This window comes from Setaria italica, chromosome IX (genome assembly GCF_000263155.2).
Source record: "Setaria italica strain Yugu1 chromosome IX, Setaria_italica_v2.0, whole genome shotgun sequence".
NCBI classification, from domain to species: domain Eukaryota; kingdom Viridiplantae; phylum Streptophyta; class Magnoliopsida; order Poales; family Poaceae; genus Setaria; species Setaria italica.
The window spans coordinates 17,820,308-17,961,831 of NC_028458.1; the positions used below are offsets into that span (position 1 = coordinate 17,820,308).

The 141,524-nt window shown below is 44.0% G+C and overlaps 11 protein-coding genes across 13 annotated transcripts; 7 read left to right on the forward strand and 4 right to left on the reverse strand.

The window, feature by feature from the left end:
* The first annotated feature begins 418 nt into the window (after positions 1–418).
* On the forward strand, positions 419–32,355 carry LOC101765254 (midasin). 2 transcript variants are annotated; one of them, XM_022823276.1, is made up of 65 exons: positions 419–859; positions 2,207–2,288; positions 3,365–3,636; positions 3,723–3,893; positions 3,984–4,132; positions 4,861–4,970; positions 5,060–5,179; positions 5,339–5,417; positions 5,675–5,797; positions 5,866–5,965; positions 6,037–6,133; positions 7,491–7,622; positions 7,833–7,889; positions 7,968–8,144; positions 8,711–8,836; positions 9,244–11,022; positions 11,796–11,863; positions 11,940–12,135; positions 12,234–12,338; positions 12,428–12,733; positions 13,816–16,047; positions 16,131–17,672; positions 17,750–17,936; positions 18,032–18,097; positions 18,365–18,444; positions 18,527–18,757; positions 19,223–19,358; positions 19,444–19,529; positions 19,616–19,689; positions 19,902–20,043; positions 20,117–20,206; positions 20,574–20,700; positions 21,138–21,292; positions 21,394–21,501; positions 22,045–22,197; positions 22,310–22,489; positions 22,917–23,084; positions 23,184–23,285; positions 23,370–23,597; positions 23,685–23,801; positions 24,021–24,102; positions 24,178–24,305; positions 24,378–24,542; positions 24,631–24,706; positions 24,954–25,066; positions 25,148–25,224; positions 25,295–25,408; positions 25,584–25,652; positions 25,737–25,896; positions 26,097–26,221; positions 26,297–26,394; positions 26,523–26,746; positions 26,906–27,145; positions 27,232–27,358; positions 27,439–27,497; positions 27,582–27,737; positions 28,008–28,259; positions 28,336–28,620; positions 28,708–28,842; positions 28,929–29,135; positions 29,217–30,869; positions 30,973–31,254; positions 31,361–31,540; positions 31,623–31,850; positions 31,934–32,355. In XM_022823276.1, the coding sequence occupies exons 1-65, from the start codon at positions 435–437 to the stop codon at positions 31,964–31,966; spliced, it is 16,146 nt and encodes a 5,381-aa protein (XP_022679011.1). In that variant the 5' UTR covers positions 419–434; the 3' UTR covers positions 31,967–32,355. The 2 variants fall into 2 exon arrangements, with proteins under 2 accessions (XP_022679011.1, XP_012698311.2); XM_012842857.2 differs by having other exon boundaries at positions 23,688–23,801.
* Positions 32,356–53,629: 21,274 nt separating this feature from the next.
* LOC101777307 (probable histidine kinase 2) lies at positions 53,630–56,798 on the forward strand. The gene is made up of 4 exons (XM_004986474.3): positions 53,630–54,024; positions 54,377–54,948; positions 55,066–56,136; positions 56,328–56,798. Exons 1-4 carry the CDS (start codon positions 53,676–53,678, stop codon positions 56,541–56,543), a joined length of 2,208 nt encoding a protein of 735 aa, XP_004986531.1. The 5' UTR covers positions 53,630–53,675; the 3' UTR covers positions 56,544–56,798.
* Positions 56,799–58,052: 1,254 nt separating this feature from the next.
* LOC101765663 (E3 ubiquitin-protein ligase RZFP34) lies at positions 58,053–61,694 on the forward strand. Of its 2 annotated transcripts, XM_004982911.4 has the most exons (11): positions 58,054–58,369; positions 58,486–58,573; positions 58,703–58,762; positions 59,892–59,924; positions 60,026–60,103; positions 60,266–60,309; positions 60,436–60,476; positions 60,576–60,658; positions 60,774–60,865; positions 60,958–61,069; positions 61,154–61,694. In XM_004982911.4, exons 1-11 carry the CDS (start codon positions 58,344–58,346, stop codon positions 61,292–61,294), a joined length of 798 nt encoding a protein of 265 aa, XP_004982968.1. In that variant the 5' UTR covers positions 58,054–58,343; the 3' UTR covers positions 61,295–61,694. The 2 variants fall into 2 exon arrangements, with proteins under 2 accessions (XP_022679012.1, XP_004982968.1); XM_022823277.1 differs by lacking the exon at positions 59,892–59,924 and having other exon boundaries at positions 58,053–58,369.
* A 1,621-nt stretch (positions 61,695–63,315) lies between these two features.
* On the forward strand, positions 63,316–68,140 carry LOC101766353 (ras-related protein RABC2a). The gene is made up of 6 exons (XM_004982913.3): positions 63,316–63,733; positions 64,968–65,036; positions 65,647–65,712; positions 66,640–66,761; positions 66,987–67,115; positions 67,686–68,140. The coding sequence occupies exons 1-6, from the start codon at positions 63,583–63,585 to the stop codon at positions 67,797–67,799; spliced, it is 651 nt and encodes a 216-aa protein (XP_004982970.1). The 5' UTR covers positions 63,316–63,582; the 3' UTR covers positions 67,800–68,140.
* Positions 68,141–78,830: 10,690 nt separating this feature from the next.
* Positions 78,831–88,155, reverse strand: LOC101766766 (protein fluG). The gene is made up of 18 exons (XM_004982914.3): positions 87,677–88,155; positions 86,218–86,469; positions 85,907–85,974; positions 85,690–85,805; positions 85,501–85,606; positions 85,254–85,410; positions 85,084–85,179; positions 83,065–83,113; positions 82,492–82,757; positions 82,104–82,276; positions 81,275–81,395; positions 81,110–81,162; positions 80,895–81,024; positions 80,621–80,766; positions 80,039–80,227; positions 79,572–79,804; positions 79,274–79,416; positions 78,831–79,182 (listed from the first exon to the last, which is right to left on the reverse strand). Exons 1-18 carry the CDS (start codon positions 87,842–87,844, stop codon positions 79,120–79,122), a joined length of 2,529 nt encoding a protein of 842 aa, XP_004982971.1. The 5' UTR covers positions 87,845–88,155; the 3' UTR covers positions 78,831–79,119.
* Positions 88,156–94,053: 5,898 nt separating this feature from the next.
* LOC101767180 lies at positions 94,054–96,479 on the reverse strand. Its single transcript, XM_004982915.3, has one exon. It carries the CDS (start codon positions 96,334–96,336, stop codon positions 94,399–94,401), a length of 1,938 nt encoding a protein of 645 aa, XP_004982972.1. The 5' UTR covers positions 96,337–96,479; the 3' UTR covers positions 94,054–94,398.
* Positions 96,412–99,641, forward strand: LOC101767979 (NADPH-dependent aldehyde reductase-like protein, chloroplastic). The gene is made up of 3 exons (XM_004982917.4): positions 96,412–96,473; positions 97,678–97,747; positions 98,591–99,641. The coding sequence occupies exons 1-3, from the start codon at positions 96,412–96,414 to the stop codon at positions 99,437–99,439; spliced, it is 981 nt and encodes a 326-aa protein (XP_004982974.2). The 3' UTR covers positions 99,440–99,641.
* Positions 99,558–104,291, reverse strand: LOC101767575 (plant intracellular Ras-group-related LRR protein 8). The gene is made up of 10 exons (XM_004982916.3): positions 104,050–104,291; positions 103,871–103,965; positions 103,272–103,436; positions 102,754–102,864; positions 102,553–102,653; positions 101,725–101,862; positions 101,099–101,147; positions 100,911–100,976; positions 100,149–100,268; positions 99,558–99,852 (listed from the first exon to the last, which is right to left on the reverse strand). The coding sequence occupies exons 1-10, from the start codon at positions 104,204–104,206 to the stop codon at positions 99,730–99,732; spliced, it is 1,125 nt and encodes a 374-aa protein (XP_004982973.1). The 5' UTR covers positions 104,207–104,291; the 3' UTR covers positions 99,558–99,729.
* Positions 104,292–107,261: 2,970 nt separating this feature from the next.
* LOC101768379 (NADPH-dependent aldehyde reductase-like protein, chloroplastic) lies at positions 107,262–108,506 on the reverse strand. Its single transcript, XM_004982918.2, has one exon. It carries the CDS (start codon positions 108,354–108,356, stop codon positions 107,574–107,576), a length of 783 nt encoding a protein of 260 aa, XP_004982975.1. The 5' UTR covers positions 108,357–108,506; the 3' UTR covers positions 107,262–107,573.
* A 13,065-nt stretch (positions 108,507–121,571) lies between these two features.
* Positions 121,572–122,405, forward strand: LOC101768780 (putative glycine-rich cell wall structural protein 1). The gene has a single exon (XM_004982919.2). The coding sequence runs from the start codon at positions 121,606–121,608 to the stop codon at positions 122,185–122,187; it is 582 nt and encodes a 193-aa protein (XP_004982976.1). The 5' UTR covers positions 121,572–121,605; the 3' UTR covers positions 122,188–122,405.
* Positions 122,406–127,605: 5,200 nt separating this feature from the next.
* On the forward strand, positions 127,606–128,490 carry LOC101769192 (putative glycine-rich cell wall structural protein 1). Its single transcript, XM_004982920.2, has one exon. The coding sequence runs from the start codon at positions 127,647–127,649 to the stop codon at positions 128,220–128,222; it is 576 nt and encodes a 191-aa protein (XP_004982977.1). The 5' UTR covers positions 127,606–127,646; the 3' UTR covers positions 128,223–128,490.
* The last annotated feature ends 13,034 nt before the right edge of the window (positions 128,491–141,524 follow it).

A 141,524-nucleotide genomic window follows, 5' to 3' on the forward strand; every position in this document is an offset into this window, starting at 1 on the left:
AGAGAAAAAGAAGAAGAGGATGATAGGTGGATCCCGCAGCTGATAGGTGGGACCCACAACTAACGGTGTTAAAAGGGTGTCCATCCTAACCCTCTCAACCTTTTCAACCAAATAAAAGATTAGGTCTAACCTATCCTTTTTTATCCCTCTTATTCAAATACAAGTTGAGTTCCCTCCAACCCACAGGTTCACTCATCCACGCACGAGCTGGATTCACTCCATCCCACACCCTCGGCTTCGACCCAACCCACCAAACGCGCTTCCGGTCTTCCCCGAACGGCGAAACCCAACCCGGCAACCCAGGCACGGCCACAACCTGGAAGGCTGGAACCCCGTCCTAAAACCCTAAACCCACCGCCACCCAATATATACACGCGCCTCCCCAAACCTTCCTCCTCTTTCGTCCCCGCCCCGCCGCTGCCGCATCGCGCGCCATGTCGCTCGACGGCAGCTTCTCCACGGCCGAGGCCCTCGCGCGGCTGCTGGCTCGCTGCCCCGCGCTCCGCTCTGACCCGCGCCTCGACGCGCTCGCCTCGTCCACCGACGCCGCGCCCCCGGCCCGCGATGACGTCACCGCCGCGTTCGCCGAGCCGCTGCTCCACCCCAACTACAGCGTCCCGGTGCTCGGCTGCTTCCTTCCTCTCGCGCCGGCTCTCGTCGACCGCGCCGTCGCGCTGCTCCGAGCCGCGGGACCGCTCGCGCTCCGCGCCGATGACGCCTCCCGCCTAGAGGAGGAGGCCGGGGAGGGGGACGTTCGCGTCGTCGAGTTCTACCTCTCCAGGGGTAGGGGGCTGCGGCTGCACGAGCTTGCGTGCCTCGCGCTAGCGCGCGCTCTCGACATCGCCCCTTACTTGCTCGGGTAAACTGATTGATGGCCCGCCCCTCCCACTTTTCTGCTTGTTCGTGCTCACAATCTGACAGTACTAAATCACGGAGAGTGCAATTAACCTGTTTCTTAGCTTGTATTGCCTACAAAATCAGACTCGCCGTTTCTTTGTGCGCTCAATTGATCACAGTAACTAGCTTTCTGCCACAGTGCAGTGATTATCTGTTGGCATCAGGCAGTAAACACTGGACGTCGCTTGCTGTAGAATGTTAGTTTAACAGACTGAGCCATAAAAATGTTTCTACCTCCACCTCCATAGATTCATTTTGAATTGATTTCCTGTAGTTTCAACAATGCATAAAATCTGGCAATTCGTTTTGAATTCGTGTTTGTTCTGCTTGTAACTTCATCTCTGCCTTGTGGGATTGTTTGGTATTATTAAATGCATAGAAACACTGAAAATTTGGTTTTAGGGCTTGTAATTTTGTGGTTATTGCACAAAGACACTTTAGCGACTTCATTCGGCTCTACGACACCCCTCTTATGTGATTGTTACCGTAGGACACATCTCCCATGAAAGTAGTATATTCTGTTCAGACAAGACCGAGAATGTTTGGAAATTATCTGTTCTGCCTTCAGCTGGAGTTGTTGCGAGGCCTGAAGGATGCATTTCATGGAGTGTGTTATAACTTATAAGCAACACCCTAGCACATAAGGATTCCCATGAAAACCGGCTTATTCATGTGCTGGTTTAACGTGTTTAGGCTTAACTTGTTTAGGCCAGCTCTCACAGCTGATGTTATAGATTGCAGCCCTGGTGGGCTGCGGCTACTGTAACCTGCCTATTTTATAGACTCTGATCAGCGTATGTGTTGAGTGGTGGCCACACACCTGATCCTGCCTAGACCTCCCAAGCTTTGTTTAGGGACGGACCCCCCCCCCCCCCCAAAAAAAAAAAAACATTTTGTAAAGTTGTCGGTGTCCTAAAAAAAACAACCATACTATTTCAGTCTGCTGAAGCTAAAGTTTCTCTAGTAGGATTTTTTTCCCAGTTGGGTAATATTTTGTGGCGGGCGAGAAAATGCAAACATGCCTACGATGGATTTTTGATTCAAAGGTTGCAGTTCTCATAGATGCTGTAATTTTTTGGCAGAACTAAAATGTTGTCCTATATGCTTGGAACCTGCCCGAGTGCACATCATAAGTTGCAGTATGTCAGTAGGTTAGAAGTTGCACCATCCCATAGGATTAGCGTTTACTTGTTACTTGCACTTGTTTTAGTTCAGGAAATTCACACGCGCATGCTAATGAACAGCAACACACATTTGGTTCGGAGCTTTGTGGCATACAGTTAACTTACAAGTATTTTTTGTGGGGCAGATCTGTATTGAGCTACTTCAAGTTTTCTCCACCACCATTCCAAAGGCTACGTGCGAGTTTCCCGTCGCAAATTGGTTCCAAGGTACTTGTTTACATGTGTCAAATACATGGTTGCCTCAATTCTTCTCCACCATATGATTCACCTAATTGCCTTGTAACTTACTACTACTTCAGAATGCAATAGTTCTTGATGCTCATGCCCTGCCCACCTGCAGACACAAATGCAAAAAAGAACAAGGCATATTTCTTGCTTAACATATGGATTCCTGCATATTTTGGGTCCATCGATGCCTGTATTCTCTCCCAGTGACATGCTGAGTAGTGTCACCCTTTTCAGTGACTTGATCTTGAGTCATATGTCCCATGCTACACTTCTACTATTTTGTTTGTGTTTTTTGTATCGCTACTATCAACACTGGTAAATTTGTCATTTTGAGGAACTAGCGCTGCAGGTTGAGGTAGCACATTTGTTTTTAATTTCCTGCTGCTTGTGGCTGGAATGTTGCCTATTTTATGTTGCATCAATTGTGCACGCGTGCCTCTAAAACTCTTCTTTTATTTCAAGCTTAGTCAGTTTTCTGCTTCTCTTTCTAGTATCACACCTTTTAAATTATGCAGTTGTCAAGTACATAACTAATCCTTCCAATGGCTGGAACTTCTGCACATTTATGTAATAGGAAGCGCATTTGTTCCTTCTCACCCCTGAAGTTGATTGAATACTTATTTACCAATTATTCATGTACATGCTGACTTTGATTAAGTTAGCATTATTTGTTCCTTCTCACCGCTATTGTTGGATTGGGTGGAAGAGGGAATTGTGGAGGTGACGAGGAAATAGATGGAGAGTGGGGGGCTGGTAGGGTTGAGTAGACAGGGACATGTTTGAACGAAGTAAATAAGAAATGAAAAATGAATTCTTACTAGTATAGGCCTCCTGGAGCATGGATTTAGTCTGATGCTAGCTCGTGAGCTAGGCGGAAAGAAAACCCACCTTTTGTAATGTTTGCAAACCATTATTTCCCTATTTTTACCTGCTTATCATTTGAATCTATTATTTTGACTTGCACTTTTGAGTGGCCATATCAGACAATCTCTGTTGATGTATTAAAATTTGTCGTTTTACATTGTGATGATGTGAATTATATTGATTGCTTTCAGGAACTACATTTGTTTCTTGACGCAACAAGAGTATCATACCGGTTTCTACAATTGGAGCCCAGCGTATTTTGTGAACAATGGGACTGGTCTTGCTTTTTAGACCTTGTATATAGTACTGCTGATTATAGTTTAGTTGACAACTCACTTAATAGTGTTGGATTGAACTTGAGATGGTGCACAATACAAATTCTTATGATAGTTCTGAAAGCAAGTGATATGGGTATTGAAAGTTTTGGTCTGCGAGCAGATGAAGCATTTAGATGTTTCCTGAGGTTCCTTCTTACTTTCTCTTTCTTTTCCTGTTGTTTCTTTTGTATGGAGAGCACAACAATATTTTGATAACTTGTTATGCTTTTAGATGGAAAAAGTATTGCATGGACACTTCCTTAGAGAAAGCCTCTTTGTACCTTCAAAACGAAGATGGCAACTCGAAAAGTAGTGTGGATGGGCTTACTACTTTGGCTGATTGTTTGTCAAATTGGCCAGAGATTGCAACAGGAAGAGATCGTAGCGTTGGGATTTATGAATGGTATGAACAATTCCCCTTAATTTTCCGATTCTTTCATGTTTCTCACTGTAGTCATGTTGTGCACTTACCTGGGATTGTTTTCTCTGTCAGCCCATTTGTGCTTACTGCTACTTTAAGAAAGAGTTATGAGGTAGCTTTGATGGCAGTTAGCCAGAAGTGGCCTGTACTTCTCTATGGCCCTGTTGGTGCTGGGAAAACTGCACTTATTAATAAGCTGGCACAGATGGGTGGAAATCGAGGTATTTATATCCATGTTTATGAAGATTTATGTTAGTTAAAAATGCCTGAAGTTTGTACAACTAATAAGGTTTATAGGCTTATAGGATATGGCATCATAAGAATAAGATCTGTTGCGTATCATATTGTTCTGTTAAACTGTGTGGTGAAGCACTGTAGCACAATGTTGTTACTAGTTTCTGAACTGAAATTTGCTTCATGCTTAATCTTCATACTCCGGAGAAGCATGCATAGCCAGATTTCAGTATGTACATGTACAGCAGACATTTATTTGCATGTGTTGCACTTGTCAATAGAGAAAAGATAGATGGGTTTGTTAGATGATGACATAAGCTCCAATAAGTCCTATAGCAGAAAAAAAAGGTTGGCTGGATTGTTATCTTTTTGTGAGTTCATATTAAATTGTCTACATGGGAGTCCCCTGAGTCGCATTTTCAAGTAGCTCCCTCACAATATTTGTCTTCCTGTGGGTGAAATTTCTGCTAAATTCTGCCATTTAATAAGTTATATAGTCAAACAACCCCATGGGTTGCATCCTTTCACAAAAAATCATTTGACTGAACAGTATTATTTCATATTCCATTATCCAATGTAAGCTTATTGCTTATAGGTGCATTTTTGGGAAACACTTTCTCATCCAAGTTAGTCTTCTATGCGTATTTGTAGTTTTTTATAACACTGTTAATCTGCTAAGCATATTTACACTATGTGCTAACCCCTTGCTATGCAGTACTTTTTATCCACATGGATGAGCAAATGGATGGTAGGACCTTAATAGGAAGTTATGTTTGCACAGAGAAACCTGGTGAATTCAAATGGGCTCCTGGTTCGCTCACACAGGTCTGTATAGGAGTACTGTTCTCCATATGTAATCATGTGGGAGCTATACTTTATACATATTAATGCCTTTTTCATCTTATGATGAGTAGGCCATTGTCAAAGGGTTGTGGATTGTGTTTGAAGACATAGACAAGGCACCCAATGATGTGCAGTCAATCTTACTACCTTTATTGGAAGGTTCGAGTGCTTTTTCAGTTGGTCATGCAGAGGTATGATTTGCATTTTCCCTTTCAGTTTCTGACAATAAATGGAGCTTTTGTTGCATTTAGTTCTGTTTGCATTTTTAGAAAATGCTCATATTCTTATGTAAAGTTTCATGAGGGCCACTATACTTGCGGTTCTTACTAGTCATGGAATATCTAATGCAGGCTGTGGAAGTTGCTGAGAGCTTCCGTTTATTTGCTACCATCACGACATCACAGAGTGATGTTTCTCATGCCCTGGAAGGTTTGTTCATTTAATCTTAATTGTATGTGATGTTGTAATCTTGTTGTATTGCGTGCTACAAAAATACATTGCTTCTCTGCTTGTAACTGTGCACTAAAAAATTGCATGAGTAAAAATCATGATAGGACCCATTCATTCAAGTTTTAACCCCACAGAAACAGCTATATAATTCGTTATTCTTGCAATTTTTCTTGTTTTACGGAGCAAGGTAGTGGGATAAGCTGATCGATGTGCTTTATTTGTCCCTTCTCTGACAGGGAGAGTCTCGTTTAGTGTGTTGTGGAGAAAAGTGATGGTGGGAGAACCTAATCGAAGTGACATGGTTAATATAATTAAAGGGTGCTACCCAAGCTTGGAGCCCATTTCCTCCAAGCTCATCGGTAGGTGTAAACTTGCATATATTTATCTGCTGTGTTGTTGTGTAATTAACTCATTGTCTGCCATGTAGATACCTTTGAAAAGGTCAACTCTCTGGGATCTTATCAGTTTGGTGGACCCAACATAGCTGGGGGTTTATCTGATGGTGTTCTGCACAGATTTTCTTTAAGGTGAATAGTTCATTCTTACAGCTCATTGACTAGCATCATGATAGTGTATACTTAATTATCTTATTTTGTAGGGATTTGCTCAAATGGTGCAAGAGAATATTAGGAGTTGATCTCAATTTTGAGGGTCTGGGGTTTGCATTCAGTTGTTGCAAATTAATTTATCAAGAGGTATGTTGTTTTCTGTTCCTTCTAATGGAGCACCTTTTGGACCTAACCCGTTATATTGGAAGTAAGATGACACTAATGAAAAAAATGCTAGTAGCTCCCGTTTACTAGTAGGCATGCGTATGGCTTGTTAGCATGGATGTAATTACTTGCATGGTTATCCTGTAATTTCTTAGAGATATTGTTAGTTAAGTTTATTAGGGGCCTATTTAAGAGGCAGTCATTTATCACTCTGTAGTTTCTGTGTAATCAGCTGCTCATAGCCTCTATGAGAGAGAATGCTGCAGCCATTGACCCTACTGATCCAATGTACTAAGCCATCTCAATGCTCTTTCTCTCTTACCTCCTACCTCCAGCACTCTCCTTCACCAGTGACGTTCTACCACCAAGTCATTGCTGCCCAGCTCTGTTCCAGAGTTTACCCATTATACACCAATCCATATCAAAATATCTCATCATAATGTATTATGATATGATCATGTTGGCAATGGCCAAGGTAAGCTCCCTGAGCTCACTCTCTAACACACGCACACTCTAGAGATGGAGGTAGAAGATGATAGGAGCACAGCACACACACACACACACAAACTTTCTGGTGCTGCTGAACTACTGAGCTGCAGCTGCTCTTCTACTTCTTATAGAAACCAAAGTCAACTAGAGTACATACTAGAATGAGTGCTTCTACCAACTACCTACTACTTAGTACAATACTTGACAGGGCATGCTTGCCCTTCTACTCATTGCACTGCTGCCATATACGGCAGACAGTAGCAGGCCAAGGAGCTCTACCTGCTCCATTGACTTTTTCAAAAGGAAGAGATTAGCTTGAGAGCTGAGCAATTCATCTAACGGATCATGCTTCCAAAGATGCATAAAAATGACCCATTTACGATGTGTATTGTTGAAAGACTGCTTCCATGATATCGGTGTTATTCTTCTTTTGGAATATGCTTTTTAGGGAAATGATCCATTGTTATAGCTCTTCATTTTCAAGTCTGGGTTAGTGTGTTTATGGAGTACTTTGTACACATTGTTAAAACTAAAGTTGAATTTCATGGTACTATGGCCAACATCTAGGAGCTGTTTCAAATAATTTTGCATATGAATATTCAGATTTGAAGCATGCATTAGTGTTGCTGCCATTTGAAATCTACCTGTAAATGTTGAAGAACATATATGAATGTACACTGTTCTGGAACATGGGAGAATTTATGTGAGTTCTCTTACTATTGTCTTTGTGGAACAATGATTTGTCAGAAGTTTCCTGATGCTATTACCATTTTAGGGAACATGCAATAACACATGGTTTCCTTGCATCTCAAACACCTTTCTCTCTCTTTTCTTTCTTTTTTAAATCCAGGCTGTTGATGTTTTTGCTGGCTCCTTATCATCTCCGGAGAAAAGGTTCTATGTATCAGGAGAAATTGCTAGAATATTAGGTGTTCCTTACGGAGGAGAAACTGTGCAACCCACTGACAAGCCCACTATCCAGGCATGTTTCTACTCATTTACTCCCTCTGTTTCAAATTATACGTCGTTTTGGCTTTTCTAGATCCATAGATATAATTATGCATCGAGACATACACTATATCTTATGCACCTAGAAAAGCCAAAACGACCTACATTTGGGATGGAGGGAGTATTATTTATTATAAAAATGTCTTATTCGATCTTCATATGGTCAGTGACTTCTAATTTACAGGCTCGACATACTGAATTGCAAGTTGGTAGAGTTACATTGCAGTGCAGCGACAAACCAGTAAATAATCATTGCTTTACTTAATACATCTTTGTCAGGCTTTCATTTGTTTGCTAACTCTTGGTTTCGAATGTGTAGGCATTGATCCAGAAGGGGCCTTTTGCTGATATTCGGCGTGCATTAGAAGTTCTTGAGAGGGTTGCATGTTCAATAAAGTTCAATGAGCCCGTTCTTCTTGTTGGTGAAACTGGTACTGGGAAGACTACTATTGTGCAGAATCTTGCTGCCTGGCTTAAACAACCGCTGACTGTGCTGGTATGGTCAATCAGTAACATAATAATCTTCTATTGTAACATTTAAATTCTTGCCTCACAATTGATTCTTATCATATTGTCACTCTGAAGTGGATCATTCTTAAGATGCAATTGCCATAGTTTTCTAAAAAAACTCGACCTGCGAGGGGTAAGACAGCCCCCGGGCATTTTGTTAAGAAGAAGAAGACCTTCTCACGCAGGTCGAGAAAACCCCCGAACCCCTGCCCCACCCTTACATAGCAGTACCGTAGCCCGTGTGAGACGACCAACGACCTGGGCTGGGCCTTAGACCTATGCTTTGGCGTGGGACAGACGAGGGGATTTTTTTTTACCTCAGCCTGAAATTCGCTCCCACGGGGGAGTCGAACCCATGACCTGAGGAGTGCTACTAGAGCCACCTAACCAACTCAGCTAGAGGCCATAGTTTTCTACATTTGCCATAATCAGAGTCGCAAACGTTGAAAGTCCAGGATATGCTACAGCAAATATGCAAATAACTTTTTTACCCATCTCACAATTTTCACTATTTATATTTATATCGAGCTAATATTTTTCTTTATATTTCAGAACTTAAGCCAGCAAAGTGATATTTCTGATCTCCTTGGGGGATTCAAGCCAACAGATGCTCGGTCAATATGCTTTCCTCTTTACATAGAGTTCAAGGATCTTTTTTGTCAAAGTTTCCCTGCAAAGGTGTGGCTGTTGCTTGGTTCTCATGTAGTTTTGCTACACTAAAATCTTACTTGACCTGTATTACCATTTATTAGGATGCTTGCTTCTTGGGCTGATGCTCTAATATTAATAAAAAATTGGCATGCTTGCTTATGAGATAAATTTAAAATGCTACTCCCTCCATTTTTATTATATGAACTAATTAGCTTGTCCTAAACGTCATATGTTTAAAAGAGAGGAAGTACTAATCTAGCTTATAGTATGTCTGTACCTTCCAAGCCTGCTGCTGTCTTGGAAGGGCTTGAGAAGTGTAAGAAAAAAGATTTCGGTGCTACATGAACTCATTTATCTGATTAATTAGCTACATAAATTAATACAGAAAAAAATCCGTCTCTCAATATTATTGACCACATCGTTTACGTATTCAGGACAATGAAGCTATTCTACGCCATTGTGATGTGTATGTAATGGAAAAGAATTGGAAAAAATTATTGCACACTTTGGTAAAATGTGCTGAGAAGGCTCAGAAGCTAATTGAAGGGATTTCTAAGTCTTCAAGTGGTTCAAAGAGAAAAAGGTCTTTGCCAGCCCAGGTTGTTTCTGACTGGGACACCTTTTCATCCAGGTTGAATGCAGCCTGCCAACAAATCGGTTCAGCAACTGGCATGTCATTTCAGTTTGTGGAGGGTGCTTTTGTTTCAGCTTTAAGAAATGGCCATTGGATTTTGCTTGATGAGGTCAACCTTGCACCTCCAGAGACACTTCAAAGAATTGGTGCTGTACTGGATGGAGAGAAGGGCACACTTTGCCTGGCTGAAAGGGGTGATGTTGATTATGTTGAACGGCATCCTTGTTTCCGGATGTTTGCCTGCATGAATCCAGCAACTGATGCTGGCAAAAGAGACCTGCCATACACTTTTAGGAGCCGCTTTACAGAGTACTTTGTTGACGATCTCATGGATGATGATGATCTACGTCTTTTTGTCACTAAATATTTGGATGGTCTAAATGTTGCGAATGGAGTCATAGATGGTATCGTTCGGTTTTATAAAGTTGCTAAAAAGGAATCTGAGGAGAGATTGCAGGATGGAGCTAATCAGAAACCTCAATTTAGTTTGAGATCTCTTTCTCGTGCGTTAGGTTACATAAAAAGTGCAGAGAAAAGATTTGGTTTCAGGAAAGCCCTTTATGATGGCTTCTGCATGTTCTTTCTTACAATGTTGGATGCCCCCAGTGCAAAAATCATTAAGAACTTAATAGTTTCACTTCTGTTAGATGGAAAAGTGCCACCTAGCATTTGTTTTGCCGACTACTTCATTGAAAAGCCAATGCAATTAGATGGTTGTGAATCGGATGAATTTTTGCAGAGCTATGTTTTAACCAATAGTGTCACTGAGCACATAGTCAACCTTGCCCGAGCTGTTTATATTAAAAGGTTTCCTGTTCTTCTACAAGGGCCAACATCAAGTGGAAAAACTAGCCTTGTGAGGTATCTTGCTGCAAAAACAGGCCATGAGTTTGTCCGAATCAACAACCATGAGCATACTGATCTTCAAGAATACCTGGGTACTTATGTCACTGACAGTCAAGGGAAGCTTCAGTTCCAGGAGGGTGCTTTGGTGAAGGCTGTGCGTGAGGGGCACTGGATTGTGTTGGATGAGCTAAATCTTGCACCATCTGATGTCCTGGAAGCTTTAAATCGGCTGTTAGATGACAACAGGGAACTCTTTGTGCCAGAGCTGCAAGAGACTATACCTGCACATCCTAATTTTATGCTTTTTGCTACGCAAAATCCACCTATGCTTTATGGGGGCCGTAAAATGCTGTCTCGTGCATTCCGCAATCGTTTCATCGAAGTGCATGTTGATGAAATACCAGAAGATGAACTAGTCACAATTTTGGAGCAGCGGTCTAGAATCGCTCCCAGTTATGCCAAAAAAATGGTTGAAGTTATGAAGGATTTGCAAAGACATAGACAAAATAGCAGAGTGTTTGCAGGCAAACATGGTTTCATTACGCCTAGAGATTTATTCCGCTGGGCCAATCGGTACAGAACATTTGAAGGGAAGTCATACGAAGATCTTGCAAAAGATGGTTATTTACTTCTGGCAGAGAGATTAAGGGATGACAATGAGAAAGCCGTTGTTCAAGAAGCTTTGGAGCGCCAATTACGCGTAAAACTCAACATAGCTGATCTATATAATTCGGTAATATTCATCATTCTGCGATATCTTCCTAGTAATTTAATTGTTATGTTTTGTGCCTACGAATGGTGAATTTATAGCCAAAAATGCACATTCATGATCATAATTTTATTGAACGGAAGGATTAGGGCAATCTGGGACATTCAATTTTCAGAGATGCTTGCATGTTAATTAGTTGGTAGTCAGTTTAAAAGATACACATCTCTCAGCTTAGGTAGATTATTTGCTTTGCACGATAGGTTTCTGCTGGTGATGTATAGATATTTTTTTATGCCCCCTTCATTCTGAAATAGATGTTGTTCAGTGATGCGTGCAGTCAAACTTTACAAACTTTTATTTCTAGTGACATGCATAGAATTTTTCATGAAAAATGCTTCCAGATGATTATGAGCTTAGAAAAGGCAGCAGACAGATGCAATTTGATACCGTGTTGAATGTCCTAAATGAGTAAAATAGAATAGTATATTGGAAGCTAGTTGCTAACATACTACTGTAGTTGTTTAATTGTATGGCTTCTATTTAGCCCTGGAGTTTGACAATTTTGAGTACCATATCATTTTTTTTCTTGAATGCATCTAACTGTGTCAATTTACCCATGATGAGATGATAACCTTAGGGTAGAGTTTCTTGTGTATCACAACACATTTGAAATCTTGATACTATAATAATACCACATTACCACATGATTTGAACTATGGCTTTTGTGGGAAAATTGGTGGAAATTTGCTCAGGAAGGGAAATTCGAACTTTAAGTGCCTGATTCTTTGTCTTTGCAGGAAGTCACCCGTGAAGATCACTTATCTCTTGATGCTATCAGACAGAGAGTAGAAGAATGCTTTGGAAAGTGAGTTCCTGTGCACTTTTGAATACAACGTGCCTGTCCGGTTCTGATGCAAATATATGTCTAAAATTTATTGCAGTATCACTTGGACAAAAAGTATGTGGAGGCTATACTTCCTTATTGAGCGTTGCTATAGATCACGCGAACCTGTCCTTCTTGTTGGTGAAACTGGTGGTGGGAAAACAACTGTTTGCCAGGTCCTAAGTGCTGTTCTTGGATCGAGGTTACACATTTTGAACTGCCATCAGTATACTGAAACATCAGACTTCATTGGGGTTAGCTGCTGTCTCTAAATTTTGTCTGTGTATCCTGTTTTGCCAGTTCCCATTTTCTGCTCTTCAAAGATGTGGTGCTAACATGCTGTTACCTGCAGGGATTTTGTCCTATACGTGATAGGTCAACAATAGCACTTGAGTTCAAACATCTTGTTGCAAAAATCAAACAGATGAAAATTTTTGTTTATGTTGCGGGGGATATGGTATGTTTTCTGGTTTTGGCTCGTGGCATTTTGACATAGCTTATAGATATCTTGAAGTGGCCTCACTATTTTTTTCCTATGATTTACAGCCACTTGAAACTGATATATCTGGAGCTGATAGTGTCATGAGTCATCTGAATGAAATACTTGATAGATACAGAAAGGGAAAAGATCTATTCCCGGAGGTGTCAGCTCAAGATCTTGACACCATGGAGCAAATTAAGTTGGACTTGATGCATCTTAAAAAGAGGTGGCAGGCAATTTTCCTTTGGCAGGATGGGCCGCTTGTTCAAGCAATGAAGAATGGTGACCTTTTCCTTATTGATGAAGTTTCTTTAGCTGATGACAGTGTGCTTGAACGCTTGAACAGTGTTCTAGAACCTGAAAGAAAATTGGTATGCTCTTCTTTTTTATTAGGCATTATGTTCAAATAACATATTTTTTTTTTGTACTGAAACATCAATAACAATGGTATTGTATCTTGTGCAAACAGAAAAAAACTAGACTTAAATCGAACCTTTTCTGTTTATTTTTTGAGGGGAAGCAGTAGGCTAAACCTTTGCTGTGGCGGTTCCCTGTTTGGTTATATTTGGGTCTTGTTGCTGAGTGCTGTTAGATAACCTGCTCATATAGATTAAGGACCCTCAAATGCTGCGTTCATTACATGGGTCGCGTGTGCTTAACTGATAGGATTGGGCTTATATACTTGACTTGAGGGTGTTTCGGCCAGTTCGGCATTGCTGTGATTTGCAGCGGAATCTAGTAGTAGAAACACTAATCCTGGTGAATTATCTGTTGTAACTCTAAAAACTCTTCCAATTAGTTGCTCTTTTCATTCCTAAGTAGATGCCATTAGGAGATATGTCACGTTCTCCAAAGTACCTTTGGCCTTCAATTTTCTAGCTAGACCTTGGTAGAAAAATATTATCGTCATATATGGAGGTAGGTTTGGTGATAAACCTACTAGTGTGTTAATGATACGTCCATTGCTTTTATGATTCCCTTTTAAGTGTTAAGCCCCTCTCTATGTGGTGTGCTGTAGTCATTATAGGATTATTTTGTGTAAAATTATAAAAATACTTTTATCTGGAGCCCTCAGTTTTTAATGTTTTGACTGCACGGAATCTGAAAGTGACATCTATTTACGAATTGATGGACTAATATAATAATTAGTTAGATTGATCATTGATTTGCTTTAGAAAAGTAAACGCATAAGAAAATGTATCTGCATTTTGTACAGTCACAACTTAACTTCCAATATGCAAAGGAATATTGCTTGCAAATATGAGCTATTAACACCTGTTGATAGTAAATGCTTAACTTGTGAGATTTTACTTTCATTGTTCCGAATGAGTGTACATTTTGTTCATCCCATCATGCTTTACACTTAATCCAATGCAATTCATGTTTATTCAGAAGGTTTTTTCCCCTTTTGAACTACAGTTTATGTTTAAATTTACCTCTTGTATTGTTGTAGTCGCTGGCTGAGAAAGGTGGTTCAGTGCTAGAGAAGATTTCAGCACATCCAAACTTCTTCATCCTTGCAACAATGAACCCAGGTGGTGACTATGGAAAGAAAGAGCTTTCTCCTGCATTGAGAAATCGATTCACCGAATTGTGGGTTCCTGCTGTTACTGATGTTGATGAACTTAAGAGCATAACTTTAGGGAGGTTCACCAAAGCTGAGCTATCTTGCTTTGGAGATTGCATTGTTAACTTCTGGAAGTGGTTCAACCAATTGCACATCGGAAGAACGCTCACTATACGAGACCTACTGTCCTGGATTTCATTTATAAATGTGACTGAGCAAAATCTTGGGCCAAAACAAGCGTTGATACATGGCCTGTTTCTTATTTTACTTGATGGGCTTTCATTAGGTGTGAATGTTTCAAAATCCGAGGCTACTGAGATGAGAAGTACTTGCTTGTCTTTCCTTCTAGAAGAGCTGCAGAAGGTTGAGGGGAAGGCTGTAGACTCGTACCTAAGTGATCTAAACTATTATGGCTGGGGTGACAATATGAGAAAAGCAGATACAGATCATGATCATTTGGAAGGTCATTTCGGCATTTCACCGTTTTATATTCCTAAAGGTCATTTTGCTTGTAAGCAGCAAGGCTTTGAGATAATGGCACCCACCACCAGTAAGAATGTTTTGCGAGTTTTACGTGGTATGCAATTATCTAAACCTCTTCTTCTCGAAGGTAGTCCTGGAGTTGGCAAAACAAGCTTAATTGTTGCACTAGCTGGACTTTCTGGTCATGATGTTGTGCGGATAAATCTATCTGAGCAGACGGACATGATGGATCTTTTAGGTTCAGATCTGCCAGCTGAAGGGGAAAATGGAATGGAATTTTCCTGGTCTGATGGCATTCTTCTTCAGGCTTTAAAGAATGGAAGCTGGGTTTTGTTGGATGAGCTAAATCTCGCTCCACAATCTGTCCTAGAGGGTCTTAATGCCATTTTGGACCACCGTGCTGAGGTCTTTATACCTGAGCTTGGTCGAACCTATAAGTGCCCACCGTCCTTCCGCATCTTTGCATGCCAGAATCCTTCGTCACAAGGTGGTGGGAGGAAAGGCCTCCCCAAGTCCTTTCTGAACCGGTTCACCAAAGTTTATGTTGATGAGTTATCGGAGGAAGATTATTTGTTCATTTGTAAATCACGATATCCATTAATATCTGAAAGTTTCCTTCGAAATCTTATTTGCTTTAATAACAGACTGTACATGGATACCATGGTACATAGGAAGTATGGTCAACAAGGTTCTCCTTGGGAATTTAATCTTCGTGATATTATCAGGTCTTGTGAGATGGTAGCAGGTTCTCCAGATACTTCGAAGGACGACTGCTTTCTAAATACTGTCTATCTGCAACGGATGCGAACAGTAGTTGACCGCCATAAAGTCATCGAGCTTTTTGAAGAGGTCTTTGAGAGAAAGCCGAGCATTCACCAATCTAAAATGCTATGTGTCAATCCACATTGCTTGGTTGTTGGAAATGCCTCTATTAGAAGAAATAACTTCCAATCATATAAAGTGCGAAATAATCAACTTAACATATTTCCTGGTACCCTTAATAGCCTTGAAGCTGCAATGCATTGCATCCATCAAGGCTGGTTGTGCATTCTTGTTGGACAAAATTCATCTGGGAAGACATCATTAATTCGCTTGCTGGCTCAGTTGTCTGGAAATACATTAAATGAGTTGAATCTGTCTTCTGCAACTGACGTGTCAGAATTGCTGGGATGCTTTGAGCAGTATAACTTCTTTAGGCACTACAAAGCAGTTATATCACAGGTTGAGCATTATGTTGATGTGTATTTCAGCTTGAGTATGGATTTAAATTGGAAGAATCTAGTTGTGGAAAGGAAGGGTTTGTTTACAAAATGGTTTGAATTTGTGGCGGCAAAAAAGTACTCTTCAGTTCGGACATCAACATTAGTTGAAATGAGCGGGGATGCATCTTTGCCATCATTAAGCTTGATTGCTGAAATAATTGAGCAGATGAAGTGTGATCTGGAAATGTTTGACTTGCCTATATCATTGACTAAAGATGATCTGCTTAAAACACTGAAATCCATCTACAAATTGCAGCAGAATGGAACTGCGCACCAACCAGTTAAATTCGAATGGGTTGCCGGAGATTTGATCAGGGCAATTGAATGTGGTGAATGGATTGTTTTGGACAATGCAAATTTCTGTAATCCTACTGTATGCTCTCTGACTCTCACATACTTTGCCTTCTGTCCTGCTGTTTGCTTTTGCTAATTTTACTGTCTTATTTTTTCTTTTAGGTGCTTGATAGGATAAACTCTTTGGTTGAACAAGAAAGGTCCATTGTAGTTAATGAATGTGGTCTTGTTGATGGGAATCCTGTCATTATCAAAGCCCACCCTAAGTTCCGAATGTTTTTGACTGTCAATGCAAACTATGGTGAAGTTTCAAGAGCCATGCGAAACAGAGGAGTTGAGATCTTTCTGATGGACCAAAGATGGGATTTGAAAGGCAGCAATGTGCCTGAGAATAGCGAAAGAAAGGATGTGATAAGGTTTTTAATTTCTTCTGGAATACCAAGAATGGAACTTATATCGTCAATGAGTAAAGCACACATGTATGCGAAAGCTGAAGGTTTAAGTGTTGGTATAAATATTACCCTTCTTGAGATCACACGATGGGTTCAATTATTTCAACAACTTATTATTAAAGGAAATCGTTTCCTTTGGAGCTTGCATTTGAGTTGGGAACACACGTACCTGCCATCTCTGGGTGAAGTTTATGGATCTAAAATTGTTGAGGCAGGAAAAAATATGTTTTTGACTAATTTTGATGGATCTGAAGTTGTGGATGCGAGGAATTTTAGGTTTTTGATTGATTTTGATGGTTATTCAACTAGTTTGAATTCTGGATTTTCTTTGACGTTGCCTGGTGGTTGGCCTTCTGAGCAAACACTAAGGGACTTCATTTGGTATTCAAAAGAAACTTGTGTCAATAGAAATTGTATGTATCTTCAGTCATTGAGTGCCCAGTACGCTGCTTATCAGATATACAATTTGAAAGAAAGTTCACCCTTGTTGGTCCCTGTTGGTAACATGCACCCATATATTATTCCTACTACAAGCTTACGTGAATTGCAGTTCCCTACAGTTTCTGGTCAGAGTGTGGATACTCTTGTAACTGGGGAATTTGATTCAGATTTAGCTGATCAGATGCTTTTCTTTGCTGCAAACTGGGTAATGGAGCAATCAACTGAACATGATCTTGAACTGTATACCGTATGGTTTGAGTGGTATAATGACCTGTTCCAGCCTTATTGCAACTTCTTTGAGAACTATCTGCACATTCGTAAGCAAGAAAGTGAGCATCCTATTTGGCATTGCATTCTCGAATGTTACAGGGAAATAGTTGCTTATCACAAGACCAATATTGTTAGCCAGCCTATTCCACCGCTTTCAAAGAAGTTGCTGGATATGGCAGGTTGTGGGGCCCTTAAAGCTTTCCAGGATCGGCTTTGCAATGCTTTCAATGGTTTGAGGTTGCTGCGCCTTACATTGCAGCAATGGCAATTTGAGACAAAATTTCCTGATCTTGCTTTGCCAAAATCTACTTTGTTACCAGCATTGAAGTCCCTCAGGCGCTTAGAGGGTGAGGTACTTAAGAGGATTGTGAAATCTCAGGAGCTGCTGCGCATATACTCTCGCATTCTTGATTATCACAGGTCGATATGGAAGATGATGATTTCATCTCAGTTTGAGGCGCTACCAGTTGTTTGGAATCTTTTAAGGAAAGAAATACTGAAGTTGCAACCAAAGTTCCCGGAAGAGATCGGTCTCTTTTTGGTAAGTTATCATCCTTTTCTTTCTTTTATGATTATGATACTACTGAGTGATTGTGAAATGACATCTTACTTGTACAGATGGAAAGTGTGAATCTCAACAATCTCCATGATTTCAACTTTCAATATGGAGAACCAACTTTGTGGATTTATGGCGGTCATCCTCTTGTGCCATCATCTAGCATGGTATTTGACGGAATTCAAGCAATTGTGGCCTTCTCTGCAGATGTGTGGCCAAAGAAGAATCTTCTGAATATGCACCTTGATGGTACTCTTTTAGCATGCATTTTGATCGCTTCTTAATAAATCATCTATCCCAGACGCACATAATCTAAGAATGTAATTGCTATCTTATGCTTGCAGATAAACAACAGTTAGCTGATACAATGCTGTCAGCCAATCACGATCTTAGACGCCTTGCAGTGGAAGGTACTCATATATATATCCAAATTCTATTTTGGGACTACCAGATATTGTCTCAAAGACACAATTTCTATTCTGAGCATGCCTACAGTTTTTATTTTTTTGGAGGGGGGGTTGTGTTGGAGCACAATTTGATACCTTAGTACTGTAGCACAACCTCATTTGATTGTGCCGTATTAGGTGTCCTTTCTTAATACCTTTAAACAGTTAATCTGTTTGATGATTATTATTTTGCAGAAATTCCAAGTTTCTTTTCTGATTTTTTTTGTCTAGGTATTTCTATGGCTATTGTTGCCACTAAAACTGAGGAAGATATTTCAACTATTGTTGGCCGATTGGATGATGTTCACCAGGTTTTTCTTGAACCTGTGTATTTTTTTTTCTGACATGATTTCTCCTATCATCTTTAAGGTTTATGGTATCTTCTTCATGTAGAGGCTTCGTGGGACAGTTGATTTTGAGAGGAGCAAGTTATTGTCCAAAACTTCAGTGCCTGAAGTAAACTTCTGTTGCTCAGTGTCCTCTGATATTCTATGTAATATTTATGGTTTCAACGGCTGGTTAGCGAGTCTTTCTTTGCTCAATTTGAAGAGCATAAACTTGGATACTCTATTACTTAAACGGCTATCCAAGTGTGCACAAAAAGATCCTTCTGAAGCTCACGAGGTCTGTCTCTTAGTATTATGTTGGTTTATTAATCTCGTTTTATCGTTTGTTGTCCATAATAATTTTCTATAAGACCTGACTGTTTTGAGTGTTAAACTAACAAACAAGGGTTCTGAAGCTCACGAGGTCTTTTTCTATAAGGTCTACTTATGTCTTGCACCCAAGCTAAGGAGCCATGTTTTAGGTAGAGGAAAATGTGACAAGTGTTACTAACCTTGGACAATTTGGAAGATGAACAGTCAATAGATTTGTTGTGGTATATATAAACAGAGCACATGGGCCATATGGCCCTATAATATATAGTCCCTGACATCCTTAACAACCAGGATATCTCAGGAAGAACTGAATAACAAGATAATTTCTAGTGTGGGTGATACTAAATGCTGCATGCATGCATTATATTTTGAAGCAATCACAAAAATTACTATCTTTTGGATTGAATGAATTTTTTCGATTACTGTACAGATCATTGTGAATTCTGGGTACCTGCTCACTTATGCTAAGAATTACTCGCTGGGGTCATCTTCAAGGTCTCCTCTGGAGTATACTCAGCATCAGATCATTTGGTGGATTTGTGATGCGTGGGCTACTGTTGATAATGGTAAAAAAATCGACCTTTGTATCTTGTGACAAAGCTCATCTCATTTTCTATTGTAGCTTACAACTTGACACTCGACATTGTGCAGTGCATGTAGAACTTGCCAATTCTATTCTTGAAATGTGGTACAACTATCACTCTTCCTTGTGGACTTATTGCTCAGGAAGCCCAAAGGTCTCTTGCGCTAAGCCATGCAATATGGATTTGTATTTGTATTATGATAACCATGATTCTTTCCTTATATTATTTATCATTTTCAGAGTCTCTCAGTGACACATGATGAAACTTGTGACCTGGCACACCTGACGAAAATGGACGCCATCAATACTCTTATGTACGTCTATTGAAACTTTTTGCCTCGTCCATACCTCCCCCCTTCTTTTTTCTCTTCAAGTACACTTGATGGGAAATGTCCTTTTTGAGTTTGTTTTAATGGCTCTTGAATAGAGCTTGTGCTCTGCTTCGCGTTTATGAGCTACTCCTGGAAAATATTTAGCCTGATGTTGGGTAAAACAATCACACAAACTTCTATTCCTGTCTCTACAGCCAACAGGATTTACGTGTGGTGGATTATCAGAAGAATTGTTTTATGCTTAAAATTTCATCTGGAAACCTCTGGGAAGGTGTCTCGTTTATGGGAAACCTTGTTGCTAGTCTCCACTCTGTTGCTGATTCTCTCTTCAAGCAGGTAATAGTCAATTTATCTTTATTTTGTGTTGTAGTGCCCTCTTGAATTGTCTATTTTTGAAAAACTTGTGCAGATTATATTTGCCCATAAGAAGCATTTCAAGGAGGAGAACTTCAACCGGTTAGAGGCCGTCCTCTTCCAACAACTGAAACATGACATAGAGGTTTGTGCACCATCGTTCTGCTGTGATTACTTTTAGCTATTCTTGTAATATATTGAGCACCGTTTGGACTAGTTCTTTGTTTCGGATTTCATCTCTATGAATTGTTTTTTTAAGTTGGGTTGGCAAGCCTATCGCAACCTATGCTGAAATAACGGCTTTGTTGGTGTTGTATCTTTTGGAGCAATCGGGTCAACTTTTTTAAGTGTATGAACGGGATCTATATGCTAACATTAATGAACTTTGTGGCGTACCTATTTCCTTTGTAACTTGTTGGCGAATATGCCATGGATGGCACTCAACTTTATCTTATCAGGAGCTATCTTTGCTGGTGCTTTGCATTTTCTTTACACACACTTCTCTGTTGCAGAAAGAAGATCTTGACACAATTTGTGCTTTGTTATCATCTTCAAGTCATGGAGTATTGGCTTCGCTCGCTGGATCAGATGAACTCGTAGAGTCATTGCTTATGGACCTGTATTCTTCATACTCCCATGGTATTCTTTTTTATCTATATGTCACACGATTGATTGTCATTTAAAGTACCTCAAAGTTTTTGGGATAATATATGATTATATGTTTCTATTCATCCTACTCACGTGGTAATCCGTTTTATTTCCACTCCACGAAATATTGATTTGCCATTTGAACTTTGCCTTGTCGGTATGATATATGGTTATGTGTTGGATGTTTGGTCATGTGTTACTATGCTAATGTAGATGCCATTCATTTATTGAATGGTTTTAGTTTTTAAAGTGGTAGCATGTAACTGCTGGATATCCTGATTGATTAATATCACTACATCCCCTGAGTAATTGTTTTTCTTCACCATGCAGAAGGGCCTATCTTATGATGTGTTTTTACTTCCACTTTATTTGTTGTTTCTGGTAGTTTGCTCGTGTCACTTGATTATTTATACTTTTGCCACATGTAGACTCTCTATTGCATACTGGGGCTGCTTGGATGCATATTGGAGAGTTGCGCTTCCGGATATTGTTGAGCTCATACATACCAGATCCTGCATTTGAATCTTCATACATTCATTCACATATCTTGGAAAAAATTTCACTTGTGAAGCTTGAGGGAAAGGTAAAATATCTATGATTCTTTTTTTTGTAAAAGAAAGAAACTGGCTCTTCTTAAAGGAAAAGAGAAAACAACATGCAAATTATGCCGCTATTTTGTTACAGGTTCGTCATGATTGTGAGGAATTGGCTGGCTCTAGCTCCCCTGAAGATAGTCATGATTATAAGTTATTGCAAGATCTGGAAACTGAAGAGAGAGACATTCGGGCAAAGGTCCTATTACAATTGTTTGTCATCCATTTACCTTTATTCCTATTCTTTTCTAGGTTCTAAATGTTTTAGATTTTACTTCTTTGCATTATGTGAATTGTCGAACTTCATCACTCATCAGGATTCTACAAAAGCTTCTAATGTATTTGTTGTTAATTCTTTTGGAACAGGTTACACTCTTCTAATTGTGTATAATATTAATTTTTAAGCATAGGCAAAGAATAGAACAAGTCTGTTTTTTTTTCCCTGTATTCTTGTGCTATTGTCAATGCAACTTGTTAGTGAATGTTGTCTTTTAAGGTTTTAGCAATTGTCTGTCACTCCTTTTTCTGTATCTTTGGACTGTTTATGAAATACCATGTTACATGCTAGCTCACTGATAGTTATCGACATGATATATTTGTTTTCCCTTGCTCTGGCCATGGTGGTGATACAAGTTTGTATAGCTGAGATTCACTTTCATATTGAGTCAAGATGAGGGATCGCTGGCTGATGCAATTTGTTCATGCATGAACTGCTGTACCTAACATTGTGTGCATTTTGCAGGTTGTATTTCGACCACAAAAATCTAAGCACAAGAGTCTTGTTGCTGCATGCTTTGAGTTTGAGAACCGGCTGTCTGATTGCAAGGATTTATTAGCAAACTTAAAGTGTAAAGGAGCTGGGCAACTAGAGGTTGACAGAGTCTGCAATTGGCAGGTGTGATATGTTGGTATTTATTTTGATGTCTTTTAGCTAGAGTCTATTCACCTACTTTTGCTGGTCAGTAGCTGCGGATACATCGATTAACTTTTCAATCATCTTGTTGCAGATAACATCAATGAACTTTATCAAGAGGCTGACAGAAGAGTATGGGGAGTATATTGATTTGATTCAACCAATTCAAGTTGCTGTATATGAAATGAAGCTTGGCTTAGCAATTGCTCTGTCTGGTTCTCTTCAGAGGGAGTATTTGAAGAAGATTAAAGAAGATGATATTGAAAGAGTCCTGGTATGTATACTTTTGCAGCTAATTGTTGAACTATATATGGTTCTTCTATGTATTTCGATCAACAATATATCTAATATATGCTTATCTGTCACAATCTATGTTAAACTGTAGCTGGTGATATCATTGCTATCCTGTTGCAAATAGAAATGTTATCAAACGATAGCCGGTGATGCATTGATTTCTATGCTATACGTTTTACCATATTATGTAGATGTTTTTTACGACGTTTAGTGGGCTTTTGGTCCCTTGATAATATTACTTTGTTGGGTTTCATCTTTAGCCTACTAATTTTTTCTTGGGACTCTGCTGTTATTTTTAGAACACTTGTTTGCAGATGTTGTAAAGAAGCAATACAACGCCCTTGGCTAATGACACTCTCATTTACGTTATGATGCTAATGGTGCTTCTGTTATCTTTTTTGCTGCAGGGCACAGTTTGCGCTTTTATGCAGTTTCCCTCAGTATCAGACCTTACAGAATATGCAGTTGATGATAAACTAAGAAGCCAATACAATGGTTCTGGTAATGTTGATGTATTGAAGAAACTTGCTGCTGTGTCAAGTCAGTTGAATGTTGGTAAAGTGGGAGACAAAGTGGTTAGTGCATCAATTCTACTTTATTATTCAATTTCTTTGATCGCATGCATTTGTTTCTCCGGAGCTCTCTTTTAACAATGTTTTGTGTACTAATTGCAGAAGTCCCACTCTGAGATGCTAGTTTCAATACATCATATGCTTCTAGTAAGAACAACATATCGCATCAGTTGTTCCCTTATCATGGATACACCATCTTATCTGGTATGCATTTTTATATTCATGTCATCATGATTTATAATCCTTGAGGGAAACCAGATGGGTTCTCTAACCAGTTTCTCTTTCCAGTTGTTGAAGAACACCTTTGATCATTTTACAAACTTGTGGATTGGCATGAAATCTCATTTGAAGGCTAAAGAAAACGATGATTCTCAGTATTACAAGTTCAAATCGAGGATGATAAGCATAGAAGAAATTTTTAATGAAGATGTGCCGTTACTTTCAGATATGGATGTGGAAGGCGATTTCGTACCAGACAATGAAGAAAAATTAGAGCAGGCGTTTTTTAAAATTTTGGTAGCATATACTCCCTATATGCCAGTTCTTATTTCTGGATGTCTGTTTCACTTTGCATATTTATGTAGGAATCTTATTTTATTTCAGCAGAGAATCGATAATGGTGTTGTTGAAGACAGTTGGGATGCCATACCAGACTCTGTTCTGAAATGTATTGTAATGATACATAACCAATTGTTTGGTTCTCCAGATCTTTTTGAGCAGGTATGATAAATATGAACTAATAGAGAAATGCCACATTTTAAGTTCATCATTGGTTCTAAAATAACCCAAAATAAAAGTCACATTTCTGATAATTTGAAGCATTTTAAAGCTTTCTGCATTTTCTAGCTAGAGAGAATAAATGAGGGACAACTGTGTAAACTGTGTTTTGCTGTACAATTTCATAGCTAATCAATAATTTTCTTGCCGAATTTCTTTCAGCCTAGCAAATGCCAAATTAGTGATGCTCAGAAAATTCAGTCTTTCATAGAATCATATGAGCTGGGAACTAGAATTCTGAAAGGTAATACTATGGCTTACTATTTCAAACAGCACCATATGTATAACTTGCTTACTTTGTGTTGTTATTTTTTTCCAGACCTGCCAGAATTAACATGTTCTATGTTTGATGAGAAGCTCATGCCTGAACACTTATTTCGTGTTTGTCTGGAATATCAACGAACTTCTGCAACTTCCCTCAACTGCAGTGGTTATAATGCTTACAAGGTATGGCATCATTCCAAATGTACCTTGATGTTCATTGGTTTCCTTTCATGTATTAAGCTTTGCATGTTGCAGGACCCAAATCCTTTTGTGATGTTTAAAATGGTTGAGCCATTAACTACACTTAAAAAGGAAGTTACAAACTATTTGAACGAATGGCCTGATCACCCAGGTCTTCTGAAAATATTGGACACAATTGCCTCCCTTTTAGCAATGCCCCTGAGCACGTCAATTTCAAAGGTCTGTTATCCAATAAATGTTTGCGTAACAGTAACATGCTGTTAATACTGATTTGTCCAATTTTTCTCTTATATTTATTATTCTTAAGGCTTTGCTTGGATTGCAACTGCTGGCTGTGAAAGTGCAAACCTTGCAGGAAAATGACTCCAAGTTCTTTCTAAAAGGTAAGGTTGAATCTTGCTAAGCTTTGTTGTACACTTGCAGATCGCAATGTGGTTGTCCTCCCTTCATCTGAAGAAGGGCCATGCACTGTCTATTTACTAGTTTTTAATAATTTTCTCATCAACAATCTGTTATGGCATCACGATTTGTTGTTCATTTATGGTTCTGCGTGGTGAGATGCCCAACATCTCAAAAAGCCATGTCTGGCAAAGCAAATGTTGTATTGTTTTGATCTCCTTTTCGCTGCAGGTCATCTTCCACCTATATTCATGCTTGTGTATTCATGGCAAAGGCTTGAGTTAGACTGTTGGCCATTGCTGCTTGAGGAACTCCAGGAAAAGTATGATATGGATGCTGCAAAAGTGAGTTTTAATAATTATTTATGCAATTTTATGTGTTATTCCTTGATTTTTGGCTAACATAATATTCTTTGACTTGTGCAGCTATGGTTTCCATTGCGAGCATTGCTTACTCAGACTAGTGGTATTTCAACTGATGAGGACTTATCTATCATCAAAAGGTACATATGTTTGCCCTCACTTCCTAATTGTGTATCTTTTTTCTAATGTAAACCTGGTCCACAAATTCAGTGTTGAAGAATTTGTTCAAACATCAAATCTTGGAGAATTCAAGAGACGCTTGCATCTTCTTCTTGCCTTCCATGGCGAGATTTCTGAGGGTGCTAGCATGGGTGATTATTCAAGGTAAGATTGAGATGTTGATTTTTGTTGCTTCAATAATAAAAGAAGTGTTTGTAAGCTAATAGTTCAGTACAACTATTGATATAAATTTGCTTTTCCCATTATAGCTAATCTTCCTCATTCTAAAGTTTAGTTTTTTAAAATAAAATTTACATTTTTGACCTTATCAATCTGACAGTACTGCAATGAAGAAAATCCGGAACATTCTGTATAATGTGTTTGGCTACTACATGCAGTTCTTGTCACTGTAAGTCACTCTGCAATCTATCTGAAGTATTTCTCTGTTCCATTTCTTCTCGGTTGGTTCTGATAATTTCTTTCACAACTCAAGTGTTGATGGGCATATTGGATCTGGTAAAGGAGACATTGAGAAGGAGTTGAAGGATCTGGTCAAGCTTTACAGCTGGGAGCAAGCTCCATATAGTACAGCTTCGATTGAAAGTTTTAAGAGGACTAGGCAAAAGATTTTTAAGCTTCTGCAACAGTTTAATGTATGTACCGTACTGTTTACTTGATGTCTTTATTTTTAACATAAAAGCCCTATAAGGTTGGGCAAAAAAATTATTATTATCGAAGTAGTTCGTGACTTCCTTTTAGTTAGAACTATAATTGCACCCATATGCTTCAGACAGCAATCTGTCCATATTCGTTTGCAATTTTTGATGACACCTTTGATCATGTGTTTTGATAGAAAATTTTGAGAAAGCCAGTCATCGATCTACTAAATGAAGTCACAGCAAGGAAAGTTCCATGTTGGCTTGATCCTCACTTGCCTGAATCACAGTTTCCTGTTGACACTGAAAATTTCAACAAAAGGTGGTCCTGTAAAGTCGATAATATTTTTGAATTCTTAAATTACACATACTTATGTTGTTTTGGTCTTTCTGCCAGGTTTTTGTGGTACAGCAAGTGGGCAAGTGAGACTTCTTTATCACTACAAGCTTTGCAGAATACAAATGGTACTACTGTTGGAATTCCTACAGTCAAAGGTAACCCCCCCCACCCCCCACCCCCACCCACCACCACCACACACACACACACACAACACAGAGAGAAAAGAAAAACTCTTTCCATCTTTCGCGTGATTGTGATTTGGTCCTTATTATTCTCTTGACAGAATACTCAGATACTGTACAGAATGTGAACCACCGTCTAGATGAAATTGAGCTCAATGACAGATTGAAATTCTTTTGGGACGCACTTGAGAGAATCTGTGGGTCTGCTAATTTTGCGAATACACTGAAGCATGGGAAAAAGAACCAGAAGAAAACAGCTCTATCCAATCTGTTCAAAACTCTTGAGGAATGTGGACTATCAAAGCACAGGTCAATGGGTCATGAGGTACTATAATGCCATAAAACAAAATCCCCTTTCCCCCTGCTTTTTATAGCTCTACAATACAATTCTATAACTGAAAGCATGCTTTTCTTGACATTCTTACATTCCTACGCCGAAAAGAAGAGCTTTTACAAAATACAATATTTTTTGTTTTATTTCCAGTGGAGAGATGAGCTTTCTGCACCAAGTTCATTGTTCTTGGAGGAGTCGTATGATGCAGCACATTTACTCCAGCAAGTAAGCTCGCAGAAAAAGCTGGAAGATGTTAGCATTGTCCATTCCATGCTATTAACCACAGATAACTGGAAGTATGCAAACTGTCAATACTTTAAATGTTTGGCAATGATGCAACAACTTCGACAAGTTTCCTTGAAGTTTAACAAAGATCTGGGTCTAGAGGAGGTCAGTTCTTCTTTGTTGTTTTCAGTATCTGGATACCATTGATGAAGATATATCAATTTTGCGTTTATGCTTTGAGCAATCTACAGGTTAACAGGGCCACATCCTTTATGAATCATCTGTTGACTATCTTGTCTGAACAAAGACATTTTGCTTATAATCTCTTTGATCAGTTGAAGCAGTTTCAGCATTCTATTTTCTTGTTAGGTTCTGGAGGTATTTCTCAACTTATGCCTTTTCAATTTAGGGCTCCAAAATCAATTAGCAAAACTTATTTTCATATTATTTCTTTATAGGAGAGAGATCTCTATCATCATGCCAAAATGTGCTATTGAGTTCCATGTGGCAGCAAAAGGTAGGGTTTCTGCTTAAGTTTTACAATTTTGACGGATCTTTTGCATGTTTCATGCACTGACACATTTTGTTATCTTTAATGCAGAAATTGTTTGACAGTGTGCTGAACATGACAACAGACACCAATCTGTTGCTCACAAGCTTTAAGGATTGCCATCATAGCTCTTGTGGCAACTCCAAAGAAGCTGCTGCAATGTCAACTCTTCTTGAAAAGTTTCTTTCGAGATTTTCTGAATCTAAGGTAATATTACTTGTAAGTTGTCCTGTAGAAGGGGGAGCTGGCCTGTTTGACCTATATCTCTTGGGCTTATATCAAATCGATATCAATCAGGGTATTACTTTTGGGTCTCATTCAATGATCTATACCCTGTTTCTAATAGAAGCTCCAAATAAGTTGAAGTCAGTGTGAGCTTAAGTCACATGCAAGCATACTTGTTTAAGCAGATACAACTGAGCAAAACATTTTACATTCATCAGTGATATGTCTATTGAATCTATTTTTCCCTTGCAGGATTTATTGGATAAATACTTGCTTGGATCTAATAATATATTTACCGGTGCACATAAGAATGTGCCTCTTGCTACAAGAGAGATGGAGGAACTTTTGCCTCTTGCTACAAGAGAGATGGAGGAACATTTTTATGAGAATTGCCAGCTTGTCGATTCGTTAAGAGAAGATATGCAGGTTATGCGCCAACAGGAAATTTCAATGAGATCCGTTAAGGAAGTTCTTATCTCTCGTTTGGAAGAATTGCTGGATAAGGTTTGTGCTGGTACATACGTGAACGCATTTACTTTGCTACGAATATTTTCTGCTTAAACAAGCATTTTTGTTGTAGGGCAAGATGGCAATAGAGAACCCCCGAGAAGTTGAAGACGATCATAAAATATGCTCTGACATCCTACCAGAACTTGAAGGTTCATATGAAGGAATTTTAAAGGAAACTTTCATGCTAGCTGTTGGTGTTTTAGGAAAGCTCACTGATTTTGAAATATGCAATAATGGAGCTGAAGATTCACCAGTGGGGACTATTACATCTTGGAAAGATGTTTTGCAGTCATATACCGTGAATCTTAAATTGAACCACATCTGTGATGCTAGTGAAAAGCTTTGTATTACAGTGGTTTGTTCCTTCACCCTTTACACCTGATGTTGTCTTATCTGTATAACTTTGCGCGATACCATCTGACTTCTTATTGTTTGCCAACAGAAGCGACTGGTTGACTGTAAACCTGAGATTCGTTCTAATATAGAGGTCCACCTAATGCATCTTCATGCTTGGCTGGGTGTAATCCTGTCATCAGCAGAAGGGATACTTTCTGAACTTTTAGAAGCACACAGAACAGTAAGTGTTTCATGTTTAGAGGAGCTTTAGACTGGGAAAATAATGTTTGATTTTGTTTCTCTAATTGCCTTCCCATTTTGTTTCAGACTGCTGAAATTACGCATGCACTTGGGGACCTTTTTATTTATTTATTTGTGGAGGGATTTGGTTCCACAGAAGATACAACAGAAGCTGCTGATGATGAACAGCAGCAAGATGCAGTAGAAACTGGAACTGGCTTGGGTGATGGGGATGGTGGAAAGAGTGTAAGCTCTAAAATAGAGGATCCATCGGAAATTGAGGACAAAGCAACGGTTAGTGTTTCTAAGTATATACTTCTAACTGTAACAGTTTCAGTATGCTTCATTGCCGCTAACATTCCTGATGTTGAGCAGGATGCTACGCATAAGCCAGATCAAGCTCCTAAGAATGATAATGAAGCAGTTGAAATGAAAGAGGACTTCGATGCAGATCTATCTGATGTTTCTGAGGATCCCGAAGGCAAGGAGTCAGGTACTGAAGATGAAGATGAAGACATGAACTTGGATAGTCAGATGGGTGATACTGGTGATTCAAGCGAAGTGGTTGGAAAGAAATCATGGGACAAGGATGAAGATGATGATCCGAAGACATCAACTGAGAAATACGATTCTAGTTCATCAGTGAGGGCAGAGAAGAATGATAGGGAGCTGAGAGCTAAGGATGATGGTTCTGTTGAGGAGGAAGATCATATGGAAATGGATAATGATGATGAGCAAGGCAAGAATGATGATTTGGAAGATGAACCCATTACCTGTGAGGAAACTGATCTGAATACTGAGGAAGTCATGGACAAAACAGATGCATATGATGACCGAACAGGACCTGAACTCCCGGAACCAGATAATGATTCCCATGATATTGACATGGAGACGCAAGAACTTGACGAGGAAGATGCTGACAATGAAGACATTGGTTCAGAAGAAGTGGAGCAAGCAGATCAGAGGTCAGATGCTTCAGATGATATGGAGTTAGGGGATATGGCACAGCATGGTGATAGTGCGGTAGATCATGATGGGGACCATGTTGAAGATGCAAACACAGAAAATATAGATAAGCAACAATTGGATAAGATTGATTCTCTTAAGCATCCTTCACAAGGCCAGCCTGAGAATATGCAAGTAGACAATAACAGAGAATCTGAAGCAAACTTGGCCAACAGCAGCGATATGAATGGTGCAGTTGCTCCTTCAGTTAATTTTTCAGGAAATGAATTGCCCAATATGGAAATATCTATGCCAAATTCTGGTGATGATTCAAGATTGTCTAACACCAAACCAGAGATGCAAAATGATGCTCCACAATCGCACATCAAGCAGGCAAATCCTTTCAGGAGTATTGGCGATGCAATGGAAGAGTGGAAAGAACGAGCTAGAGTCTCAGCTGATACCCAGGATAATCCACCAGAAAATGGACATCATAGTGATGATGAGAATGCTACTCAATTTCGTTATGTCCCTGAGGGTGAGCAGAGCACCTCTCAGGCATTGGGTGCCGCAACAGCTGATCAGATCAGTGATGACACTCAAATCAAACAATCTTTCATCGAAGATGAAAGCCGTGTCAAGCAATTAGAACAAAGTGAGGAGAGAACACCTGATAACCCTGAGGTGCCTCATATTCAAGCGTCGCAGGCACTTACCAGCAAGTCTGAAAATGCAAATGTATTAGAGGGCCCAGAGATTCAAACAGATACATCCGTTCAAGATTTAGTTGAAGTCGGAAAAGATAACTCTTTCCAAAATCTTGTTTCCTTCAAGCGACCCCCAGCAGATGACAAAATAGCTCTGGATGACCTAGCTGTTGACACGGAATTGTCTACTCAGATGGATCTGGACATACCTGATGCAGAAACGAAAAGGGCTTTTGTGGACTGGAAAAATCTCGAACTGGCAACTATGAAACTGTCCCAGGAACTAGCTGAGCAATTGCGTCTAGTCATGGAACCAACTCTTGCAAGTAAGCTTCAAGGGGATTATAGAACTGGAAAGAGAATAAACATGAAGAAGGTACTTTTATTTCCAATGACATAATGAAACATTTTCCTTTCCCCTCTAAAGGGATGTTCACTTGTATATTTATATGATTAGACATGACTATTACTTTTTTCAGGTTATTCCATATATTGCAAGTCATTTCCGCAGGGACAAGATATGGCTGCGGCGAACTAAACCGAATAAAAGGAATTACCAAGTGGTTATTGCCATTGATGATTCACGAAGTATGTCTGAGGGCAAATGTGGAAAAGTTGCTATTGAGGCATTAGTCACAGTGTGCCGTGCTATGTCACAGCTTGAGGTTGGACAGTTTGCAGTTGCAAGTTTTGGAAAGAAGGGGAATGTTAGAGTTCTACATGATTTTCATCAGATCTTCAATAGTGAAGCTGGAGTCAAAGTAAGTTGACGAACCTATCATTATGTTTCATTTGTCTCGTTATATCCCTACATTTTTTCTTTTGGAACTTACATAACTGATCCTCTCTTTCTTGCTCCGGTTACAGATGATCTCTAGTTTGTCCTTTGAGCAAGATAACAAAATTGAGGACCAACCAGTTTCTGATCTCCTGACGCATCTAAACACAATGCTCGATACTGCCGTGGCAAGGGCACGCACACCATCAGGGCAAAATCCACTGCAGCAACTGATACTAATCATATCCGATGGCAAGTTCCATGAAAAGGTAATTATTTTTCTCGTCCATTTTTTTCCTGTAGCTCCAATACCTGCCTACCCCCTCGGTTCTGAAGTCAGTTCTTTGGCAGGAAAACTTGAGGCGCCATGTCAGAGATGTTCTAAACCGAAAGAGGATGGTTGCATATGTCCTCCTGGATAGCCCTGAGGATTCTATTATGAATCTACAGGAAGCATGCTTTAAAGCAGGGGAGAATCTACAACTGAAAAAATACATGGATTCCTTTCCGTTCCCTTACTATGTTATGCTACAGAACATCGAAGCGCTTCCTCGCACATTGGCTGACCTGCTTAGACAGGTATGAAGTATCATTTTTAACTCTTTTGATCCATTATTAGCAAATATATGCCCTGCTCATATATCTTGTTATATGCTGTGCAGTGGTTTGAGCTCATGCAGAGTGCTAACGAGTGATCCATTTGGGACGTCAGCTGGCCAAATTTTGTAGCGGGGGTGCCCTCTGTGGCTTGACGTCATTATTAGCAAATATATACCCTGCTCATATATCTTGTTATATGCTGTGCAGTGGTTTGAGCTCATGCAGAGTGCTAACAAGTGATCCATTTGGGACGTCAGCTGGCCAAATTTTGTAGCGGGGGTGCCCTCTGTGGCTTGGGACGTCAGCTGACCAAATTTTGTAGCGGGAGTGCCTTCTACCTTTGACTGTACAGCAAATTGAGGGTGTTAAGATTCGGCCCAGTAATTCTTTGATTTCAGGCCAGATTGTGTAAAAAATATACCACAGTTCCCTGTAAATCGTCTGAGAAATGTCAATAGAATTTTCTTGCTTGCTATGTTTTTTTCCTCATGGGTACATGTTGCCTACTCTCTCCGTTTCAGCAGGTTGTTTTGGTATTTTTAGATTTATAGTTTTTACTATATAATATATCTAGTCATAGCAGAAGCTATTTCAATTGTAGGCTGTTTTTTTTATTCATGACATAGTGTACAGCAAAAGCTATAAACATTTCAAAAATAACCTTTAATTTGGGACAGGTAGTACTGGCAACATGATTTTGGGTGCTGGATCATGATAAACTGAAGCATAACTTGATGTTCATCCTCCCTGGCGCCCTTTTCATATTACCGGTAGTAGTAGAATACACAGCGCAGAAGTCTAAGAACTATTACTTAGGGGGCGTTTTCTTCCTGTGTCTTATTTTTAGCACGTGTCACATCGAATGTTTAGATACTAATTAGGAGTTTAGATACTAATTAGGAGTAGTAAACGAAACGGCAAGACGAATCTATTAAGCCTAATTAAGCCTAATTAATCCATCATTAGCAAATATTTACTGTAGCAACACATTGTCAAATCATGGACTAATTAGGCTTAATAGATTCGTCTCGTGGTTTAGATTCGTCTTATGTAATGGGTTTTGTAAATAGTCTACGTTTAATACTCCTAATTAGTATCTAAACATTCGATGTGACGGGTGCTAAAGTTTAGCAAGTGGAAGAAAACAGGCCTTTAATCGGAATTCCTAATCATTACTCGATTGTTTTTCTATATGTCATCAATTGTTTTCGTACCACGGCGCGAGGGTCGCCCGGACAAGCGAGGACGCGGTGTCTCCGTACCGTCCAGCGCGACGCATTCATGATTGCCTTCTCCCATTCCTAGTGAAGTTTTTTTTGCTCTCCTGGCGACTCCGGGGCGACACCTGCACCCTCCTCCTCCTTCCCTCTCCCGCTCCACCCCCGGCTCGGATCGAACTGATTCATTTGAAATTTATGTTAAATGTTCAGTGTCTAGATCTTTTGATTTTCATCTGAAGAGCAATTGATTTCAGGCTGCAGAACAATTGATTTCAGTTCCTTGAACCGGTGATTTCACGTCATTTAATCTTTCAACTCTAGAAAATTCGATATGGTTTTCTTTTTCTTATGTTTTGCACTGTCTGTTCTTGTCAGTCATTTTTCGATTGTTCCTGTAGGTCGTTTCCACTTTATCCAAATTTGAGCTCTTTTACAGTACACAATACTAGTAGTATATGCAGTGTTCATAATTATAGACGATTTAGTAATTATTACATAGTAGTATATGCAGTGTTCATAATTATAGACGATTTAGTAATTATTACATGTGACGGAATAGCCTTTTAAACTATATGCTAGTATCAAAAATAAATTTTTAGTGATGTCGTTTGTTCTTTTACCATGATACCCTTATGCTACCTATACTATTCATATACTATTCATGTATACTATCCATACCACATGTGAAGGTTTCAGAGTATACAATTAATCTTAATCTTAAGTATACAATTAATCGTAATTATTACATAGTAGTATATGCAGTGTTCATAATTATAGACGATTTAGTAATTATTACATGTGACGGAATAGCCTTTTAAACTATATGCTAGTATCAAAAATAAATTTTTAGTGATGTCGTTTGTTCTTTTACCATGATACCCTTATGCTACCTATACTATTCATATACTATTCATGTATACTATCCATACCACATGTGAAGGTTTCAGAGTATACAATTAATCTTAATCTTAAGTATACAATTAATCTTGACCGGATGTTTGTATATTAGTTCTTTTCGAACACTAATATAGTCTAGTATTGTGTACCGTAAAACATTACATGTCTCAAATTTTAGCATGTTTCGATGGTTTTTTATATTGTTTCCAGTCGTTTTTTGTTTGTTTGGTATCATTCAAACTTTTTTTGTTGTTTTAGTTTCCTCTTTCACCCAGTTTTTCTATGCCGGTGGTTGAGCTCAGAATCGAGTGGATGAGTATAGCACCAGTCGATTTTCCTACTTAATACCTACCGGTATGGTATGATTGTATTGGTACAAAGTCCGACTGAAAATGAAAACAAAAGTTACTGAGATGGTCCAAACAGACCAGCTCTCCTAACTAATTGAAAGGCAACTATCCTTTAGCTCGTTGAATTCAACTAGAACCAGCTAAACGGTTTAAAAGACTAAAACCAGCTACCTCCCCTCTCCCCTCTCCTCTCCCCTCTCCCGTCACGACGCCTCGTTGAATTCAACTAAAACCAGCTAAACGGGTTAAAAGACTAAAACCAGCTACCTCCCCTCTCCCGTCACGATGCGCCGCCACCTCCCTTCCTCTCCCGCTACGCGATCGAGCTCTTGCGGCGCGGCGCGAGGGAGTCATGATCGAGCTTCTTGCAGCAGCACGCGTTTTTCCATTTACAGCAACGGCCGGTGGTCACGTTTCATAGCTGGAAGGGGATCATGGTTAAACCTGCCACATCTTTTTTTTAACGAATTATTATTTTTTGAAACGAAGGTTAAACCTGCTGCATCTGATCTAATTGGATTTCATTTCCTCTGTGGATTGAGAATGGCAGCTAATATGGCAGAAACGGGGTGCGGTTATACATCAGTAGAGGTAACAAATCCGCATTTGTCGCTCGAAGGAGTCGCTCGAAGGAATCGGATGCATCGCAGCAGCACGTGATCATGGACTGCTTTTCGCTCCAGCTTGGACGCATGCAATATGGGATGAAATTGATGATATCACTCACATGCAAAGAAAGTTTCAATAAAAAAAATCTATAGATCTTATACCGTGCATCTAATTAAATTAACTTCCAATTTCACCAATAGATTTCTTACAACATGACCTTCTAAATATGATCCAACTTGACTATGTTTGGATGATTTTTTTAAAAATAATTTTATAATACTTAATATTAATTTTGATTGCAGCGAGCAAATAATTGAATACCTCGAATAAATGATTTTCTAATGCAAATAAAAAAATAACATGATGAACAAATGATTATAAACAACGAATAAAATATTGATAGCTTAGAGCACCTGAGTAGCACGTAGCAGGCTAGGGTTCGACTCCCCGTGACTTCGGTCATAAATATTGAACATCAAGAAGACTCTATGATGCAAACAAAAAGTGACATACAAATAATAGTATACACAAACAAAAGATAGAAAATTTTATAGTGTAGCACAAAACAGCAGAATATGTACATCAAACAAATTATATGAACTTATAGAATAAAATATCTATAAATACCTCAAACAAATTGTAGGAACTCACAAAACAAGTATTTATACACATAGAACAAATATATCAAATAGAACAAATATATCAAATGACGCGAACAAATGAGTCTAATAAATAATTCTATGTGTATAATAAACAGAACATAAATAATTGTACACCAAGAACATATTATATTCTGCCAAGAATTACTTCAATCACCAGGAACACACAAAATATATTTAAGAAAAAGGAAAAATATAGTCTTGATGAATAGTTCAATCATCATGGATGATAGAAGTATCTGCAAGGAAAAAATAAATAACAAAAAAATATAAAGGAAGAAAACAAAAATTATTACAAAGTTGAGATAAGATAACTACTTGAGGAACAATGAAGAGAAAATAAAACAATAAAGGGAAGAAATAAGAAGACAAAACAGAAAAAGAAAAAAAAAGAAAAGAGCCATAAATAAATAAATGAATAATTTGGGGGAAGCAATAGAAACTCCGGAAAGGCGACAGGAGGGTGACTTGGCGGCGACTGGGAGTTGGCATCTAGGTCTTAGGATTTCTCCGGCGAGCTCGTCGTTAGGGAAGGAAGCTGGTCTACTGCGGCTACCGAGAGGCAGTGGGCAGTCTTGACGGGAGTTCTCCGTCGATTAACAACAACTCATCTAGGGTCTGGCTGTGTTTGAGTCCGATTCAGTTACGAATCGCGGATACGTTCCTCTCGAGCTTGGTTTGGCCGGCGTTGGGATCTGATCATCGTACGGCGACAGGAGTCTCCGTATCGGCCACGTCTCAATAGTTACAGGAGGTATATCTTTGTTTGCCGTTTCAAATCTTAGGGTTGCTTTGTTCCTGGTTCCTCGTCTACCCTGGTGGTGCCATCTCTTCTGCTCTTGATCTAAGGTCTGCGGTGGGGGGTGATACGGGATCTCCGGTGAGGAGATTGCCCATCGAAAACCAACGTACGATGATCTTCGTGGAGGAAATGCCCCAGTTGGTATGATGAGCTGCGAGGGGAACATTGGCAACTCGAAGCTTTTGTAGCAGGAAGGAAGAACTGGTGCCATGGGTGATCGCGAGGTTGGATCGCCGGCTGCAGGCGACCTGGATGATATGGAAGGGAACCTTTGCCATCAAGTGAATCTGGATAGAAGGTTGATTGTCCATGGCAAGCAGCCGTTGGACGCAGTAGAAGATGAAGATGAATTTATTTTCAAGGAAGAGGAGTTGCAAGCTGGTGGGCAGAACAAGTGGCTGGCGATTGCTAGATTCTATACTGGGCGTCATTTTAAACGACGCAGTGTTTTCTCATAGATGTGCGACATTTGGGACCTCGAGGGAGAGGTGGTCTTGAGGGACCTTAGAGATAATAGATACCTGCTGGAGTTCAAGTCGGAACGTGGGCTGAAGTATGTTCTCCGAGGAGGGTCATGGAAGTATAGGGGAGATGCTCTTATCATTGTGTGCTATGATGGATTCACTAGACCGTCTGATGTGGTCATCGAATCCATCCCATTGTGGGTTCGCCTCTACGATATCCTGATTGGGATGATGACTGATAGTTTTGTGAGGGCACTTGGAAGCAAGATTGGAGGGGTCATGGAGATTGGTGAAGCAGTAAGGGATTTCAAGAGAGTCAAGGTGAATTTTCCTTTAGCAAACGCCCTGCAGCCTAGTGTCCATATCAAGGTGAAGGGGCATGGTGTTATGGTGTTCATGGTGAAATATGAAGGAGTATCACATTTCTATTTTACGTGTGGTCGCATTGGCAAGGCTGATCGCGAGTGCCCGGATGAAGTGCATGGTGATGGGGGCATCCGATATGGTACGGAGCTGCGGGCTTCGCCGCACAAGAAGGAGGTGGGTAGAACCATATCTTTTCGTGCGTCGCCCCAAGCTGCCAAAAGGGGTCTGAATTTTAGTGGAGGTCAGCAAGATAGGGTGCTTGCTTCCCTTAAGCCGCGGATGAGTGGAGGGGCCCATAGCTATTCAGCGTCCAGTGGCGGCGTTCACCAAAACTCTAGCAAGAGCGCACGTGTGAAAGAAGGAGTGTCTATGGAAAAGATGGATGAATCACCAATTGGAGAGGCGGCGGTCGATCTCGAGGTGGAAAGTTCGCTGGCACAGGATGTCCAAAAAATGGCAGTGGATGAGGAGCTCCTCGACCCCAAGGTATCTACTTTTGCTCCTGTCCGAAACTAGCCAGCAGCCCCATTGGTGGATGTGCAAGGTAGAGTCGCGGGGTTAAATTCCTTTGTCGACTCTAGTGAGGGATCTTTGTCTGCACAAACGGGCGTTGCCGGTACGTCGCCTTCTATGCCGCTAAGCATTCATGACAGGTTGCAGATGGCTAAAGCAAAAAAATGGCAATCTGGATGAGAGAAAGTCCCACCCGAAAAGCCTAGGTGCTGTGAAGGACATCGACAAACAAAAGAAGAATAAAAAGATCTTGAAGCCGGGAGCAATTATAAAATCTATGCAAGGGCTGCAGGACAACGGTCTTTTGAATGAAGGTGTTACGGTGACGATGAAAGTTGTCAACAAAGGTGCGGGTGCTGGTCTGATGGTAGAGGAGGACGTCTATGCACGAGGAGAGTGCAAGTCCCTGGCGGGTGCTCACGGTGAGCCCCGCCAGGCAAAATGAATGCTTTGGTATGGAACTGTCGGGGGACCAGGCTCTCTCGCACAGTTCAGGAATTGACGGCTCTTGTGAGAGCTAAAAGCCCGTCTTTTATTTTTCTTTGTGAAACTCATAATTTAGAAAATAGAGTAGGACATTTGCATTGGAGATTAGGCTTAAAGAATTGCATTGGTATGGATATTGTCTGTAGGAGCGGAGGTTTAGTTCTTTTTTGGCATGAGTCTGTTGAAGTTAATTTAATAGAAAAGAATTGTCATTATATTGATGTCTCTACACGCGCGAGCGTGCATGATCTGTGGTTTAGAATCATGTTTGTTTATGGTGAGCTGAGAATAGAAAATCGCCATATTATGTGGGATGCTCTGCGCCGACTTTGGGGGGTATCTAATCTCCCATGGTTAGTAGTTGGTGATTTCAATGAAACCATGTGGGGCTTTGAGCACTTCTCTGCCTGCGCGAGATTGGAAAGTCAGATGGCGGCATTTAGGGAAGTCTTGATTGACTATGACCTGGTTGATTTGGGGTTTGTGGGCCTCCCTTACATCTATGATAATGGACGCTCAGGAGATGCAAATGTTAAGGTACGCCTCGATCGTGCTGTTGCGGATTCTAGCTGGCGTGATTTGTTTGGTGATGCTACATTGCATCACCTTGTGTCCTCTTGGTCCGAGCATTGCCCGCTATTTCTTGAAATTAGAAAGGAGAACTAGGAATGGCATAAATCTCAAATCTTTCACTATGAAATTATGTGGGAACACCTGGAGTCACTAGCGCAAGAAGTGAAGGAAGCTTGGTGTACAACACCAAGTAGAGAAGGGCTGGGAGGTGTTGCTGCAGCTTTGCGTGAGGTAAAATCAGCACTGCGTACCTGGAGCAAAAAGAACTTTGCGTCAGTCATGGCAGAGCTGGACGTGTTAAGAGTCAAGTTGGAGGAGCTCAAGGCGGATCCAGGGATAGAACGTTGTGAAATTCGAAAAGTAACAGATAGAGTGGACGAGCTGCTTTATAGGAAAGAAATGATGTGGCTCCAGCGCTCGCATATCGCATGGCTCAAGGAAGGTGATAGAAATACTAGTTATTTTTATAGGCAGGCTGTGTGGCGAGCTTGGAAGAACAAAATTAAGAGACTCAGGCAGAGTAATGGTGAGTGGAGTGAGAATATGCAGGAGTTGAAGGAGATGGCATCCTCATTCTTCCAGGAATTATATACGGCCGATCAGGGAGTCATTCCTAATGAGTTGCTGCAGCTAGTCGAGCCAAAGATCAATGATGAGATGAACAACCACCTATGTAAGGAGTTCACTAATCAAGAAATTTCAGACGTGCTATTCCAGATGGGTCCGCTTAAAGCACCAAGCCCGGATGGTTTTCCAGCGCGATTCTTTCAGACACACTAGGACATCCTGAAGGAGGATGTGATTAATGCTGTTAAGAGTTTCTTCTCTGATGGCATCATGCCATCGGGTATCAATGAGACGGCTATTGTACTAATTCCAAAGAGCAGCAACCCAGAGGAATTAAAAGATTTTCAGCCCATAAGTCTGTGCAACGTGATCTACAAAGTGATCTCTAAATGCATGGTGAATAGATTAACGCCCCTGTTAGGTAAGATTGTGTCACAGGAACAGAACGCCTTTGTTCCAGGGAGGTTGATAATTGATAATGCCTTGCTAGCTTTTGAATGCATACATGCCATCAGACAGAGCACAGGTGATAGATGGGAATTTTGCGCGTATAAGTTGGATCTATCGAAGGCGTATGATCGTGTGGATTGGGGTTATCTAAAAAGGTTGTTGATGAAGTTGGGCTTTCAAAGTCAATGGGTGCATTGGGTTATGACGTGTGTAACCATAGTGCGCTATTCTGTCCGCTTCAATGGGGTACCCCTGTACCTTTCGCCCCGTCGCGCGGTTTACAGCAAGGTGATCCGCTTTCGCCTTATCTTTTCCTTCTTGTTGCTGATGGTTTGTCATCCTTGTTGAAACAGTATGAAAGACTGAATCGGCTCAAGGGCCTAAAGGTATGTAGGAGAGCACCTAGCATTTCACACTTATTATTTGCTGATGATAGTTTGCTCTTCTTTCATGCTACCGAAGAACAGGCTCATAATGTGCGATCAGCCATATCAACTTTTGAGAAGTGCACGGGACAGCTCTTGAGCCCAAGTAAATGTTCCTTATTGGTGCGTGAGGGAGGAGATGAGGCGAGGGCTCAGGCAGTCAGGTCTATTTTAGGGATTGAACGCCTGAATTTTGAAGAGAAATATTTGGGTCTGCCCACACCAAATGGAAGGTTAAAGTGAGGGACATTCCAACCGCTTGTAGCGAGATTTATGAAGCGTATGGTCACAGGCAAGGAGAAAGCCCTATCATCTGCGGGTAAGGAGGTCCTAATCAAGTCAGTTGCCCAAGCGCTGCCAAATTATATTATGAGTATTTTCAAGATCACGGGAGGTTTGTGTGAAGATCTAATGAAAAGTATCCGTGCCTTTTGGTGGGGTTCGGATAAGGGGAAACGCAAGGTATAGTGGGTACCTTGGAAAACAATGATCCTACCAAAGGGTCATGGAGGTATGGGTTTCAAAGATCTCCACTTGTTCAACCAAGCACTATTGGCGCGATAGGCTTGGAGATTAAGTGCCTTCCCTGATAGCCTTTGCGCGCGGGTTCTACGTGCTAAATACTTTCCTAGAGGAAACCTTCTGGACATGGCGAGAGCAGGTGAAGCGTCTCAAACATGGAGAGCAATAGAGCATGGGTTGGTACTTCAGAAAGAAGGAATTGTCTGGCGAGTCGGAGATAGCCATACCACTCGCATATGGCGTGATAACTGGTTACCAAGGCTGTATGGTTTGCGCCCTATTGGAAGCACTAGAACCTGCCGTATCCGGAGGGTTACACATCTCATTGATCAAACTTCAAATTGTTGGGATGAAGCGCTTGTTAGGAGGTATTTTTACCCCTGCGACATAGCTGAAATCCTAAAAACTAAGCTCCCAAGATTGTCGTGTCCAGATTGGATAGCATGGAGCTTTGAGAAGTTAGGTTTATTCACGGTGCGAAGTGCATATAAGGTAGCGCTGAGAATGAATTATGGTTTGGGGGAGTAAGGTTCTAGTACCAGTACAAACGGGGACAGAGAAATCTGGAAGAAAATATGGGGAGCGAATGTGCCGTCCAAGGTTAGGATTTTTGCATGGAAGGTTGTCCGAAATGGACTACCCGCAAGGGCAAACAAATGCTATAGGCATCTAGACCAGGTGAGCAGCTGCGAGCTATGTGGCTGGCAGATGGAAGATTATTTCCATGCTATCATCTCCTGCCCACATGCACAAGCGCTTCGGCAAGAGTTGCGAAAGCATGTCGCACTGCCAAGGGAAGAGGACATCACATACATAGGATTGGAATGGCTCCTTGTTACTAGCACGGTATGATACTGACACTGCTTCCAATTTCCTTATGCTAATATGGTGTTTGTTGGAGTGCTAGGAATGCAATGCTGCAAGCGGGCGAGAAAATATCCATTGCAGGATCGGTGGTCTTTCTTACTAAATACCTCGAAGCACTGTTGCAAATCTGACAACAGCAATGTAATGATGGTCAAGGAAAGCAGAAGGTATGTAATGAGAGGAGAGTTGTGTGGCTGCGCCGGGAGAAATCTCCAAAGAAGTTGTCTCCAGCATCAGGCGAAACACTCAAAATCAATGTGGATGGGGCTTTCATCATCGAGACAGGTGCAACAGCTGTAGGGGTTGTTATACGTGATTGCACAGGCAAACCTCTACTGATGGCTTGGAGATGGTTACGGCACTGCAGAGATGCTGAAGAAGCAAAAGCGCTAGCATGCTTAGAGGGAATCAGGATGGCTGTGCGGTGGGCGGACCGGGATATGGTGTTGGAAGCAGACTGCTCCACTGTAATTGATAAGCTCAAGAAGGACGGTATGGACAGGTCCCAGGTGGCTCCTGTAATCATGGATGTCCTGCATGAAGGTCAGCAGCTACGTAGCTTAATTTCAATTTTCATGAAGATAGGGAGAGAGCAGAATAAGGTGGCTCATGAGCTAGCTCATCTGGCTAGATCAAGACAGTGTTGTGTTTCTTTTCTTTCATTTCCTGAGTGTGTTCATGCACTCATTTGTAATGATAATCCCTAATCAATAAAGCTCTCTCCTTTTGCAAAAAAGAAATAAATAAATGAATAGTTCCACCAAACAAGATAGGGAAACAAACAATAAAAAAGGAAAAAAAGAAAACTGAAAAGAAAAGAGAGAAAAAGGAAAAAAAGAAAATTAGTTAGTTAAATAGGTTTGTAATTCCCATCTTGTCACAAACCATTGAATGGTGTAGTAGTATTTCAATTCACTCCCAAGTAGTAGGTTGTGAGTTCAAACCATATCTCTTGCGCTATTTTTGCTGCATTTAGCCATGTATTGGGCCGGTCGAGCCGAATCAATTGGGCCGCGGGAAAAAGGCCGAGCCGAATCAATCGTCTCAATGGGTCGAAATCACGGACGCACTGGAGTCTTCAGGCGACATAGACGTGCTATTTTTGCTGCATTTAGCCGTGTATTGGGCCGGTTGAGCCGAATCAATTGGGCCGCGGGAAAAAGGCCGAGCCGAATCAATCGTATCAATGGGCCAAAATCACGGACACATCGGAGTCTTCAGGCGACATAGACGTTCGCTAGAAATGGGGGCTCCTATCTAGCTTGCGGAAGACATAGGGCACCTGGCTTAGGCCCGCTAACGGCCATGAAACTGCTTCTTCTTCCCCCAAAGCTTCTTCCTCAGGACCCCGCCGCCTCGTTCTCCATTGCCCCCACCGGCGGCTGCCGCGCTGCTGCACCGTCCGCCCACCAATCGATGCGTCCCCTTCCATCCCGCCCACCGCTCAACCTTGCCCCACCACCGATACCTCCCACCGGATATCCAGCCCCCGCCTGCCCGGTGGTGCTCCCGCGCTGCCTCACATTCACCGCTGGTTGAACCGCCACTGCCCGACCTCCTCCTCTAAGGCCGGTGGCCATTGGAGCCCCCGGAACCTCGAAATCTTAATCCTAACCTCTGCCGACCTCGACCACCACTAGAGGCCGATGGCAACCTCGCCGTCGAGCCGCTACCGCCCACTACCCACCGCATCGCCCAGCTCCCGCCCCTCCAACCTTGGCTCCTCGCCGGTGCACGCAAGCGAGCGACATCTCTCACCCGTGGAGACGGAGGAGATCGTGCTGCTACCGTGGACCATACGAATCTCCAACAGTGGAAGCTGCTACGGGGCAGAAACAACCACCTAGATTGGCAGAAACGCAGGCCCAAGGGCACGGCCTGGAGACCTGGATGCCATCACACGGCCTGCTAGACAAATACATCACGGCTTGCCTTCTTTGCAAGATATCTTCCTTTATTTGCGATGTTACCTCCACAGCTGGTGAATTTTTTTATTTTTAACCTTTTTTAAATTTATTTTTAAAAATAACCTAAGCCGAAGTTTATTTGCGGTGGGTAACCCTTTTGACCGCGCTAGACCGCTAGGCGTGGCAGGAAGCCTCTACCGTGCCACACACACTGGCGCGGTGGACCGTTACCACGCTGGCGCGGTGCGGCGCCGTGCTAGGTGGGCGCTGATGTGGGCGGCCGCTTGACGCACAAGCCCGCCTAATTGCCTGGCGCGGCAGCGCCTCACCTAGACACGCGCGCCAGCTCCTTCCTTTCTTCTTCCTCTAGAACACCAGCGCCTGAGCTCCTTGCCGCCGCTGCCCGCCATGCCACCCCCAAATCCACCCAAAATCCGACGATTTCGGAGGGAAAAAGTTAAGGATTGGTAATCACTTTGTGTGGAAGGTATCCCCTTACTTTTTCCCTTAATTTAGCGTTGCATTTGGTAGATCAGAGGATGTTTAGGTGACTTAGGGTTAGGTTGATGATTTCAATTTTGAATGAAATGCAATGTTGTTATGTGTTAGATGATGCGTAGTTCAGACGCAAAAGAGTCTCTGCCCATGATATTGACGTATAGAACTTGTTGAATGCTTCGATTTAGGTATATATTCATCCAATTGTGTAGTGTAAATGACATGTGTATTTTTTTGTTTGCAATATGTCCAATAAATATGTCCAATATGTTTAGTTTACAATATAGTTTATATGGTGAAGTGTTTGTATTTTGCAGATGGATTGTTTAATTTGTATGTTTGATGGTAGGATTGTATTTTGTTGGTATGCAATTGTGTAGTGAACATGACATGGTGTACATGATGCTTTTTTTACAATATGTTCAATTAATTTGTCTCATATTTTTGTTCCTTAATATAGTTGCTATAGTTGATATGGTTAAGTGTTTGTATTTTGTCGATGGAGTGTTTGTATTTTTTTAAAATGATGTATATAGTTCGTATGGATTATGTGTGTAAAGTTTATTTGTGTATTAATTTACTGGCACTTGATGTCTAGGTGAGATGACGTCGTTCGGTTGTGAATACAAGCGGCGTAGGTGGTATGTGCGTTACGTGGGCGAGTCCAATGCTGCTGGTCCCATACCTCCTGCCCTTCCGGTACCTCTTTGTAGATGTGGCATGGAAGCAGAGGTGAAACAATCAAGGTATCCAAAGACAGCTGGAAGAGCCTTCTATGTGTGCAAGTGGACTTTTGATCGAATGCTTGCCGCACCTTGTGATTTCTTTCAGCGGATCAATGGACCCGACAAATATGAACCTAGGATCCGCCTATTCCTATATTATAGCACAGAGCTTAAACCATACTATCAGTTTAGGCGTTGGGTTCCTCCTCCACCAAACCCACCTAGGATGACCGAGGAGAAGAAGCAAGAGGCTGCTTGTAGGCGTGTGAGGGATCCTCCCATGTGCAAGTGTGGTGTTCCTGCTAAGCTTATGCGTCCAAACTTAGTGGTTCCACCTAAGTTCACTTCATTCTTTTGATGCTCGCTAAAGACTCATGTAAGTTTATTATGAGAATGTTAGTATGACGTGTAGCTAGCAGTGATAGTTTTATTGATATATGGTCACTTTTAATGTCGTCATCGGTTTTTTGCAGGATGGGTGGCCGTTGTGTGATTTCAACGAGTATATAGACGGTCGAAAGACGATGTGGCCAACGGAGGAGCAAGTGCGGGAGTTCGAGAGTGGAAAGGCACCATGGCCATGTGTGTCCTCTCCTAGTTGTAAATGCAAGTATGGTATATTGGCAACAGAAGGTGTGATGCCTTCTGAGCTTAGATATGGTTTGTTTTGTGGCAATGCACGTGGCGGTTATTGGGTGAGTAACTACTCGTCTCTTTTGTGTTATTGAGGTTGGAACTTATTTCAAATTTGTAAGAATATGAAATTGTTGTTGCAGGAGGGAAGGACATGTGATTGGGAAGATTTTTCTGGTCGTTGTAATTTGTTATTAAAGTTGGGTAATACATCGGAACCATGGAAGTCAAGAAAACAACAAAAACTAATAGAAAAGATTAGGAAGGAGTATGATGTGCCTATCCCTGACGGCGACTTGCTTTGGGAGAAAATATACCAAGATATGGTTCATGAGACTGGAGTGGAGCCTGAAGAACTTTATGCGAGGCAAACTATTATTAAGTATTGGAGGCAGAACAGAACTAAGTATCCATGACCTGGTGCGGCAGGGGTGAGCTGCCGCGCCAACTGCATAGAACTTTCAGTAGGTTTTCGGCTTGTGGGTGGGGGCTGCCACGCCAGGCGCAGTGGCGCGGCAGGAGTGAGGTGCCGCACCAACTGCGTAGAACTTCTAGTAGGTTTCAACAGGTGGGAGGGACTGCCGCGCCACGCCGGTTGGTGCGACAGGGGTGAGCTGCCGCGCCAACTGCATAGAACTTTCAGTAGGTTTTCGGCGTGTGGGTGGAGGCTGCCACGCCACGTGTAACGGCGCGGCAGCTCACCCCTACCGCACAAGGCGTAGTGGCGTGGTAGGAGTGAGGTGTCGCGCCAACTACAAAAAACTTTCAGTAGGTTTCGTGGGATGGGGGCTGCCACGCCACTCCGCCTGGCACGGCAGGAGCTCGCCGCCGCGCCAAATCTACCCAACTTTCAGTAGGTTTTCTAGGCTGCTGACTCCTGCCGACTCAGCTGCCGCGGCAAGCACTTTCAGTAGGTTTGCACTTTCAGTAGCCTTTTTTATTGTGATTTTTTTGAAACTAGTTTGACTCATCAAGTTATTCCCTCTCTTCCCTAGTATGCGTGAGCCGACTAGTACGAACATTTACGAAAAAATACATGAAGCACAAGTATGTCACGAAGCAAACATAAACCATTGTATGGACCGAAATGAAACTAACATCCAACTTAGTCTTTTACACATGTGACAATTCCAACAGTCTTGCACACACAGATAGCATAAATTGCAATATAGTCCTGCAGCATTGCACACCTAGTGCATCACACTTGAGACATGCACATTTCATTGTCGTGGCCGCCGCTAAACCGGAGGGCTAAAAGGATCTCTTGGGCGACGCTCCCTCCTTGGATGCGTGGGCAGCACATTGGCGCTGCCAATGTCGGTGTGGCCCGGGAACGACGCCGGCGTGGCATCCGAGTACGAGGTGCAGGTTCCTATGGAAAAATTGAGCAGAAAGCATGACGGTGTATGACACTTCGGGAATTGAACTTAACAATCCAGAATTGAATTTGGGAAAACTGGTGAATGTACCTGGCTGGACTCTCCCTGTGTTTGAGTCACAAGTAGAGCATCGATCATGCTAAAAATCTCCAGTTCCTCACCATATGTAGGGTCATCATCCTCGGACTAGTTACCTTCAGAGTCCTCGCTTGCCTGAGGGGATGCGGGTGCCTTGCCTCGTGACCTCTTGCTAGGACCTGCAGCAATGGATGGTGATGCAGTCCTAGGGGGAGTCGCCAATGAAGTCCGTCGTGATCCTAAAGAAGTACCCTAGCCATTACCCCCATGGTGCACATCTGTGGACGACATGCAGTTCATCCTCATGGCCATTCGCCTGTAGCTTTTCTGACCCTCTACAACTGTAAGTAGCATACATTCACGACTATGATATTGATAGGGTTACGAAGGTAGTATGGGTATCAGTGGAAATTAGGTTGGGCTTGTACCTCTGCGAACTGATGAAGCACACCATCACCGGATCCGACTGCGCGCTCCATGACCACGCCCGCCTCGTTTGCAAGCCTTGCAAGCTGCTATCCCTGTACGCATAGTTTTCATCCCATGAATGATCAATGTTACGATACTATGATTACAAACTGAAATCTTACCATGTAGTCATGGAGAGGTGCACGCTCAGGCTGTGTCCCATAGCGTGTCACCGTGTCATACACGTCAGCTATGTCATCGAACGAGTCAAACGGTGCATCATCAATGGGCACATTACTCCAAGATGGCTTCACTTTAGTTCTCGTCGAAGCACAGTACCATCATATGTACTCATTGTTTGGTCCTGCTCGCCAATACGGCCCACCTTCAGGATCGCATCTTTGCCTGTTCTCCCATTGGATGAGGTACTGAGCATGCTTCACCCTCCAATCATTCTCCTTGTACCTCTTCCTGCGGTTGATCCTGCATCACAAAATAGTGAAGTATTAGTATAACATGTTAAGTACGTGTATCGAATAACCTCCAGTAGTTATTGATTCCTGCATACTTGTGCAATTGCTGCAAAGTCGATAATTCCAAAGGAGGGCACGGTTGCATCATCCCAAACTGCCGCATCACCCTATGCGGCATGTGGAACTCTACGACGTAGTACAAGATTATTGGAGTCATGCACCTCCACAACTCTCTGTCTCTGTAGCACGTCGGTGAAAATACGATCTGGCTTAGCTGCTGACGGTCGTACGGTTTCCATTCAACCTTCAAAAATTTGTACGCAATACTTATTTCATATGTCATTATACGGAATAGAGCTTAAAAAACTCTGGTGAGCAAATTACCTCGTGCTGCATGACAACATCCAACTCGTTTATGTAGGCCCTGTAGTGCCTATCCGGATTGCCACGAATGGGCTGCACATGCTTCCACACATGATAGAATGTGGGATGAGCATCATTTCGATACCATGGCTGCAATTGCAAGTAAGTCCAATTGTTCACATGATACAACAGTTTTGAGAACATTAAAGCGGAAGAGAGAATTTGCCGTTGTGACTTACATCGACACAGAGACGGCAAGCTCGACCTATGGGCATTCGCTCCCAAATCCAGATCTGCAGCATATAGGTGCACCCTCCAACATTTGAATCCCTCGCAGTGCGCCTGCAAGCCTCACATAGCTACTTGTACAGCCAGGCGAGAACCGCTGAGCCCCAACTGTACAGGGCTATGTTGTCTCAATCTAGACCCAAAATTGGGAGAACCATCCAAGACACCGCGTTCCCGGCTGCATCAGGAAGGAGGAATGTGCTCATAAAGTGCCATAGCCAAACATGAGCGTAAGACTGCACAACCTCGTCATTTGCTTCCTACGGGCAAACGTTGAAGTGCTCCCTCAACTATGCGGAGCTCACACCGGAGGTCTTCTTGGAGTTGTCTCCGTCCTCTGGCTCTAGCGGCCTAATCCCAATATGCATTGCTACCATGTCACGCATTTTCTCATTCTGTATGATTCCCGTCACTGGATGCCCCTCCGGTGGAAGACCGAGTATCATAGCAATGTCCTGCATCGTGATGGTCATCTCTCCGAATGGGAGGTGGAAGGTGTGAGTCTCCAGACGCCACCTGTCGACCATAGCGGTCAACAACGGTCCGTCCATTGGAGGGACACCCGCGACAACATGAACCGCAATATCCAAAAATCCTGCTCTCTGCAAGTACTGCGCGTACCGCTCATCCCACCTAAGTGGTGAGTGCACTCTAGCCCTGAGTGGTTTCAAATCCTGCAAAACATTATAATATTATTACTTAGCTAAAAGGAAATAGACATTGATGAAAAAGGTGGTTTTGAACAAAAATGAGAAGTCAATGCATTTGAGAATAAAGGGCTCATCAACTATACGAATAAAGGGCTACTAAAGTGGTAAGTAACACAAATATGATATAAATGGCATTTTCAGTATGAAATTGTTCACATTGTACACAACAAACTGCAATGGTGTTTGTCATCACCGTTTTGAAGTTGAAACTTAATGTCAGCTGAGAATTACACAAGCAAATATTCATGGACAGTCTTAGCATCAATTTATAAGAATTTCGTAACGACTATTTTCAAAATGCAAGTGAAAAAGCATGTTAAGCACTATTGCGACAAATTAGCAAGCATTGATAAGTTCATACGAAAGTCTTGCAATTCTCATCCTAAGGTACACATTCATCAGCATAAATTAGCCAGCATTGATAAGAACTGATGCAGTACCTCCTGTAGGTTGGCGAGGTGGTGGGCGCGGTGCTGCAAGTCGTACATGGACTCAAGAAGCGGGTACACTGGGGCCACCATCCTAAATAAACAAAAACAAAATTCGTTAGTAAAAAGCTGCATTATATGATAAGTATAGTAACAATGATAATTTACTATCAATAAATGATATAATGATAACCTTGCAAAATACGAGCAACGCGCCTACCCTCATGTTGGAAGAACGCGGCATATTACTGTTCGCCCTAGATTTCGTGGTCTTAGAATTTCTATTGCGGCATGTGCAATTCCTAATGATCTTGTGGCATTTCGAGCAACGATTTTCCGACTTGTCCACATCAAAATCACCAATGCCATAATCTGCAGAAAGCCTCCCTTGCGACACGTCCATGTCGCCTATCAAACGCTTCTTCTGCCTCCTTCCTACTTTATTTCTCATCAAATTGGAGTTGGGCACATACCCTACCCCTTCATATGCCGGCCATTGTGGCGGATCAAGGTAACGTTGAAAGCTAGATTCCCATATTCTGATGGTGTGCTCCCTAGAGTACAATGGTGACATGTACAAGGGACTTTCATAGTTAAGACCTCTTGCCTTGCAAGCTGTAATGAAGTGTGAACATGGAAGGTGCAACAATTGAGGAATGTTGTAGGTGCACGAAACTTCGTTCAGATCCACTCTGTAGTGTCGGCCTCCATGACTCTCACCTCCAACGTTAGTAGTACCGCAACTTTTTATAGAATACACCATCCTTTCTGGCCCGTACGGTTCTGCTAAGTAGTGCACGGATCTAAGCTCAGCCTGTGATAAAAATTCATCTGCAACCTTCCTAATTCTATGGCCTTCATCCAACATTGCACGTGCCTTTTGCCATCAATCCACAAAGTAGGCGTTGCATTTTTCGAATGAGTATTCAATAATTCCAGAGACGGGCCTACTTTGGATGCCTTTGAAAATAGTGTTTAGTGATTCCGAGTAGTTCGTGGTCATAATACCCCAACGCATCCCTCTCTTATCGAAAGCCTGCGCCCATTTATCCTAATCCTCCATTTCACCCGTCAACCATTCTTTTGCATCATCGTTCAAGTCCTTCACTAGATCTTCTAACTTCTCACTAAATTCTCTCTCCGTATGAACCTTGCATAAAGTCTTCAATTTTCCAATCACGCGGTCGGTCTTCTGCCGACGCGACATGTTGGCAGCAAAGTGCCTCGTGCACCACCTATGCACAAGCGGTGGAAAACCATCCATGTGGTCCTTCGCACAATTTAGGAGCCTATGGTGCCTATCCGATATCATACACACTTGCCGTGAAGGTCCAAGTACATGTTGCCAAACAAGTTTCATAAACCATGACCAACTCTCATTATTCTCACTCTCGGCCAAAGCAAAAGCAAGAGGCACAAGCTGCTATTCTGGATCTACACCAACTGCCATCATTAGTGTACCCTTATACTTTCCAATCAAGAATGTACCGTCCACAAGTATCATAGGACGGCAATGTTGAAATGCCTCACTACATTGAGGGAAACACCAAAATACCCTTTGGAGTATATGCTTCAAAACTCCATTGTCAGGATGCATCATGCCACATGAGTCAATGAACCGTTTAACCCTGGGATTATAGTAGGCTATAGCTGTGAGTACCCTAGGAACAATGCCATAAGACTCCTTCCAGCCCCCCCAAAGTAGGGCAACGGCGTGTTGCTTCGCCCGCAAAGCCTTTGAATACTTGACACGGTACCCACTAAAGGCGAAGATGGACTCCACGAGGGATGTCTCGCTGTCTTTACGGATAATGCCTAGAATACGCCGCCCAAGGTACTTTGTTGTGCACTGGACGTCCACTCGCCTCGGCTGTGATGAACGACAAGTATGCGGTTGCACAACATTTGAAATTCTTCATTATCCAGTGCTTGATATTAGCCGAGACCATACACGCCAATGGCATCCTTGCTTGCACATCACATTGTACCTTAAGTTCTTGTCAGAGTGAACTATGCTAAAAGGTCTATGTAACCTCACTGCGTAGTCAGCCAAGAAAAACTTCAGCTCTTCAAGACTATTAAACTTCATTCCCTTCTTAATCACTAGACTCTCACTAAAGGGCATTCCTTCGGAATTCACCATACTAGATTCACATATGGCTTTGTGGACCATACTGATGTCCTCATCATTGGGAACGGATGGCAGTTCGACATCACGTTCTTTTAACAACCGCAACTTGTTCTGGGTGTAAGAAAAATATTCGTCCATACGACCAATGCCTTCTATATCATGCACGGTTGCGGTGTCGAACTGCGGTCCATCCTCTTCATATTCTACCTCCTCGTCCTCATTTTCATGCCCACCACTCTGAGATAATGACTCCTCCTCTGCCTCGACACCTACTACCCCATCTTCGTTGAATTCACTATCTTCGGAACCCATGGAGACATTATCATCATCTATATTTGTTTCATCCCTCTCAAAAGTGTTATTGGAAAAATCACCATTGGCAATAGCTAAGTCAAAAGCACATTCTATTTCACCTAACACGTGATGCAATATTTCTGACTCCTGGGTACCATTACGATTCACTACCACCACTTCCTCCCTGAAGACAACATTTGGGCCAGGCATACGAACAATTTCAACTATAACCTCCAAACATGCAACATTTGATTCGTGAACTACATCCTTGTAGTGCTTCCAATTTGAATCGGATGCCAAGTTCATGAGAACATAATGAGCTCTAGCTTTCCCACAATCAAAACGACCTCTCAAACTCATCTCATACACTCTACATCCATACTTCATCATTGCACGATCAACTAAATCAGTAAAACTTGGAGGACTCTCGAAGAATTCAATTGACTCATTCATATTCTCTAACTCCCCATTTTGTTTCACAATACCACCATAAAAAAATCGAACTAAGCGATCCATCTACAAAATACAAACATTTCACCATGTCATATACACTACACATTGCACATATTCGACATATCAACTCGACACATTCCACATATTGGACAAATTGCAAATAAAAAATATACATGTCATGTACACTACACAATTGGATGAACATATATACCTAAATAGAAGCATTCAACAAGTTCTACACGTTAATATCGCGGGCAGAGACTCTTTTGCGTTTGAACTACGCATCATCTAACACAAAACACCATTGCATTTCATTCAAAAGTGAAATCATCAACCTAACCCTAAGTCACCTAAACATCCTCCGATCTACCAAATGCAACGGTAAAACACGAGAAAAAGTAGGGGGATACCTTCCACACGAAGTAGGGATCGATTTCCTCAACTTTCCCCCACCGAAATCATCGGATTTTGGGTGGATTTGGGGTGGGGCGGTGGGCGGCGGCGGCAAGGAGCTCGGGCACGGGTGTTCTGGAGGAAGAAGAAAGGAGGGAGGGAGGAAGGAAGAAGCCGGCATGCGTGTCTAGGTGAGGTGCTGTCGTGCCAGGCGGGCTGGCGCGTCAAGCGCCCGCCTGGTGCGGCGCGGCGCCGCGCCAATGCATGTGGCGTGGTAGAGGCTTCTTGCCGCACCTGGCGGTCTGGCGCGGGCAATAAAGTTCGGCTGAGGTTATTTTTAAAAATAAATTTTTAAAAAGTTAAAAATAAAAAAATCACAGCCGGCGATTCCGATCCAAATATTCTACCAAAAGTAAAATAATAATCACTCCATTGAAGGCCTCTATGATCCTCTCTTTCCATCTTTCATGAAACCCAACAGGAGATCTTTTCCTTATTACGGTGATATGGGTAATTACTACAGTAGCACGCTAATCTCTCTCTCTCTCTCGCTCTCTCACTGAAGCCAGAACCCTGCAACCCTGCCATCGCCCAGTCGCCACCTGCACCAGTCCGCGGCCACGGTCTGCGCCACGGAGCCGTAAGATTCTTTCGACGCGTCTAGTTCGATCGGTTAGTTTGCGTAGACGCCATGCATCAATCATTTCTTTCTCATATATTCATCCACAGCGGCATGATTCAGTACCCTGTTACATCTCATCTATGGCCATTATTGCCCGATTTCGACAGAGCGTGTGCTTCAATCTGGTCTGGTCCCCGTCGTCTCTGTTGTTTTCAGGTTGTGTTTTGGCGACCTCGTCGCACACGACAGCCATGTCCTGGGTCATGGGCACCGCTGCTGCCATCGTCCTGATGGCGTGCGGCGCGATGGCCGCCGGAGCCGCGGCGGCCGCGTTCCTCGCCACGCTAAGGGCGCTGCGGCGGTCGGTGGCGCGGGAGGCGTTGCTGCGGGCGAGCCTCGTGAGGCACAAGGAGGCGCCGCAGCAGGCGGAACGGAAGAGCCTCAACAAGACCAGCGCGTTCGCCGGCGCCAGCCACGACATCAGGTCGGCGCTGGCGGCGATCACGGGGCTGGTGGACGTGTCCCGGGTGGAGGCACGGGCGCACCCGCAGATCACGCGTAACCTTGAGCAGATGGATGTCTGCACAAAGAAGCTGCTCGGTGAGTTGGAACTTTGCATACTTTGTAGCAACTGTTATTGTAGATAAATGTTCGTCTGTTCGGATATTGCAGCTTTACAGTATTTGAATTTTGGTACTAGTAGCAATGTAGCATAGGAATGCTCATTCATCGGCTAAAATATACATCTATGTTGAAAATTGTTGCAGCTGCACAGTTTATGAATTTAAAAAGCCACAGTTTTATTAGAAATATATAGGCTTAGATACCATTTCTTTTACAGTTTTTATGTACATAATATGTCAATTGAAATGGGCCCTCGCTTTGTTCGTTTTATAACTTGGAGCACTTTATAATCAGGAGAATCCTCAACACTGCAATGTAATTTGTGCAGAGATACTTAACTCGATACTAGATACAAGCAAGGTTGAATCAGGAAAGATGCAGCTTGACGAGGTTGAGTTCAACCTAGCAGACGTTTTGGAAGAATCCATGGACATGATCAACATAGTAGGCATTAGCAAAGGGCTGGAAGTGGTCTGGGATCCCTGTGATTTTTCCATCCTCAAATGTGGAGATGTGATAGGAGACTGCAGGAGACTCAAGCAGATACTGGATAACGTACTCGGCAATTCTGTGAAGTTCACTCAAGAAGGGCATATCATTCTTCGTGCTTGGGCAAACAGGCCCATTACAAGAAGCTCAACCATTGTTCCTTCGAGATTTGGCTGTTTAAGACCCGGTGCCAATTTCTTATGTTTCTTCAAAACAAGAGAACATCACGATGATTGTCATCCGTTCAGTTTGGTTCAAAATGATCCCAACTCGATTGAGTTCTACTTTGAAGTGGATGATACTGGCATTGGAATCCCAAAGGAAAAGAGAGAGCTGGTGTTTGAGGACTATGTTCAAATTAAAGAAGGGCAAGGAGGAACTGGCTTGGGGCTTGGAATTGTTCAGTCTTTTGTAAGTTCTGTTTCCATGCTGAAATTTCTTGTTTGAGATATATTTGACTATTTTTTACATACTATCTCTCTCTTGTGAAATTTCTGAATTTTACCTGACATATATTGTGAATACCAGGTTCGTTTGATGGGAGGTGAGATTAGCATCAAGGACAAAGAGCCTGGTAAAATCGGAACCTGTGTTGGGTTCAATGTGCTCATGAAGCTGGATGGAGCCCATGAACAACATGACATAGAAGAAGGCAGTTCAATCCCATCGACAGAAACAAGCGAAAGCCGCATCCGAGCCTCAGCCTTCAGAGAAGCTAATAGCTTTGATGGTGTCCACTGTGTGCTTCTTGTTCATGGTGGTGAAACACGAAGAATCCTGCGAGCTTGGATGGAAAACCTTGGGATTGAAGTCTGCCTAGTACCACAACTCGAGTTCCTTGCTGCTGCCGTTGAGAAGTTGTGCCATGCTGACACTTCTCCTGCAAGGACATCATCAGACAGTTTTGAATGTCGCACGGACTACTGTTTCAGGCCCAGAGATAGGGTTGTCCAAATACTGCCCGTTGCACTGAATAATAGCAATAGCGTCCAAAGAGGCACATTTGGAGGAGTGCTAGTTGTCATTGACGCACACTATGGAAAAATGGAGGACATGTGCACAGAGATGAGCTTTGCTAAAGTTAAAAATCAAATTCCATGCAAAGTTGTTTGTCTTGCAGATGCGAATACCTCTTCAAATGACTTGAGACAGTTCAGGCACAGTACATGCTGTGATCTTATCCTGCAAAAACCAATCCACGGGTCCCGGTTACACGCTCTCTTGAAGATCCTGATGGACCTGCAGATGCCGCACGCCCAAAACTCATCTCATGTTAGTCCTGATGACAACACTGATACCGGCACTCCAGGAGGATCATCAGGAGCTGGCAAATCAGCCATGATCACGCATACGGCTTCAGAACCAAGACTGGAAGACGATAAACCCTTGACTGGAACACATGTATTGTTAGTGGAGGACACTCTGACTTTGCAGACTATTGGGAAGAAGATACTGTATCAGCTAGGAGCAACTGTTGAAGTGGCAGAGGATGGAGCCAAAGCTGTCAGCATGTTTGAAGCTGCTCTTGAACAAGCCGCAGCTGGCTCGGAAAAGGATGCAACATCCACTCCCTATGATGTCATCCTCATGGATTGCCAGGTTAGGTTAAAAAAAAAATCTTACAATACCCACATGTTCTCTTTTCCTGTACTAGAACACTTCTCATTCTCTGTGTGAGTTGCCATCAAATTATCTGCTAATAACCGGTCTACTGGTAGTAAAATTGCTGTCTATCACACATCATATTTCCCGTTGAGATGTTCATTACTAGGACCTGTTCTTTGTGCCAGATGCCCGTGATGGACGGCTACGAAGCGACAAGGCGCATCCGTGAGGTGGAGAACCGCTACGGGATCCACACTCGGATCATCGCCTTGACCGCGCACGCCATGGAAGAGGAGACGCGGAAGACCATCCTCGCCGGGATGGACCTTCATCTGACCAAACCCATGGAACGCAGGAGCATAGCAGAAGCGATCCGCCGCGTGCGCGGAGGCCAGGGATAGGGTCTCCGCCATGTCGTTGCATCGACCTGGGAACTGAGATTGCTGCCAGCTTGCCGCTGCCCAGTGGCAATCTTCTTGGCTCTTGGCTACAGACAAGAGTTAAGAACTTTTTTTCTATTGGGACACTTGGTGGTGTGCGACTGGTGATCGGTAGGTTGCGTGATCAACGATCACGGCAGGACTTATCGCGGGGGATAGTTTCCTGATATCTGAAAATATCGGCTGCGGAGATAACAGGTTTTGACCTTTGTTGCATACTCTGTGTGCTTCTCGGCAATCATTGAGATGGGGGGCGAATAATTCAGACCTGTCAAACTCGGTATGTGCATGCGGAGACGGGAGCAAACAATGCGCACTGTTGTTGATTGCGCTCGTCTAAAATGATTGGTACAAAAGGATTTTTAAGCTTATAAATGATTTTTTTTGGAACGGGCTGTAAAAATGGGGCTCATCTCCCCTCTTGTTTCACTAATTGAAAAGGGCTCATCTACTTTGAATATGGCTTAGCTTAGATGGAGTTAGTAGAATTGCTCAACCATTTAAATGAGGATCGCTGTGTGTTCTAATCCCACTCGCTAATTGCTACGGCATGTAAATGTTCAAGTGCGCTCACTTATCTCAGGTCATCGACGGGGATAACAATGGTGGCGTTTTCTTTCTTATCTTGGACCAATCGAAAGATACTTCCTCAACTTTGAAAATATCTCATTAAATATCGGACATCAAAGAGAGGAAGATATTTCTTCTCGCCAAAGCGCATGCCGGATAGATCCTGCGAGCTTTGGCGACTCCCTTTTTGCACTTTTGGATAAATCCAAGGGGTGTCGCTCGCTGCAGGACCGGTCCTCCACTCCTCCTCGAATCGAAAGGAAGCGCGAGACAGCGAGACGGGGCGCCACGCCTGGCAGAAATGGAGCTTTCTTGTCCTTGGACTCTTGGGAGGAGATGGAGATCAGATCACTTAACCCAAGTCATCCGCTAGTCTAGTGTGTGCGGGGATCGGAATGGGATGGCCGACGCCGACAGGGCTTCGGCCTTTCCTATCCCCCAAGTGGCCAAGCTGGCGACGTGATCTCCAACCCATGAAGCAGCCCAGCCTCATCCACTTGCGCGCGAGGGAGACCTGTTGGTTGACGGCCCACGCCGGGCCCGTCCCGTTCCCCATCGGCCGACTTCCGCCGAACCGTGTCCTGTCAGCCTGCCTGTCATCCCGTGGGCGCTCATCAGGTTTCTATGATAAGGAGTATATTATTACTAGTGGCACGTGACGGGTTCGCCCAATTCAACCCGGCAGGGCAGCTGTGTGTGACCGTCTGCCAGTAGTGAGTGATTCGTGCGCTGAACCAGGCCGCCGTCCCAGACTCCCAGTTGCGTTGCGCTTTGGCCTTTCTCCCTCTCGCGCCCCGGCTGGCGGCGTCACGCATGGGCGTGCCCCGTGCATGGCTCTGTAAAATTTTGCCAAGGGGCACGGTGAACATTACGATACCTCCGTGAGCCGTGCCCGTCCGTCCGCGCGACGCGCCCGTGCGGCCGGCCGTCGCGGCAGAGGCACCCCCACCCACCCCTCCCACCTATAAAGCGAACCGGCCCGGGCGGGACGCGCCCTCACAGCTCTCCTCGCGCATAAGCGCCCGCGCTCTGCTCGGACGAGCGGACGAAACGGGCGGGAGCTTCTCCCCCGCGGCTTCGTCTCCCGCCACCGCCACGCGCGCCTAGCTAGCAGCTTTCCCTCCGGCGCGGCGCGCTTCGCATCGTCACCGAGGGGAAGAGAAACAAGCGGCGGCAACGAGGCGCGTCCGGATGGATTTCGCAACCGAGCAGCACGGGTAAGCAAGCAAAGGCGATTCGATTCGATTCGATTCGATGGGTCAATCGAGAAACCATTTTGTCATGGAAGAAGAGAAAACTCATCCGCTCTGTTCTGTTTGTCCGGGACGCGAAGTTGCGAGCATTACAGGCGCGGGTGCCGGGTCGTGGCGCCCTGCTGCGGCGAGGTCTTCGGCTGCCGCCATTGCCACAACGACGCCAAGGTCCGGCCCTTGATATCGATTTCGTTTACCCCCTCTCCGCTCTCATTCCAACCATGCTGCTTCTGTTGTTTATGTCTTTGAATTAAAAGAAAAAAACTCTGAATCATTGGGATTTCCTCTGTGCCGCAGAACTCGCTCGAGGTCGACCCGCGCGACCGCCACGAGATCCCTCGTCACGAAATAAACAAGGTCGGTGCTTCTTGGCTAATCTTGTGCTTGAGTTTTCACCGTTTGCTTCTGTCCTTCCTTTTCTGAAGTTGTTCTGAATTTAGTTAGGCTTCATGCATCATGATTCATTGATTCTTTCCTCTTTGGGAGACCCAATGTTTCTTGTCCAATGTCAAAATCCAAAGAAACCATTGGCCCTTTCAGTCTAAAAGAAGCCCGTCCTCAGATCTTTCGCCCATTTCTTCAGATAAGGTTAGCACAATAGCCTAGTGATATCTCCAGGGATCCCAAGATTTTTTTTTCTCACCCATCTTCAGATAAAAGGCGACATCCGGAGTAGATGTGCTCTAGGGAATCGTTCCTTCTTGATATCAACTCACTCCACTTGTCAATAAAATATTGGCCACTTCTGCTCATCTGCTGCAACCTGACCTGCACCTTGTGGCCGGCGGGCAGTGTGGTCCACTAGATTTTTTTAAGCTCAGGCAAGAGTGCCATTAGAAGGAAGGCGGCTGGGAGATTAGTGAAAAAAGAGAAGCAAGAAAGGGAGAGGACAAAGGCATATCTCACATCGAATTGAAAGGAGTAACTGCACTCAGCTGATTGAGTGCTGCATAATTGAGAACCTGAATATGATTGCTGCTCACTGTTGTATTTCCTTATCTAGATCAAGTAGCAATCGATTTGCTAAAGCAATTCTTCACACTCTTTCTTTGACTTATTTAATGAAAATAGGTAGGGCCATAGGGGCCTACGCTCCTGACTTTCCAGAAAAAAAGGATAGGCTAAATCATATTTGATTCTTTTCTGGAGTCCACATGGGCATGATTGCTTCCCTAAAAAGAAAAGATCGGCTAAAGAAATAGATTTCTCCAGACATATAATGGCCATTAATGTCCTATCCCATTTCTGTACAGTAGAGAATTCTGTGGCCATTTCGAACAGTTTTCTGATAATACATATAAATTATTTGGATACATGGAGTAATATTCTCCTTTTATTTTATTTATTAAAGAAAAAATAAATATTAGACCACATGGACACAGCATGCTTTTACAACTATTTCAGTGGCTATTCCTTTTACCACTAAAATCACACGAATTCGGTTCCCCTTATACTGTGGACGTACTGAAACTGTTTTACTATACAGGTGATCTGCACTCTCTGTTCCAAAGAACAGGATGTAAGTTATCAAACCAAATAGTACTCCAAGTCATTCAAGAACATTTATTGACATAAAGGCTAGTTTCATGAACACTGTTCATTTCCATTGACAAATGACAGGTGCAACAGAATTGTTCTAACTGTGGGGCCTGCATGGGGAAATACTTCTGTGAAATATGCAATTTTTTCGACGATGATGTAAGCACATTTTTTTTTTGTTTTGACTCTTTGTGATAAATTAATATTGGCTTAGATATGGAGATCACCACGCTATACTTTGTAAATAAATTTCATGATTCCCTTCCTCGCAAAATAAAAAATCATGCTTCCCAATCTGATAGACATACTGCCCTGTTCCAGATCTCTAAGGGCCAATACCACTGTCATGGATGTGGCATATGCAGGCAAGTACCAACTCACAGCTAGGTTTTCCTCCAAAAATACTTTACCGCTGTGCTCAAATTTTTCTGAAGCATTTGCTATTTATTCAAAATGATCAATCTGGATTCCTTTATCTTCTTTTTTTTCAGAACTGGCGGTGCAGACAACTTCTTTCACTGCGACACATGCGGTAAGTTTCTGCATGACATTCGTTCTGCTATGATTCTATTAACTGTTCCGCAACAAGGATTTCACCAACTCTCGCGCTGCCTTTGTTGTAATCTGACAGGGTGTTGCTACAGCAATGTCTTGAAGGACTCTCACCGCTGTGTGGAAAGAGCAATGCATCACAACTGCCCTGTCTGCTTTGAGGTGAGTGGCCTGTGCTCCATGGTATTTCATTCAATCATTCTAAGAAAAGAAATCATTTCATTTTGAACTATGCAGTTCGTGATCTTGAGAAAAATTCCTCTCTCTTCCTTGGCAGTATCTGTTCGACTCCACGAAGGACATCAGCGTGCTGCAGTGCGGCCACACGATTCATCTGGAGTGCATGAACGAGATGAGAGCGCACCATCAGTGAGTTCCTCGCTCGCATCCTTCAGAGACAACTTTTTCATCCCATTCCCGCAACGATCTCAAGCCCTTTTTGACTTTGATCTTGGCATCAGCTTCTCGTGCCCGGTGTGCTCGAGGTCCGCCTGCGACATGACGGACACGTGGCGGAAGCTCGACGAGGAGGTCGCGGCGACGCCGATGCCGGAGATCTACCTGACGAAGATGGTAAGCAGCAGATCGCTAACTCCCCACACACGACCCTGCAGGTCGGATGCCGATTGCTGAAGCTGAACGATGGATGGACTGCAGGTGTGGATCCTGTGCAACGACTGCAGCGCGACGTCGAGCGTGCGGTTCCACGTGCTGGGGCAGAAGTGCCCCGGGTGCAGCTCCTACAACACCCGGGAGACAAGGGCCGGCCCGGCGCTCGCCGCGCGCTCCAGAGTTTGAGCAGAGGCCCACGCCACAAACGCCGAGGAGGTTCATTCGAAGCCCAAAGCGTCCATGTCCACCAGGTACATCATGGTCGAGGATGCAGTTGAAGCGCGGTGCTGTCCCTGCGATCCCTGCCGGGAAGGCGCGCTGGCTGAAGCTGGAGAGGAGAGACATTGGTTTCGGCAGCTTGCATTGCATGTTCAGAGAATCACTGTGTGCCAATTGCCTCACTGTATTTGCTATGGTTCGCTGGAGCAATTGAGTTGCATTACATGAGCGAGCCTCTCTAGGCCATGACCGTGTACCGAACAGAAACTGGGAATTTTGCAGGAATTTGAGTATCAAAGCAGTTCAGTGTAGCTCTCTACCTTCTTCATTTATCTTTGTGGAAAAGACTTGGCTTTGTTACCAGAAATTCGTTTCAGTCTTTCAGAAGCAAGCAGGAATAGAATCTGGGCCTAACGCCCCGGCAGCCCATATGTCGGGCTGAAGCCGCGCCAAACCAGAATGGGCCGAGCAGTTTACATGAAACCTGATGCACTTCACAGTTTTTTCCTTTCCTTCTGAGGATTCAGTTTTTTCTCCCTTCTTTTCCATTTGAAAAAAAAAGAAGAATTGTGATGGCAACTTTGCACAGCTGATTATTGTGTGCAGTTGCGGCGGAACTTGTTTTTGTTTCTTGTCACCCATCTGCGGTACACTGCCCCGACCAAGCTGGCCAATTGAGTGGTGGTGGTGCTGGTCTGCTGGAGCCTGCAGGCGGGGCCTCGACCGCTAACGCACGGCGGCAGGAAACTGCTGCTGCTGCATCATCTGATTTGATTAGCCGAAAAGGATCGCTCCACGAAACGGCCGCCTTTCTCTTTCCAAATCATCCCTACTGTGATGAGCTATCCATCATAGCATAAGGCATGGTATCATGCTTGTCCTCCCTGTATACCAATAACAAAGAAAAAGCCGTGCTCCTTTTTATAATCTCTCCCGTTTGCTAGTTGTTTGTTGTTGCACAAGAACTGAACTGCGGTGGCTCACCGGTAATGCCTAACTACTGATTTCTTGTGAGAGCAACCCATTACATTGTTTTTGTTTCACCTGAGAGGTACAGACGCACAAAACTAATTCAAGCTAACGAACCGAGTCAGCGCCTTTGCGTATATGCACAGTCGTGAAAGCTACAGCATCGCGAAACCGCATCTAATGCCCTTCAGCCCTTGATCGATATAACAACTTATAGAGATGGATAGATAGATACAAGTATGATTGAATATACACGTACGCGCCAAGCCAGCAAGTATCGTTTGCTTGGTACCTGGAGACCGGACGAGGAGCGTCGTGGTCACGCGCGCGACCACGTGCCGGAGGCATACGCCTACCAGGTGCGTCGCATGATTGGGATGCAGCTGTAGACCCGTACTAGTAAACTCCACGAGCCTGGCATCCTCACGATCACGCTTCCCGAGCGACACACGAAAAAGGGACGGAGGGGTAGGTAACCAACGAGTCCTCCTGCTTCGTTGCGAAATACAGATGTCCTTCGGTGGGAGTAGCGTCCAAAACAACCCCGTGGCCGGCAACGGCGGAGCACGCGTCATCGTCATCCGTATCCATCCCCTCCGCCGATCCACCGCAAGGCCTCTGCGCGAGAAACCCGCGCGACGTCCGCAGTGGTGCCGAGCGCCCCGAACCCACCCACGTTTCCCATGATCACGAGCGGACGAGCCCACGACCCCGCGCGCCGCGCGGATCGGGCGCGGGCGCAGCAGGTCCCGGCCGAAACGGCGACATCACACGTCCGCCACCTCCCAAAACAGCCAAAAACCGCAGTGCTCCACCCGCGACGCAACCCGACCGCTCGCGTGTCGCGTCGGCACTCGGCCGGCCGCCGGCCTGACCCGCAGGCCAGACGAAACAAAGCCATCGCGGCGGCCTGGCCGGCCGGCCCCGCGCGCCCTTCTTGCCAACTCGGCGGCTCGCCCCCGACGGAACGGACCGAGGAGCACGCGCCGCTTCCCTGACGCTCTCTCTGCCCGACTGCCTGCCATAAGTAGCTGGACCAGCCGTGCCCGACGCCCCTCTCGCTCTCCTCTCCCCCCGGTCAAAGCCAGCACGACAACACACCGGACTGGCTAGCTGTCCCCTTCGCTCCCTCGGCTTCCTTCCTCGGCGCCGCTGCCGGCCCGCGCCTGCGCCTCCGGCCGCGCCTCTATCCCTCCGCCCCGCCCCTCCCGCCTCGGCCCCGCCCGCATTCCTTCCCGCGCCGCGTCGCCACCGAATCGGGCGGAATCCGAGGGGAAGGGGGAGTAATGGGGTCGCCGGGGGCCGGGAGCAGCGGCGGCGGCCACGAGTGCTCCTTCAAGATCCTCCTCATCGGGGACTCGAGCGTCGGCAAGAGCAGCCTCCTCGTCAGCTTCGTCGCCGCCTCCCAGCTCGACGACGACATCGCCCCGACCATCGGTACGCCCATCGCTGATCGATCACCCACCACCACCACCACGCTCCATCTCGCTACCTCTCGCTCGCTGCTCCTCTGCCCCCTCACCGCGCCGATCGAAGCCGATTCTCCGATCAGGCCTAGCGCTGGCCGCACGCGATGCGACCGCGCTGCTTCTGCCGTAGTACCAGAACGGAACCGGACCCAGACCCCCAGCGTACACTCCTAGTCGTAGCAGTGGTACGGCACTAGGATTTCCGGGCGGACGAAGCTAGCTACCTGCGGAGGCAGGAATCAAGGCGGCGTCCGTGCGTGATGCGTCAGTCTCTCTCTCACCACTCACCAGGAACCTTGCTCTGCTTGGGTCATTGCCATCACCCGCACGGGAGAAAAACTGGAAGCGCGCCTCAATTGTTACCTCTACTACTACTGCTTTCCCTTTTTCAATTCCGAGTCCACTACTCTAGCTCTATTAATTAGTCCGTGGGGGGCGATCCACCTTGTGTGCCGATTCTTCCCTTGCGGTGTCAGCGTGGATTCCACCAGGAGTCTGAAGTAGGTGGCGCACGACGGCCGTCCTGTTCAGTGGACAAAACTTCCACCAGTTTTAATGCAGGGAGCTGGTTTCTGCCCTGCTTGTACTGCGGAGTTACTGCAATGGTTCCACCTTTCTTCTTGTCTGTTGGGGGTAGTTGGAAAATTTTTGCCGATGCTGCTACTGCTTGTACCGTGCACTAGGCCTTGTGCACTGGTAGTTAAGTTAGCTTAGATGAACAGCTAGTTAGAAATTATGTTGGTTAGATTATCTCCCTGATCTTACTTTCCATTCTCTCAGTGAAATATTATATCACTAGTACTTTAAAAAGAGCAATCGTGTTTCCCCTGCAAATAAAAAAAATAGAAGCGCAATTGTGTTTAAAGATATTTCGAAAGAAGTGGCCATCCTTCATAATCTTTAACTCCTGTCCTTATAAAAAAGAAAATCCACAGCTTATGCAAGAGCTGTTTGTGCACATATGTTAAAATAAAAGTAGCTATCCCTATTTCCTGGCAGCCTGCTGTTTCAGAAAATTTCAACTGGAGTATTGCAGCCTATATGTTATCCACTGAGGGTGGTTCTAACACGACAACTACATTTGCCTTTGCAATTCCAATTTGGCACTTAAGCATTTCTCTGCATTGCATGCTTGTGGTGTGTCATACTTTTATCTAATCAAATGGCATGCTGTCTGACTTCTGTTTCACACTTGTTGCCAGGAGTGGATTTTAAAATCAAGTTCCTTACAGTTGGTGGAAAGAAACTAAAGTTGACAATATGGGATACCGGTAAGCATGTATCTCGATTATGCAACATATCATTTGGTATTTCTTATTATATGTTGCTGATGGGAATACACGATGCTAGAAAGCTGTTTTGCATACAGTTTGGTATCTGCATCAGAACTTGTTGAACATTCCACCCTTTGTGGCTACATAGTTCTGTTCATACTCCTTTTACAATTCCACCCTTCTCTGCTCTCATTACTGTTAGTGGTTTGAGAATCAAGGTTTGCTTTTCAGCTAATATATTTGGATTCTTTCTTCGTACCTGTCCTTGCATCATGGCTATTGGGGTTTCTTATTCACAGATTATAGCTGCACCTTGCTGCTTTGTGCCTAAAATATCTGGCTACTTTCGCCATGTTAGCCCTTACACCCCCAAAATCATTGCCACTCTAGGTTCCATCAATTAAAAGTTCTGTTGTAGCCCCACTCACTACTTTGTTCTAAAGTAGCTCAGTGGTTCACCATGACCATGTTACCTGTCAACTGCTTGAACTTGAAGGCTTCTGAGTTATATATCTATTACCACTTTAACAGCATGAATTATGTTATGGTGCTTTCTGATAATTCAAGATTCTGAAAACTTATGTTCCATACTTCCATTGCTTTGCAGCTGGCCAGGAGAGGTTTAGGACAATTACTAGTTCTTACTACAGAGGTGCTCAGGGAATTATTCTAGGTAACATAATATTTTTTCTGCCAGTAGACTGCTAAAATATATTGTCACATCACACTAGTAACATTTTTGTCACCCTGACGTCATACCACCGAAATATGCTGTAGAACCGTGACAAAAAAAAAATGAGCTCACCATAAGGTCGGGCATCTGATGTTGTTATATCTTAGCAAATGTTAAATGTTGAGGGTTTTACATGTAGCACCAATGAGTTCCTTATGGTTTCCTTATGTCAATGATATATCTTCCCTTGATAGTGTACAATAGTTATAGATTACCGTGTATCAATCCACCAGATTCGTTGGTACAGGGATGTGTGATGTATCCCTTTCACGGCAGTAAAAATCACCTCCATGTTTTGTAAATAATGTTCAGCATATGTATCCATGCACAACTTTCCAGGGAAGCATATCTTGTCTGTTGCAATTAAAAGACATATCATATTTGTCATTTTTCATCATGTTATGAATTGGATCTCTGCCTGAACTTTGGATGACACTTCCAAATGATTGCGTGCCTATGGACCATTTAGTTGTTGCATTTATGTAATCTGAATGTCTGGGCTAGGCAGAGGATCCATCAATACATTTTGATCAATTTTGTGGTGAATAGTCTAGAGAATTTTCAGGTGTTTCGTCCATATTTGCATTTATGGACTCTGAATAATTGCACCTTTGTTTTCTTGGTGCGTGTGGTGTCAGCCTGGGTGGGGCTGTTCGGTTTTGCCTTTGTACTTTAATGAAATGACACGCAGCTCCTGCGTAGTTCGATAAAAAATAATAATGATTGTGCCTAGGTTGATTGCTTGGTTATCATAATGACTTCTAGCAGAAAATTTGCCTATAGAATTTCTCTCAGTCCGGTCCTTCATCTTGTTCTTTTCATGCTTCAAACTTATTCATGGTCTAATGACTTTGTATTTTATCCTAGTATATGATGTCACGAAGAGAGAGAGTTTCTCAAACTTGGCTGATGTGTGGACTAAGGAAATAGAAGCAAACTCAACGAACAAAGACTGCATAAAAATGCTTGTTGGGAACAAAGTTGACAAGGTACCATCTCTGCCAGAAACTTGATTGTTATTTGGTTTTGTGGAAATATTGTGATCTAATCTAAGAATATCTTAAAACCTTTCATTGGTACAAGTTAATTGTAGTGGTATCTATACATCCTTTACTGTTTTAATCCTTTTTACCCCCTAACATTTGAAGTTCTAGAAAGCAAAACTGAGAATAATTCAGTTCTTAGGTTTTTATTTTGTTGGCCTCATCTTGCAGGATGATGAAAGAATGGTCACAAGAGAAGAAGGCCTTGCATTTGCAGAAGAATCTGGATGTCTATTTCTCGAGAGCAGTGCAAAAACACGAGAAAATGTTGAGAAATGTTTTGAAGAACTTGCACTGAAGGTATGCTTGTAGAAAGATATTAGGCACTATAACCTTATCGGCTTAGATCCCTTCTTTCTGAGGGATTTTAAAGCACCCTATAACGTGCACATAAATATGAACTTCAGGCTTGGCCAATATCCTGGTCCTGCCATATGGGCCCCCCAAATTGGCTCTATCCTGGCCCTGCCATATTGAATTGAATGCATGCATTGCCAATGTTCCCATGTTCACTTCATACTTCATAGCACCATTCACACGGAAGCTAGAGAGATTTGTGGGGTCTGATTAAACTAGCAATTTAAATTAGAGTAAAAAACCCTATTTCTCTAGAGTTAACTGTCACATACTTACATATGATTCTTTCTGCATGCTGATGCTTTACTCAATGACACCCTTGGTGAGGTCTAAAGACAGCTAACAAAAGTGCAAAATATACCTTCATGTTATGGCTAGCTGAATTCACTATGGGAAACATGATGGTGTTTGTTCTTCAGTTTAGATGGAATAGTGCAGATGGCTTTTCTTCCAGCTGAAAACCTATTGTACGCATTGCATGAACTAACTCATGATCTTTCTATTACCATGCAGATTCTCGAGGTGCCGAGTCTCCTGGAGGAAGGGTCATCTTCGGTTGTCAAGAGGAACATCCTCAAACAGAAGCAGGAAAGTCATGCAAAGCACGGTAATGGATGCTGTCACTAGACGAGCCAATCTACTCGGCACGTTTGGTCGTCTTCGTGTGAGCTGCCCTTATGTTCTGCTGTAAATGATTGTATCTACATGGTCTGTGAGTAAAAAGGGGGTTAAAGAATCAGCTTGTGGGGGTTTTGGGGTAGTGATTATAATTGATTTGTACAAAGGACATGCGGCCTCTTTTCGGTTGTTATTCAATTTTTTTCTCGTCTCCAAGTTTAGCAGTTTTGTTGCCCTTGAAATGGAATCAGCTGTCCTTTTTTTCCTCCCTTTCTCTCCTTTCTTTCCATTTTTGTACTATAGTAGTATAAGGTGTTAAAGATATGCTTCCCTCTTTGTTTTCCTCTCTATCTGTCATGGCCCAAGAGAAGCCCAAGGCTGTCAAGCCCATTTGCCGAGTCACAGCTCATGAGAAGCTCAATGCCAATTACCTCCATTTTTATTTGTTTTTGTTTGTAAGGCGCACGTATATATTAAAGTAAAATGCATGACACATCATCGAACTTGCACCAGATTTTTAATTGGATCCCTTAACTTGAATACAGTACACATAACATCATTAAACTTGTAACAAGGTTCATCGAGGTCCTTTCTTTCAACACACAAGGACTAGTCATCCTATGTAAGCATGTTTAGTCCACCGTGGCAAGGAATAGCGTAAGACATTTATATGGAGGCATATGGGCAAAACATTTGGCCTGTAAGAGGCATGAAAGAATGGAAGAAAACAAATAGAAGAGAAGTGAAGCCTCCTAAATATGATCTCTAAGATGGGAGAAGGGTAAAGAATAGAAGAAAGCATCCATTGGAGCTTGAGAATGGAATCAAGCTAAGCAAGCATGGTGTGCAGATTCCATGCCATCGCCTCCAGCTGGAAGATCGATCAGACGTGGCAAAAAAAAAAACCTCCGGTAAACAAGGATGCAAGTTTGATGTTGCGGTGTGTACCATTTGGAAAAAAAAACCTTTGATGAACAAGGATGCAAGTTTGATGATGCAGTGTGTACCATTTACAAGTTAAATGATTTGAGTGATTTGAGTGAGAATTTGGTGCAAGTTTAATGGCTTACAGTGCATTTTACTCTGTATATTAAGATTCAAACTTTATTGTCTTTATCTATAATTTAGCCAATATTTTTTTATTTTTATAATATAAATTTGAAATTGTTTGATTCGTAAGCAAATGTACTCTCCAATGATTATAAGTTTATAACCACAAATAGTATAAGATAAGATAAATGAATAATCAAAGTGTCATTTGAGAGATCGTGTATCACGTCTTAATGTAGCCTAGCATCTCAAGTTCTATTCCTAAAACCCTCTCTGACAAATCTGTATGTAACATCCTTGCATATCAATATAATTGTTCAGGCTAGTTCCTTGCCTGCCGTAGCACCCCTAAAAAAAGTACTGCATAACATAATATTTGGACTAAAGATTCAGAAGCAGAATGAGGAAAAGAAAGAGCATCTTCCCCCCTCAGGTTACTTGAGGTCCCCTTCGATTTTCTCTTGCTCATGTCTGGAGTTGATCTTGGTCATGGCTACAGGGCCTAGTAACGTCGACGGTCGGTGGCAGCACAAGACGAAGAAAGGTAAGTTTAGCTTTATGGTCTAAAGATGACTAAATTTACTAGCAAGTTATTTTGTGGCAAAGTGAACTGCTAAGAACGTCTTGCTCCTTAAATCCCTGATGGGATGGAGGAAGAAGACGAAGGTCCTGGACGCAGAGTCCACAACACTGTATGCTTCGGTACCAATCCCTCCAAGCGCCATGAACATTTTGCAATTGCCACCACAGAAGATGAGCTGCTACATGACATCTGTGACTATGTTGCGGTTGCCTTCAGGAAGGACATCAAGACATACAGCATCCACCCCCACGGTATTGGCATCTGTGAGTTCGTGCATCCTTGGGATCCAGATATCCTGGTCCGCAGTAGTCCCCATCAGATTGGCCCTCACATTGTGTCATTTGTCAAGCATGATGAAGCTTTGAACTGTAGGAGATCACCTTTTACTCGCACTAGTTGGGTCATGCTCCTAGGATACCCCCTTGATTACAAGGAACATCACTTTCTGCAGCAGGAATGCACTCCTTTTGGCAAGCTTATACATTGGCATGCAATGGATCACAGTTGACCAAGAATTCTGATCAAAGTTTTGATCGATGACATACTAGAAGTCCCTCGCAGCTTGAAACTTAAGAGTGGTAGATTCCTGGATAGGGAAGGATGTTCATGGACTATACATGTCTATATCCTAAATGTTCTCCATGTAGATTAAATTCTAGAAGATAAAATCCCTCCCCCTCCAAATAATGGCAACCCACATCCTCACGTGGGACTTGTCCTCCCAGGGGAACCTGGATAGGTGGCACAGTGGGCTGACAACCACATGAACCAAGAAAGATTTAGTCTGAACCAAAATCATATTGATGCTCACCAGGCTGAAGGTAACCAACGCTCAGGAATTAGTTATGTTAATCAAGATGAAGAAGCCTTCTTTGTTGTTGGTGCTGGTGCAGATAGGGAAGTTGAGGTACCAGACATGCAAGAAAATGTAATCATGGCCCTTGCAGCACAGCCATGAATTCAGAATCAAGAAATTATTGCTCAGGTAGATGTTGAGGCCAATAATGAGCAGCTGGCAAACATGGAAGCTTCTATGAATACTGATCAAGCCCCTGAAGAACAAGCTCCTGGAGATGATGTCCAACTTACAATGCCTCAGGAGAATCAGAACCAACCAATTGCACAACAAGCTTCAAAAAAGCAGAATGACCAAGCTGTCACTAATCAAACAAGAGAAGACAATGGATATGAAGAACAACAGACCTCTCAAGACCAAAACATACATGGACAGAACATCAATTTGACTCACACAGCTCATAAGTAGCATGAAAGAAAGACCCAGATGATAGAAGCAATAATTAGTAACCTTAAAGCAAATCATGAACACCTACTCCCAGTAAATTCATGAGGCAGTAGGTGGCACTGGATCCATCACTATCCCTATGTCTACTATCAGACTCAACCTTTCTAGTCTAGAGATTGAAAGTGTTCATCTTGTTGCCCCAGAGACATCGACCCAAACTAACAGCAAGGCTCTGATTGAGAACTCATAGACTAAAACAATTACAACACAAGAAAGGCAGTTTGCAAATGTATATACTAGAAGGAGGTACAAAGCTAGGATGGGGCTTGCTCCTCATCTAATTGAAACTGAGAACACAAGCACGTAAAGAAAAACAGTTGAGCCAAGTATCAGAGTGCTCAGCAGCCAAAACAAGAGCAACAAACAAGTCAAGCATAAAACTCCACTCACTGTTGATAAGCTGAGAAGAAGTGCCAGAGTGCATGAAAGAACCAAAGGAAGTAGGGCCCCCTCTGTTGAACCTGAAGGCGCCAAAAGAAAGAGAAGAAAGTTTCTTCGGGATGTAACCAGCCACTCACAATTGACTAGTAAACTCCTGCTCCCTGCTAACTCCCATGGAATTGAATTCCCAGTCTGGACACTCTTGAGAAATCTGAAGACATATACCCAGAAATCCCAATCATGAAAATACAAAATGTGGCAATTAATAGGTGCAGTATCTCTTCTTCGGAAGTAACGGCTGAACTCCTTCTGAAGGCCAGCAAGGAAGATGAAGCTGGCAAAGCTGGAGAGGAGGCAAACATCAACCTGGTGGCCCGAGGATAGTCAACCCAACATGCAACTATCTCTCAAGGAATGCCTTGAGTTTCTTTTTTATTGTATTGATGCCACTTTCTGTTATTTGGAGTCAGATTATGGCAACTAGATTTGGTGGTTATCTTGTATGCCCGATGGAGGGCCTTTATCTGGATGTTATGACCATTATTGGTTCATTGACACCTTTAATGTTTGGTTAAGCTATGCTATTGATTATCTGTGGTGGTTCTGTGTTCGACCCATTTCATCGCCTAATAATGTTTCTCTTTCAATTGCACTTTACTTTGAATTGAGTGGATCTCAAAGAAAATTCAGCAAGCTGTGGGGGAGGGGCCAACTCTCTTGGAGACAACAGCCCTCAGAAGACTTTCAAAGGTATTGTGATGGATAGTACAAACTCAAAGAGAAGTTGGAATATTCTGAACTGGAACATCAGAGGACTAAACAGGGAAGATAAGTGTGATGCGGTGAAGGCAAAAATTGAATAAAGTGCATGTTCAATTTATTGTCTCCTGGAAACAAAGAAGGAAAGCTTTGATCACTCCTTTATTAGGAAGGTGGCACCTAAGAGATTCAATATGTTTGCTTTCTCTGCCTTAATTGCTGCTTCAGGGGGAATTCTTGTAGGACAGAACAATGCTCCCTTTGAAGAAGAAGTGTTGGTTTGTCTACGTTTTGCTTTAACTAGTAGATTCACCTCCAAACTTGATGGCAATTCATGGACTCTAATTACAATTTATGGACCTTGCTAAGGTCCAGAGAGGGATGAATTTGTAGTATGGCTAAATGATCTATCAATACCTGAAAACGAAAACTGGATGATCATAGGGGACTTTAACTTCTACAGAGATCTCAGTGACAGAAACAAACCAGCGGGGGATATGAATGCCATTTTTCTGTTCAATTCTATAATCAGCAACCTGGGCACTCAAGAAATCCCTCTAAAGGGTAGGAAGTTTACATTAAGAAATATGCAAGAAGACCCCTTGCTGGAACAATTAGACTGGTGTTTCACCTCGGCAAACTGGATCAACACATATCCCAGTACTTTGATGCTACCTCTGGCCAAACCTACCTCTGACCACACTTCCTATGTGGTTCAGATTGGAACATATATACCAAGAGCCACAATATTCAGATTTGAAAACTTCTGGTTAGATGTGCCTGGCTTTATGGATCTTGTCCAAAATATTTGGAATACAATGGATCTTGTCCAAAATGTTTGGAATACAAATGTTAGAGCTACTAACAGTGCAACAAGAATAACTGCCAAACTGAAGCTACTTAGAAGAGCACTTAAGAAATGGAGCAAGACACTTCGACAGATATCAAATCCTATCAAGGAGTGCAACACCATACTTGATGTCCTGGACAAACTTGAGGAACAAAGACTTCTATTTCAACAGGAGAGAAACTTCAAAAGAATACTAAAGGAACATATCATTAAGCTCCTCAAATTTTAGAAAGAATACTGGAGGAAAAGATACACTGTTAGATGGACCAAATTTGGTGACGAAAGTACAAATTTTTTTCATGCTGCAGCAACAGAAAGGTACAGACAGAACACAATAACCAATCTAGATACAGCTGATGGAAGATAAATCACATATCACTTTGAAAAGGCATCTCTTCTTTGGGAAGTTTACAAGAGCAGAATGGGAACTACTTCTAATCCTACTATGCACTTGGACCTCGAGCATCTCATCCCTAGACACGATAACCTATAGCAATTATCTGATCCTGTTGTAAGAGAGAAAATTAACAAGGTAGTGGCTCAAATGCCCACGAATAAATCCCCAGGGCCAGATGGCTTCAATGGACTATTCTTCAAGAGATGCTGGCATATAATCAGGGAGGATATTTACAGTCTCTGTGAGGAGTTCTTTGCAAGACAGCTGGATTTAAAAGTCATCAACAACTCCTTCATTACCTTGATACCGAAATGTAACAACCCAACAACATCCAATGGCTTCAAGCCAATCTCTCTTATGAATTCAGTTCTGAAGCTTCTAACCAAGATCATGGCAGATAGAATACAGCAAAGGATTATCCCTATTGTCCACCGGAATCAAAATGGATTTATAAAGAATAAAACAATACAAGATTATCTTGCATGGTCATTTGAATACATCCATCAATGCCAACAATTAAAGAGAGAAATCATTATCCTAAAATTAGACTTTGAGAATGTTGGAGGTATGCCCTAGAGGCAATCATAGAGATGATGATATTCCATTTGTATCCATGATTTGTATGTTGTGTTCATTGAATATCCATTGAAGGCTACTTGAATTGATTTACAATTATGTGAATTGTATGTGAAACTCTTTACTTGTATGGTTATTCTAAAGTTGTCCCTAGTTGGAGTTCATGTGAGGACACACATGAATATTAGACTAGCACATGTATTAGTTGATGACTATGTTTCACAAGTCATGGACATGGAGATGTTGAACTAATAATGTGGACACATGTGGAGACATGTGCTAGGACTGACCCAATACGAGAAGTAGTTCTCTCTTTGAACAACATATACGCTTTGTCCTTAGACCTGAGACTGTCGCATGTATTCTAGATGTGGATCGACCTACTTAGGGGCTATCAAACGCTACGCCGTAACAGGGTAGTTATAAAGGTAGCTTTCGGGTTTGTCAAGAAGCATGCTATGAGACATGGTCAGTCAAGATGGGATTTGCCCCTCTCTGATTGAGAGTGATATCTCTGGGCCCCTCGAGTGATCGGATCCAAAATGCATGGCCATGCTACGTACGGTTAAGAGTTAACCTACAAAGGGATTCCGAATCACAGGATCGAGAAAGAGCGGTCGGCTTGAAGCTAGACCAAATATCGTGAGGCAAAGGGAATAGCATGTATATCATGTTGTGATGGTTCATCTGATATGATCTTCGTATGCGTATAGGAGTTGGCACGTCTTGCTAGAGGCCGCTACCGACTATTGGGCCGAGCAGGAGTACTCGGGCCATGTCTATACGTATCCGAACCCATAGGGTCACACACTTAAGGGGCTGGAAGCCCAATTCGGATCTGATCCGAGTTGGATTAGGTTTAGAAGTACTAATGGGCCTCGGATCCAGAGGCCCATCAAGAACCTCTATAAATAGAGGGGTGGGGGCGCCCTAGGGTTTACACCTTTTGGCGAAACACACCTGCCATGCCTCCCACGTCCTCGCCTGTTGCAACTCGCGGATCTAGCAGTCCGGCTTGCGACGCTTCCTTCCTGCACGTGTGGATACCTTGGAGGTGTTGCGCCTGCAGCACTTGGACGAGCCACCGACGAGCCGCCGACGAGCCACGACGAGCCGACGACGAGCCGCGGTACCGGAGGCGATCTTGCTGCACGTGGACGAGCTGCTGAGGAGCTGCTGGACGTGATCGACTACGTACGACTACGTGATCGTCTTCACTGCATCGACGCATATCTACATCTTCCGCACCAGTAGTGCGTCAAGTGGTAATCCCGTGATCCTTATACGGCAGTTCTTCCTGGTTTTACGCGGTAGAAATTTTGATTTGCGCTAGTGTAGCCTACCTCGTATCCCAACAGAGAAGGCATTTGACACTATTGAGCATAACATCATACTTAGTATGATGAAGAATCTTGGTTTCACTGACATGTGGTGTGATTGGGTTAGAAGGATCCTAGATTCTGGGACATCTTCAATTCTTCTTAATGGCATCCCAGGAAAAGAATTTCACTGCAAGGAGAGTTAGACAAGGTGACCCTCTCTTACCGCTCCTTTTTGTTGTTGCAGCTGATCTATTGCAATACATTATTAACAAGGCTCACACTCAGAACAGTTTCAGCCTCCCAATCCCCTACACAACCACAAATAATTTCCTAGTTCTACAATATGCAGATGACAATGTCCTAATCATGAAAGCCTCAGAAAAATAGTTGTTCTGTCTCAAATGAATTCTAGAAGGCTTTTCACAATCCACTGGATTAAGAGTGAACTACCACAAATCCCTTCTAGTTCCTTTAAACCTCAACACAGAGAAGGCTTCCAGCTTGACCAGAGTCTATATGTAATATTGGCAACCTCCCCTTTACATACCTTGGGCTACCTTTGGACACCACCAAACCAAAAGTCATAGATCTTGCCCCCCTAATGAATCAAATGGAAAGGAGAATCTCTGCCACTGCTACTTTTCTTGGATTAGCTGGCAAAGTCAAACTAACCAAGTCAGTTTTCTCTGCTCTACCAATATACACAATGTGCACTTTAAAGATCCCCTTAGGGGCAATTGACAATATGGACAAAGCTCAAAGGGATGACTTTTGGAGAGGATCAAACGTGAATGAAAAGAAGAAGTCTTTGGTAGCATGGCCAAAATGTTTTAAGCCAAAGTCCAAAGGAGGATTGGGAGTGATTGACTTGAGAAGGCAAAACAATGCATTGCTAATGAAATACCTTGATAAATTTTATAATAAGAAAGATGTGCACTAGGTAAAGTTGATATGGGAGACATATTATACAAATGGAGAAGTCCCACATGCAGCGGGTGAAGTAGGGTCCTTCTGGTGGAAAGACATTTTAAAACTTTGTGATCAGTTCAGAGGCGTAGCAACATATATAGTTGGAGATGGTACATCAGTCCTCTTCTCGTTGAATGTTTGGAATGACAGATTATTGAAGAATTCCTTCCCAAGATTGTTTAGCTTTGCAAAGAGCATGCACATATTAGTAGCACATTTCCTGCAAAACAATTCCATAGAAGAGCAATTTCATATACCACTATCTAAAGAAGTCTTCGAAGAATATCAAGAGTTACAAGGTATCATCCAGGGAATTCAAGTTCAAGGGGAAACTCGTGGCTTCTAGCATTATATATGGGGATCTAGCACCTATTCCTCCCAACAATTCTATAATTTCCGACTCAAAAACATAAGGCCACCCTCCAACAAACTTCGAGTCTTCTCAAGGCTTCTCTTGATGGACAGACTGAATAAAAAAACCTTCTGAAACGAAAAAACTTCATTATCAATGGTGGCAACTATAACTACGTACTGTGCAGCAACAATGTGGAGGAAACTACCTATCACCTATTCTTCACCTGCTGCTTCAGTTCAGCCTGCTGGAACCAAATTGGCCTTCAATGACACCTCAACTTCCATTCTACATGATGTTGAAGACTGCAAAAGACATGTTCCATAACCCTTTCTTCATGGAGATCTTTATCATAGCTGCTTGGCACATCTAGAAGCAAAGGAATGCTCTAACTTTTCAAGGAAAACGTCCATCCCTAAATTCTTGGGTCTCGCACTTTGTGGATGAGGCCAGATTCCAAGTACACATAATTAAAGAAAGTACCAAACAATCTTTCCTCAACTGGGTTGATCTAATTTAGCATAGCTTGTTTAGCTCTTTTTATGAAGTTTTTTCCCTTTTAGGGTACTCTGGTACCCCTTTTTGCTATGTCTTGTACAGTTTATTCTATTTTTTAATATATCTTTTCATAGTGGGGGCCTCCTCCGCTGTATAGTTTTTTTTAAAAAATACTATGCTGGTGGTATCTGATGCAGCAAATTGTGGCTAACTCTGGTAAAATTTGGCTTTTAAGTTTTATCTAAACACGGCGGGTGCGACACGTGACATATGAGCTGTGTTTTTAAATTGCTCGATTAATCACGATTTATCAATGATTAATCGAGAAATCGGTCTCTGCACATCGACTAGGGAATTCGATTCGATTATATTACCTTGTCAACTGGTACACATCGACTAGGGAATTCGATTCGATTATATTACCTTGTCAACTGGTCAAGCGACTAATCATCAATTAGTCATGACTAATCTGGCATGTCTAGTCAAGCGACTAGCTCTGGAGTATATGACTTGGGCTTCAGCTCAGTAGTAAGCCTACTACCTAGCCCACATCTGATCGGTTCTTTACCTAGCCCGATTTGCAGCTGCCACCATTCGCTGAGCACGAGTGGGAGAGGAAAAATTTCTAGTTTATTCAGCTCTGTGCTCTACTTGATTGTTTGTATTTTCCAATTTTCACTTGCAGATATAGGTACTCTGCTTTAAAGTGGTAACTGACTAAGCTATGGACTGCCGTGTCCCATTTTTAACTTGCACATGCAGGTATTTTGCTCAAAGTGGCAACCTACTAGGCCGTAGATTGCCCTGGATAGGGTGGTTGACTTGCTCGATCTAACGATTTGAAAACATTGCATATGAGCCGCAGCTACACGACTAGTGTCAAAAGAAGCAGAGGTGCAGCTGCTACGGGGGCACGCTAAAAGACTTAGAGCTCGTTTGGCAGGGCTGTGGTTGTGGCTGAAATGGCTCCGGCTGCAGCTTCTCTGGTGGAGCAGCTTCTCCGTTGGAACTAAAGCCGTTCTATAAAATGTTTGGCAAAACGGTTTCTCCTGTATTCTTAGGAATGGATGTGAGAGATCAAATATCCTATATACCCTTAGCTATGTGGATTGTTTGAATTGATAAATTGGATGATTAGCATTAGTTCAAAATTTGAGTTCATTAGAAATTTAAAAAATAAATATGAGAGTGAAATGTGCTATCTACCCATAAAGCTACTACGTGAGAGGTCTTTTTTTTTTCTTCCTTATTTTTCTTTTTTACTTTTTTCTCCATTCATTTTTCTTTTTTTCCTCCCTTCCTTTATCTACTCCCTGGCACTGGCAACCTTATCTTCTTCGGTCCTGCTCGTCCATCTCTTTCATCCGCATTGCTTCCTCCGCTCCCTGGCGCGCCGCACTACTTCAAGTCCGTCGTGCCGCGCTGCTTCGCCCCCATGCTGCGCGCGCTCCTCTGCTGCTCCAACCCCGCCATAGCGCTATCTCGCCGCCCTGCGTCATGGGCTCCCTGCTGCTCTAACGCCACCGCATTGCTGCAACCCCAGGGCTGCCAGGCCGCGCGCTAAGGTCAGCCATGGCAGGTCCAGCGGGCAGCGGGCCGCAGAGTTCTCAGTTAGTTCAATCTTGCACAGAATGGCATTTTGAGTGTAATTTTCATGTATTTAAGGAGTACATGCTACTGGAGCAGCTGCGGGAGGGGAAGAAGCCGCGAGGAGCCGGTTTTTTGACTCTTGCGCTGGTTTTTTTGGCTCTCGCTCCGTCTCTTAGACTCCAGTCAGCGGGATTTCAAGGCTTTTTTCCCGAAGCCGTTTGCGCTACTGCTGTTTGGTAAGACTTCGGGTGAAGCTGGTGGAGAAGCCCCTCCTGAAGCCCTACCAAACAGGACCTTAGTGACCGGGATTATATTAATGTTATTAGCAAATTGCTATTATGAGGTGTAAGTGTCATGAAACCACCAGAGGAATAAAATAAGCAAGGGAGGTGTCTGAGAAGAGGACAAGGTGATGGGAAAAAGATGCCCACGAGGCCTTGTGGCAAGTCCACACCAGAATTTAGCACAACTGCACAAGGCTCCGTCCCTTCACTCAAATAGTGAAGGGTTTGCATGCGCCTATCCTTTTTTTTTCCTTGATTTTAACACAAGTTTATTCGATAAGAGAAAGTTCAGTGACATGACAAGAGAGTTCGAAATCAAACAATATTAATTCTTCCACGTAGTCTCTCAGTTGGTCATACGGTTAAACCACTTGTGACGTCTAAAAACGTAGTCCCCCATTTTCATTCTTTTGCCCTAGTACCGGTAGATGAGATCGTTAAATGCCCCAGGATTCTTCGCATAGTGATCGATCTCAGCCTGCAGGGAAAAAATTGCAGAACGGTGAGATAATCCAAATATTTTAGTACAAAGAAGAACGTCAACAAAAGAGATATTAAACAATGCTGACCTTCCGTATAGCTATAGCGGCCGTGACAAGTTTATCACCAATTAATTCGTGCAGAACCTTATCTGCAGCAAGCGATTCTACAGATTCCTGTAGGTTCTGCGGTAGCCTTTTGAGTTTGGAAGCGTAATCTGCAGGGTTTGATTCTGCAAACAACGCGAGCACCGAGCAGAACAGTTATCAGACCAAAGGTTCAAAAATGATTGTAAGGATTATTTCCAAATGCTACGGCCGAAACGCAAATTTTGGGAACTATGGCCAACAGGAAAAAAAAAGGTCAAGCAGTAAAAGATATTCATACCAATTGGTTCTGGCAACTTATGGCCTCTCCTTAGCCCATCAATGCCGGCAGCAACGATGGCAGCAAGACCCAAGTGCGGATTTGCGCATGCATCGAAGGATTTGATCTCAAAGTTGCTGACTAAATCAAGAGGCACACCAGGTGGGCATGCAGTTCTCAATGGAGCCTCCCTATTCTCTTTCCCCCAGCATAGATAAGCTCCACTCCATGTATTTGGCTGAATCCGGTCGTAGCTATAGACAAAAGATCAAGTGAACACCATTTTTAAATAGTGGCACATAACATACTGATTTGAAATGGTTGCATAGGTATCCTCGTATTTTGTTAGACAAATAGCAAATCAAGCCTTCTAAATATATGAATTGATATCTTGTAAATACCATGCAGCTTATGTGAGAAACAAACACTGTATCCAAATTTCAATTGTATTACAGGACATTCTCAGAAGCTTTAACAGAAGACATTACCTATTTGGGTGAGGAGCAGTAAATGCCAAGATTGATGAAAGATGATGATAAACTCCAGCAAGGAACTTTTCTCCAGTATTTGACATTCCATGGAAATTATCTGTACTTGACCCCATGAAAACATTCTGGTCGTTCTCCCACAAACTCAGATGCACATGAGAACCAGATCCAATATCATTCAAATCAGGCCTGGAAAGTGTTGAGGCAAAAGGAAGGATCAGTTACCAGATACACTAGTTTCAAATCAAATATAGCTCATTTCAGCTCCATTCAAGTACCAAAGAGTTTCAACTCTCTATTGCCTGGCCAATCTGTTCACATATATTGCTTCTGGCACAAAACAATGTAAACAGATAAAACCATTCTTCAGAGCTGGTATATAAATCGTTTATGTTTAATGTACTGAATTGTTAGTTTATTTTCACTTGATAGTTTTTCACCTATGATCACATAATATTGAAGAAAGACGAAGCTGGTCTCCATCATCTAACTACAATATGTTGAAACTTGAAATGGGAAGACCTATCTGCAGAGAGACAGAAAGAGATGGGAAACAATATCTATGTCTATCCAATAACTTACTTTGGAAGAAATGTTGCTAGCAGTCCATGCTTTCGAGCAACTGATTTAATAGTCTCACGGGCATATATCAGTTTGTCAGCCGCAAGAGTGCACAAGATATACTTTAAGGCTATCTCAAACTGGCCTTTTCCAGCTTCAGCATGCAACTGTTTTTTTTTTTGAGGGGAGCGGTAGAGGTAAAAGTAGAGGTAAAAGAAACAATCAATAAATATTTGCAAATGAACCAATCAGTTTGATATCAAATGTTGCACAGGAGAAAGGTGAAAGCAGTTACCTGCTCAACCACAATGTTTGAAGCTTTGAGAGAAGAATATATTTCTTGTAATATAGATGATGCGCCATCAAATGCTGAAGTTGAGCAGTAATTGGTATTATCATATGGAACCCATTGCTCAACTCCATCACTGCAAAGCTTTTCTATTAGGATCCCATAAAGAATAAAAAGTTTCCTTGAAACATTTTCAATACGATATAGTCAGGGAAAGCTACCTTACTAATTTTCTGCGAAGAAAAAATTCATTTTCAAAACCTGCCTTCATTGTCTGAAAGGATAAATAACTAAGCATAAATAACAAAACAAATGCACTTTAGAATCTATGAGACCAAAACGGCCTTTGAAAATATACACAGGAGGAAGTGTGGATTTATTCTTACCACATTGAACTCATCTAACAGAACTTTTGTGACTTTCCTTAAGGCATTTCTAGGACAGTATTCCCAGGCTTCTCCGGGCCTTATGTGCATGTCAGCCATCACCATTTCCTCATGCATTGACCTTGCGGCAAGAGTAATCCATTAACATAATTAGAAGTGAATCTTCTAGATACAGTTTATATTAGCATAGTTAAGCCAATTTTAATAGATAATTAGATATACTATTTAAAAGCATAAAAATGATGTCTTAATGCATTCGACAAATTTATACCACCTAAACAAGTAAATAGAACACTCTTAGGTCTTAGCCATGATGTATCAATTGATTTTTAGAGTTCTAACACAATTTATATTTTTATTTCATAAGAATATAGTAGGAGATTACTAGTGAAGGAATGAGGCTACCACAATATTTTAAGAAATGACACCCCTTGTTCTTGGAGCAATTATCAATATAAATAACATAGAAACTTCAAACGTATAAAAATGAGAGAGACAAATCAGTAGAATGTAAATCAGCATATCATGATGTGGAAACAAGACTAAGCACAAGACAAGAAAACAAATAAGAACGAAAACCAGTGTCACAATGGATGTATCAACTGAAAAAAGTACTGAAGAAGGAAAAGGAACTGGTCCTAGATCAATTGGTGGATAGTGTGGGTGTGCCCACCCTGCCACCCAGTTTCAAGTCCTCTTCGACACAAATTTGGGTGCCTTTTTCTTCATGTTTACAATTACAATGCCACCTTGTTCCTCCTAGATTGGTGGAGTTCATATGAAAAAAGTACTGAATACTGAAGAAAATGCTCAAAGCAATTGGAAATACCATGGGAGCCTCAGAAGTGTTGGCATATCTGGTACAAGTCTGATCTCGCCTACACCAGTAAGGTTAGTCCCATCTGCTGGGCCATCACAAAATGAAGTCATTCCCATTGCAGCAAAAGTCAGACCAACACCCTTATTCCTTGTAACCTCATAAAACCGTCCAGCTGGAACAACCTGAAAGCACAATTCTTTGAAAAGTGAATAAAACATGATGTTAACAATCGTGTATAACTGTATATAGAGCAGATGACAGTGCAAGACAAAAACTAACTAATAACCTTTTTTCATGAGGAAAAACTAACAGAAAACTTTTGATCCATGAACCTAGAGAAGTGATCAACACTTCACATCATGCTAATTATGGTAGTGGTCAGAAAATGTATGCTTACACGGCATCTATGTTGACCAGAAGCATCGCTCCAGATAATTCGGACGAAGAGAATGTCTTCCTCAACAGAAGACAATGACACACTGTCACCAGCTATGGCAGTTTCATGATTAATTGACCCATTGGCAACATTTAACTTATATAGATGCAATGCATTTCTTCTAAATATGTCCTCAACTGCTTCGATCGCTTCCTGAATGCTAAGGTCTCCGTCTTCACATGCGGCAGCTAGGACACGATAAACAACATCCCGCGACCTATTTGCACCTGTAAATCAGTGCATTATGAATTAACAAATGAAACATTAAACCAATATATTGAATAGATATCAAATATTTAGGTACGCCTGTCCATGGTTTTAAGTACAAGCCATAGCAATCATATCTATAAATCAAAATTTCATGAACCAAAAGTTTCCTTTTGAATCCATTGTTATTAGTCGAAAAGTATTTTTGTTCTATCCTAATGTAAGCTACCATTCGCAAACCTTGGTTTCTGAGAAGATGTTTAACATTTGTACTGATATGCAGAGCTCCTCAATCATCTTATGAACTAGTTAAGATGATGAATGTACCTAGATAATATGTCTCTGGAAAAGCATATCCATCTGTACTGAACATGACCTGAAAATGATTGTAAATTAGAAATACCAAGCAAAGTGTACCTTCAAAATTGGAAATGATTAGGTTGCTCGTATCTAAATGGCAATGGCACAGTCACATTCATCAGGATATTTCTAGAATGAATCAAAATGGAGTTATGTTACTAAGGTGGTATGATACTGAATATTACAGAAAAGGACTAACATCAGTAGATTAGATGTTGGTAGCACAAAGCAGGGGCGAAGCTCAATATAGTTTGTGGGGGTGCAAATGCACCCACGCCAAAAACAAAAGTAAGAGCTAACCATCTTGTTTTACCCCATATGCACCCCCCTAAGTCCAACTCTATGCACCCCCCAAGGCCACAGCCGTGTCAGCGTGTTCTCTGGTCTGTGAGCGAGGCAGCGTTCAGCTCAGCATGCATGATTGTGTACATATCAATTATCCATCAATCCTCCACATCTAGAGCTTTCCTATTCACTCCCTTTGCTCGTTTCCCACCCACGCTGAAGCCATCACGATACCTCCAGATGGGCCACTCGGCTGCTCAAATGTTGTTTGTTTTGGAAGTTCTAAACTACTAAATTATATTGTCTCTTTATCTTTTTCCAGTAAAAGCATCCAATTTTGCAAAATAATGTTTCATTGTATGACCACTGGTTTGGCAGGAGCCAAAAAATGGGTTGCTTATCTAGTGAGTAGTAGCTTTTGTTGATCTGTAGACTGTAGGGTTCCAGGTTCTTCTGTTGTAGTAAATACCGTGCAATATAGTGTTAGGCCGCATGTTATATGTTGAAAAAATAACTGCTGGTTTTAGATTCAATTTTTGGATTCTTGCGAAAAAGAATTGGAGAATTGTAACGGAATTATTTCACTTAAGAGAGAATAAATTTGAAGGGAGTATTTGAATTTATGTTATCGCTTTGACATTTGTATGTATTAATCTAATAATGATAGATAAATGGATGAAACCGTTAAGCTTAAGCCTAACAGCTAGTTTATAGTACAATAAAGTATGAGATGTCAGATGCTTTGTTCACCTAATGTCCAACATCTTCTATTCGTGATTTTTTATCTTCTCCTCTTCCTTTACATTAACAATGTCATTAGTGACTTTTGAATACTTTTAGTGCTATTTACTACCTCCATATCGAATTATTTGTCGCTGCTAGACTTTTAGTCACGATGTTTAACCATTCATCTTATTCAAAAAATTATGTAAGTACCATTTTATTTTGTGTGCGACTTATTTTATCATCAAAGGTACTTTAACAATAACTTATCTTTTCATATATTTACAATAAATTTTTGAATAAGATGGTATTGCGAAGAAAATTCAACAGCAACAAATATTCGATATGGAGAAAGTGCATTGGTATCACTGTACTAGTGGTAAAGTGGCGCACCCCCCTCAATTTTGCTCTAGCTTCGCCACTGGCACAAAGTAGGAACAAGATACTTCCAAACCTGTAATGTCTAAGATGGAAGCTCTACTAAGCAGCACTAAATTTCTATAGACAGCTCCAAGAATAGATATCCTGAAGAACCACTATTGGCAGGAACCAGTTGTGTACTAGTACTAGCAGTCAGAAGATATGATACTTCTAGGTATCTTAAAACGCTTCAGTTATATGTCTATAATCAAAGAGTTGCCACGTTCAAAAGCAGTTACAACTCAGAGTAACAAGGCCTGCCTATAACATGCTGGGGTCACTTCTGGGGAAAATAAGATGGCCCCGTATATCTAACTGGAGGTATCTACTTGAACTCTGGAACCTTTCTTGTTACTGCAGCATTTTCTGTGTTTATTATGCTTCATCGTGCTAGTCTAGAGAGAGTACACAGTAAAATACAAACAATAATATACATAGTGATGGGAGGATAAAACTCAGTTCCGTCTTTCAGCAATACTGGATCATGAGGTAAAATGTGGATTTATTTCAGCACTTGAACTTTTCTAGAAACTGTTATCCACAAGATGGACGCTTTACCTTCTTTATGGGAGCTAGCTCCAGAAGCTCTTTCAGTGATGATGTCATTCCTTGAACACTAAGTTTTGGAAACGCCAAGCCAAAATCAAGATAGACCTGATTTTGGTTTGTTTCAGATGGTTAGAATCCATGAAAACAAAATATATAAATATGATAAAATGACGATCTACCTGGGAGTAAACAGATGCAAGGTAAGAAGCTTCCTTTGAAAAGGGATAAGAAGCATGTAAAAGAACAAGTTGGCACTTAGCAAATCTTTTATCCTCAAGAACATCACGCAAATGTAGTGGGTTGCACTTTCGCAAGTCTAGGTCCTTGTCTCCAAAACTGAAAATTATATAGTAGTTTATTTATTTGAGATATTGAAACAACTCAAACATAACATTGCTTTCATACTAGGGGTAAAACTGTCGTCACCCTGTGTGAATCTGCACTGGTAGGTTAAACGACACAGCAATTTCAAGACTGCAGACAAATAGATAGTCAATCAGGTTCTTGTTTGTAATCCGAATTGGCCTAGGACCTGAAAAAATATGGAGGAATGTAATTGTAAAATTTGAGCTTGTTTTAGGCGTTTTATTTCCATGACAACAAAAAAGTGCTTACCTGTTAGCTCCTTTCGAAGACCATCCTCTGCATCAGTCTTGCTAACATTGGGATTGATCTCTAAGCCACTTCTATATGCAGCTATGCTTTTCAATGCAACAATTTGGTTACACACTGTGAGCAATAAGTTAAGGATATTCATAAATCAAAAGGAACTAAAGGAAAATAATCCAATTAATCTGAAAAGGTATCAGCCTATCAGGAATCTGAAGGATATGACTTAAGCTTAGTTACATAGCTTTCAATGAATGAGTCCAGTGTCCAGCTTGATCCACTGAATGACTCCTGAAAATGGTAATTGCGCAAATTGACCAAACATTGCTCATTAAAAAGTAACCAAACCGGTAGCAGATCTTATATTTCAGGATCAAAATGTCATCTAGGTCACTAGTTCTGTAACGAATGGTTGTGCTATTTTGTTGAAGTAAATTCTTCCCAAGCAAATTGCCATTTAGTATAAAAAAACATATGAATAGAAAGAAACGAAGTAACACCTTGTTGAGAGAGAAACAAGAGAAATACACTCACGTCGTTGATGATTGTTTCTGCTAGCCTTTCTGTTCTCAGAACTCTGCTAACTATAGGAGCAAATGCCTTGTGGGACTCCAAATCTAGCATTTTGTCAAATGGTATGCCATCATCTATAAGGATGGCAGATATGTTGGCAGCTTGGAAGCATTTCGAGGCAATCGATTTCAATCCTTCAGCTTTCCTGAACTCCTCTACCTTCTCAAGTGAGGCTTCGCAGTTGTACAATGCAGCAATGTCCCTAAGGCTTCTCTGCATTTCATGAGGTTCCAAGGATGTAATGAGCTCTGAAAGTGCACTCTTAGGTGCCTTGTAACAAGAAGTCAACAAATACAGAGTACATCCACGCGCCACCTGCCCTGAATTAGATTCCCCCACGCTCTATAGAAAGAAAAGTCTAATAAAAACACGTTACAAAGTGCTACAGTAGTCCCATGGCAAGGACAAAGACAATTGGGGCAGAGAACCAGGGACAAAAGTGGCTGAGAAAATGCCCCACATCACATGAGTCCACGGACACTTGGCTGGGCATTCCAGGCCAGCACCAAGAAGTTTGCTAAAGAGACCAAGCAGCTCGTCAAGCGCCTAGCAAGCAATACTGTAATAGTACCGTAGCAGCAACAGCACACCGTTCCGGTTCCCAAGTACGCAGCCATCACTCCGCAACCCATGCCATGACCATGATCATCCATCACTCACAAGTCACAAGGGTAAAGAGAGTAGAGACCGGGGAAAGGCCTACTCCTACACTGCTACCACGACACCACGTCCCAGTGTCCCACTGCGAAACGGCAAGGCAGACCATAAAAGCTGCTGCCATCTGCATGGCGCTGCTGAAAGCGACGAGTTCAGCATATTGTGCTAAAATCGACTGCCAGTGGTAAATTTTTTTTTTGAAAGATTCCAGTAGTAAATTTGCATACCTGTATCTGTGCCCTGAAACAGCACGCCTACCGTCCTACCCTCCCATACAACCTCTCCCTCCGTCCCAAACTACTCCTTCCATCCCAAATTGTATCCCAAATTGTAGATCGTTTTATCTTTTATAAATTTATAGATGTTTGTATAATTTGAAATGGAGGGAGTAGATTAATAGAAGCATTTCTCAGTTAGCATTAGTATGAACAAACGCATCCAAATCATGACTGCTCGACACCTTTCCGAATCATTTTTGGAGTCGATCCAAAGTACTAGTGACATTCAGGAGAGATTTCAGAAACTGCCAGAACTAATAAAATCTGCTAGCAACGAACACCGTAACAGACACAATCTAGCACGGTAGCCCAGCCTACAGGCTCCCATTAATGCCACGATTTCGAATATGCTGCTACCGGGTACCATCAGTACGGAGGTAGTAGCGAGCTGCAAGAGCGTCGGGAGCGGCCAAAGCAGAGGACCGGAGAGCGGCCGGGAGGAGTCCCGGCGGCGGTCGCGGGAAGCGATGGGCGCGGAGGCGTACCTTGAAGGAGAGGGAGTGGGGCGCGAGCGCGAGCGCGTCGCCGTCGGCCTCGCAGAAGCAGCGGGCGAAGGGGAACGCGGAGCCGAGCTCCACCAGGTTGTGCGCGTGCGCGTCCACCGCCGCCACCTCCTCCGTCGCGCGCCGCAGCGCCGCGTACCTAGCCTCCATCTCTCTCCCTCCCCTCCTCAGTCCCGCGGTCTCCGCCGCTTCTCTTGCTCAAAAGGATCTTCGCAGGCAGCGCGGCGGAGACAGCCTCGTTTGACCGAAGCGGTGGCTGCGTCTGAGGATGGAGGTGAGCGCGGCACGGGGCGCCGAGTTTTTATATAGGCGGTGGCGCAGGAACGGGACGGGGGTGGAGTGGAGGACTGGAGGAGGCGGAGAGCACGGGGCCGCGCGCGCGCGCACGCCCCCAACTACCGCTGCGCTGACTCCCCGCTGCGGCTGCGGCTGCGGCTGCTCGGCCGGCGCCTGGTGCTAGTGCGAGCGGTGGGAGCGACTGGGTACTGGAGAGTGGAGAGTGGGGTAGCGGGGCCGGGCCGGGCCGGCGCGGTAACGGGCAGTGTGTGGCTGACATGTGGGCCAGCGCGCCGGAGTTGAGGAAACGGTGCCGGGAAGGAGGCGGACAGATTTTACTGATCTGCTCCCACAAACGAAGATGATCTCACGAGTGACGCAATCTTAGGCCCGTTTGGATCTGATTATGATTCTGAAAATCTAGATTCTGGATGGATTTTCAAAATTTGGATTCTAGACAAAATCTGAATGAACTTAGATTTCAAAATCTGATTCCAAAATCAACCCTTGAGGAATTTTGGAATTCACAGAATCCAAAATCTAGATTCTGAAATTTGAGCTAGAATCTAACCTAGGGCCATGTTTAGTTACTCCCAACTCCCAACTTTGACACTATGCAAAAAGAAGATTCCCCATCACATCAAACTTGCGGTACATGCATGGAGTACTAAATGTAGATGAAATTAAAAACTAATTGCACAGTTTTGTTGTACTTTGCGAGACGAATCTTTTGAGCCTAATTAGTCAATATTTGGACAATAATTCACAAATACAAACGAAACGCTACAGTGTGCTACAGTGCTGTAACAGTAATTTGGCACCTCCCAAATTCCCCAACTAAACACGGCCCTATTTGGAGGAGCTTCGGATTTTGGATTTTGGCCCGTTTGGATCCAATTATGGATTATGAAAATCTAGGTTTTGGATGGATTTTCAAAATCTGGATTCTGGACAAAATTTGAATGGACTTGTTTGAATTCCTAGATTTCAAAATCTGATTCCAAAATCAACCCTTGAGGACCTTTTGGAATTCACAGAATCCAAAATTTAGATTCTAAAATTTGAGCTAGAATCTAACCTATTTGGAGGAGCTCCGGATTCTGGATTTTGGATTATGAAAATCCAACCTGGTCCAAACGGGCCCTTAGGCTAATTGGCTGGAGAAGCCACGGTCAACAGCTTATCCATATTTTTTTTTGGGGTGAGGGCAACAGCTTATCAGGATTTGACGTTCTTAGTACTAGTAGAGGTACCGCTAGTACTACCACAGATTTGGAAAGCTGGAATCAGTCCGAACAAGCTCACCGAGATGGTGTTCACAAATCACACACGCTGGAACGAGCTCGGCCTGGTCTCCAACGAAAAGGAAATGGAAAAGAAACATAAAACTTCGCTTCAGGGTAATGCCAAGTTTAGTCTAGGCCGCCGGCCATCGGATCATCCACGTTGTGCTCCAAACACCTATCTTAGTTCGGAGCCGATACCGACTGTTAGAGTGTATTTGGTAGTTATTAGTTATAGATATATGTATCGTAGATTGCTATATGTATCCGGAAAAATCTTACTTATACTCAATATATAGCTCCTCAATGCAATCCAATCCAATCCATTATTTATACACACCACGTACCACCCTCAAGGCCTGTCTCAGTCTAAGGCCCTGTTTGTTTCCGCTTATAAGCGGCTTATCGGTGGAAATAAGTGAGAATCCCGCCAAACGCTTTGCTTATTTCCACCGATTCTCGTTTATGTGGTAAGCCGCTTCAGAAATTTGAACTACGAGAAGCGAAAAGCGAGAAGCGAGAAAATCTTCGCTTAGATTATAATCCAAACGTGGCTAGGAGAAGCGTATACAAACAGGACCTAATCTCAACACCTATGCACGCAAGGACCGCATGCAAGGTGCTGAGGGATTGGCACGGACGGCGCTCTAATAAAGCCCATATTCAAGACCACCCGGGCGGCGAGTTGTTCGCGCGTCGCGGTCCGCAACTCCGCGTTTGCACAAATGTCCGGGCTGATGGATATGCCGTGCCAGATATCGCTACGGGGACGTACTCGGGCAGATCGACCACAATTCCACGAGACGAGACCACAAGCTGGCAGCCCGCTTCTTCGTTCAACAGCTAATAATTGAGCGATGAACAGTCGGAGACGGCGAGCGAACGAACGGGTACAGGGCGTGGGTCGACTAAACTTGGCACTACAACCACCTCTGATCAGTTCTTTTCTTTCCAGTTGTTCAGCAACAAGCATGTGTACGTGGCCAGCAGAGGCGCACTTGATCGGCAGCCAAATATAGTTTGGTAGTATTATGGAAACACTTTGGCTCCTCGTGACAAATGACAAGTCGAACGGCCGATCGACGCCGGTGGGGCGAAAGCGGGGAAAATAATAGAGGCCATTTCCATCTTACAGCATGCCATGACACATGCACGCCGCTTTTTTTTTTTTTTGGCTGGTGTGGTGCGCGCCTTGTTGGATCTCTCCGATTTTTGCCGATGGGTCTCGAGCGGCAGTGATGATGGAGGCCCGCGATCGCCACGGGCCGGGGCCGCCCTTTTGAGGTCCTCCCACCCGGGTCCGGGCAAAGCAGTTATCAGTTGATGCTCGATGGCTCGATGCTGTTGAGCAAGTCTTGCGCGTGTCTTCCGCTGAGCTCGTCGTTCGCGCAGGAGCGGGTCTAGCTGCGCCACGCACGGGCTGCTCGTTCCTAGTCCTTTAAATTCAGCAATGTACATCGGCAGTCAGTTTCGTAGCCCGATGTATTATGATAGGAGCAAGCCCATTGACACAATGTCTCATCTCATCCGATCCAGGAGTGTGCAAGGACAAGGCCAGATCGACGTCGAGTTCACTGGAACAAGTGACGTTTTCACCGGGCACACTTGGGCAGTAGCCCACATGAAGTTTCAAGACCTTCGTTCTGAGATCGGCCTCAACAACATCAAGTAAGCGCAGCAAGTTTTACAGGGTGTTAGTTGAACAGGTATCGTGCGCATTCATTTCCTTTTTCTTAGCTGCGTTTAATTCCGGGACCAAAGTTAGTCCGCTAAAAATTAGCCTCCGATGATCCAAACAAAGGACCTAGAGGTGGATTGAAAATTAGCTACCCCACCTCACTAATTTTAGTTCACTAATGATGCGAATTTCAGACTACGAATGCCAAAAGATACATAGGCTAAAAATTAGCCCTAGCTCCAAATAGGATGGAGCTAATTTTATCCGGCTAAAGTTTAGATGTTGTTGACGTCAAATTTTGACACGTATGGAATCAACGTCAAATAGGGGAAAGGATTAGCCGATGCAGCAAATTGAAAAAGTCACGATTGGGAATCGGCCGATTGGTGCTACAGTTGGAGATCGGCCGATTGACGCTGCAGTGTTTTGGCGGACGGAGTTGGTAGGAATCAGCCGATTAAGAGGCTGAAGCAATTGGGCTAATATGGGCTTAAAGTGAGTCGCAAAAGAGAAGATGAGGGGGGATTGGCCCGCAGGAGTGCAACAACCAACTCCGATACGAGTTGTACTTGTAAATATTTGTTTTCATTTAAAATTAGAGATAGATCCTAGTCGGTTAAGAAGTTGGTTGTAACAGGCTATAAATAGCCACCTTTAAAGATCTGTAAACAACACATCAAATCAATACAACAATCTACTATTTCTTCACACTTTACTTTCAAGTCGGTGACTTTGCCAATACTTTTCTTCTTTCACGAGTTCATACGGGTTGGCAGGACTGCATCGACACGATCTCCGACCGATTCTGTAAGTTCCGTTTATCGAGTAATATCTAAGCTTTAACTTCGGGCACGTCGCTGTCGTTTCGTTTAGATTTATTCACCAATTATCGATATTTACTAAAATTCTAGGTTTTACCTGTTGTTCTAGTTTTATCACCAGTTACCCAGCTTGAGATTAGAACTTTCAGCTTATTTATCGTTATTTTCATCTATTACTTTTGCGTAGCCGATTAGATCTATTTCAAGTATTGCTCCTGTAGCGTTATTTAGTTTACTCCAGTAGTTTTGTTCATAACCGCTGCCTAGTTGTCGGCTGTACCATAGCCGATTACCTTGTTATAGCAAATCGGCCGATTCGCTGATACGCTTCCTCAAGATTGGAACCTTAGCCAATCACAACTCCTGGAATTTGACACGTTTTCTCCTTGCCAATCAACAGGTCAGATTGGCTGGCACGCCGCGCGAACCGCACCAGGGCGATTACCCGAACAGGAGCTAAGCAGATTCTCCCGGGTCGTGTGTCCGACGCTGAGAGTCAATCGGCTGACTTTTAGCGCCAACAGATGTCTAAACAAATATCTAAACTTTAGCTGGCTAGAATTAGCCCGGTCTTATTTGGATATCGGACTAATTTTTAGCCCACTACTGATCAAAGTCCATTCTACCATTGATGGAACCTGCTGCTACGCCTCGTTCTTTAGTGGATGGCATTTTAGCATCTACGGTCTGAAATTAGCCTTCATTAGCTAAGTTTAGAGGGCTAATAGACTAAAGTATAGTCGGAAGGTTGGCTAATTTTGAGCTCATATTTAGCCCTACTATTTGGATCATCATGTGCTAATTTTTATTTGACTAAAATTTAACCTCTAGATCAAACGGGCCCTTCGTCTATCCAAACGGGCCATTAGTTGAGTGCAAAGCCATTTCTAACGGTCGCGTGCATCTTCAGTTCAACGCGGGCGTCGTTTGCGCCTTGCACAGGGTGTTCGTTCATGGCGTAAGCCCAGGAGGCCATAAAGCCCACGATCTGTACACATGATCCTTTAAATTCAGCAATACAAGGTCAGAAAACGTTGCCGCTTCACCGCACCAAACCAGATATTCCTCGTATTTGCGTGCATTCACAGCTCAGATTTGAACCCAATGTACGCGAGCACGACGGACACCTGGTGTTGGGCTGCGAATTTGCGATGGGGCAGCGTCCTGCGACTTGTATCCCTGAATTGAAAGGACTGTACATTCAGGCTGTGGCCTGTGTGGCCTCCTACACTCGCACCACGAACAAACTTCCACAACTACGAGTCTACTCCGTACGACCCATTTCCCACGCGATCGACGCACGCGGCGAGCTGAAGACCACCGAAAGACGTAACCACGCGCTTGAGAGCTATGACTAAACATAGGGCTAAAGCCAAAAAAAAAAGAAAGAAAAGAAAAGGCGAAACGAATGCTCACAGGACTTGTTCAACATCCGTGCCATATGAAGCGCTCATACCCATCCCGCTCGCCCATGCTGCATCATCATCACAGGCCCAAAACCACAAACACAAAATCAAGGGGCAGTGACTTACTTCTGAAAGGAGCAATGCAAATGCAGGGTTTTGGCATGGAAGGGGATGTGAAGTATGCCAACCTTACTGTCAATCTGTCATGTTGCTAAAATTTCTGATGAACATGCAACGAGTGTGTGCAGCTACACAGATTGGTTTTCAACAGAAACGGCATATACTTAGGAGGGCATATACTTAGGAGGTGTTTGGATACACCCCACTAAAGTTTAGCACATGTCACATCGGATGTTTGGATGCTAATTAGGAGTATTAAACATAAGCTAATTACAAAACTAATTGCACAGATGGAGTCTAATTCGTGAGATGAATCTATTAAGCCTAATTAGTCCATGATTTGACAATGTGATGCTACGGTAACCATTTGCTAATGATGGATTAATTAGGCTTAATAGATTCGTCTCGCGAATTAGCATAGGGTTCTGCAATTAGTTTTATAATTAGCTCATGTTTAGTCCTGCTAATTAGCATCCGAATATCCGATGTGACCCTGCTAAAGTTTAGCACCTAGTATCCAAACACACAGAAGTGGATATGACCACTCCATTACTGACTACTGCAGCTCAAGGCTTAAGTATCCCATTAATACAACAGACTGGACATCATAAGTTTCTACTTTCCAGCTCAGGGAAGAAAGGTTTCCTGGTTTTCAGCACACTCAAGAAATGCATACAAATTCAATCACCTAAAATGGAATGGTAAGGAATACATGAACTTAATTGGTCTTAGTCACATTATCTAAAAAGAACTGGTGTTAATCCTCACATGGCTCTTGAGTAACTGATATTCGCGTTACATTGATTGAACTTGATTTATGTTGAAGACAACAAATGCCAAAACACATAACATTTAGAGAATGGAAAGTAACATGATCGTGATGACAAAACACAGCTGCAATAAGGTATCATCAACTAGTTGTTTCAGCACAAGTCCAACTCATTAACTCAACAGACTAGCGGAATCGGGACACACAAAATCAGCAATAGAGGTATAAAAATGCTGATACCGGCTGCCTAACTACAACAAGGCACAGGTGCGAGTCACCAACGACAATGTTGGAAATATTCTGTAAAGCATAATATTTCAGAATATCAGCTCACCTTAGTCCACCAGATGTTCAGGAGGAAGCTGGGCATGTATTCACGCCATCCTTGCAATCGCGTGTAAGGTCGTTGAATGTCTCCAGATGCCTCTTGCCCCTCAGAAACACCTCAGTGTCAACTGCAACCCTCATGTACCCATCAAACTCCACCGGTTTACCGTTGCTCAGCTCCTTAGTTTCAGTAAACCACTCACTATTCTCATCCCACAAGTCCTTGAAATCATCCAGGAAGCGTGTCTTATACTTTTCCTTAAGTGGGTCAAAGAACGATTTGTCAGGCTCATCGGTAGCGATGTACAAATACCGGCCAGCACCAACTTTGTCATTAAGTGTCATAAGCAGACTGTCCGGAGAGGTATCTCTATCAAGGTTTGGCCATAGTTGTGTGTTCTGTGCTTTCTCCCCTCTCACAACATGGACTGAATCAAAGTCCCAGTTCATCCGCGAGGAAATGGCAGATACGATCTCCATCAAGCGTCGGGACTTCCACAGGAAATGCCATGGGCGCTTGATCACTCCCTCAGTCTCACCCTCACACACACGTGACCAGTAGTTATCCGGCTCAACATTCCCAAACTTCCTCATGATCAGTGTGTCCTTCACATCACGGAGTTTCATCGGGGTCATCCTGATGTCTTCTGTGTAGAAGTTCTTCAGCCTATCTTTCTTCTGCCACTTCCCCCAATCTTGCCAGAACTGACTCTGATCGATCACTGATGCTGATTCCTTCAAGTGCTCAAAATCAAAGTAGAGCCTAAAATCTTTCTCTTCATCCTTGCCACTTGAAGTATACCGTGCATTGAGGCAGACATTGAGGTCCATTACAAGTGTCCGGTTCAAGAACTGCGCCTCACCAAGAGCACACAAGAACCCCCAAATGAAGTGGTTCATGCTCTTGCACCTCTCGCCTCCACCCATGTAAATGAGGTACCTTCCGCGGCTGAATTCGGACTCAGAGGCAACCACTGGCAAGCTATCATTGACAGCCTCACCAACAACAAACACCGGCTCGGCCACAGCCCCGGCAGCCTCATTGTTGGCAGCATTCTCGTCCAGCCTAACCTGTGTCTTGGCCGGCACAAAGTCGGTCACTGGTGCCTCACGCTTTCCCTTCTTCCCCTTCTTTCCCTTGCGCTTGCCACTGCGCTTGGCACCTACACCCGAGTGGTATTCGCCCACGCTGTCGACGACGAGTGTGCAGGTGTTGACGTCGCGGGTGAGCGCGAAGCGGCGGTAGTCCTTGTAGTACGTGGTCCGGCCGGTGCCGATGGCGTCGGCGGCGGGGCGGAAGCGCCAGGCGAGGTCGCACTCCATGGGGCTCCCCGGCACCGCCACGGGACGGCCGAAGCGGTAGAAGTGGAGGTCGGGGAACCGCTCGATGGCTGTGCGCATGAGCAGGTTGAAGAGGTCCCTGTCCCCCGTGCAGTCCACGGGCGCCTCCGTGTCGCAGGAAACCGCCTCCGCGACGGGATTCTCCTCCTCCGCCGTCGCCGCCGCAGCACCGTCGCCCGTGCCGACGTCAGTGTCGACGGTGACGGCCCGCTCGGCCTCGGGCTCCGTCCTCGTGGCATCGGGCTCCGCCTTCTCGGCCTCGGACGCGACATCGGAGAGCTTGATGAAGGGCACGGCCTCCTTGATTTCAGCTTCGACGCCGGCCTCGGCGGCGGCTCCGGAGGAGGAGGCGTTGAAATCCTCCCCGGTGCGGAGCACGGAGTCGTCGGTGAGCAAGGTGGAGGTGGAGGTGGAGGAGGTGAGGAAGTCGGTGAGCTGGTGCGAGGACGGGTGGAGGAGCGGGTCGTCGGGGCTGTGGACCGCCGCGAGGAGCGTGAAGGCGAGCACGGCCGCCACGAAGAGCGCGAAGAGGAGGTTGCCCCCCGACCGCAGCGCGGCGCGCAGGTCGAGCGACCCGCCGCGCCACCGCGGCCCCGACAGCCCCGCCGCCCGCCCCAGCATTTTAGCGCGGATCTGGGCTCGGATTGGGAGTGGAGTGGGAATGGGAGTGAGGAGGGGAAGGGGATCTGGCTGGAGATGGGGGGCGGAGCGCCGACAAGGCGGCAGGACGCGAGCGAGGAGGGGGCCCTGGAGTGGAGGTTACTCCTCAGTTTCTTTTACTGGGGACGCGGCCGGCGGTAGCTTAACGGAGTGGCAAGTTTGCAACGTGCATTCTTGCAAGATGTGTGTCGGCCGGCCGGCCTGTTGACTGTGTTGTAGTGGGCTGCTGACCTGGGACCAGGCCTGTTCTTCGGGGTCCGCGAGCTGCGTTGGGCCTGCCTGGATCGTCTTCTTTGGGAAGCCGTCGAAGTGGGTTGCATTCATGTCACCCCGAGAAGAGAGGAGGTGGGCTGCAGACAGCAGACGGGCCGGCAGCCATCCATACCCTCCCTCCGCCGTCTAGTTCTAGCGGAGAAATTGACTATTTCTACGTAAGAAAAGTCGTGTGCAATGAAAAATGCAAACACGATTTGGGGAGGGTTTTTTTTATGGAATCAAGGAAGAATTATCTACTCCATCCGACCGGGCAACCCATATGCAAAATAGAAAAGAGCAATCTGAATTTTGAATTTTTACTTCATTTCCAAAATTTTTGGATTTGGTAATGGAGTTATATGGAAATCCAATTGTTGGGGCTGGCTTGGTTAACATTGCCCTCCACCGCCTACCGGCTCCGACGCTGTTACAGTACTCCGCCAGTGCCGCTAATCTCATTGGAGCTTCACGCACCCGCCACCGTCCCTGCCCGCCATTATCTGTTGCAGACCAGACACATAAATTTGAACAACTGCTTCAAGATACTACTCTTTTTCGTAACTATCTAATTTCAAAATATATCTTTCAAAAACAAAATTGAAACATATTTTATATACAGTAAACATGTGCACAATTCTGTAATTCTTGCATTTCTACTTTGCATTGTCATTTCTACTTTTTTTAGTGTTTGTTTATTATGTTTGCAATGTTTATTTACCGGAGAATCTTTTTTAACATATTTCGTGTTTTTATTATAGGTTAAACCATGCCCTTCCGCTTTAGATGTCTTCGTCAAGAAAATACGACAGAGAGAAATGATGGACTACGACAATACGTTGTTGCCAATTGTGAGCGACCCAAAGATAGTATGGACAACCATATATCCAATGTGTATGGATGAGTTAATATTCTTACATTCCTAATATTAGTTACGGGTGGACATTACTGCAAATAAGCTTTACTAGCTTCTTGAAGTAAAATATAAGTTCAAATTTGAGTGGTCGGTAAAATATTGTAGTTGTTTAATTTTGTTCGAAACGAATACAGGAGATTACCTGCCTACGTTGACAGCCAGTGTATGGATATTATCACGAAGTTTGCGAGCACCAGCGTGATAGTAAGTATTTGGTACAACTTTGTATCACTATGCTGTTAAGTTAATTCACATGTATGTGTGTACATACACACATGTCTATCTCAGCTTTTTGTTCCACCTCTGCTCTTCAATCCTTGATCAAACTAGCCTGTTCGGCATCTTACAGCAAAGAAAGGACACAACCATGCCCATTACATCAGAAACGTTTTTTAAGTCTCTTGTCATCCTTCCAGTCAACCTCCACTAGAAAAATGATCGCTAACTCTGCTCGATCTGTTCAGTATTCGCCAACCGTCCAGCTCCCCTCTTCTGTCTGTACTCTCATCACGTACGTCATCACGCGAGGCAGTCTACTTTTGTTTTTTATTCAGGATGTTTGGTTCTTTAGTTAAACTAAAGTTACTGTCACATCAAATATTTAGATACTAATTAGAAGTATTAAATATAGACTAATTACAAAACTAATTGCACAGAAGGAGGCTAAAATTCACGATAGGAATCTATTAACCTAATTAGTTCATAATTTGACAATATGATGCTACAGTAAATATGTGTTAATCATGAATTAATTAGGCATAATATATTCGTTTCGCGAATTAGCCTTCATCTGTATAATTAGCCTTTAAAGATTTGATATGACGTGAACTGACCTCTAAATATCCAAACGCCCCTTTAAGCGATGCGATCACGTGTCATTTTTTTTTAAAGAAGCGATCGCAGCCTCCACACGGACCGAGAATTCTTGACACTCCATGCTGCCTCTGACGAGAGCCGTGACGTCCGAGCACCTCCCCAACCTTTGTTGTTTAAACCCAGGGCCGACTCGCAATTGGAGCACAGTGAAACTCGCGCCCAACACAAGAGGCACACAAACAAAACACAGAGTTCGCCGCCGGACCGCGACGACATCAGCAAGCCAGTGAGCCGCTAGCCATGGCCGCAGCGTCCACCTCCACCGCGCCGCTCCCGCTCGACGGCCGCGTCGCGCTCGTCACGGGCGGCTCCCGTGGCATCGGCCGCGAGGTGTCGTCCCACCTCGCCGCGCTCGGCGCGCGCGTCGTGGTCAACTACGCCTCCAACCCGGCCAAGGCCGACGAGCTCGTCGCGGAGCTCGCATCGCGGGGCCTCCGCGCCGTGGCCGCCCGCGCGGACGTCTCCGACCCGGACGCCGTGCGCGCGCTCTTCGACCGCGCCGAGGAGGCGTTCGGTTCCCCGCCGCACATCGTGGTGGCCTGCGCGGGCATCCTGGACCCCAAGTACCCGGCGCTCGCCGACACCGCCGTCGAGGACTTCGACGCCACGTTCGCGGTGAACACGCGCGGCAAGTTCCTGGTGTGCCGGGAGGCCGCCCGGCGCATCCCGCCCCACAGCGGCGGGCGCATCGTGGCGTTCTCGTCGACGACGGTCGCCGCGCTCCCGCCGGGGTACGGGGCGTACGTGGCGAGCAACGCCGCCGTGGAGGCCATGACGAGGATCCTGGCCAAGGAGGTGGCAGCGAAGGGGATCACGGCGAACGTGGTGGCGCCGGGGCCCGTGCGCACGGAGCTGTTCCTGGCGGGCAAGGACGAAGCGTTCATAGAGAGGGTGGCCAAGAATTCCATGGGGCGCATCGCCGAGACGACGGACATCGCGCCCGTGGTGGCGTTCCTGGCGAGCGATGCCTCGTCCTGGGTGAACGGCCAGGTAATAAGGGTCAACGGCGGCGTCGCGTGAGTGCGCTGGTATGGCAAGGGTTGGGAATTGGGATATGGCAAAGGGTTCCTAAGATCCTGCCATCCTTGTATGCTGGCGTGTTCACTGTATGGCATTTTTTTTGGTCTAGGCTGAGTGCTACAAAAATATTCAGCAGTGCCATGCATTTCTTAAGAACATATGTCCTGTCTGTGACTCTGAGTAACAAAGTTTTTCATCTCAAGCTCTGAAACCCAGTTCTGAATTGTACGGTTTATCTGGAACCCAGTCCAGATGCAGAGCAGACGATCTTGCTCACAACAGTCAGGAAATTATCTACGCATGTTATCATCATCAGCGCCTTCATCGAACACACCAGATGAGCCTACACGGAAGTCTAGCTGCTTCTGATGTTTCTGCCGCCGACGTTCGTCGAACTCCTCCCACCCCTCCACCTGTTTGGAAATCGGAACATGTGAAATTGATGTTAACACTGGAAAATGTATCAGAGGTCAGAGCACAATACCAAACTAGGTGCAGCAAAATTCTTCTTCTACACACAAGTGCTATACTTGTCAAATTGAGATAAATACACAAAAACTGCAAGTAGCTACTATGCCACCAGTACAAATGATGGTACAAGGTACACATTTAGGGTAATGATGGCAACAAAGAATACATACTACAACAAAGTGTGAAGGAATAACATGCACACACACACGGGCAGACATGACTCTTAAGGAAATGGTACCTGCCGAAGAATATCATTCGTTATTTCTGTGCCGTGGAGATCAAGTGTAATAAGCTGCACACACTTTTTGAATAGGGTCGAAGGCAGGGATGTAAGACCATTGTTCCTTAGATGCAAAACCTGTTGGGAAAAGGTATTTCATATAAAAAACATTACATGATGCTCGCTTCAGTGCAACAGTAACAGAATATAAGTCATCACTCAAGCAAAATGAAAACAAATCTGTAGCACAACATAAGTGGAAAATAAACATTTCCTTCAACAAAACAATACAAAAGGCAGAAGAAGCGTGATAGAGATGTTACAGCAAAGTAAAATTAAATCTATCCACGCTAATAGGTGTAATGAAATAATTATATCCAAGAGATTTAACCCATTCCTGTGGATGATATACTGAGAACAGATGTTCAATGACACCACAAAATGGCATGCAGAAATTATCCACGCCATCTAGCATATCATGCATCTTAAGGAGATGCTACTACCCACTAGACTGATAACCCTATACTACTCAGAATTGGGTTACTAGACTGATAACTCATATTCATTTATTGACCAGCAATGTGAATGTTGTTGCAGTTGGACAATGAATATGCCGTGGTGTCTTCTATCATGTGAACATTGTTTCAATCTGACAATGGGACTTTGCAATATTATTAACTTAAGATACTGCATTAGTTACTTCAGCTCTTCATTTGAGGTTAGTGATGACATATCATCTTAGAAAGCAAAGGCTTCTTGCATATAGCTAAAGTCACACACCTTGAGATTACCAAGCTTCCCAAAGGCTTCTGGCAGTTCAGTTAAGAGATTTGATGACAAGTCAACCTGAATTCAAGATTTGGGTGATATATACTGCCAATGCAAACTCAAAATAGTTATGTGTTCAAAATAGTTTTCTGAAAAACATATGAAGCAGAAACAGGTAATATATGATAGAAAGAACATACCTCGGTGAGAGATTCACAATCTCCTATAGATGAAGGCAATGAAGTTATCCTGCCAACAAGTGAAAACGAGTCAAATATCGCATTCACCATAAAGCATAAGTTTTCCTTCACAAAGTATTACTAATGTAGTTCCCCATAAGAAGCTACAGAAAAAAATTGGGGACAAAAGATGTTCTCTTCTCCCTGTACCAACTTTTTTCTATTTAGAACCAGTCACAACCTACCAGTATGTGTACATTAGCTAAGACATGTGCTAAAAACAAAACCTACCATGTTTTATTCCCTTTTTTATGTGTAAAAAATGCATTCTTGGGTTACATAAATACAACCAAAATTGTACTAAAAATAGAATGGGCACTAGCAAAAACAGCTGTCATCAGACTAGTGTCAAAGTCAGGGCACCGATCTATCACTCTATCCAGACGTGGTTATTTCAATCCTAAACATAACTGACAAGCAATGCCAGTCTCCGATGATCACGCATCTCGGCAATCTTGTATCTCTTCTCGACCGAAAGCATTTGTTTAGCAGTAGATAGAATAACAAAAGTATGAAATAAACATGTCAAAATGTGGAAGAGCTTAGTAAGGTGCTGCAAGCCAACAAGTGGTGAGTTCTAGGATAACCTATTATTATTTGCTATCAGAATTTGGAGATGCTTCAGTGATCCTATTTCAATAGGTAAGTTATCAAGCCTGTTGTTTGCAATACGAAGTTCATGCAGAGAAGTCAGTGAGCCCAAAGTCGATGGCAAGCTAACCAGCCTGCAAGATTAACAAAAAAAAAGTGAATAATCACTTATCTTGTTACCATGTGCACCAAAAATATGCATGTTGGAGATCATGTTAGATAACATTGAGAAGATAAGAGATATTGCATTCTTAACGAAAACCATGGAATATCCCCTTTTTGTATGTAGGTGGTCATTTACATGCATCTTGGTGGCAGAGAGTTAACTAAAAAATTTGTATAAATGATGTTGGCAAATAGATAGGTGAAAACAAATGTGAGGTCATGAGATTTAGCAGTTCAATAGACAATTCAAATTTAAAATGTAGCCTTTAAGCTGACATCATCCCATTTAACCTCAAAATTCATGAAGTCAAGCAGCACCAGATTAACAACTGAGATATATTTAACACCTCCGGGATTATATTACAAACGTCAAGAAAAAACTATAAGCCATAAGATTTAATATGCAATATCTCTTCTTTTTCAACATATGATATTTGTTGATTCTAGGTCAATATCTAGCTTTCTGTCAGCTATTGGTTGATTCTAGGTCAATATCAATCTTCAGAGTCGGCAAGTTAAAGCAACACTAAGAATCATGAGCAAAACTAATTTTCGAGAACCTACTTATAGAAATTCTTTATATCTACCGGCAACATCACAGATGATTCATAGATTACTATGAATCACAAGACAAGAGTAATTGGCTGAGTTTGACCTACCGGTTCTGGCTTAAAGACAAGTTTAATAATTTTTGAAGGCATGATAGACCTTCCCAGCTGATGTTCTCATCATCTATATCATTGGCAGTTAGGAGTAATTTCTGCAATATATAATTATATCACTTATAAGTTTATTTACAATTATAGTTCCTTGTGGAAGCAGAAAACAACCCAACTCACTCAGTGTGAAAGAATACTTACATTTAGAGATTTAAGAGCAGAGATTTTATGCGGAATTTCCTTGATACAGTTGTTGCTGGCATCTAGTATTCGTACTGAGGGGCCACAACCCCAGACTTCCTCTGGCACTGCCTATAGGGAAAAACATCCACAAAAGAGTGTTACTTATGTTTAAATGTATAGATTATGATGAGAAAATAAGGAATAACAATTTAATATCTTCAAGCTCCATATGGCTGGAAGTAGTGAATGATGATATGCTCAGGGAATAGTAGCATCGACACACAAGTCAGACTGCTAATCATGGCCAGCAATTTACAAAAGTTCAAGCAAATACTTTAATAGACTATTTTCATGTAGGGGATGCCTAGTACAAAGGCAGTAAGAATCATGAGACATATTTCTTTGCAACCAATATACATGGAGCACTTTCGTTGACTATGGTAGATATGGTAGCTCCCAAAAATTAAAATCGCAATTATCCTATGCTAGAATGCATTCACGGGATCGTTATAAAGGTAGTTCAAATAACCAGATACCTTCAAGTCGCAATCATGCAGCGCAACAACGCCTGTTAATTTCCACCGCTCAGCTCGGCTTTTGCCAACAACTGCCTCTGGTTTTTGTGTCTGATGTTCCTTAACATTCAAGGTTCTTGTTACACTTGTTGCCGAACTGCTGCTATTCTTTGTGATGGGGCCATCCTATTTGAGAGTAGGCACAGAGAAGTAGGTTGTATCAAATACATAAGAATGACATGTGTACCCTGCTTCCATTTCCTCCCTTCAAACATTATCAGCATTGCGATACTTCCATGGTAGAATATGTGACTACACTACCCCCAAACATTCACAGAAAAGACATCCAAATGGTGAAATAAAGGCAGTTACCTCATGATGGGTGACACACTCTACAGGCGATGGGTGACACACTCTACAGGTTTAACAACTAAACTTCAGATCTGCTCCCATTCCCATCTAGCAGTCCTGAGCACAGCACCAAATCGAACCTTCGCACATGTTTAATCACTGCACCCTACTCAAAGGAATTCAATTCTAAACGTCTAAAGACACATAATCACACAAAACACAGCAACCGGGAAACAGATTAGTTCAGATCGAGGAGGTTGATGTCGTACCCCCTGATGGAGACCCTGCGATGCGATGAGCATGACCTTGGATCCGCCCACCACCTGCATGGAGCTCAGACTCGCGGCGTCCTGAAGCACTTTTCCTGCGAGCGCGAGGGAGTAAGGATTAGTAACTACCGGAAAGAATCGGCGCCCTCAGTAGGTGACAAGGGTTGGGGCATCGGTGCCTTTGCAGACAAGCCTCTGGCCGCGGGGAAGGACGTTCGTGAGCGGTTGAAGGAGGCGCTTCAGCTCCGCGGTGGTCGCGGCGGCCGGAACCTCCACGGGGATGGTCCGGCCCGCGAATTTGACCTGGATGGTGATGGTGGGCGGCGAGCTCTCCATGGCCTCTGTCGGTCTGTCCTTCCACAACTCTGTTTCGGTAGATTGAATTGGCAACTGCCGCAGTGCCGCCCCGTTTTCTTCGTTTTGGGCGGTGTGTGTTCCCTTTTGCTTGTTCAGGCCCGTGTTTAGGCCTGTGCATGCATAGCACATATGTCGACCCGATCCAATCCACGAAACGAATAGCATCCACGGGTTGGACTTGTTTTGCCCACCCATCTAGGGCCTGATTGGTTTCCGCACGCCCCATCCTTACATCGCACTGGTGTGGCACACCCTCTCCGCTATTACCATGCAAATGTCCACTGTCTGGTTGCCTGCGCGTATGCAGCATAACCAACAGAGAAGCTGATTGGTTGTCTGGGCGCATGAGCTGGCCTTGCACCGCTCCTCTCTGCACTCATGCAACTCGTGCCGGTCTGGCTTGACGAAAATGCTCGATTCATGTGTTTCCAGCGGGCTTGGCTGGGAGGCGCATCTTGCTTCACGGGGGCCTGACTCGGCCGCTAGGGTAGGCAACCAATCACGTGGAAGTCACATGCCGAGAGCTTGGTCAGGCTGAAACCAGGCAACCAATCAGGTCCCTAATGTTTGTCGCTTCCTTTTTCTGGAGCTTCACCTAGCTCTAACTCCACCGCGTAGCACTACTATAATGTCCAAGAAGCCGGGACTGGTGAAGCAAAAAATTGTGGTCTCCCACTCGCTCCAGGTGTTTCTTAGTTCATCGATGAACAGTAATGCTACAATATCATAACACTCGCTTCAGGTGTTTCTTAGTTCATCAATGAACAGTAACGCTACAATATCATAACAGTGCTCGAGTCAGAGAAGCGGCAACATACTGGAGCTCCGCCAAAAAGCCCCTAACGCATGCAAGAGACTTGCCTGTCGCCACCAGGGCGCATCGCACTGGTGTGGCACACCCTCTCCGCTATTACCATGCAAATGTCCATTGTTTGGTTGCCTGCGCGTATGCAGCATAACCAACAGAGAAGCTGATTGGTTGCCTGGGCGCATGAGCTGACCTTGCACCGCTCCTCTCTGCACTCATGCAACTCGTGCCGGCCTGGCCCGACGAAAATGCTCGATTCATGCGTTTCCAGCGGGCCTGGCTGGGAGGCGCATCTTGCTTCACGGGGGCCTGACTGGGCCGCTAGGGTAGGCAAACAATCACGTGGAAGTCACATGTCGAGAGCCTGGTCAGGCTGAAACCAGGCAACCAATCAGGTCCCTAATGTTTGTCGCTTCCTTTTTCTGGAGCTTCACCTAGCTCTGACTCCACCGCGTAGCACTACTGTTATGTCCGAGAAGCCGGGACTGGTGAAGCAAAAAATTGTGGTCTCCCACTCGCTTCAGGTGTTTCTTAGTTCACCGATGAACAGTAACGCTACAATATCATAATAGTGCTCGAGTCAAAGAAGCGGCAGCATACTGGAGCTCCGCTAAAAAGCCCCTAACGCATGCAAGAGACTTGCCCGTCGCCACCAGGGCGCATTTGGATTTGTCCTATACCTGCACTACCAAATCAGATTGGCCGGCCGGCCACGAAATGGGCTGCCACGATTTGGCCATGCATGGCCTGAAAAGTGAAATGCGCTGGGTTGCCTGAACAGCGGCCTGCCAAATCACAGCAGCCATCCAAACACCTCCAGCCATGGTCAACGGCCAAATATTGGCTTGGCTCATGTTTAATCCAAGCACGCTCTTAAGCACCATTGGCGTCTTGGCGATATCAATGATGGCAGGCTGGCGGCAGCATCGATGGAGTCCCCACCGCTGCACTCCACTCGTTGACCATTGCTACCAGCGATCTGAATCTACTTTGCGCGAATACAAAGGTTAGCTTTCGTTTCTGCTCCCCAGACTCCCACTCTAATTCCTTTTGTGCGCTCTCTTTTTTCTCTGCGGAGAGGAATAGACGTGCTTGCTTGCTTGCTTCTAGTGAGAGATTGAGGTGTGAGATTTCGATGGCATTCCAGAAAACAATTGAGACTCCCACTGCTCATACTCACATATCCCTTTTATTTTCCCTTTTGTTTTGGTGTTCATGAAATCTATGGTAACAAGTAGCAGCGTAACCAGCCCTATGCATCTTTTGACTTAGGTAGGCAAATTATATGCGTGTTTTGAGTGAAAACACAATAAAATGCAGATTGATGAGCTCATTGGTGACATACGAGTAATTCTTGAGTCAATTAATAGAACTGAAGTCATGTACAAAATAGCTGAACATTTATATTATAGTTGTAGGTGAATGCACGGGAACTTTGCAATTCAATACTGTGATATTTTCTTACCCATCATATTACATCTTGATTGATGGATTACTAATCACTAAATGTCTGGAAAATACTATCATATAAGTTGACTATAATTGTCTTGCATCATCACTTTACAGAGGAAAGAAAGTTTGCCGACTGTACGAAAAATGGAGGATGGAAACTTTATCAACATTAAAGAATCAGAGTTAATAGAAATCAGTGATTTAAATCTCGGCTAAGCCTCTTAGCAGTTGAAGTTTGCAGCAGATAAGAGCAGCTATAGCTGGCTATAGCTTAGCTAAGCCATTTAGCGGTTTTGAAAGAAAAGGGCAAAAATCAGTAATCACTTCACATATTCATTAGCCATCACTCCTCTGTTCGCAAGAACATGACTCCATGACCAGTGGACTATCAATAGACGCAAGAACATATTCAATGTTCATCAGTTCAATAAAAAACGCAATGACACAATCAGTAGGCAAACTAGCTAGGAGCCAAGCAACTAGTAAATGATGCAATATGACGGCAAGGACCTCATGTATCGTTGTGAAACAAACACAGTTGGATGAGGGGGCCGCGTGCTAGCACTTGGATGGACCCATGCTTGATTTCGCCCAACAAGGCACTTAGTGGCTACAAAAGTAGTCCCATTTTGTGGCTATAGCGGACTAAGTACAGTTATTAGCGGTAGCTAAATCATAACGGCAAAACTGAGTTATCCTAGCGGCTTGTCTTCCCAGCAACTATCTCCGGCTATGTGTACCGCTATAGCCGGAGATTTAAAACCTCGATAGAAATTGTAAGAGAGTATTTGCTATTCATTATACAAATTAAGTGTAGAAAAGCTACCATTCACTAGACATAGTAAGATCTACGGAAACTGCATCCCAGTAGTAGTGTGCAACTATGAGGCAATGCACTTCGAAACACTGGAATTTTGATACTAGCAGCAAACCCTACAGACTTGACAAAAGGATACCTTAAATAGAGTTACATAATTTAATACAAAAAAGAAGTAACTTATATAACACTCATACGCCACTCGAATTTCAACTTTTAAAGCACGCGGCCGATGCCACCTCTGAATCAGATTCGAACACCTGTCTCGCTTAGACGAAGCCGCCATTGACCCTGATGACCTGGCCGTTCACCCAGGCCGCAGCGTCGCTCGCCAGGAACGCCACCACGGGTGCCACGTCCGTCGTCTCGGCGATGCGCCCCATGGACTCCTGCTCCACCCTCCGCAGGAACGCCTCGTCCTTCCCTGCCAAGAACAGCTCGGTGCGCACGGGTCCCGGCGCCACCACGTTCGCGGTCACCCCCTTGGCCGCCACCTCCTTGGCCAGGATCCTCGTCATCGCCTCCACGGCGGCGTTGGTCGCCGTGTACGCCGCGTACCCCGGCAGGAGCGTGCCCACGATCGACGACGAGAACGTCACGATGCGGCCGCCGCTGCTAGCGGGGATGCGCTTCGCCGCCTCGCGGCACACTAGGAACGTCCCGCGCACGTTCACCGCGAACATGGCGTCGAAGTCCTCGACGGCGGTGTCCGCGAGCGCCGGGTACTTGGTGTCGAGGAGGCCCGCGCAGGCGACCACGATATGCGGCGGGGACCCGAACGCCTCCTCGGTGCGGTCGAAGAGCGCGCGTACGGCGTCCGGGTCCGACACGTCGGCGCGGACGGCCACGGCGCCGTGCCCGCGGGAGGCGAGCTCCGCGACGAGCTCGTCGGCCTTTGAGGAGTTGGACGCGTAGTTGATCACGACGCGCGCGCCGAGCGCGGCGAGGCGGGAGGACACCTCGCGGCCGATGCCGCGGGATCCGCCGGTGACGAGCGCGACGCGGCCGGCGAGCGGGAGCGGCGAGGTGTTCCCTGCGTCTGCCCCTGCCATGACTACCTCGACGTGGTTGCGGGAGTGGGAGCACGTACCACGTAGACGTAGAGGTGCTTGCTGCTGGCTTGGCTCAATTAAACCCCTCGCGCGGTGTCACGCAGGCACAGTCTCTCTCTCTCTCTGGTGCTTGTGTTTTTGATTTTTTGTCTCTAGGAGTTTTGCTGTGCTCCACACTGCGAGATGGCCGTGGATTATATAGGTGTAGGCAAGCGCGGTTTAGGTGGAACGTGACACAGGGAGTGACATCACGTTTCTCTCGGTCAGTCCAAGTTAATGCTAACACGCGCGTTCTCACTGACTCGTGGGCTCGTGGCCCCGGGGCGTCTGCGCCAAGACAAAGACAGCGGAAGACACCAAGCAGGTTGATGACGTCCAAGGTGAGAATACATGACGGGTAGGATTTTCTGTGAGTGCAAACGTTCCTCGTACCAAACTGATGCAAATCCAGAATTTCAGTCGTTTCAACGCAAACTGTCTCACGTAGTCCTGAAATAGGCAAGGGCCCTTGGCGTGTTAGGTCCTCAGGATCCTTCGCTTTAGGCCTTGTTCGGTTTGAACTATAGTTCTAAATAGCTAACTATAGTTTCGCTATAGCTCCACTATAGTTTTTTTTAAGGAGCTGACGCTATGCTATTGCTAATTGTTCCGCTATGGCCGCTAAGGACGCTTTAGTTCCGCTAAACACCGCTATTTGGCTTAGCGAAACCTATTTAGCACCGCTAATCCTATTTTCCACTATGCGGGTTGATAATGCTTTATTTTCTCCACACTAGAGGCCCAAAAGCTCATTGGTTGCTAAAAAACAATGACAGCGGTACAAAATCCTAACTGTAATCTTTAATTTTGAAGTGATAGACACGAAGACATGTTCTCATATAGCCCTGGACATGCATAGTATTCATAAAATTTCCTTACGCCCATGTTTTTGTGCATGTTCATATTTATATAAGACCGCTAAATGAAATAACTTACGCTATATCCCGCTATAGATTTTTATAGCTTTTGAAAGAAGTCGTCGCTAAATGACTTAGCCCGCTATTTAAAGCATCTGACTTGAAGGGGATTGGAGAGGGTTGGAGGAGATTAGGAGGGATTACATCCCCTGCAAGTCAAAATCCCCTCCAATCCTCCTCAATCCCCTTGGAAAGGGGATTAACCGAACAAGGCCTTAGGGGTGTTCATAGGTTTCTCAAACCCAAACCAGCCAAACCGGCAGTAGGAAATTTGTGCTGTATGAATGAACAGTAATCCTTCGGGTACAGTTTAGTGTTCACTCGCAATTCAAGATGGGAGGGTCCGGTTTGGGCGGATCAAAATCCATACCGTGATTGAACAGCCCTACTTCGCGTGTTAGGTCTTCAGAGTTCAGACCCAAAGGTTCAGGCCGACCATTTTCACCTCCAAGCCAACCATAGGAGAACTAAAGGAAAAATTCCTTTCCCTTTTGATTCCTGTGATCCATTCATATGCACCAAAGGCTGCTATAGGAACCAAATTCATAGGAACTAGAATCCTATGTTTTCCCATTAATTTTCCTCCATTCCAAAGGAGGTCTAAGATAGCCAATGGCATTAGTGAGCTTGGCTCAAACCAGGCTAGTTAAGGGCTCAGCTTTATCTGAACAATAAACGAGTCATGACAGTCAAATGTAAGGTTTTAGGAGTAGGGTGATGAGAAAACCAAGACGTGGTCGTGTACTTCGTTTTCCCAAGACCAAAAAAGGCAAAGAGGGTAGAAAACAATGGCAAAGAAGTAATAAAAAAGGAAAAATAATATAATAATAAGTTTAGAAAAGAAGAAATAATATAAAGAAAATAATAGGAAATAAAAATAAATTAAATTAAATGATTTACTACAATAGAAAAGAATAAAGAAAGAAAAGCTAGACAAAAACAATATAATAATTAATTACAAATATTAACAGAATAAAAAAAATACAAAGAGAAAATACAAAATGAAAATAAATAAAAGGTTAAAAAAGGAAGAAAAATAATAATAAAGTGTTATAAAAGAAAAAGCAAAATGAAAAAAAGAAAAAAGTTAACTCGAGCCATATCCTAATGGAAAAGGAAAAAAAATACAAACTAGCAAATTGGGACGAATAAAAAAGACAATAGCCCGAAAGAGACAGAAAAAAGAAACGGAACGGACCACAATTGTACTGAACATACTCAGCGTAGCAGCGGGCCTAAAGTATCACATGGGCCAAAATCACTCCACCAGCCATGTGGACGACACATATAACTATTTATCGCATATGTGATCCGCGGCCAACCCATGTGAAAGCAAAATTGGTCGATGATTCACCGCAGGAAATACCAAGGAAATCGTATAAGCCCATCATCCGAACGCGAGGACTTGTTGGGCTTAGCCTGTCAACTACTGTTCCCGCGCTAACTCTCCCGCCCGGCTGTGGCCTGGCCCAACCTAAGGGCGGCGCATCAACTTATAGATAGGAATTTCTTTTAATGAGAAATTCAGTCCCGTTATCGAACCGCTTACCATTCGGGCAGATATTCTAAGCAGGCTTATCTCTAGCTATCTCTATTGGTTGATTAATTAAGCAACTTTATATAAATAAAAAATGCTTTTCCACATGCCTTGATGAGCAGCTTTATATGCAGCAAGCCCTCCGGTTCATTGACCCTACTCGTCCGTCTTATGTGAGCAAGCTCCTCAAGTCTCTCTATGGGTCGAAGCAAGCGTCTAAAGCTGGGTTAAAAAAGCTGAGTGACTTACTTAAGCGGTGCAGATTCTCAGCCTCAAAAGAAGATTAATCCCTACCTTATTATAGAAGTTCTGGCAGGAAAAGTCACTCTATATATGCTTGTATATGTTGATAATATCATCCTCGCTGGTAACTCTCCTGATGTCATTTCTTCATGGATGGCTGCTTGACAACATTTTCAATCGAGGACCGCTTGACAGATGAATAAGTATCTGAACATGGCTAAAATTCCACCCACAACCCTGGCTGGGATCTCTAAGTCAGGTCTGTTTCCAATAGAGCTTTCCCAAAACAAAATTGGTACATCCTTTATCTGTATATATCTCGTTCAAGGTAGGAGAATGCCCGTTCTATGGTCTTCGAGAAGTAGCGGCAATTTCATAAGCTTAGAATGCTACCTTAACTTGTGTTCGTGCAAGTGCTGCTCCGAAGGTTCACTCTGGTTGTCATCATAGGATTGAAGGGTTAAGCCAATTGTCTGGTTTGCTTCATTTTGATTCCCAGTCTAACTAAGAATTATAGAATGAAAAAGCTGAGTAATAAACAAGGATTGGTTTGCTATTTATGATGACGAAGAGCTGGTACAATCCTCCTTCAGGAAATGACCTTGCAATCTACATTCTTCCAAGATGGTATATGACAGAAAGAAAGTAGTGCGATGAATTAGTATCATTTACTAGTCATTCTAAAACTGTTCCAATTCATTTCACATTTCATTACCTAGAGCCTGAGAGGGTTCGTACTATACCTATTACTATGGATGCCTCATCTAGCACATACCAAATAAGCCACCCGGGTATCATAGGAGACAGGGGAAAAAGCACTTTACAAATTACTCACTGGGTCAGAGGATGCTTATAAGAAATCAGTAGCTGGGGTTGGTAGTCCTGGAACAGCTTTTCCTGCATGCCTAAAAGAAAGAGTTAGCTTTTGGGACAAGACAAGCAAGGGCGAAAGCTTCACTGGCTGTCCCAACTGCTTTACCTGCTGTCCCTACTATTCATTCTTCGCCAAGAGAGCTACCACTTCACAACTCAAGTCCGGGAGTAGTCGTTTTTCCGACTGTAGCATCTCACTAAGCAACATAGCTAACTATTCGTTACACTAGTACTGCTCGACCAACTAGTCCCGGGATTGTATTCTCTACTGAACTAACTACTACTTTCCGAGGGAAAACACAACATAGTGCATCTTCAGATGTGCGAAAAAATGGATTTCTTCTTCAAACCGTATCAACTCATTGGTTAACAACTACTTCTTCCGTTCCAAATTACTATTTGTTTTGATTTTTCTAGATACATAATTAGACATAATATATATTTAGTAATTTGAGACGGAGGGAGTAGCAGGCTCCCTCTCTGGAAAAAAAAAAGCAAGCTGACGGACGCGGCCCGCGTGCATGGACGAGCTCAAGGCTGACTTGACTTCGTTCCCAACTCGGATCGGAAGTCTGCAGCCGCATGGTCGCCGCACGCAGTGGAGCTCGCTCGAGCCCGATCGATGTGGAACTGGTCAGAACTGCGGCGTCAACTCCATCCCACCGCTGCTCGTGCTGACACCTGAACAATATAATCGATGAAGACAGTTCATTGGCGATGCTCCGTTTACTTACTGATTAAGTAGTACACAAAGTTGCTTGATCAGAATCGGAAACGGCAACCGTTCCCCGCCCGTCTTGGCTACCTCCAGTTTCAATCTTATGCTACTAGCTAGCTCCAGTTTTGCTACGTACTGCTAAAGTGCTAATTCAGCATTACTAAAAACGCATGTCAATTTAGCGGACTTCGAGGTCATCTGACCTGCAATGCCAACCGACAAGAACATCACTTGCTTGGATACAATCACATTAACAACTTTTGATTGAAAAGTAAAATAATTCTTTCTCATGATTATATTTGATATATTTGATGAATTGATACTGCACCATAATGTGTGTTCATTATCATTTTCAGAAATACATAAGTGGACCAAAAGAGTATTAAACACACATGGAAGGTATGGAAGACCAAAGAAGTTGATTGGGACCAAGTCCAAGTATTCCTAACATTCTCCACTAGACCACCATGTCACTTTTGGAAAGAAAGAGATCAAATCTAACACGTTTTGGGGCTGAATTCGGACTGCAGAATAGCACTAACTTGTGACGGTCACCACGGTCGCATAAGGACTCGAATTGGGGCGTTCATGTACTTTATGGAATCCTTATCAATTCTATTTTCATATGGATATGGACTCATGTCCATATCTTTTCTGTGGCGGCCACTATCGTCGATTTGTTACAAAGACATTTTCTGCATACGATGTTGCGTCACCCTATTTTGGTCCGATAGGCCTTGTATCAAGTCGGGTTCAATAAGGACGCGTCCTAGGGTTGGAGCACGATACCAGGACCCCCCTGGTCGTCCTCTACCCTCTCATATACCACCATAGCCGCCACAAACAGATTGGATTTTGTTTAGATGGAAGTTTAGCCATTGCTACTTCCTTGTAGACGCGTGTGTCAACTAGATCATCAGTTCTACTCGATTCAGAACCCCAACTTTATGATTTCAGATTGGTTTTTAGCTCCATATTTGCAATTTAGTTTCTTGTTCTACTTGTTCTTACTTGTTCCTCGATTGCTTGCAGGAATTACGCTAGTGGTTTGGTTGATCGTGCTCCACAAGATCGCGGCGACCATTGGAGGTGGTGTATCGGTTGCTAAGGCGCAACATCCTTGGATGGTTGTAGTTGGGCCGTGAACGTCGTCTCCATCCTCAAATTGAGTTATCCACCTTCTCTCATCGAAAGATCGGGATTTAACCTCACGGGTTCACATCACCAACGCTGCTAGTGACTCTAGAATCGCTGCTGAAATTCGTAACGGAACCTTACAGCAGGAACATGATACTGTGCATCGAGGTATCTTGTTTCATTCATCAATCCAAACTTCTTTATAAGATGCGTCTCTCTTGAAAACTGCAAAATGGAACTCGCCATTGGAAATGGTTCTAAATGCACATAAAACTCCTATGAAACTTGTAGTGGGAATTGCCTTCATAAAGACTGCTAACAAACAGTTTGAAATTACTCAATAGTAGTCGGTCGGCACCTATGATCCTTTGATATGCCAGAGCAATATGTAACATCGCAACCCTTAAAAGAAAAGCAATGGCTTACTGGAGCAAAAATATGCAGAGCCTTGTACAGACATGAAGTACTCTGCATAGGTAGTAGGGCACAGTAGCAATGCATCTAGAGAGGAACTGAGGAAGTCAAAACACATGCCTGAGACCAGGTCAATGAGCTCATACCATTAAATTCACTGAATTTTAAAGTCTCTGGCACTGTTGATCCTAACTGGAAAATCACATGGCGTACATGTAAAGAACAGCTGCGCACTCAAGAAAAACTGGATCTGGCTCTAGTAGTAGTGATGTTACTATAATTACAATTGGGGACCAGGTTATGCAGTTGCAAGTTCTAATATCAATGGTGGCCTTTTTTTCTTTTGTAAAGAATGGTGGTGGCCTTGGAAACAGTCAAAATGGTGGTAGTAGTGGTGGGCAAGGTGGTGGATTACAGCACTGCCCATCCCTAGTTCGTCCATTTCAAAATAACTGGGAGCCAACCTTCCGGTTACAAATGTAGATAGTTTAGGACACTAACATGATCTCCAATGCAACACTTGACTTGTATTTTTATAAGAACCACTCCGCCGCGGTCTTTTCAGCTGAACTTCATTGCGTTCCCAAGTGCGGAACGAATGGGCGTTGTTTTTGGGGCACAATCGGGTTATTTCATTCCTTGAGTACATAAAAAAGATAAATATATGGGGCAAACTTCTTCCCGCGTCAAATAATAAAAAGTATATATATTATGAAGTGTTTTCCGCGATGAATTTAGTAATGTAACCAAAGACTCTTTTATTTACAGCAGATGGGCTAATGTTTGCAAACCAAACGTGCCGTGTGGCGGAGGACAGCGGCATACATAAGGCCAAAATGGGCCATGGCCCCTTTTAAATTCGCGAAGTCCTTTGAGAGCAACTCCAAGAACTTCCAAAAAATTATTCCCCAAAATCATTTATTGGGGGCTGTTCCAAAAAAAAATTTCCTCAAAAATATACCAACCCACAGCAGAACACTAATAACTAGCCCCCAATATTTTAAAACAGGCCACACCATCATAATTGGATCCAGCCCAGCATCTGCCTACTCTCTCCCCGTTTGATTCTTTCTTCTTCTTCCTCCAACCGAAGAAGAATAGCGTGGCCGTGAGCTTCCCCAATTTGACATTTTGACTTGTTGTTCGTACCAGCCGAGGAGAGACGGGAGGAGGAAGAGACGCTGCGCAATCAGAATCACCCCGTGGAAGTCATTCTGACGCCAGACTCCGGCGAGAGCTCCCCAAAGCTGCCGCCGCCGGCTGACCAGGACTCGCCGGGGGTTGTGAAACGACTCGTCAGCGGCCCCCTTCCCAGTTAATCCAACTTCTCGCCTGTGCCCCTCCCGCGTTTCTTTGGTTTTGCCGGCACCCAGCTTTGCCTCCGCTTGCCACGCTTCAAGCAGCCCTCGACCACGCAGGCACCTGGCCTTGCCGCTGCCTGCCGAATAGTGTCAGAGTTCCAGCAGCCCGTGTCCCCGCGTGAGACTAGACCCTTCGCTTTCAACTATGTGGCGGAACCGCCCAAATTAACTTGGCTAAAGCACATTTAAGTCGCCTAACACGAGATCCTGCGCTTTAATCAAGTTAACCCGGCAGTCCGTCGGATTTCATCCGATAAACCACTTCACAGGACCGAGAAAGCATAGCTCACACGAATGTGAGTGGTTCCAGAGAATACAAGAGATCATCAAAATTAAACAAGTACATTAATTTATTACATCATCAGGTTCGAAATTCAACCATAGCTTGCAGAGTTCTTAAGCAGCGGAAATGAACAAACGGAAGCTAGCCCGATGGCGGATGTCACGATGAGGCTGATCATGACATCAATGATTCTCGTCCTCGCCGTCCGAGGAGGGATCCCACTCGACCGTCCACCCAGTAGGAAGCTGGGGAGGCCAAGTGCCACTTGTAGCAAACTCAGAGACGTCAACATCACCTAAAAAGATATGCCATAACAAGGTTGAGCGACTACGCTCAACAAGACTTAACCGACCGGTGGTACTACTCCACCAACTTCTAGACATGCAAGGCTTTCTGGCTGAGGGGTTTGTTTTTTGCCAAAAGTGACTACAGTAGGCCCTTACTTTCAATATTTTAGCCACAGGTTCTATGTTCATTTACCAATATAAGTTGGCCACTATACTAACCAAGCAAAAGTTTCCAAGCAATTTATGACAAGCATTAATATTAACATCACCATCAAGTTCCATTCTTACTCAGTGTAGCATAGCGATCAAGTAGTCCCAAATCGTGAGAGGCAGATGAATCGATTCGAATTTCTTAACCATGCATGGTGAACCTAATCTCACGATATCCGCGTACCACGAAGCGTCGCTTCACTTGTCAGCCGTCCCCATCAATTCCCAGACCCGTGTCAGGCCCACTTCTCTTGGTACAAGGCTCCATAAAACCCGGCCTCTGCCGTTCTATGACCGCACTTGTCACCATATGCGGCTGCAAGGGAACTTCATTCCAGAGACAGTGGATCGAACCGCTCACGTCCTGGTTCAATCAGGTACTAGGCTTCCCCATCCCATACTAGGTATGAGATTAGTACTTTCAACACTTGATCACGAACACCATCACCTTTCGACCTTAGTCCAATTTCAAGTAGATAGACGGGGCAATCCACCGACCACCAAAATAGTTCACAGAACCCTGCCCCATCCATCATCCTTATAGTTGTAACAAAAAGGAGAGCAAACAACTCCTATACTCGCGAGTGACAGGAAATCACTAGACTTTTACCGAGTCCTATTTAAGCATTGCAACTACTCGGCTTATCATACTAGTGTTCAGATCAAAGGGAAACTAATTCATGCATCTATGGTTTCAAGCAGTTCCTAAAAACGTAAATGCACAATCAAACAACCAAATATATTGCAAGAAGATAAAGATAGGAATTTATGCTCCGGAGCTTGCCTTCAAGCGGGGCGGTAGCGAATTGGTCCTCGGCGGGCTCGGGCTCGACTCCTGCAGGCGGCTGCTCAGCTACGATTTCATCTTCTGGCGCCGGGTGAAGCTCGTAGGTCCCGTCGACGAGGTTCAGCTCTACATGAATGCAATGCAAGGATAACCCACGTAGTCGGTGATTTCAACAGTATTTGCAAGGATTTAAACTCAAAACTATAGCAACACTACAGGCAAAGGTGCAAAATCTACTTTATTGGATTTTACTCAGAACGAGGATTCCAACCAAAGTGATTTCACATTTTTCAGATTTTTCCTCGATTTAAGATGTAATTTCCAAGTTTCTGTCGATTTCAAACGAGTTAAAGAGTCGGATTTGGGAAAAACTTACGATCTGACCCTTAGACTTAAGGAATAACTGTACCGGGATCCTTAGATTTAACACAGAGAAGTCCCTGAAATTTAACACAGATACCCTCGGTCAAAAGAAAAGACACAACCGAGCCTTCAGGCGAGGCGGACAACACTCGGGCGAGACAGACAACACTCGGGCGAGGTGGACAAGGTCCGGTCACTTTCGCGGACGATTCAGGGTCGGGAAGAGTTGGAAAGGGGTTGGCAGCTCACCTCCGGTCCTACTGACGAGGTCTCGGGGTCGAAGAAACAAGCCGAGGTGGAATGAGGAAAAACAACGGCTCGGGTCGGCGTCGCGGAAATTGGCGGCGGCGATTCGGTGAGATAGGGGCCTCAGAGGCTCCTTGAGCCGGTCGGTGAGCTCTTCGAACGGGTCGGCGAGCTCCAGGTGACCAAGGCGAAGCTGACGGTGAAGGAGTCGCTGCGTGGGGCTGGCTGAAGTGCCAGCTCCAAGCGCGACGGTGAGTGCGGTGGAGAAAAACATAGCAGGTAGTGCGGCAAAGGTGGTGGTGGCGAAAGGAACTCCAGTAAGAGGCTTTGGTACCTTTTTATAGATGCGCGGAAGTTTTCGGAGGAAGGAAACGAGCTCGAGCGGGTAAGAGGATAAGATCGAGGGAGAAGGAAGTGCTCTGTCGCGGCGGCGATTGGTCGGCGCCTCCATTGGCGAGCTCGGACGCAATCTTGCCCTGGTTGGGTAGCAAGGATTTGGGGGCTAGAGCAAAGCGGGTTTGCTAGGCATGCGGATCTGCTAGGTCTGCGCGAGTGTGGGGTCAAGTCACGCTGGTTACTAGGCGAAGGCATGCGCCGGTGGGCCGGAGAAGGGCGGGCGCGTGCTGTCGCGACCATCGATGGTGACGGCAGCATTGGCAGACAGGAGGGGGGGAAGGGCACTACAGGCGAGGGCGATGCGGGCGAGGTGACAGGGCAAGCGGTATGACTCGAGCATGCGCGGGACTAGCGGCTCTGCCGGGGCACGCTACTGGCGAGGCGGGGGAAGGAGCTGTCATTGCCTGTGCGGCAGTTGGCAGAGGCGGCAGCGTCGCGGGCGCGCGCGCGGGCAGCATGACTGGGGTGTGACGGGAGGGCCAAAAGGCGTTGGGGCGCGCGGCCAAGGATCCGGGTGGGGTGGATGCACGCGGGAGGCGAGGCGGTACCAGCGCGGCAGCGGCCAGTCTTCGGTAGCGGAGTGGCCGGGGTGGCGACGGGACCGCGGGCAGTGCGCCTGGCGCAGCCGGCGAGGCCTCAGGCGGGATGAGACGGGATAGAGCGGAGGACCGCGGGTCGTCGTCGTGTGTGACTGGGGAGCGAGGCGCATCGACCCGTCTTGTCGCGGCTGGCGACTGGGCGAGGCGGCGCTCGCCGGTGAGGCCACGCCACGCGACGGCGACGCTCTAGAGCGTGGCGCACGCGCGCTCTGGCACTGTCTAGCCGACAGATCCGCGAGATCCTTTGCCGGGCCCATCTTCAAGCCTGTTGATCTCCCGATTTTCAAACTGCGCCACATTGACTCCCTTTACAAGAGTTGTAGTACACAGACCAAGGTCCAACTTTTGTAATGACCGGGCTCAAAAACGCGGTGGATTTGAAGATTCAACGCTTCAAAGTTTGGAGGAACGCCGATTTCCGGGACTTAGAGAAAAACGGTGGCTTGGCTGGTTTTCAGGGTTCGGGGCTGATTTGAGCTGCAGATTTGGGAAGCTTTGGAGGTGAATTGGACCAAGATCCAATTAACAAAGTTGTTGTAGAAACTTAGTTCTCCAACTTTTACAAAGGGATTTCTTGATGCTCTGTTCAACTTTCAAAGATAAACCCGCCCTAAGGTGCTAGGTTGGGCTGATTTCCAGACTTAGCCGGAATTGCTAAAGGAGGCTGACCAAACTAGAGGACTTTGACCTGGATTTTGGACAAAACAACACAGATTGGTATACCGGGTTTTTTATGGGCTTCTTGTGAGGGAAAAAAGGGTATTTCCACTTGCCTAAAAGTTGCCAAAGCTCTTCTTTAAGTACAAAGGACTTGTTCTTACGATTAAAACACCGTTTAAGCACCCAGGTTGTTACAAACTAGTACACGGTTCAAGATTAGAAATTCCGGCAAGGTTACCCATGAATCAATGCCCACAGTCGAGTCAAATGGATTCTATTAGTGGTGAAGAATATGTTAGAGGAAGGAATTGATGAGAGACTCGCTATGGATGTCGAATTTGGCCGGCAAACGTAGCATCATCTCCGTCCGCCCTTGAGCACCGCAGTTCCTTCCGTTTGTGAGAACCGGCGACGAGCCCGGCCTACCTGCTGCCTTGCAGTTGCAGTGCAAGTGCCACCGCCGGCTCGCCCTGCTCTTCAATCACTCTGTCTGCTCCACCAGCTCCCGCAGTTGCCGGCGGGGTTCGATGCTGGGGTATCAGCCAGCACGGAGGAAGGCAGCCGCCGCTAGGGAACCAGGCGCGAAGAAGGCTGCCGCCGGTGGGGAAACCGGGCGTGAGGAAACTGTGCGTGCGGGAAAAAAAGGCGCATGTGCCACTCGCGAGGGCGCGCGGACGGGATTGGGAAGGAGGTGCGCCCCGCAATTTTACAGGAAAAATAGCTGCGAATGCGGGTACACGTAAATTTGCAGGAGGTTTAGGAGAGCTGTTGGAGCAACTTTTTTTTTTCCTTTTTTCCTCTAATAAAGGTTTTAGGAGTAATTTAAGGGAGCTCTTGGAGTTGTCTCTTAACAGCCTTAAATCTTGATGATGACCCTGCTTAGATTGCCACTTCGCTGGACCTTCCTAAGATTTAGCTAAGCTCTGCCGCTGTTCCTAAAAAAATCATAGACATATATGATATATAAACATTCCAATACTCAGTTTCATGTACTCGTACGTCGAAGAGATCTACTCCAAAAATTTCAGTATTACGCAGCATAGCAAAATATGAATATTAATGATTCAGGAACGGGCAGTGTTACTTAAATCAGTTCAAATTAAGCATGCATGAAGAAGATTTAAAATATGGGAAGCCATGAGAGTAGTGCTACTATTGGAAGTCTGGTGGTATTGCAGAAGTACTCAGAAAACCATTAGTCCATTATTTTGTAGTGGTATATATATACTCAGATTTTTCAGATATTATCTGTGGGACTCAGAAAAGAGTTAATTTAAAGGAAGTAATACCGCAGATTTTTCTAGTTGTCTGTCACAAAATTCGAAGTCTAGCTCTCTGCACGCATCGAATTACTACTTCCATAAGCCGTGTGTGTGGTTTGGTCGCCAACTCGCCATCCAGTTCGCCACTTTAATTTATGAGCCTACGACTCCAATGCACGTATCACGCATGTACAATTTCGAAGTCAATTACGAGTGCTTCGAGGTCGCTTCTCTGCGATGTCAACCAACCAAGACTAGCTCGCAGAATTGTTCTGGTGATCAGCGGATGCTGGTGCCGGTTCCTTCCTGAACATGCATTTAAGGCATACGTAGTTAAATTCTGAAGTCTTGAAATCTTGTTAGGCCAGTCTCAATGCGAGTTTTATGAAGTTTCATGGGCATTAAACTCCATGCCACATCAACAATTGTGCTGACTTGGCAAGTTCTTTATGAGGAGATCGAAAGAGGAGTTTCATTCCCATAACACTCAATAAGCATAGTTACCTAGTTTACAATCTTGATAACAGTTATTGTGAACGAAGACTGATCTCGCAGATGATCTCGCTTGTTTTTATGGCATCATGCATGGTCGTTCAGAATACAACACAGTGCAGTAAATTGCATTTGTCTAGATCGAACTTTTTTCTCTGAAGCTTCATCAGTCTGGGATCCAATCATCACGCACTTCTGTCACTTCTTGATTGAAATAAGTTAAGCAAATGACATATAGTCAAATCGACATCACTTCCCACTTATATACTCTCCACTTGTCCGCCTAATGAACTTGTCAACTCTATAGCACCAACATGCTATTAACATATACGGACCAATGCATGTATGGAGCACTATAAATACCCATGCAAGCTTTAGCTCAGCACTCATCTCATCTCACCATCTCACACTTGTAAGCTCACACAATGGCAGGCACTAAACTGGTAGCCCTAGGTTTCATTGTCCTCTTGAGCATTATGAGCTTAGCCAATGCTGCAAGGGTAGCTAGGTACTCCAGTTCGGGAGGAACTGGTACCGGAGAGGGCGGCGGCGGTGGATACGTGAATGGTGCTGGCTCTGGGTCTGGTAGTGGTGCTGGGTCTGGTGAAAGTGGTTCAAATGGTGTGCACGCGAGTGCCGGAGGTGGAGGCGGAGGTGGTGGTAGCAGCAACTATGGTGGCTCTGGGTATGGTGGTGGATCTGGCTCGGGTTCAGGCTCTAGCCAGTACATTGAAGGCTCATATTATGGCTATGGTGGGTATTCTAACGCTGGTGGTAATGGAGGTGGCGGTGGTGGAGGACAAGCTGGTGGTAACTATGGGTCCAGTGGCCAAGGTGGTGGTAGCGGAACCGGTTCTGGCTCTAGCCAAGCTGGTACATACCGGTACGGTCCGGGTTATGCAAATGCTAATGCCAATGGCAATGGTGAAGGAAAAGGCACCGGTCAGAATGGTGGTAGTGGCGGCGGTCAGGGTGGTGGATCTGGCTATGGTAATGCGAACCCTTAGAAGCTCTACCTATCAGAAGATGGAGCCCAACCTATGGTGTTTTTGGCTGTTATTTTATTAGAATTTGCTTACTTTTATATTTGTATCATTATGCATGTGCTAGATTGTATCGAGTTAATAAAGGGTTCCATCATTGTACAATAAACACAAAAATATGTATGTTGGCATGCATCTCATACAGTGTGACTGGTGGTTGAGATTGAGACTATACTATTATCCATGTGCCTATCCACCCTGTACATACGTAATTCTTCGAGAATATATGTAAGTTTCATTGCCACGTACTCCCTCTAGCCTAGAAACAAGTTATTTTAGGAACTTTAAGATAGATTAACGAGAAGGCAAAACACTACAAAACAGTTTCACATGCAGAGATACTATTTTTATCTTATAGAGACATTTTATGTTGTCCCTATGGAGTCACTGTCATTTCCCAATATGGGTGCCTCTACAAACATTGTAACTTTGAATGAAGAGATATTTTTAAGTATCCCTATATTTTCTAAGACAACTTGCAATGATACAATATTATGTCTCCATTCTCTACATAAACTAGAAATATAGTGCAAAAATATGACTTCATACCGCATTGCATAATATTCCACGTACTAGCCAACTCAACCTTACACCAATTGTTGCATATTTACTTATTATAATTCTTATGATGCCTCAGTAGTCTAAAGTCTAAACAATGTCTCAAGATATTACAATTAATGTCTCAAACTATGTCTTTATGGGGGGTAACATCAAATTTTGAAGTTTCTCAAATATTTTCCTAATATTCTATATTGGCATTTTACAAAATGACTTAAGAAAATGTCTCAATATATATGGCACTTTCTAAAGTGCCACCAAGAGTGTCTTTATAGTATGTTAAGGCATGCATATTCATAAGGGCAAACCATAAAATATTTATACAAAAGTACGTGTCTCTACTTGAGATTTATGTTGTAGTGAAATAAATTTTCTTGCCCATATTTATTACCCATATTTGGTGTTAATTGACAATGACTTGTTTTTTAGACAAATACATCAAATGATAGGGTTCCATCTACATTTTTTACCAGCAAATTAATGGTTGAAACAGACTAGTTACTGCAAGATGACTTCTACTGCAACTCAAAATGGTTCTATAGGGTTTCTCTGATCTACGTGTACCATACAATACCTCAACTCAAAGTGGAACTCACCCCAGGAAAGTAGAACTCTCTAATTTGAAAACTACTAGTAGCTAAGTGCCCGTGCGTTGCTACAGTGAAATATTGGGTGTGAATTTGGACCAAATTAACCGTATAGGAAAGCTCGGTCATAGCTACGAACACAAGAGCGAAGCGGTAAAGCCTTTGCACCATACTGGCACATAAGAGGAGAAATCCAAGGATGAATATCATTGCTCACAGAAAACATCGAACATGTTGATGAAATCCTTCGATGTACAAGATCCCATTGAAATCAAAGTGACACCATTTATTTAACAACGGTGGAGCATCTATGAATATCAATAGCAGCATGAGTTTTTTTCATGAGAGAAACTTGAACTCTCAAGCATGCTAACTAACCACCAACCGCTAGGGATATATGCTAGAATTATATAGAAAATGGCAAAAATGTAAATCTTATACAATTTTGGTAGTAATGGACATAAAGTGAATGTCAAATGAGAAATTATTGGCGATTACTTCAAGATCTAAATTTAATTGCAGCATGGGCCAGCCCATCATCATGAATAGAGAAGATATAAAACTCAGAAGTTCTTTTGACATCATGATGAAATAATTATATGTGTAATTTTATTAGATTTTTTCATGTACATGGCCTATCTTGACCTGTTCTACACAAGCACAGTAGGAGAGGGCAGGAGACTGCTGGTCCTCTATGTATTGGATAACTCATCTGCTAGCACACATGAACGTGCTCCCCCGTCCCAAATTACTATTTGTTTTGGCTTTTCTAGGTACATAAATTTTGCTATGTATCTAGACATAATATATATCTAGGTGCATGTCAAAGTCTATATAACTAGAAAAGCCAAAATGAATAATAATTTGAGACGGAGGGAGTTGTAATTATGAGGACTGAACTGGACATTGATGGCAAGCCTCTCACTTCATAGTTTGGGTGGGCCATTGTACCAATGGTTAAAAGCATTAAGTAAAATAAGGATTTTAGATATACCATAACGCCACAATGCATAGTCTAGTGTATGCCAGCTAATTTTGAAGTCTAAGATAAGATCTGGGTTTGAACATCCCAACCAAAAGAAGATTTTTTAGATTTTTTTTACGCCCAGGCATGCACAAACTGAGCGGTTCTGAACCAAAACCAGTGGCAAAGCAATTTTTTTTCTAGTTTTTACGTTAGAAATTATGGTTTTCAGCGGCTTTCTTCCGGATTTTCATTATCACGGATTAGAAGGGGGCAACGTACAAAAAAAAACGGGCAGAAACCTTGCTTTTTTATAATAGGGTAAATATTGTGATGGAGGAGCATGTCACTAAGCTTAAGCTCTGCCAAGCCCTTGCTGCCTAAAATCAGGTAGTGTAAGGGTGTGTTTGATTGATTGGCTTATGACTAGCCCTTTATAGAAGAAGAAATAGACTCCGTGTTTTTGGTTTGCTAGCTTAGTCTAGCCTTGTCTTTGAAATCTATGTTTGATGTCTTGTATATAGCTACCTCTTCTTGAGAGGGGTGAGTTTACCTCAGTCATCTCGTGCTCCCCTCCTGAATTGCATTGATCTTAGAGATGAATTGGACATTCAACGATTGCAAGGTCGCAGTAGGAAGAGGGAGAACTTATCAAGACAAGCTCAATTTTGGCAGAAATACAAAGCATTTCATCTTGTAAAGTTTACCCGTGCCCTGTCTGTCTCATGATTTATTTCTCCAATTTGCAGCACCATCCTTATTTCTTCATCCCCACGAAGGAAAAGCCATGAAAGCAATCGATCAATCCACGAAGGGTATTGCTACGGTATTCCGAAATAATTGTGAGCCGTTCATTCAAATCGATAATATGCCATCATAATTCAAGGGTTGAGATTTATTTAACCTCCTAGGAGGTAAGAGGGAGTACCGTAACAAAGCCCATCTACACATTTCAAGCATCAAATCCGCCACCCCTGGGTGCCTGCGGAGGCCAATAAGGTGCACGACGAGGCTCTGAGCATGCGCTCGAAGTCTCAAATACTACTACAGAATGAGCTATCACCAATAGTTTTAGGTGAACTGACGGTGATATAGTATCACCGCCAGTTCTAAAGCAAATGGGGCTGTGGGATGTCAGAACTGGCGGTGAAAAAGACTATCACCGCCGTTTCCAAACATAAACACCAAACGGGGCTGTATGTGATGAACACATGATGTAGTACTGAGAAATACATGATGGAACTTTCGTACCAAATGTAGTTGGTTAAAACTCCTACTGGGATCAGGGTTGGTCTGGGCTCAGTTCGACCAGCTCTCACCCACAATTAAAAATGCTAAGCTCAGACTTATGGGGCAATAATGGATTGACGGAAATCCAGATCCAGCGGCCGATCGATGTGTCTTAATTTGTAGCTAGTTCTCTGGTTACTATTTTTCACTTTGCTTCAGTTTCCCCATTTAAATTCTTTTTAACTTTTGATCCGGCCAAGATGATCTGATCAAACTTTACCTACCTTTGGGGTAGTCAAAGTTTGATCTTCTTTGCCCGAATACAAATATTGTAGTGATTAGTGAACTCATCTCCAAATGTGACAAATTGGTCCTCTTTCCTGATGTACAACGAGCGGTTTATTGCTCCAGTTTGCACTAGTACGCTAGTTTCCGTAGTGCTGCAGTAGAGTAATCACGGCAATGCTTTGTTTAAGTTGTCATTAATTGTGCTGCAATTGATTAAACCAGTGTAACCAAGTCACCCCTCGCCATAGTAGTGGCGTGATTAAGCAACCGACAAGAAGAGAACTAAAGAAGCCTATCATCATCTCGATCCTAGCGTTCCAGGACAACTCTTTCAGCAAGGCCCAGCCATTTTTGCTCTCATACTAACCTATACTATAGACATCTAAGAGGAGACCGGAAGACATGGCATCTCTGACTTCTCTGTTACAAGTTGCTTAGGTAAACTAGATGATCTGCTTCTACTTCAATTTGCGCCCTTCTCTACAGCAAGTGGATAGATATGATGCTTAAGGCCTAACAATTCATTTGCTACTAATACGACTTGCATTTAGTGATTAGATCGTGTTAGCTGTCTCTCGTTATCCCAATCACGACGAGTCATGTGATTATGGAAGTCAACTACGTACGAAAACCTCGAGGTCATCGCGCCTCTGCAGTGTCAACCACGAGTAGAAATGTCCAGTCCGTCAGTGGATGTAATGCTTGCTTGTGTCGATTGTAAAACGTGCTGTTCAGAGTTGATCCACCAGGCCGTCGTTTACTTTGCTTCACAGCTAGTATCGTATAAGCGCTTGATCACTAATAATAACAACTCCGATCCCGGCGTTTAATTACGGCAATCGATGTTGATGGATCTTTTGGTTGTCGTGCTGCTAGCTGTTCACGTTTCAGAGATCAGTTTAGTCAAATGCAATGCATAGGTAAGGCATCCACAGTCATTTGCTGAAGGTCTAATCTGCATACTCATTTGGTAAGCATGCACTTAGCAATTAAGTATTTATTATGAAATGGTCTATCCATAAAATTTCTACCATTTTTCAAGTTCCAATAAAGGAGCATAATCCAACAATGTTACAATGTCATATATAATATTTGCTCGGCTGCTACTTGAAATGGCATGTGTAATAGGTGTTTGAGCTTGTAAGCTAACTGCTGCCCCTTCCGTTGCAAAACATATACATATATATAGTTCTCAAATATAATTGTCCTATATGCACACATAAGAGAACCAATTTAATAAGTGAAATTTGAGCAATAATTATGGAATTGTGCTATGGAGCTCATTATTAGACACAAAAGTTCAACATTCAAGTAATTCACACCAGTAAATTAAAAGCAGTGAAAACGTATTGAGAACCTTAATATTTCGATGGATGGTTCTTCCTTCATTACTTTTTAAAATGATGAATATAAAACTAATACATTGATAAAACTGCTTAAATCAGAGAAATCAAGTAGGTCAGTTTCAAGGGGGCCTTCTAGACACCTATGATCATATTACCTTTGATGCCCTAGATTCTCCAATGATCCATGAAGATGCCTTCAAAGCAGCTAAAATTAATCAAAGCACCAGATAGGATAGGAAAACAAGTACAGAGACAATTTGTTATTACATCGCTTCTTGCATATAGTGTAGCCAAGTCAAGGTGCTCCACTGATCCATTGGCTTTTAAAAATCTCCACTTGATCTTCTACTGAACCACTAGCTACTGCATGGCCTCATCAAGGTACTATAAATAGACATGCTGCTTTCACTCAAACTCATCTCAACTTAGAGTCTTAGGTAGTAGCTCACAATGGCAGGCACTAAGCTAGTAGCACTTGGGTTCATTGTCCTCATGAGCATGGGGATAGCTAATGCCGTGAGGGTGGCTAGATACTCTAGTGCTGATGGAACGGGTACAGGAGGTGGTTGGGGTGGTGGGTATGTGAATGGTGGTGGCTCAGGGTCAGGGAGTGGCACTGGGGCTGGTGAGAGCGGTTCAAATGGTGCCCATGCAACTGCTGGAGGGGGTGGTGGAGGGGGCGGCACTAGCCAATACAACGGGTCTGGTTATGGTGGAGGGGCTGGGTCTGGTACAGGTTCTAGTCAAAATAGTCAGGGTGGAGGATCAGGTGGAGAATCTTCCAACGCTGGTGGTACCGGTGGTGGCGGCGGTGGAGGACATGGTGGTGGTAACTGGGGATCTAGTGCTCATGGGGAAGGTAGCGGCACTGGATCTGGCTCGAGCAATGCTAATAGGTACTGGTATGGACCAAGTGATGCAAATGCATACGCTAATGGCAATGGCCGTGGCCAAGGTAATGGTGTGAACGGTGGAAGTGCTGGTGGTCAAGGAGGTGGATCCGGGTACGGTAATGCCAACCCCTAGTTCATGTTATTGCCTGGTCAATCTAAGTGTGGAGCCCAACTTTTCTTGTTTCACGTTGTAATTTTCTGCTTTGTAGTCGTATCATTATTTAGTAGACGCAAATTAATAAAGGGCTCCACTTCTCTATAGTCAATGTAGAGTCTAAGTGTAAGGTGCAAGCTATGATGAGGAGACGCTGTAACCATGTCAACATTTGAATGGAATAGTATTCCATTTTCTCATGTAATCTTTTGCTCTTATCAATGAAATGGTACTCCTTTATCATTTACTCACCATGTCTAGACGCTTCCTATATAGAGTATCATGACTAACTGTTTCTGTGTTACATGTTCTGATGCCTACTACAACATGCATGCACATCAAGTGATTTAAATGTACAGTTAAGTGGTCCTCTGAAACGAATAAAAGGTCCAGGTCGTCACATGGATCTTTTGAGTGTTTGTTCAAAGAAAAGACAGAATCTAACCTGATAGGGGAAAAAACACATTCAGGACCTTTTATTTTCAGGGCCATGACGTACGCACGCACATATTTTTGTTAAGCAGGCTGACCCAATGTATGTTCAATGCCCATGCTAGCAAGATATTGCAGGGGAGTCCCCTATGCTTGGGATATGTTTAGTGGTCATTTTAAAAAAAAAGATATTCATTAAACCCACTTGATGCCTGAGTTTTTCCACTGTAATTTAAGTTTAAGCAAAACCGCACCTCCTACCTGCAAGTACATCATTTGTTTGAAATCATCACAGCTAGTATTTGTAAGGTTTATGCATGTTTTCCCTTTTGTATTAGGAACACACCAAAATTGCTACTTTGTGTACTAAACTAGGTAGTTATTAGGAAATCTTGTTTGCTTCTTAACTCCTTTGATAGCCAAAAGACTTTGACCATATATGAATGCAATTAGAATCTTAAAAATTGGAAAATCAAGCCAACAATAATTTATTTGTGCAAGCAGGTTAGCTCACACCAAAGAGTCCAGTCCCACAACACGCACCCAGCTTCAATGAGAACCCATAATTATACATGTTTCCCTTTCCCCCTTTTCTGTGACACAACATCTTCATCCAAAGCCGCATCAAAGGGTTAGTTACGCATACACATAGCACATACACTTTTGTCATCACTTTGTATAAAATGGTTAACCTGAAGATTCTTTAATTGGAGGATAAAGATTTATAAGTTGGTTCTATCCTTCTCAACTAGGTGATACTTATCTAAAAAAAATTAGCAAGGTGATACTAATGTGCATGCAACACTCATGGGCCACTGCTGAGTCACATCTAAATTGGACCGGATTTCACACTTTCTTTTGTCATTCTGTACTTCTTTTGTATATCTAATCTTGCTTGAGCCGATTCTCCGAAAAATCAAAAAAAATATCATGTGCAATAGCTCAAAATTGTCTGATGTACAGGTAAATTACTAACTCATATGCAACTTTTAGCCACACAACTACCGAAGTTTCTTCCACTATCCAAAAATAAAACTGCAAATTTCAGAATGTCAACAACTCATGTGACAGATTAGGCACTTCGTTTGATGTTTGTATTAGTGGTTTTATGCTCCAGTTTTTCCATATCAGAATTGGACTTTAGTCCCGGTTGGTAGGGTGCAAATATCCCGAAAATCCATCCGGGATAAACCAACCGGGACAAAGGGGGCGGTCTTTTATCCCGGGTCACTCAACCGGGAATACCAACCGGGATAAAACAGGTCACCCACGGCCGGCGCTGCAAAAAAAAAATTCCCGAGCTCCCACCGGCGCAAGTCACAAGTCACACGATTTTTCACGCGAAATATGCGCGTGCGCGGTTCGTGGGATTCGAACCCACAACCTCCAGCCTCACGCGTAGCTTCCTTGCCATCCCACCTACACACCACATCTGAGTATGTAGGGGATGCTATCCTTTTATATTAACTCGTGGGGGACCCTTTTATCCCAGTTGGAAACACCAACCGGGATAAAAGACCCCCTTTTATCCCGGTTGGTGTTTCCAACCGGGATAAAAGGGTTCGAGGATTTAATCCCCTTCCAGTCACCTTCCAGTCACCTCGTTGGGGACCCTTTTATCCCGGTTTGTAATACCAACCGGGATTTTATCCCGGTTGGTATTACCAACCGGGATAAAAGGGGGGTCTTTTATCCCGGTTGGTGTTTCAAACTAGGATAAAAGGCCTCTCAGAGTCTTTTTTTTCCTACTAGCCTTTGCAACCGGGATAAAAGGTCCCGGTTGGTGAGCCCCCCACCAGTGACCGAGTTTTAGTCCCGGTTAGTGAACCTTTTGTCCCGAGCCAACTTTAAACCGGGATAAAAGGGGGCGTATGGAAAGCCAATTCTCTACTAGTGTACGTAGGACTGTTATAGTAGAACAATGCAGTGTCCCTGACATGTTTTCAGTAGGGTTGTGGTCCACTGTTAACTGATCTTTTTATTTATTACTGTGTGTTGTAATTGACAAGACAAGTAACCAAGTTATGCAATGTCTCTTGTGGCATTGCTAATCATGCAGCTATATATGTAGAAAGGTGTTAATTCACATGTTAACTTAGCATCCCAATCCTGTTTCGGATTCAAAAATATTAAGCATTTTGTATATTGATACTGTCCTAGGTCCATATTCCAATTAGCATTATGACCAGAATTCTCCCTAGTTCAAGATATAAGTTGTTTAAGGACACGAGCGACCCTAAGCTATAATTTTTAAAAGAAATATCTGAAATAAGTTGTTTGAGCATTCTTCACTCTTCACAAAGATGACGGAAATGATTGAAAATATGATTACCATTTCCTAACTATATGAAAAACAATATTTTAAATCATTGGCTTAATGGGCTGATATAGCTGCGCTATTGTGCTGCTACAAGCCTTTTCAACAAAGGCTAGCTGCTCAAGGCACAACACAGCCCAACAAATCCCAGCACACCTCTACAAAAGTTAGACGATGCACATCGTACCTTATCCATTTGTGTGATCAGCTGGTGTGTTGGAAATATTGTAAAAATGTAATGTTACTGTGTGCGATCGTAGAGCTCGGATATCTATCCATTTTCTAAAAACAAATTGCACCTTATCCGCATGACACCATGACCGCACAAGGCACAACGACCGCAACACATTCTCATCCGCGACTGCGAGTACGTGTGACTTAGCCTCCCTCCCTCCCGATCCCGCTTGCAATATGCTCCTGCCGTTCTCTCGTCTCTCCACCTCCCTCCCTCCCTAATCCCTCTCGATCCCGCCTGCTTCTGCTGGTCTTGTCTCTAGCGAGATGTCGCGCTCACCACTGAGATCTTCGTGGAGGCAAGCGAGCCGGAGCCCACAACGCCTCCATCGAGACTCCGCCTCGTCAAACCCGGTGCGCATCAGCATCAATAGTGCCTCCTCGAATCCCCATCGTTCCTCCAATTCCCCAGGGCCCAGGCGTCTCGCTCTTTCTGACACCCGCATGCCCGCGGCGCATGCTGGACAGCCGGAGGCCTGGAGACCATGCTGCTGCATATCGAGTCAGTTTTAGCGCCACTAAACGCTAGGCACGCTATGCAATATAGCGTCAAAATAGGTTGCCATAGCGTTCGTAGCTGCGATAGCGGTCATCTGTGCAGTATCATAGCAACGACGCATTCCGATCGCGATTTTGAACAATTTTGGAAAACATTTAGTCCAAAAACGGTAGTGACAAGAAAAGCCGGTACATCGAAATAGAACCATCGGATAATATCGATCAAAATCGATAATTCAAATCGAAAGCTATGCAAGCGTGAATACACATAAATGGAATATTTTGTCAAGAAACATTATACATTTTTAAACCAGTTATGCCGATGCATCAAAAAAGTAAAAAAAAGACAATGGTTTATTCTCTTTGATGCAAATTCAGTAATGCCATTTGTAGTGGAGGTTTCAATCTCATTAAATAAGGTTGCATAGATAAAAATGATAGGTGACAAGGAATTTATAAAGAGAGAGATGAGCTTCATTTGGATGAAACTAGGCATAGATGATTCGAAAATTACGAAACATGTTGAAACTAGCATTGGAGGCTAGAGAGTTTCGTCCCATCCAATCCACTCACGTGCATCACACTTGAGAAATGTACACTGACCGGCCTGCCGGGCTAAGCCCTGGCCATTGCTCCAATAGGACCGGACTTGGCACTGATTCCAAACAAAATGAGCGATCGCTGTCTGGTCCGATTATTTATTTTAATTATTTTTCCATGTAAAATAGTGGCACGGTACGGTCCGAAAATTCCAGCCTGATGTCTCTCGTGGGTGGGGTGCCGGTGGATTTTTCAACCGAAACTTTTCAAACTTTTGCTCGGGTCTAATTGAGAATAAAGTGGGCCCTAAGCCACAAATAAAGGCCTCATGGGCCCAGGTTCATTGGCCCAATCTAACACCCATCGTCAGGCTGGAAAACCTATCCAGCTTCCGGAAGCTAGAAAGCTATCCTGCTTTCAATGCTTGAGATTCATGCGGCAGTCGTGGGCTGCAGGATCTTCTTCAACTTGCGCAGGCGCCGCTATCAGCTCGTGCGCTGGTGAGAATCTAATGCTGAAGCGCTAGAAACAAGGCGGCGGGGTGAGACGTGGGCGGGCTGGCGGCGAGGTCATTGCCGGTCGCTGGTCGTGGTCGAGGCCGGTGGGGGCGTGGGCGATGGTGGTTAGGGTTTCGTGGGTTACCGGTGCTCCAATGGCCACCAACGATAGAACAAAAGGCTGGAGGTGGTGGTGGTTAGGATGGCGGTGGAGGCGAGGCAGCACGGGAGCGCTGCTTACTGTGCAAGGCCGGATAACCAATGGGCGGTGGTTGGCGGTGGGGTCGAGGATGGCCGCTCGATTAGGAAGGGTGGGGTGCAAGGGTAGTGACGAATGGTGGGCTGGTGGCGCGCACAAAGAAGAAGATGGCTGTTGATGCAAAATCAGGTCAACAAACTGAATGCACTATAGTGTGCGGGTCACAAATGGATCGAGTGATCATGAGCGGCAAAAACCAGCCAAGCTTTTGGATATAGGCTAAGCTGGTTTCTGAAACAGATCAAGCCAGTTCCAGAAATAGGCAAGCTGATTTCGTCGGGATTCGATGGAATCTGTCACTCAACAAGGATAACTACCACGCTTACGTGATAGAGGATGCTAGGTTTACAAGCAAACCAGCAAAGAATAACCAACACACTTACGTGATGAAGAACTATTAGTTTATGCGCAAACTAACAAAGGTCGTCGAAACTCTCGCTCGGAAGGGACCCTGTCAGGGCGTGGACCTCACCGACTTGCCCTAAGTTGACCAGCAAGCCTAGGACGCCATCTCTGATCGTGGATTAGCTAGGGTTTAGAGGGTAAAAAAATAAATGCATAATGTTTGATTCGATTGGGTTTTACCTCAATCGGCCCGTCCTTCGTATATATAGGGTGGGGAGGTCTTGCCTCAGTAGGAGTCAAAGCTTGAATTAATCTTGTGTCAAAATATAACTCCTAATTTGAATTAGGTCCACAAAACTAACCTGGCCGACCTGCAAAACCAGCTTATCGGATTTTTACACATAGGATTTTTCCAGGGCCATATCTCCTCATCCAGACTCCAAATTAAATATTCTACATATGAATTTCGATCACCTCGATGAGATCTACGGAGTGGTGAAGTCCGATTTAGCATTTGAAAACAAATATACCAAAACCGACCACACTGGTTTGCCTATTATGCACGTCAAACCGAAATGGTGCTAATTTTGGTTGTGGACACAGGCGTAGTGATGAAGAAGAAGCGGTCTTGCTGGGCTGTTGATGAGCCGAAGTTTGCTAGCTATCTGGCTTCCGCAAGGTAGATAGAGATAGGACGCCCCATCAGTCAGCTGCCAGCCCGCTTCTTCGTCTTCTCCCATCGGCACCGAACAACACAAGCTTTACGTGGTCGCCGCTCGCTGAGTATGTTTTCCTCGGCACCTGCGAGCCATCTCCGGTGGGTAGGCAGCAGGCTAGCGGCCAAAACAATGGCAGGTGGTGTGGACACAGTGCTGATGCTGCCAACAGCACCACCCTGCTTCTCAGAGGCGGATCTAGGGGGCTTAGGGGGCTCAGCCCCCCTAAGTGCCAAGAACTCCATTGGAACCAAAAGGAAGAAGGGGAGGAGAAGAGAGGAAAAATAAGAAGAGAAAAGGAAGGAACTATGGAGATGGAGAAGGAAGAACCCAGCCCCCCAGATTTTAATCTTGGTCCTGCCACTACTGCTTCTCCACTCCCGCGATGCAGCAGCTAGCCCGCCCTTGTCTTCTTCTTGGCGAGGGTACTCAATCAGATGCATCCCAATTTGGTTTCTCTATTTCCCTTTCTTTTATTGGTCACAAGAATACAAGATCCATCACACTACTTTAGCTCCCATTTTTTTTTCACTTTATTGGTCGCAAGATCATCCGAACTTGCGGCTAGCATTAGGTGTTGTTTGATCCACCCATCTAATTTAGAGATTTTTTTAAAATTTAGCTGAGGGATGTTTGGATCTACTGTCTAAATGCTAGTTGAAAAGAGATTTATCTAATCCCTACCTCTCACCTGCCACCACTCCTCTCCCTATTCCCCTCCCCATTCCTCGGCAGATCCGCCGTCCTTCCGCCCTGCGGCGCCACAAGCTCCTCCGCCCCCGCCTCCGTCCCCAGGCTGCTGCAGGAGCTGGTTGAGCGTGGTGCGGAGGCCCACGACGTTGGCCTCGTGGCTTCTGGCGATGCCCAACCACGCCTGGCCCTTGGCGGACAGCTAACGGAGGCACTCCTACAGCTTGGCGTTGCGGCAGCGGACATGCTCCAGCTCGAACTCCGCCACACGGAGACGCCCCGCCGCGGTGTGTTCCATGGCGGCCACCACCGCACGCGCATGCCGGCACCGTGCCTCGTGGAGCCCAACCCGCATCCTCTCAGTTTGCGCCACAAACACGGGAGCGAGAATCAGAGACCATGCCCACAACGAATCAAAAGGACTCGATTCCAAATCGCCAAATCGATGAGTCGAATCATGAGTGAGCCCGTACCGAGTCGAACAAGCGTGTCAATTTCCACCCCTTGGTGGTAGAGCTGCGACATGACGCCATTGGTCGCCGCCCGATCGCTGGTGGACGTCGCGCCACACCTGACCACACTACTCTGCACGTCACCAGCGAATGCGTGGCCCTGCGGAGCTGATGCCAGGGTAGGACCAAGCCCCTCGGGCCACCGCACTCCAGGAGCCCCATCGCCATGTGGGTCCGCTTCCTCGCATCGTACTCGCCGCCACCGTTGTAGGTGAGGGAGCGGCGCGACGTCCTCCTCGACGCGCCTTCCTCCGCTCCCTGGTACTGCTGCCGGAGAAGGTGGCTCGGATCCCATGGCTCTCCGTCTCCATTCCGCGAACCCGAGGGAGATGGAGCGGCGGCCGTCCAGCGAGGGCGCCCGCGGCGGGCGGACCGGAGGCGGCGGGCACAGCATCGACGTTCGACGGGTGGGGTGGTGGCGTGTGATGGGATCGAGCCGCACGGGGGCGCGGGAGGGGAACAAGTGGGGGGTTTTCCTCGAGGAGGGGCATTTTGGTCTTTATTGGTGTAGCTGGGTTCAACCGGCCAAAGGAATCTTTAGCCAACTAAAGTTTAGTCATGGTCCTGGTGGATCTAAACAGAACCTTAGTAGAGCTGATTTCTTCTTGCTGATTCCAGCTTGGATTGACCGTTGACAAGAGCCATGCTTTGCAGTTGCTTGGAACCACCGCAGGGCCCCAGCGGTGGTCACTAGTCAGCGATGCGGTTACTAGTGGAAAATGCAAAGCTAAAAGCAAGTATATTGCTACACGTCAGCTGTCTCATAAGTTGTTTCATGCAGTACCATATAGGATTTTCAATGATATGGTGGAGAGAGAAAAGAGATCATTATTTCGGGAAACAACCGTCTCAAGAGCTAAATTTTAGGACACAAGTTGTTGTTACCATGCTCATAATAGTTCTTTTTCCATACGCATAAACTATGGAATTATATAGCTCTACTAGACAACTTATAAGACAACATATTGTACAGGTTGTCTATTGAGTCATCTTAAGATAATATGTCAATACATGAGATCACCTATTAGACGACACCAATGTACGGAGCTGTGCTTTTGGGCCATTTTGGGCATGCGTCTGAGCTTTTTTGGGAATTCAGAATTTCAATGGAAAATTTTCAATAAAAAAGGATACCGATCGTTCATGAGTCAATTTTCTGTCCCATAAAGATTTACATGACTTCTCTCGATACCATAGACTTTGCGAAACTTCCCGCAATGCCATTGAATCTTATTTTTATCCCCTCATTGCCACATCCATTAGGGAGCTGTTATGTTGCTGTTAAGTTGGTCAGGAAAAGACCAATCTGCCCCTCCCATGGAATGATGTAAATTATGGCTCTTGTCTTTTACTACCATTGCATGGTCATCCCTCAGACGTGACTCTCCTCCACGGGTTACGGTCTTGATGCTCCTCTGTTCCAGCTTCCCTACGGTAGCCACGCCAAATCTCATTGCTCACAAGCGATGATCTGAACACGCAGCCCCCTGACGAACTGATCCCAGACAACCGTCGAGCAAAACAGAGTAGAGCAACAGACCGGCCACGGCGCTGCCCTCTTGGCTCTTGCCCGGGGCGAAAGGGTGCAGGCGTGCAGCACAGGGAGAGCGAAATGGAGACGGAGAGCTCCATTAAGGCTAGTCCCAGTGCAATGTTTCATTGCACTATTTTCAAGGATGCCACATCATCCCATGAGGTGTATTCTCATGAATGAAATAGGGAGTCACAGTGCACAGTTTCATTTCACGATTTCATAGGATGCCCATGACATTTAATTGTGAGGCATGTGATTGGATATGGTTAGATGAAATGAAACTCTATAGCCCCCAATGCAAGTTTTAATAGGTTTCATAGTCTTGGAAACAGTGTATACACAGTTTCATCCTGATGAAACCCCTTCCCTCTCTCACTTCATAACTACTATACCATGTCATCACATATGCTGATGTGTCACCGTATTTAATGTGCATGAAACATCTATGAAACTCCCACTGGGATTAGCCTAACCCGGCAGAAATCAAAACCTTCGATTTTAGCCACACCCTACAGCGGGCGCCAAGTCCAACCATGATTTAGTTTCTTGAATTTTTTTTTGTTTTCTTCCTCGTATATAATCACCGGTGCGCACTTGAGCCGCGGATGCAAGAGGCCGGGGTTGGAGCGCTCGTGGCCCTGCGGACGCGCGGATGTCCGCTCATGCTGCATGGACAAGCGCGCCACCACTCCTGCAGTCCTGCTGCACGGATGACAGGGCCGCCTCGTCTGCTGCAGAATGGAAATACGGATGGAATGGAACCCGAGGGATAAGTACTAGAATGTAACTTTAGCAGTGTCACATCGGCGGATACTAATTAGAAGAACTAAATATAAGCTAATTAGAAAACTAATTGCAGAATCCCTATACTAATTCGCGAGACGAATCTATTAAGCCTAATTAATCCATCATTAGCAAATGGTTACTATAGGACCACATTGTCAAATCATGGACTAATTAGGCTTAATAGATTCATCTCGCGAATTAAACTTCATCTGTGCAATTAGTTTTGTAATTAGCCTATATTTAATAGTTCTAATTAGTATCTAAACATCCAACGTGATATGTGCTAAATTTTAGCGGGTATATCAAATACCCCCTAAATTTAATGTTACCGAAGGAATTTCATAGAATTTTATGGTACTCAGGGAAACCATGTAAATTTTGATAGCACCGATGGAACTGGCTCTTCATCCATTCAGGGGTAAAAACGTTCTCATGTTTCTGTTTTCCAACTGTTTTTTTCCCATTCTGTATCGTTTCTGAGGTGTACCATTTTCGTTTCACCATTTCTCATATTGGAAACAATTCTCGGCCGATAGGAAATTTCCATCACTGTTTTCATCCCGCTGAGATGTGCTGGACTCCCGGTCGTGGTGTGCACCGGGTCAGAAGAAGAAGCAAGTGGGTCAAAGAAGAAGCAAAAATAAAATCAAAGCACAGCTTTAAGGGGTGCTTGACAGCACTCCATTTCAGAAAAAATAGCTCCACTTCACCAACTCCACAAAATTATCTGCCAAACACGTCCAACTCTATAAACTCTAGCTCCAGAAAAACGTGGAGCTAGGGATCAGATCCACATTTTTCATGGAGTACCTCAGGAGATGCTCCAAAAGCATCAGTTTCAGACTTCCTCGTGAAATTCGGGGTTATTTACCCACCTTTACCAATCGTTACACAACGTACTGGTTCGTTTCTAATTTTTCCTGAGACTCCGACCTCCTCTTCGTCTCGACACATGGAGAAACTAGCTGCTGTAAGGATGGCGCCGCCGTCGGCCATGGATGGCATCAGAGGACCGCCGGGTCACCACCCCCAAAATCGACTCCAGCCACCGGTCCGCCCCTACCCCATGCAGCGTCGGGCCCCGCCACCACTGCCTCCTACGGCACCAGACCCGGTGGCCACCGCCTAGTCCATTGCCGCCCCACCAGAGCCGAGGAGGAAGGGGGGAGCGCAGGGGGATGCTAGAGGCGAAGCCACCATCCCCGGGCTCCGGCGTGACAGGGGCGGCGGCGCACATCCACGGCCACCGACGGTGGGCGGCGCCACTGCTCGCGTCGGTCCTGCTCTCCTCGCTCCTCATCTCCGCGTTGCTCTTCTTCTCCTATCCTTCTCGCCGCTCCCCTCCGCGGCCTCCGCCGAGCCGCTCTTCGTCGAGGCCAAGCTCCGCTAGCAGATGCGGGCCGAGGACCGCCCACCGCGGGGAGCCGTGCCCCGGATCGCCTACCTCGTCTTCGACTTCACCGGGGACGGCGCGCTGCGACGGATGCTCAGGGGAGAAAAGAGAAGGGAGAGGAAGAGAGGAGGGGAAAAAAGAAGAGACTGACATGTGGGTCCATTCATAAAAGGGTAAAATAGACTATTCACAATAAGTCCTCATGTTTCTGAAGTTGGAGCACTGTAATCAGCCAAACATGTATAACAATTTCATATTTTTCTGGAGTTAGTGGAGTGAAGCTGCAATTTTGTGAAGTTGGGAGTGGATCTGTTTCTTCTAGAGCCCCTAAGCCTGCAGGGGCGGATATAAACCGGTATTTTCCATATTGTAGCTTAAAGGGTTAGGTCCAACTAGCTCCAATTAGCCCATAGTGGGCCTAGGCGTTGTCGGCCTGGCCCAGCTCCACCCCTGAGTCCGCTTGATTATTGAACACATGAAGGACTTAATGCATGCTTTTTGGGCTACTTGACGTGCATGGGAAAAGGTACAAGATGAGAAAGGGGGTTAAGAGAGAGCTTGGAACCAATTTGGATGCTGGCTTGTTGACGTGGCGTACCTGGTCGATCTGCATGCTTGGGATAAATCACGTAAAGGAAATAAGGCCAAAAGCAATATAGACTAAAAAGAAGGAAAAAGGATGGGTTGGAAATTGGAATTGATGAGAAAGATAAGATTGGGCCCACGTGAGATGGATACAAATGGGAGAGATACTTGGCCCTAAGATTGAAACAGCAATGCCGTTAGAATTTAAAACTATATTTGAACTGAGCAAAATCTAAGTGATTTTGAAAGAATTTTGAATTCACTTTTGGACAAAAAATTATGCAGCCAGTATGAATGCAACAAACAATTTAAACTCTTGGCCAAATTAGATTTAATTTTAGAAAATTATACTTCCTATGTAAATTGACAGAAAATCAATTAAAAGTTGATACATTTTAGAAAAAATAATATTTTATTTTTAATGTTATTTATTCATAGCCAAGAAGTTTGTGATCATAACTACTCCCTCCTCTTTCTTGTAAGACTCTTTCTTGTAAGACGCAGCCCAAAATTCAAGCTTTTTAATCCTTTTTTTTAAGAATCAACGGGGTCTAAGAAAGTCTACTTGAACAATTTTTATTTCTTCAAAGCGGGATTACAAGATCAGTCATACATCCTTATTACCAAGGACGGTGACCAAGATACATAATTAGATAGAAAAAGAGAAAGGGAGCCACAAGGGATTACAAATCGCAATACAAATTAAACCCACCACATCGGATAAAAAACAAGGACAGAGAAGGCACAATGGGCTGAGCCAATTCAAGCTCCAAGGGACGAAAGCCGAGGAAGCACCGGGGAAGAACCACCATGCAACAACCTTGCATGCCAACACCACCATCTTTGCATACGAGCACCAAGTACCTTAGGAAGCCCAATTCACAGCAAGGGAGGCTGGCAACGGGCAAGGATTAACCTCGACCTGAATCACTCCTCACCAGAAGCTAGAAAACGGATTGGTACTTTGTGCCGGAGGTTGGTCATGACCGCTTGCAACTAGCGAAAAGCTAAACACTACAACACGCACTGGGGGAGGATTCCCCAAAGGGGAGTGGAATAGAAAATTAGCGACCAATGCCAATTAAGCAAGGAGGGGTGAAGACGAGGCAAGAGCGAGCAGTGGCAGAAATTCAGCTGAGCTAAGACGGAGGTCGTCGAAGAAGAGTGAAGGGCAAATCTTGCGGAAGTGAAGCACCTCCCCGCGCGCCGTGTCGGGCATACACCCCAGGTCCACGAGTAGGCCTTGGACGGTCCACCAAGGGACGTACTCGGACAAGATCAGAACAAGGATGGGCGTATCCTACTCGGACTAGTCAAGTATGTTTATGGAAAACTACTCGGGCCATTACCGAGTAGAACTCTGTAATAGTACCCGACTAGGACTCAGACTTGTAACCCTGCCCTCCCGTGCATATAAGGGAGGGTAGGGACCCTCCTCAAAAGGACACACCTCAACACACAAGAACAACTCCAGTTCATCAAATACAAACCAACACACAGGACGTAGGATATTACGCGATCTGGCGGCCCGAACTTGTCTAAATCGTGTTCCTTGCGTCACCATTGATTCCTTGATTCTCGACGACCCTTACCGCATAAAAGACCACCTATGGTACCCCCTAGGCGGGTTGCCGGTCTAAAACACCGACAGCTGGCGCGCCAGGTAGGGAAACTCGTCGAGTTTCTCAGCGCGAACTCAATGGCAAAGGTCATCATCAGGCCCGTTTTCTTCATCGAAGCCGGCACCACCTTCGTTTTCGGATCCTTGCTTTGCGTTGCCGAAGGCTCGGGTTCGTTCCGGCACCAGATCGTTGACGTTCAAGAGAAGAAACCAGAAAATCTGATCGGAAAAAATAAGATTTCAAAGTCGACGAGTTCGAGTTCGACTACGCGTTGGATTCGACTTCGCCTCGGACTACTCCAACCCTCTGCTCAGGGGTCGG

Excerpts from the sequence above, each read along its gene's own strand:
- LOC101777307 (XM_004986474.3), top strand. The coding sequence starts at position 53,676 with ATGTCCTGGGTCATGGGCACCGCTGCTGCCATCGTCCTGATGGCGTGC. Across the intron at positions 54,949-55,065 it reads TTGGAATTGTTCAGTCTTTT|GTTCGTTTGATGGGAGGTGA; the intron begins GTAAGTTCTGTT and ends TGTGAATACCAG. Across the intron at positions 56,137-56,327 it reads TCATCCTCATGGATTGCCAG|ATGCCCGTGATGGACGGCTA; the intron begins GTTAGGTTAAAA and ends TCTTTGTGCCAG.
- LOC101768379 (XM_004982918.2), bottom strand. The coding sequence starts at position 108,356 with ATGGCAGGGGCAGACGCAGGGAACACCTCGCCGCTCCCGCTCGCCGGC.
- LOC101766766 (XM_004982914.3), bottom strand. The coding sequence starts at position 87,844 with ATGGAGGCTAGGTACGCGGCGCTGCGGCGCGCGACGGAGGAGGTGGCG. Across the intron at positions 85,411-85,500 it reads CCAGTGCAGATTCACACAGG|TTTTGGAGACAAGGACCTAG; the intron begins GTGACGACAGTT and ends TATAATTTTCAG. Across the intron at positions 82,758-83,064 it reads TCCAGAGACATATTATCTAG|GTGCAAATAGGTCGCGGGAT; the intron begins GTACATTCATCA and ends ACTGATTTACAG.
- LOC101767180 (XM_004982915.3), bottom strand. The coding sequence starts at position 96,336 with ATGCTGGGGCGGGCGGCGGGGCTGTCGGGGCCGCGGTGGCGCGGCGGG.
- LOC101765663 (XM_004982911.4), top strand. The coding sequence starts at position 58,344 with ATGGATTTCGCAACCGAGCAGCACGG. Across the intron at positions 60,310-60,435 it reads CATGGATGTGGCATATGCAG|AACTGGCGGTGCAGACAACT; the intron begins GCAAGTACCAAC and ends CTTTTTTTTCAG. Across the intron at positions 60,866-60,957 it reads GAGATGAGAGCGCACCATCA|CTTCTCGTGCCCGGTGTGCT; the intron begins GTGAGTTCCTCG and ends TCTTGGCATCAG.
- LOC101765254 (XM_022823276.1), top strand. The coding sequence starts at position 435 with ATGTCGCTCGACGGCAGCTTCTCCACGGCCGAGGCCCTCGCGCGGCTG. Across the intron at positions 19,530-19,615 it reads ATTGCTCAGGAAGCCCAAAG|AGTCTCTCAGTGACACATGA; the intron begins GTCTCTTGCGCT and ends TATCATTTTCAG. Across the intron at positions 23,286-23,369 it reads TGGATACACCATCTTATCTG|TTGTTGAAGAACACCTTTGA; the intron begins GTATGCATTTTT and ends TTCTCTTTCCAG.
- LOC101767979 (XM_004982917.4), top strand. The coding sequence starts at position 96,412 with ATGGGGGGCGGAGCGCCGACAAGGCGGCAGGACGCGAGCGAGGAGGGG. Across the intron at positions 96,474-97,677 it reads GAGGGGGCCCTGGAGTGGAG|GAGATTACCTGCCTACGTTG; the intron begins GTTACTCCTCAG and ends AAACGAATACAG. Across the intron at positions 97,748-98,590 it reads TTGCGAGCACCAGCGTGATA|GCACACAAACAAAACACAGA; the intron begins GTAAGTATTTGG and ends CCAACACAAGAG.
- LOC101769192 (XM_004982920.2), top strand. The coding sequence starts at position 127,647 with ATGGCAGGCACTAAGCTAGTAGCACTTGGGTTCATTGTCCTCATGAGC.
- LOC101767575 (XM_004982916.3), bottom strand. The coding sequence starts at position 104,206 with ATGGAGAGCTCGCCGCCCACCATCACCATCCAGGTCAAATTCGCGGGC. Across the intron at positions 103,966-104,049 it reads CCAGAGGCTTGTCTGCAAAG|GAAAAGTGCTTCAGGACGCC; the intron begins GCACCGATGCCC and ends TCGCGCTCGCAG. Across the intron at positions 102,654-102,753 it reads CTGCTCTTAAATCTCTAAAT|AAATTACTCCTAACTGCCAA; the intron begins GTAAGTATTCTT and ends TATATATTGCAG.
- LOC101766353 (XM_004982913.3), top strand. The coding sequence starts at position 63,583 with ATGGGGTCGCCGGGGGCCGGGAGCAGCGGCGGCGGCCACGAGTGCTCC. Across the intron at positions 65,037-65,646 it reads GTTGACAATATGGGATACCG|CTGGCCAGGAGAGGTTTAGG; the intron begins GTAAGCATGTAT and ends ATTGCTTTGCAG. Across the intron at positions 66,762-66,986 it reads TTGGGAACAAAGTTGACAAG|GATGATGAAAGAATGGTCAC; the intron begins GTACCATCTCTG and ends CTCATCTTGCAG.
- LOC101768780 (XM_004982919.2), top strand. The coding sequence starts at position 121,606 with ATGGCAGGCACTAAACTGGTAGCCCTAGGTTTCATTGTCCTCTTGAGC.